Here is a 139,663-nt window from a genome sequence, read left to right on the forward strand (position 1 = left end):
TCCTGTAATGGCTGACAGCGCTCCAGCCTTGTCATTTCCCTGCTTGCAAATTCGTGACATTCAGCGAAATAATACTTCTAGTGTAAACATTAAACATCAACAAGCCTGGCACTACTGCCCAGGCATTATAGAAAAAAAACACCCTAACCCATTTGAACAGGAAATAAGCCCCAGGGTCAGAAACAGGTCTCGAGCCTTCTCAGACCTGCATGACTGTCTGCTTCCTGTCCTGCACAATGGGTGCATTGCAAGGGAACCGCTTCCAGTTACAGGAACAAAAGTAACTTTGAAGGTTGCACACTGAACAATTACTTTGCCAGTTATGCTTTGATGCCAAGTGGTTCAGTTTGCCAAATTCAGCTCTTTTTCATTTTAGAAGCTTAAGGAATGGAAATAAGCTGCTTTGTATACTTTCCAGGGAAGGGATTTATTGGATGATTGCTACACTTGACAAAGCCCAGGACTACCCACTCCAGTATTTGACAGCAGCCCTTGCCAAAGGATGGTACCAGACATCCCATAACTGAAGAGTACGGCTCTCTTCCCTTCCTGTGTTTTGCATCATGTCCAAAATAACTACAAGGGAATTTAGATCATACCAGTGTAAAATCTTGCTTGGCTGCAGCGGTGTGAGAGTTGGGAGCCTAGCTTGCAAAAAACAAATCAGAGGTCTATAATTAGCAGGCCCACTTCTATACAACAGGAAATTACTACACCTCATGGAAGAATTTGGTACAATAAGCCATCCAGAAGCATCCGATTGCACCTACCTCTTCTATACCAAAATCAAGCGTTACAAGAGTCTGTCACTGTTCAGCAAGAGAACTGCAACAGGTGAGTGCAAGCTTCAGTCTAGTTTACATCCTGAAGCACAGTATCATTAAAAACTGAAGCCAGAATTTGAGGCTGAGGAATGGGAGGAAGGGGGGTGAAGAAAGAGGAGAGCGAGCAATTACATCAGATCAGACAAATTTAGTGTTTTGAAGCCACGCACTGTTTAGCTTTTTCCTTTTATTTGTTTCAAGTTTTGGTGTAGAAAGTATGTGCGGATGCTAATGCAACCTTCCCCATAAGTGCTAGATCTAGCAACGAACAAAGTTTTGGTGTGTTCAATTTGGTTATAAATGTTTTCTTTAAGTGAAGACCTGTAGTGCCATTGAAACCAAAACTTTGTTACTGTTGGCAAAAAAGTAAAGCAACTTTTCTTTACAAGCATTTTTCCATTTAAATAAAAACCTGAAGCTTTCCCATAATTCCTTTGGTCTTCTCTCACCAAATTCCATGCTACCTCAAGACAAGCCCTCTTTTGGAAGTTCGGCTGAATCGTAGTGAAGCTGCTAAAATTAACAGAGAAGAATTGCTGTGGTAGAGTTTCCCCCCTAGTTTCTTGGGAGTTTAAGACTGAAAGACATTACTGATGCCTCAGACAGAGGCTTCAAATTGTCTCTACGAGAACAAGAGAAAACAAAATCCGATTAGAAGTTCCACTGAAGGTGCCTGGCAAAAAATTATCTCCACAAAATGATGTTTTGCTTCCAGTATTTTTGTATGCGTTGTGTTGAGTTTATTCCCCTCATAAGGAAACAAAAGTATCAGTGTAAAAGCACAGCTGAGCTTTTAAGGTAGCACCAGGACACCTACACCCAAGTTGTCGTCTTGTTGCTGCTAGGCCTCTTTTTGATTCACATTCACAGAATCACTTCTTGTGCAAAACAAGCAGTCTAAGGAGAAAGAATGCCCTCCGAGTTCTAATAAAAATTGTAGAAAAGAATCCAAGATAGCCAACACTTTCCTCCTCCCCAAAATTTATCTGCAGAGAGAGGGCGGCATCTGTGCGTAGACAGGATAGGCAAGCCTGACATTTAGGGAATCGTTGTGTTGGACAAGGGATGTCTGCTGGTAATGAAGAACCAAATCCTTAAGTGTGCTGTACAGGTTATATGGTTCTGCAAACCCGTAACCTCTTGGAGTGCTGTAGATCACACAGTGTTTCACTTCTCCATCAGCTCTGCAATGAAAGAAACCAGGAGAGTTTAGCATCAAAGGACAAACCCAAAGTGACAGTCTATTAACAATTAACTAATGCAGCGACCCTGCCAGTCACTAAATTACATAATGGAGGACCCAGCAGATGCAAGTTGAGGAGATTAATACAGTCTGTGAAGAAACAGTGCTTCAGGGCATGTGATTAAACACTCTTGCATAATAATCCACATAAGAGGCCTCTTCTGTCCCAGCAGTACAATTCCCTACTGCATTGTTCTCCAAATGTCTCTTGGAAAAAAATGTCGAGAGCTTAACCAAGAAGACAAGCACCTGAAGTCAGCTATGACTTTGTGTTCAACTTATCTGGAAACCTTTCCATCAAGCAAAGAAGCCAAAACCTAGAAATTCTTAGGACCTACAGAGTATTTGATAAAATGCAGCACTAACCTCCAGTGTGCATTTTTTAATGTTAGGCATGGCATGGGTTCAAATTGATTCATTACCTGAAGTCATAGTGACTGAGTCCCTAACTTGGCAAAGCAGTTACTGCAACACAGTATTTCCAAAGCTGCTAGAAAAATTTATCTGCCAGAAAGATCAAGTATTATGTAATCCCTATTACAATCCAAGTCACATGCAGAAACAGGTTACGTTATGCCATCCCTTTGCTATCTTGTACTATGATACCAACCAAGCAAAGTATCTGATGAACCCATCACTTCCGTGACTGTGACAAACAGTATCTTGAATATAGCAGATACTACAATCTTCCGTTACCTTGAGGTGATATAACTTCACATATTAATTTCTCGGATTTGCTTTCAGAAGCAATTAACTTCATGTGAAATAAATCAGTGAAAGCCACTTTGCTCTCCAGAACAGGCTCAAAGGGTTTTTAGATAATGGAATCAAAGTATTTCTGACCTCCATTACACCAGCATAAAATGAAGTGAAACACAAGAAATCAATGCAGGGCTGTGTGAACGTCATAAAAACTACCGCTCACAAATAATGTCTCCTCTGAAGCATTGCTATTATCTTAAACATACAAGAGAAAGCATCTAGAGTTGGCCATGTCTGAAAATGAGAACGAAAGATGTTACAGCTTTCCAGACCTGTTTTTCTTCTTCCAATGTGTTCCTTGTCAGGGAAGAATATGGGAAAATTTGGCCTTGATTTACTTAGGACTGTAGACCTTCAAGTTGGGATACTTCAGAATTTTGTACTAGCTGCTGTGGTGACTGAAGAGACCACCAGGACTGCAGTTATTGCACATTCAAACCACATTTTTGCAACAAAGCTTTTACCATGTTAGTCTTCCTGCAAACATGCAACATATTCCAACGGGTAGGCCTAGGCTAGACCTGGCTTTTGTTCTCCAAACTAAAGAGCTGTGGTAGAGATTTATGAATTGAGTAGTTAGAACAAAAAGGAAAATACACTTACACCACAGAACAAGCATAACATCCTTTCTTGCTACTCTCTCGAATTAAAAATGCTCCATCAGGTTTCCCACAGAGCAAGTCTTCTGCTTGGATACGGTTGAGATCCCCAACAAACCAAGTTTTCTCATCATGATGTGGCAGGTTTTCATCTTCTTCATTCACAAAGTATGTGCTGAGAGAGAAGATAAATTTAGCTTAACCAGTCTGTGGTCAGTAAAGGAGTTAATAAGCAAAGTGATTTATTTTTGCAGAAATCATTCAAAGAAATACCAGAACACACTCGATTTCGGAGGTCAGGCTCCCAATGGACAGATACTAAAGGTTTCAACTTAGAACTTAACTGTTCCAACTTTATTTAATCCTAAATGCTTCAGCAGAGTTGTTGCCTCACATAGCATACAGTTCCCATAGAGATTTTCTCCCTTTTTCTGCAGTCATAGAATCATAGAATAATTCCATTTGGAAAAAACCTTTAAGGCCATCCAGTCCAACTGTTAACCCAGCACTGCCAAGTCCACCACTAAACCATGTCCACAAGTGCCACACCTACATGTCTTTTAAATACCTGCAAGGATGGTGACTCAACCACTACCCTGGACAGTCTGTTCCAAGGCTTGATAACCCTTTTGGTGAAGACTTTTTTCCTAATATCCAATCTAAACCTCCCCTGGCGTAACTTGAGGCCATTTCCTCTTGTCCTATCACTTGTTACTTGGGAGAAGAGACCAAGACCCACCTCACTACAACATCCTTTTGGGTAGTAGTAGAGACCAATAAGGTCTCTCTTGAGCCTCCTTTTCTCCAGGCTGAACAACCCCAGTCCTTTACTGAGAAACTCATGTTTTGTATTAGCAAACCCCACAAGAGAAAACACTTATTAATGGAACACTTCTTAGTAAAATCACATGTATGACAACACTTACTCATCAATATTTTCGTTTTTGATCCCCAGCCAGTCATTTATTCGCTTCTGTCTCACCCCTTTATGATTGAGCCATCTGCCAGAAGAAGAGTGCATTAACACATTACTTCAGAGTACATGTACAGGTTTTCCTACTGAGCAGGATGAAGTTCAGACACAAGGTCCCACAAAGAAACAGTCTGCAGCTTAGTTTGCTCTCCAGTAGCAAAAACCACAGGTTCCATAAGAGCGCTTCCTTGCATCATCTTCTGAGATGCTGCCTTTACTGGGCAACAGCAAAGAGAAGCCACGAAGCAATGTCTTAAATGGAAAAAGAAGAGGGTAGCTGAGGAAGAGGTACTGCCCCTGCACAATGCAGGCCAGAAAGGAAGCTGAATACAAATTATGACAGCTGCCTTTGTCCATTGGGAAAACAAAACGGGTACTGCCACTGGCTTCTTCTAACCTCCTAACATCACCTTCTGAGACAGTGTGTTTCCCTGTCTTCTGCCAGAATCCTAGTGCACCCAGTCCAGCACAAGGACATTAGAAGTTGGGTTACAGGGGTGTCAGCGAAATCAAGGGTAGGTATGAGCAACATCTGCTGCACCCAGCACAGAAAGTACTAACCTCTGTTGTATCAGCAGGCACAGATTTTGTTTAGAACTCATTTATCTTGAATGTTTTATTTACAGGAGTTGCAGAATGTGCACCTAGTTGTTGTGGCAGGCTCTTTTAAGTCTGACAACAGCATAATAAAGGAATGAAGTCATGAAGAGGCCAACCAATTACTCAGACATTCCATGTCAGAATGTAGTATCCTTAGTGCTCACAAAACTTTGGTTATGAAAAGAAAATTAAATTACCATTATCCTGATAGAAACAGTCATTAATCAGGTTCATCACAGACACTACACTGAGGTACAGGTCAGGCTTACTTACACAAGATACTGATCTCTGATTTTGCGGAGTTGAATTAGGTCAGGCTTGATACTATTCATTTTCTTATCAGTCTCCCTGTTGTCCAGAGCTTGTTTCTTCAAATCCTGTTCCAGGCGCATTTTACTATCATGGATCTCACCCAGGCGTGATTTTAGTTTTTCATAGTTCATCATTATCCTGCAAACAAGTGCAATATTTGAGAGATGAGGTCAAACCAGTCTAGAAGGACTGAACCTTACCAATAGCACTTTTATATAAGAGCATCACAAGAACTGTGAACATTGATACTGTAACGGCAGCTCCTCCCTTTGACTGCCTCATCTTAACATGAAAATTACTGTAAGAGTGCCAGAGAAAGGACCTCTTGCCAGAAGACGTACCACCCTTTTGCATAGTTTGAACCTTCAGTTTACCTTAATATATTTCCTTCTGGCAGAGACACAGGGACAGATTATCTCTAGGAGGGTAAGCTAGAACAGATTCCTCCTTCACTGCCAGATTCACTTTTTGGTATATCAATTATGCAATCCCATCATAAGTACCAGTACTAGCAAGATTTCAAATGCAGACTTCAATTACTGATCAAGATCCACCAAGAAGCAACACTGCTAGTCTCTTCATTCAAGATTAGTTTGCAGGTTTGGTACAATTCAGAAAAATAACATATTTCCCTAGCTAATTGATCTTTAGTCAAAAAGAAGCACTACAATCGCAGAGTAAGATTGTTATGGGTAACTGTTTTCAGTCTAAAAATCTCCTGGAGGTTACTCTACCATGATTCATAAAGCACTGGGTCAAGTCAGGCGTTACACTTGATGTTTCCTCAAAGGCCCAGACACAGGTCTTTCTGCTAGTATCTTCACAGAAGGGCAATTTCAAATGAGGCCCTTGCTGAATTTCTGTTAGATGACGACTATCCACCACCAAGTAGTGGCAACTAAATACTCATCTTCTTTGAAAGCGACCAAAACTGACTATTGGACTATGAGATTTACCAGATCTATGCCCATTTTGCAGTTTACAAGTAAAGGTTTTTCCCAAATTATATTCTGAGCAAATCCAAATAGAAGTGGGATAATAAAATGCAGCTATTATTTCCTGATCCTCATCAGAGTGTCTTGATTTACTGAAGAGAGAGAATAATCCAGAGATCTCCCACCTCTTCTGTCTACAATGAAATTCCCTGACAGAAGAGGGCTTTACTGAAAGTTCAGACACCTTGAGGGAAGGTGTCAGAGTAATTACTGAGTTTACAATGTGTTTTATATAATGCAATATTACATAAAAAAAATTCACAGGAGTGTTAATGAGGACACTAGCTCTTACTTGTAAGCAAACAACTTCAGAGCCTACCGTTCAATTTCTTTGTCATTCCCCTCCCTGCGAAATCGCTCAATGTATTCTTTGCTGTATCGCTCTTGCGAGTGGCACTGTTCCTCAAATATCTTAATAGTTTCATTAAATGCTTCAATTGCGGTCCTCTTCATCTGAATTTCCTATGTGAGGAAAGAGTCCTTCATCATTTGTTCATGATACAGATGACAATGCAAGACTCAATTATGTTCCCTAAATTGACTGAGAAGATGAACCTCCCCCCGTCCCCCCGTCCCCCCCCCAAGACAAAATATGATTAAATCAGTTTTAAATTTAGTCAAGCATCTGAGTAGAGTCAGGGAAGACTTACTCCCTGTAAGTCTACCCTCCTCCCCCACATGATGCTCTCTATTAGGCTGTAAACCCCTCAAATATTTTAGTCATATTTTCCATCTTCATTTGCAGGAAGACTGCCAGTAAGCCTTCTCCCTATGTACGAACTATCTTATTTTACAAGAAGCAGCCCAAATACTGTATTCACACTTCCTTAATGCATAATATCTGGTATCCGATTTGCACACAACTTCATAAAAAACCTGGACAAACCCCTCTACTATTCTCACTGCAGGATACAGCAGCTGGAAATACTCAGCAGCCAAGAAAGAAGTCTGCAGTGCAAAGCTTGTAGGTGATTGCATTCTCCACCACTCTACTTTATACTAGGAAGCTCAGCTCCTCTTTCCTCCTCGCAACACACTGTATCTCTAAGACTATCAACAACATGTAATATTCACCGTTTGCATCAACTTTGAAACCACCTTGCTCTAGTCCACAATTTACTAAGCTTTTTCCTTGTATTTTCTGGCCTTGGATTGCCTTTATTAGCTGTAACAGGTTAAAATATCTTTTTTCCCTTTTTAAACAACAAGAAACAGACTCTACAGATAGCTAAAGTGGAACCAACCTGTGATGTTCTGGTATATTCTTCATACAACTTGTCGTACTCTTTACTCTTTTCCTGATACTGAGCATGGTATTCTTGAAGCTTTTTACCTACAGCATCTATATTATCTTCTTTCACCAACTGATCCTGTACATACAAAAAGCTATTAAGTCTTCAAGCAAAGCAGGTTTTCCTTAAGAGTATTCATTCATCCACTTATGCACATTTGCACTTTACAGCTATTAGCATCATTTTTATAATCAGGTTTCTACAGAACACAAGCACTGTACCCAAATCCCCCTTCCTCCATGCAACAAGTTCCACAGCTTACAGACAGTAGGAACCGGAACTATGGGACACCAAGGACTCTGACAAAATACTAAGTTTCCAAAAACACACTACAGCTTAGATCTAGGATTGTTATTGCCTGTTGGAGAAAGGAGGAAGTGAATCGCTTGGAATCTGAAGTTGAAGATCAGAGTATTTTTTTTCCAAAAAGCTCTGCAGTTCTTTTTCCTTAACGCAAGACAACGTCTCTGGCTACTGAATAAAACTTTAAAAAACTATTCTTGAAAAATTTAGCTTGCTACACAAAGAGCAAGCAGCTGCATGGCTTATATGTGCTTCAAGGGCAACACTGTCTAGAACAGACAACACTGTCTAGAACTGCTGCATGTCAGGGTTTCCCATCTCTATTGGACTGCTCAGATGGAGACGGGAAACTTGACAAAATGAAGAAACTTAAATGGCTAGACAATTTGGAAGACCCATTATTATGAGCAAAGTGAGGTCGAGTGTGAAAACTCACCTCTTTTTTTTTTCCAGTTTAAAATAAAAACAGACTTCACAAAGAGAAAACAAAATCATATACACATTTGCAATTTTTTTCTTGTCTGCACCAATAGCTATTGGGGTCCAATAAAGATCTTACCTGCTGGTATCGGGACACTGGATACATCAACTTCACATCAAGCTTCGGGTTATACTGAGCAAGAGATTCATTGCGGTAGTGGTTAATCAGTTCCACAACTGAATTAAACGTCAATGGATCAGAAAAGCCATATTTTCCATCCCGATGATAGATCTTTATCAGCTTATTATTGCCACCCTTCCTGTAAAGCAGAACAGTCATTTAGAAGTTTTACTGTGAACCTTCTATCCCTCTTCAACACAAAGGCTGCTAATAGAGACACCAGTGAAATTCCTGGGCAAGTGGCTTTGACACTGTACACCTTCATAGTGATTCTTTACATACTAGCAGATATTGGTAGTTTAAGAGTCAACACACTCGGAATTATCAGCAGTTATTATTTGAATAGGAGCAAAGCCCAAAGTAAATCTCTTCCTATGTGTTCATTCTGAAGCCAGCTTATGGTATTTAAGACCTAGCTTTGCCAGAAGTTTTGCAAAGGAAAAGGAGGATGTTGAGGGCTGAATAAGGGAGCCATATGAAAACCCAAACCCACAATTTCCTGCAATTTGGGGTCATTAATAGTATACAAGTGAGTATACATTTATACAGTGATTAACAAGTCTTTTGATTTATGGATGCTAGTACAGGATACATGAACCCAAACAAAATCCTTTGAGGATTACAAGATGGTTGTAAGTTTAGGACTTTACATTAACCAGATTTATACATTCTAGCAGTTTCCACATATAGTGCTTATTGCTTCCTTTTTTTTCCACCGACTGTTTAGACAATATCCTGTCCTTCCTGCACTCTCAGTTTTGGTTCCGAGGGACATCTGTTTTCAGCAAAATAACCAAATTATGCTAAACCTTAATGCACAAGCTGTGAACCTCAAGGCAGAAGTCAAAGCAGAATTTAAGCAACACCCTTCGGGTCAAACCTGCCATTAAGACAACGGAATTTCATGGCAAGATCAAACATCTACCCTGTCATAGAAACTCCCAAAGGTGTGCTACACAGGCAGTGGCTTATGCACCTCGTCTGTTTGCCTCTAACAACCAATCTCGGGAGCCTGGCAAAAGCAAGCGGCTGGACAGGCTGGGCAAGGCACCAGCAGCTAGTCACATGAAGTCTGCTGCCTAACTGCAATAGTCAGGGCTGGGGCAGCTCTGGGAAGTCTGCCACTTGCAGACAATTTTAATGAAGAAAGGACATGGCTCCTATTCAATATTTCCTAAACTTTAGATCAGAAAGCCTGAGATACTCTTTTTGCAAAGACACTGTGTTCAGTTTTCCAGAGCTGCACGCTGACGAGATATTCAACACACTCCCATTAATCAAAGCCCTAGTTTATAAATACCTTTTACCTTAGCAGTTCTGAAACTATGAAGCACTACTGAGCGGCTCTCCTCCCTGAGTCCCACCTAATCTACACAGAGATCCTTAGAGCAGTGTTTAGTGAGGGACAGGATTCAATGCACAGAACAGAACCAACTATCAGACCTGGCTATTCATTTGCTCATTCTGCGATCCACAGTACCTTTGGGAACATCTCTCAACTTGAGCCATGTCAGCATTACACAGCCACTGCTGTCACTGGTATAGCAACTAGATACTCAGGGTTTTACTATGTGGACTACAACTGCTCAACGCTTACCGTAATGTCAGAGTGTAGTCTCCCTGCATCTTGGTTGATGCATCGCGCACCAGGAACGTTCCATCTGGCATGTCTCGTAATTTGTCATTAACTTCTTCCCTGGAGAATGAAAAGGAAGGCAAAATTAGAAGCATTAAGGACATGATCATCTTTACCACAGGTATCAATATTGCAGCCAGTAACACCAGCATGCATAAGGAGTTCAATCTTCAAAATATAAGGCAAACTTCTTTCACACTCAGGCTGTCTAGTATTTTAGGCCATCTAAAGCAAGTCTGAACTTGTGTAGTTATATTAAAAAATAGCAGCTGCAGTCAACTGCCACAGGAAGAATTCTCTGTTTAAGCAACAGTAGTGGCTGTGTCTCAGAGTTCACAACCTTTCCCTGTAATCTGCTCAGGTTTTAAAGTCCACACAGGAAACAGGTGCCCTTTGAGAAGCCCGTCCTGACCTCTTAAGAAAGGGTCTCTAGCACCATAGCTCAAAGGTGTCTAGAGTTTAGCACAGTTTTAGTCTCAAGAGACTCATTATTGGCTTAACTCTGATCTTATTTACAGCCGTTTTAAACCACTACAACCTTGCTAGCCTCAGTGCAACTTTTCCGTATTTACAACTGAAGCAAAAGGATACTCAGTCCACAGCTTTAAACTAAATCAAGAAATCTTTTAGTGAAAGTGAGTACCTGTAAACATTAAGAAAATTATTTCAGCTGAAGAGTTAAGGGTCTTGCCAGGTTTTACTGTTTCACCCAGATTACATATCTCACTTTATAACAATTCCCTCACAGGTTCTTAGAAGCACTAAGCCCTTTTTAATACAATCATTTGGAAACTAAAGTTTATCAGGTAGCCTCAACATTATCTAAGCGAGGTAGGAAGCCTACTTGAATCTTACAAAGAAAAGTCAACAGCAGCTTTTTTGTTCAAATACTAAGGAACAAAAGTATTCTTACAAAATAGCCTAAGTTTTGATTTAGCTGCTTGAAAACCACTCTGTTAGTAAAACTGACTCCTATTATGTATCACGTGCATATCCACTTACTCCTCTCAGAACATTTTACAGATTGGATCCAGTTAACTCCAATGGCCTTCTCCTCTTTGAATGGATACATAGGGTCTAAGGGTGTGGGCTTATGCCTGTAAATTGCACCCTAGAGCTCGTGACAAAATTTTCAGCCCAAGTTCTTGACCAAAGAACATGGCTCCTGCCCTGACAGCCCAGTGCAGTCCATACCTGCTGGCTGTCAAATTACAGTCATAAACAATTCCATCTTTACATGTGCACGTATCACATTTTAACCTAATAAAGCCACTCCAATATAATTTGTACTGCATTAGCTTCTGCTATCATGTGCACTGCTAATTGAGGAACAAATCCACAGTCAATAAACTGATACCAGTATTGAGCAGTTTTAAACAAACCCTGCCTCATGGGTTTTGTGATCAGGTTTTGCCACTCTGCTTCAGTTTAGAATTAACAGAAAAATATCACTGCCAAGGCCCTTCAAAAGCAAGATCTATGCGGGTTTGCTTTATAAAGATAAGAGTGGTACAATAAAGATATGAAAACTTTATTTCCCTTCTCAGAACATCAATGAACTACTGTGGCAAACACACTCTTCTTGCTCTATCTGAAAAAGTGTTTCAAAGTTTTATGTGCACAAGTTTGAGCAATTCCTGATCACACTCCTGGCATGCTCATGTTTCCCCTTAGAGTTCCAAATTCTAGACTCTTCAGAACTGCCTTAAGAGGCAAAGAGATGACTGGACACTTCAGTTCTTTTATGCAATTAAGTATACAAACACTGGCACTTCATTTTCTGAACCTAACCCAGGCCATCTATTTTCTCAAGCGCATTAGAAAAGGGTTTCCTTAAGAGGTAAAACTTAATTTATTTGGTACGTGTCTGTATCATCTGCTCAGTATAGCTGGTGATGGTTAGCATATCTAAGAGCTATTTTTGTACCATCATGCAATAGAAATTAATACAGATGAAATTTTAACCAAATGTTAAAGAAACCAAAAATAAGAATGCAACTCCTTTTATTCTGAACAAGGCTCCTACTGAAAGTTTGCTGAACTGCATGCATCCCAGCATTGTAGCTTACAAAACACTATTAGCTAGCATATTCAGAAATACTTTTCTTTTGAACAAAATAATTTTCTCCTTTTATTTAAAGACTTTGCGTATCTAGAGAAATTTAGAAACCCAAAATACTTGGCACCAAGACTGGCAATATCTGTACCAGAACAGTAACAGCTTAAACACAGGTCCTGAATCCAGCCAAATATTTTAATTTAGGGGCTTTGCCAAGTACAGTCCTGAAGCGTTTCCCTCCTGTACAATGCTGCCCAAAACAGGCAAAAGAAAATTCTTTTTCTCTTAAATTTTAACAGGCTTATTCTATTTTTAATAACATATATTAATATAACTTCATTGATATATTTTAGTAATATTGCTTACCTTGAGATGTCCCCCCAGTACCACTCTGCTTCCTGCAGAGAGAAACTGGAATTGTCCTTTATTCCATTCGTATTGACTGGAGTCATTGGTTTGGGGGGCTTTGGAGGAAGAGCTGAAAACAAAGAACACATAAAGAAAGGTAAATAGAGGGGCATAATCACTAAACTGTTAATGAAATATGACAGTGAGAAAGCAAGAGAAAGTGTGCATCTTGAACTTGGATTTCAAGCTCTTTCAAGATAAATGGAATTTGTAACTTTTAAAGAATGTTACGTCAACAGCTGCACTGTGATCCCAGATTTCCTAGTACTCAAACCAAACACGTGCTTGAGGGAGGGGAAAGGGAAGGAGGATGAGGAAACAAGAGTTTTGTTAAAAGGAAGACTGGCTGAGGCATGACTACAAGGGCAATCACTGCCTAAACCTCCAAACAAGTTACAAAGGTGTATTGTGTTTGAAAGCCACAGCCTGAAGAGCACTGTGCACCGCTATGGAAACACCCCAGTTGCTCAGGAGACACCAGTCCTTACGCCAACCCTTAAGAGCAAACGGGTGGACTCTTCCTCAGAGGGAAGAATGCTGCTAGTGAGAGAAGCGGTGACTGGGCAGTGGTATAACCATAATAGACACAAGGTTCATGTTTCATACTAATTTGTCATTTAGGCTCCCGTTAGAAACAAAAGCTATGACTCTCTGAATACTACAGGACACGAGGTGATAAAGGAAAGCAAAAGGGGACATTAGGTCATTGTTAGAGTGCCTGCACCACATTACATAGCTGAAGCGTTCACCACAGGAAAGGAGATGCTACGAATCCCTGAATAACAATCAGAACTGCACATCTGTAGGCCTAGTGCATACCTGCCCAGAATTCCCCCAGTCTGAATTCAAGGCAAACAGGCTTTTACTTCTGTTCTTAAAATAAGTTACACAATATAAGGGCATACAATGCACTGAAGCTCTTTCTATTTGGTCAGTTTTTGCTCAAACTACTTTATCATGGCCTTGAATGTAAGCCTTACATCAGGAGCAATTCAGTAGCCACAGGCATGCTTATGTATTGGTAGAGACTTGTCTGTCAGCAGAGCTGCATTACACCATTTTCTTTGAGAAAGATGTCTTGAGTGCTCTCCCCTGCTTTGCAGAGGCTGAACGCTTCATCAAGAACACTACCACCGAAACCGAGCATTTTTCAGGCATTTCGTGAGACAGAGTGTTTTACAGGGGCAGGTAACATTTGAATTCAGCGTAAGAAAGCAGCTACATACATTGATTTGCTACTAGAACATTTTTAAGTCAGAGCCGGAACATCTGTGCTCCCAGCCCTATGCCCTAGCCATCAGATTACACAAGCATCAGCGAGCAGACCTGACACACACTGACAACAGCCATCTTTCAGACGCGCACAATCCCAGTGCACAAGTAGAAATACAAATAAAGGGAGCAGAAAGAAGATTTTGATCTCTAGCTCCAGTGTGGAATGGCTTAACAGAGAGGTGTGCTACTTGGCACCATCCAGCTGCTCACCTCCGAGCCACACCTCCCACATTAAAGAAGAGAAAACAGTGTTCCAACTGCAGTTCCAAATACCATTTCATGTTGAATATGCAACACAGTAACTTTACTGTTCTCAGACAAACCAGTAGAATCTTTAATCCAGCCAATCTAAACTAAATCTGAACCTTGACCCAGACGTTTGCACCCTGGGGTTGCTGACCAAACACCTGATTCAGATAGCAGCATTCATTCAGCAGGACTGAGCATTATACCATAGCATACAGGTTCTTTTTATGGGGTGAGCTAGGAACTTTCAGGTGTGCACATATCTATTGAGGCAATAACAGGTCTTGTTATAAAAGGAAGGAGAAAACCTTTGGATTCGGTGAAGTAGCTTCCTGGTTAGGAGGCTTCAGTTACTCCTAGCTCAATTACTACAGTTGTTTGTATAGCACCTATTTGTACAAAGCATCATTGAGAGCAAGACACAGTTCTAACCCCACTTTGCTTCAAGCTCCCAGACCTATCCCACTTTTGCAGGGTCAGAGGAGCATGTATCCAGGCTAAGCCTGTAGAATCACCTGTATTTACTGTGCCCTATGCTGTTCCATCTCCACTCAATGTTCCTGAATTAGAAAGTGTCTTCAGGTCTTCCCTCCTCCACACCTCACATCTGGACTGTGCTACCCCACACACTCTAAGCAAGCAACAGGACACATGCAGTGGTTGAGTCTCATCAGTGCCTGTACTTGGCAGTAAATCAGAGTTCAGAAAACCTACAGCTGTTCTGATCTATCACAGAATCACAGAGTTTCAGAGTTGGAAGGGACCTCTGGAGATAATCTAGTCCAACTCCCCTGCTAAAGCAGGATTGCCCAGAGCACATTATTCAGGACTGCAAGATTCTTTTGTAGCTTCTGAGTCACGAACAAGTGCATGAAGATTCATCTAAAAAAAAATAATGCCCCATAAAACAGCATGGAGAATTCTTAGAAAACTACACCAGCACCAGCAGTTATTTCACTGGGTCTTGCAAGTTAAGGCTTGGGCATATCAAAAACTTCAAGGTATTTTACAGTGTGAAAGCCTGTTTTACACTGGTAATAGGGGCTTTCCAGAAGAGGCTTTCAAGTATTCTCTAGAGTACTTGAATACTTCTCTAGCCCTCCTCATAAGATTAAGTCTTGCTCCTTTATATGCTGTGGAATTATTTAGCAGCTTTGTTAGGGCTCATTCCAAAGCACCGGGCACAGAAAAGCAAACTAACAAAAGACCAGAAAGGTAAGGAACAGGAGTTTGGCATATGGACACAGAGCACTAGATATTACACCATGTGTCCTTACTACAGGGTTTTGTTTTTTTTCCCCTTCTTTCCCTTAATAGGTAGGTATCAGTTCTCACTATCAGGGGGTTGTCTGCAGAACTTCATTGTGCATGACAAAGTTGAGAGGAAATTCTTCCAGGGAGAAGAATAAGGCTTGGACCAGTTCCTGTAAAACCTGACTCATGGAAGCGAGTCTTTTTCACAACAGATTTTTGAAAAATGTGTTTTAATAGCTTGCACATTTTAAAAATACAAAAGTATTTGCAAGGGTGGATCCTGTTTCCAGAGAGCTACGGATCTAATTCTTTACTTTAAATACTTTGAACTCAGAGTCATAATAGATTTTCCCCTGTCTTGGATACAGAACCAGGCCCTTGCTATTGCTTTACCCAGTAGACTAACATGCCCATCTGTTTCAGTGTTTCTTGTCTACCCTCTCTGCCCGATATGATTGTAGTCTGTGCAAACGAAGAACTGAGCACAAAAGTAGTTTAAACCCCACAGCCCAGAACCTGTGGTGACACAAGAGGAGCATTTTTCAATAGCATGGCAAGTCTACTATAACAGAGCAGCATCTACCCTACTGCTGCTGTCATAACATTGGCCCAATGGGTTGCTAGAAGAGGCATCCTAAAATAGTTTTTACTAGTACCTAGACAGTACTAACCACCCTGCTAGGAAAAATACTGTGATGTTTCTATGAGAAACTACAAAAAGCCTTCAAGAGTCTACAGGTTTTGATACAATTTTTAAAAAAAAAATTACAGTTTTATATACCATACTTGATGAACATTAGACAGCTAAAATCATAAAGTAAAGTAAAATAAGGCTGGCTTGAAGTCAACAAAAATGCTTTCAAGAGCAGCCGTGTTTCTTTCCATGTCACTGGGTCCTGATCTAGCCACAGGCACAATCTTACTTTATCTCAAAACAAGCTCTGATCGGAGTGAACAGATCCTGATGGTTTCTTGCCTCCTTTTTCCTGGGAGAGAAAGGACATTGATCTCAAGTGATTGACAGCACAATGGATCTATCTGTTCTAATAAAGAACTTGCTGTTAGCACCAGATACACAAGCATCCTTCCCCTACGGTATCTCTAGGACATCTTTGCAACACATCTTTCCAAAACCCAGAAGGCAACAGCTCAGCTGGGTCCTTCCACTCCGACATAAGTGAATTCCCAAGATCAGGTTCAGCCCTCAGCGACCGCCTGGCACACAGCAATGAGAGCAGACTGGCTCTCCCTCACGCGCTAGCGGGCATCTCTGGTTTTTCTTTCTTTAGCAACTCTAGTCCCCTCTTCCTAGCTTCCCCAAGCAGCCTAGCTTGAGCTAAATCCCAATCCCAGATCAGTGTCACTTAGACGGGGGGAAATAAAAAAGAGCTGGTGATGGAGCAGAGGCAGCGGCAGCCAATGCCGGCCGGGCCCGGGATCGGATGTTGCTGACGTCAGGGCGTGAAGGCTGCCGTGCCGGCTCCAGCAGGTAGCTTCAGCTGAGCTGCTCTGCAGAGCCGCAGCACAGGTCCTTAGAGAGAAAAGCCTATTGATTAGGCTTTGCCAAGGTAATGTTTTTTGATGCTTTCTTGATGGCGTAGAAATGCTTTTTAAAAGGGTTACTCAAGATTTTACTGACTTGAGTCCTGGAAACTCAAACCACCTCCAACACCAAGACAACCGGCAAGTGTCAAGTTTAGCACCGTTGTATTTTTTTAAAATTAAAGTCTCTTGTAGAAAGCAGCAGGCTATACTAATCCCAAATTTCATTTTGGCAAAGTACACCATGACTTCCATAAGATATGCACTTTTCCCAGTCAGGTTTTGAATCAAAAACTTCACAAGTTTACATGATCTAAGAGCCACCGAGCCCTAGGTGTGAGGGCTTTCAATGGCAATAATTCAGAAGGCGTGAAAAAAGAAGAATGCCTTGGGTCTTCAAGTGCTACATCCCACACAGCATCCAGTGGAGCAGCCTGTTTCTTCTCTGGCTGCAGTGTTTGTGTACAAGATAAAGTTAATTAAACTGAAATATGCAGTTTCAAGGCAGATGCCACTTAGTCTAAGAATGGCTCCATAACTTATTTCTTCCAGTATTTTCCAAGAGCTGCAGGCCAGATACTTAAAAGCATAGCAGGTTTAAATGCAGTATGAACTCTATCTTACTGTTACAAATAATCACAACTACCAAATACTCTGATAAAGTCAATTTCAAGTCACTCGGCACTTCCATGAGCTTGTTTACAAGGCCTTCTTTCTGATACTCTAAATCTACTCTCCCTCCACATTGTGACAAGCAGAAAACAGAACAGAGGGTTTCTGAGATAGTTACTCAGCTTCAAAAAGGCTGACGTACAGTAGGTACCCTGCAAACTGTAAGCTCTAGAAAGTGTCATTACTATGGAAACATGCAAGTCATGCAGAGTTAGGCCAGCTAACATTTTAATGACATAGTCCTTAAGGATAGAAGGGTTTTCCCTTTGAAGGTGTAGATGAAGACTCGGAATGAAAATGTAGGCTAGCTTTTTTAAAAAAAAAAATAAATAAAAATCTCCCCAATCTTTAACTGCTCTCTGTAGTCTTTACTCAATTTCTCAAACACTTTTCTCAATTTCTCTAACACTTTTAAGGCAAAACCTCAAAATCTCTCCCTCCTTCAGTAGTCCTGTCCTCAACTTGTCCCTGCTGCATGAGTTCCCCTCAAGACACCTGACAAAAAAGCATATGCTGAACAAAGGTGCTTACACATGAAATTATGTACTACGTGTGCAAGCCAGAGCAGTAAGGCACCATCCTTTTGCAGAGATTTTCAGTTGGCAAAAAAGGGGGGTCGTGCGCACCTGCTGACAGCAGTTCATTCCCCAACCCTGGCAGGTAAGTTATCTTGGCAGCTCCACATCTCAGCTCGTCAGTTCTCTTGCCAAAACCCCTTTTGCAAAGTACTGAGCACCAATGCCCTTCCTCAAAGGGCAGCTAACACGCACCGAGAACTTCTCAAGGGATGGAGAAGGAAGCTACTCGATCGCATTATTGCTGGCCACAGAACCTCAGGCATGCTCACATTTTTGCTCTCCTCCCCCAAAACAGGCGACATGCCAAAGAGTAAGCTATATTCAAAGAATTGAAGTCTTTCAATATCTCGTTACAGAAAACAGCAGACAAGTTGGCAGAAAGCCAGACAGGCTTCCAATGAAAACACTCCCATTATAGCTTTGCTTGTGTTTCTATGAACTTTCATAAAACCCAACACCTTTAAGAAATATTTCAGTTTTGATTAATTGGCTTTTTTTGATAAAGATCTGTTTTGTTTGAAAACTCCCCAGCTATCCAGTCCTCTCCCACACCTCCCAACCACTGTTTCACCTCCTACAGCCTGCCAGATTTCTGCGGCACTCTGTTCTTCACAAGCATCCACAGCTACTGCACAGGTTAAAAGATTATCTGTTCTGGGACACCTGCAGAATGGTGGACAACAGCAGTGTGTGAGGAGGTTGGGTCAAATCCAGCATTCTTTGGGGCATTTCACAAGCACTCCTCTCTACTTTGCAAGGTTTGTTACTTCATGAGCTTAAATGGAAGATGCTGTCTGTCAGATAAATGACACTAGGATCTTTGACTTCTGTATTATAAAGTAACACAGCATCTCCTCTTCATTCCAGCCTTTGCATGAAGTTGCAAAGCCAAAAAAACAAAGACAGAGAATGAAGTCAGGCCTGAGCAGTGACACACGATGGCTAGGAGACCTACACAAGCCAAAAGAAAAAGCCATTTTAAATAAAAACGGCCCAGGGCTATTTTCCCCAGATATTTCAAAGACTAACCATCCATCCAGGCAGCAGGTATGAACCTCATAGGAGAGCCAACTCACAGAAATAATCGACACTACTGCGAAGTTTGCTGCACAAGAGCCTACTTAAAAATAATAATAATACAGCTGTAAATACACAAGACTCTTGCTGCTTTAAGCAGCGTTTTATTTCAGCTTACCACTGGCTCACATCTTTCAGAGCGGTACGTGAAATTGCCCCTCATACAGTACCTGTCCTTGCGCTATGTCAAACTATTTTCTAGTTACCAAAGTAGAAAGATTTCAACACCACCTAAATTGCTAACAGAGAGCCCTCTAAATCAAGATCAAAAGGTGCATTTCAAATCAACACTCCAGAGGAAATTTGAAGGCAGAAAAGTATTCAGAGGAAAACTGTTGTATGTTGTGTCACGTATCATCTTCTCCAAGATCCTTGATCATGAAGGAAGTTCCACTGAGGCAGAAGTCGCAACCCATGCAGTCCTACGCAGTGCCCTCAGCAGAAGCTGAGATTCAGAGCAGACATGGAGTAGGCTAGTCAGGCTCAGACTGCACAGCCATTGCTCCTGCTGAGATCTCAAGGTGTAACAAAAGAAATCGATTCAATCTCCTCACTCAAGCACACAGTGGTCTTCAAAATATTTTAATGAAATCCATTTCACAGCAGCAGTTTGACTTCTTTCACTGTCCCAAAACTTATCAGTGAGCCTGTACTGTACCCTTGAAATGGAAAGGATCTTAAACATTCATCTCTCTGATTCAAGCTTCCCTGTATCCTTCAAGAGACAACTTTCGGAGACAGGAGATGAATCAGAGTAAAGATGCCACAAACACCAAAGACTTCCAATTTGACACTTGGGAGCAGTTCCTCAGAGGGCCAACGATCTAGATTCCTATGATGTCCCCAAGATACAGGGGACAGTGCAGCATGAATACTAACAGCCTGGGAAATTTAATTGCAATGTACAAATTTGGGTTGCAACAGGCAACAGAACTTATATACCCAATATTGCCTGTGAACTTCTCATCCATCTCACCTCTAAAACATTTTCCTGGTGCAGGTGTTGGAGTATAAGCCCTACTGCCTACGCTCAAAGAAAAACACAACTGAACACTGGGCTGTGTTCCCTCATTTCATCATTTTTTCCTCTAGCTCCATTGCAGCAGGCCTGGTTTGGGTTTTTTTTTTTTTTTTGGCTTGTTTTCAGGCCTGGTTTGGGTGGGTTTTTTTTGGGTTGGTTGTTTTTTTTGTTTGTTTGGTTTTTTTTTTGGGGGGGGGGGGGGGGGGGGGGGGGATTTTTTGAGGGAAGGGATGCAAAGAAGGAAAGAATTCCTCCAAAAGCAAAGATAAGCACGTGCAGCATCAGATTTTTGGGACTACAGAGGTTGAAATTTAGGACAAGGCTACAGAAGGTAAAAACCCTGAAAAACAGCTCCTATGGATTTTTTCTTTCATGGGGAAGAGGAGGAAAATAACAGAGTAAGTAGTAGTTAATAGAAGGAAATAGAAAGTTTATATTTGAAGGAGAAAACTGACCTGAAGTACAAGAGTCCCAAAGTGACACCAAAACTCAAGTTATTCTGAACTGAAAAGACAAATAAGACGAAGGGGATACAGACTGATGTGTTTTTGAGTTGTCCAAACCCACACATTTTTGTGCTGAGATACATGATGTTTTTCAAGCCTTTCCTTAATAACCATGCACCAGCTTCAGGAATATCTGATTTTAGAAGTAACATTCCTATGAACTATCATTAAAATAACATTTTTTCCAGTTCACAAAAACTGGTAGAGAGTCTAGGCGAATGTTGGAAGCAGTCACACGTTGAAGCGGTTGAAGTATTTCATCTCCTTTTTCAAAGAGCACTGGATGGAAGGTAGCCATCTCGAGTGTGCCGCCGGACTCAAAGCCAGAGAAGAACCTGGATCCTGTTCAGCTACAGAAAAGCTCCAGGGTGCATTGTGCTTCGGCATCAGGATTCACCAGGCAGCTGGTTGGTGTCCTGCAGGGCAGCTGGAGTCCTCTTTGTAAAGGGCAACAACAGGTACCACTTGCACTTTACTTCTTTTGAACTGTATGAATTCTTATAAAACTCCCTGTATATATACACTTTTCTACAGAAAGAGTAGAAGAACTTAAGGTACTGGAATATATTCATGGAGACATTGCAACATCTTTGTCTATTGAGTGGAGGACACAGAAAAGATGAAGGACAATGAAAATCTCTTTAGAAGAGGTAACATCCACTCACATTGTTTGGGTACCCGGCACCAGCTCATATGCTATTTTATGTGCAGAAGCAAATTCTTGCTTACTTAGCTATTGTGCAGATTTTAACCTGTCAGAAGAAAGGAGATAAAAAGCAGAAGAAAAAGAAAAATCTGACTCATTTCCATAGGGGCATTTAATACACGAGTGGAGAGTGCGCTTTAAGCGTTACTCAGCAACCTACTGAGTTTCCAAAAATCCAACTAGAACACACCTATTGCTTTAATGGGGCCAAAGTTTTACAGCAACCTGTTTCAACACAGTTAACAGTCTTTTTGACAATAATAAAGCCAAAGCTTAAAAACATACAGGGAATGCTGATAAAAGTATTCTTTATGCTGCTGTTTCCAGTGTTCCCTAGTTCTCTGCCCAAAAAGTGACTCACTAAACAACCAACATGAGATGATGTAAGGCACCCAACTGCTTTTAGTACTGGGCGCAGATGTGTATGACCAGCTATGCCTCTCTGTTTTCCCAAGCTGTAGAGCAAAGATAAGCCCGAATAGCTTCATTCTGGACTAAGATACCATGCAGGCAATGACAGAGACAGAAGTCAACTCTGCTGCTTGGGGGAAAAAAAAATAAAATATATTCCTCAAAAGAAACTCCAAGAAGAGCATTCTCCTTTTAAACAGGTGAGGTAGAAGGAAGCAACACAGTTATTAACTCCTGCCAGGTATAGGCATCATGCAATACACAAAATGGTTCAGAACAACAATAGCAGAAACAACATTTGCTGCAGATTTTGCCTTCAAACATGTGCCGAAGAGCTTGGTTTCTTCTCAGAATGTTCTCCTGTGTTTTAGTTTGCATAAGCCTGCAGCTTTACAGAACACAGAGCTGAACAACTGCCTTCAGCAAGCTTTCCCTCCCCAACTATTTCTACATCATCTGAAAGCCTACTGATAAACAAAAATGTCAGCCTTTTAAAGCAGGCTCTCTCATCTCAAGCAAAACATCATTTCACTTTATATTAATGATGATATTTTGTGTGTTCATGTATTTAATTGAAAGCTGATGAGTGATATTCTTTAACAGAGCTGTCAAAACGAAAACCAAATGCAAGGAATGCAAAAGCAAGCCTGAAAAATGCAATCAGAAATAAAAAATGGTTATAGCAATCATTAAATGAAAAGGCCAGTAGAGAAATCTAGGTGTAGCAAGAACAGAATGTAAGCATTTCACATTACTGTCCTCACAGAAGTTGAGGCTCCAATCCAAACTGTTTTCCAGGACATGCAGAATAGAAGTGACTGAGCGTTATTTATTCTCTGCTCTACCCCAAATCAGTCTGCACAAACTTCCCGTCTGTAATAAGGAAACTCTCAACCCCAACATCTGTTTTTTTGGAAACGTGACTTTCAGCAAGACTTAAATTTGCAACAAAGACAGTTGCTGCTACAGTGCTGCTGTCTTGATTACATGCATGAATAGAACTACTATTTTTATTTATTTAATTAAGATGTATAAGAGCAGAACTTTGATAAGCTTCTGGAGTCAGCTCAGATAAGCTGAAGGACAATACTGACAATGCTATTAAAATTTGCATCTGTTCTCCCCCTGGAAAACTAGTCAGGCATACACATGCAGTGTTCACCTACATCTGGCTACTGCATACCACAAACCCCATTTGAGAAGCCACATTCAGTTTCCACTATAACACTGATAATGATACAGCACAACTGGTATCCGAGTAACCACTGCCCTTGAGATCAGAACCCTATATTTTCCAAATTACAATTATAGTATCACTCCCCTAAAACAAGGGTTGTCAAATTATATATGAGGAGGAAATAGAAACTATAATGAATAAATACACTTTTTCCCTTGAATACTTGTGTCACTCATACAATGGCAGTGCTGCTTTTGCAAAGTAGACTAAACTAAGCAACCTATAGATTATTGCTGCCCCCCCTGTTCATTATTAAAAGATTTTGTAGCAACAGCATCGTTACAGCTGGCCTCAGCATATGAGGCAAGGAAGAGTAATACTCTTGAAAAAGATGGTTGGATCAAATTATAAACGCGGTTGGTCATATTTGGGCCTACCAGGCTTCAAAAAGGTAGCTTTCATGTAGCTTTAGGACAGACACTTATTCTATTAGCTGCTCATAAATAGGCAGAGCCCATTCTGCATTAGTAAGGCTACTTTAAACTTGTGGTTTTCTTCATAACCCACACAAATGAAACTAACCTCTAATTTGTAGTTGAGCCAAATATCTTTGCTGACATCTGTGTCTGAAATCCCAGTGGAACACTCTTACTAATTTTCATCCAACTGTGACAAAATGTATTCAGTGATTACACATTTTATCATCAACACAACCAATAACATATCCCAGATCTACAGAGGCAAAGACATTACTTAGTCCTACTTATTAGATAAGAGGTAACACATAGTTACTCTGGTAACTTTTGCAGTCAATTCAACCTCCTCCATTCAAAAAACTTAACTTATGGCAGTAACAACTTTTTGCAGACCTGAACAGATGTCATTAAATAAAAACTAAATTCAATCCAGTAACCTGTTTCCTTGTCTTTTCAGACAGCAAGACCCACAGCAAGAACAAACATGAGGTGAACCCCTGACAAACAGTTTCCTAATGCCAGTACCAGCATATGATGCTGATAGGGCCATAATACTCTAAATTAATCCTGACTAGAAAGTTTAGAAGCTACTATGTTAGCTATATGCAACTGATGGTTCCAGTTTTGTCTTTAGACACTGAAAGTTATTTAGTTGCACCTAGTATTATTTGCCACATATAGATCCTACTTTATGCCTGTGATACATTTTAGTATGCCAAAAGCCATGAGAGCAGAAGGAAAAAGCATTAGGTAACAGGAGTCACCCTGCTGGTTGCCACCACTGTTGCTCCTGTATTAGTTGTACTGCTGTAAGGCATGCTTTGCAAGGCTGGCAGAACTAAATCCCTAGTTCCACTGCTCTATTTAGGAAAACTGTCCCACTCCTATGTTTAGGATGGATTAAAAGCTAGCAGAAAGCTAGCAATCCCTTGTTGCCTGACCCTGCCTCTGCTGGAGTTGGAAAAAGACTCCTGCATGACAGGCATCAACTTTATTATTATTTTTGAACTTCTGAGCAAACCTTCTAGCAGAGAGCCTTCAGGAGCTGCTCTGAGCATCCACTTACTCCTACAACCCTGGACAGAAAACATGAGCACACTGATAAGCTGGTGCAGGTGCACTGAGGCCTGACAGAAGCTACGGCTGCACTGTAGGCTGCCTGCCATCACAGGATTTTATTTCTGCATCATTATTGGGCAATGCTAAGGTGGGTATTAAGACAGCCTGCCAAGATAAATTAAAGGTCTACTGGCCCTTAACAAGAAACAGTATCCCCACCCTTGACTTAGAGGTTATGGGTGACACTGCACATTATGTTCACCTTGCTTTTGTCTTCTGCCTGAAATTCAGACGCACTAAAATGTAATCACGATCAGTCATGCGTGATTTGAAACACTTGGCTCCCGGTATCAGTAGATGCCCAGTCCTGCAGCATAAAGACTAACCAGGGTTCTCTTCACGCAAGTTCGGTGAACAAAAGACCGTGCTGCCTCCTTTGGCAGCGGGGACACTCGCTGCATATTGTTAGTTTGTGCGCTGCTGAGAAAACATATTGCCACCATTCAGCGGCTCAGGAACTCCAGCCACCGTGCAGGGGAATGCTATACTGAAAACCTTCACAAATTTTTGTTGGAAGTGGGCCAAATGGAGTTGTGGTTGTTACCGGGTGCAAATGCTGTGACTTTATTCCAAGGCATGCCAAGCGTTTAAGTCTTCCAAATAAATTCCTCCACGCTCCCCTTAGGGATGGCCTATCATCCCAGACCAGAAAACGCTTTCCCACCCCACCTCTGGACGAGGGAAAAGCAGACCACCTCCACCATGCTCTCCCTCCCCCAGCAATTTAAAAGTTATAGTTCTATGAAGCCAGGACACACACATGGGGATCAGCCCATGCAACATTTCCAGCTCTGGCTTTTCTAGCTTAAAAATATTAAAGATAAAGTTACTGAACACTTTAGGGATCATCAGCATGGAACAATAAGTCCTTTTGCTAAGTGGTGTTTGGACCTTGCAGAGCCTTGATCCCTGACAATAAAGCTTCAATGATGGAAGTACTGGCATTATTAATGACAAAAGCGCTGCTTCTTAATGTAAACTTTGTAGGGCTCCATGGCTGAATTCCTGCAGAAATATTAGAAAGTTGTTTTCTGACCACTTCAATTAGGCCAGTCCCTTTTAGCAGCCTCCTTGCACTAAGACATTCAAAGGGCTTTATTTTCTTTTTTTTTAATAAAAACCCCCACACCAATTGTTTTAAGTCACCTACAGTGGAACTTGGGTTTTTGTTTGCTTGATACAAGCAAATACAAATACTAACCTCATGAATAGTTAAAATCAAAAGCATTTACAGGAAAGATACTCTCTGAAATTCACAGAAACAAACCGATTTGACAGAACTTCATGCTTCCAGGAGTAACATCTAAAAATAGGTAGTGTCAGCTACACAAGAATTTAACGAGTAGTGGCCAGTATTGTGCATCTGAGAGATCTGTCCAATTTTTTAAAGCAGAGTTACCAGAGGAAGTGAGTACAGGTCCTTGAGATGAAAAAATCTCAGGATGATCACCTCCTCCTCTTTTAAAGTACCACACACCTAAGGAGAGAAAAAAGGAGCTCACTGCGCTGAAACAAAGAAACTAAACCACACTTGGAGATACAAGCCATGATTCAAGCACAGATTGAAAAGCGCATTTCGAAAGTCTAACAGTACACGCCACACAGAAGATACCTCTTAGGAGCACTTATTTGCTATCAATTTCTCTGCAGGCTAAGATTTTTGATGCATGTTTTACTGCATCTTCTGTCTGTACAGATCAGAGACCTGAGAACATAAAGGCCCTTCAGTTACCTTACTGTTCTCAGCCTCTTAAGTCTCTTACAGGTATAGATACAGTTTTACCAGTACCAATTTATGCTTACTTTAACTCATTACCAAAGAAAGACTCAACCTTTTCTCCATGTAAGCCTTCCCTCACTCTTCAGACACAAAAGAAACTTTCTGTCCCATCTAAAAACTTTGGGCAAGCAAGGGGACAACGCATTTCTTCATTTTCAGCATTGGCAATCCATGGGGGGAACAACAAAAAAGTTGCATCGAACTCTTCTGAACAAGGTTATTAAGCGCTATCAAAGTAACAGTGCCTCCAGGGATGGATTCAGCCTGTTCTCAAGTATTATCCCCCCCAGCACCGAAACCCAGCGACAACACACACCTCATCTGTCAATGCTGGAAGAGAGCCGGGGAGAAAAGGGTCTCGGAGACTGTAAAAGCGATTAAACTGGAACTGAATGGAGGTAGGTAAATCACTACCATCAAAGTGTTACAGGCGCATAAAGGCACACAGGTGAAGAGGCTAATAAAAACGCTCCTCTAGAAGTGAATACAGCCAAAATATACGGTTTTCAATGAAGGCTTAAAAAAAGAAGACTCGGGAGAGGGGCTGCGAGCCGCTCTCCTCCTCCTGCCTCCTTCCACCTCCCAAAAGGCAGCATAAATTGCAATTATCCTCCCAGCTCCCCCCCCCCCCCCCCCAAAAAAAAAACAACCCAAAACACAACAAACCCCCCACCCCGTATTAAAATACTTTTGCCCAGGAGACAGTGAGTTCAAGTCCCTGGAAAGTTTACGCAAAGTTTAACTACAGATATTATTATATCCCCCCCCACCATCCCCCTCCCCCTTTGCAGATTCCCCCTCCTTTTCCAAATGGGAAAAGTCTCTGCGAGAAGGAGGAAGGACGGGCAGGGGAGAGAAAGCAGGAATGAAAGGCGGAGGGGTGCCCAGGCAGGCAGGCTTCGGCTCCCTACCTGGAGGGTCCATTTCAATGTAAAATATCAGCTCAGTGGAATAGGGCATCATCACTTCCCTCCAGTCCGTGTCATCGCGGTCCATATCCCACACCGTGTTGTACATCGCGACAGGCAAGTCCCGGCAGGTTTATAAATAAGAGATTGGCTTTCTCGGCTTTAATGCAAGGGGGGTGAGGGGAAAAGGGGGAACGGGAGGGGGGAAAAAGAGCCGAGAAGAATCCCCCCGGCTCTAAAATAAGACTTCTAGCAAAAAAAAAAAAAAAAAAAAAAGTTAAAAAAAAAAATCACAGAATTAAACTTAATTAAAAAAAGAAAAACCCGCGACACAAGCCACCTCAGCAGCTGCCCTGCAGAAACTAAGATAGGTAAATGTATATCATACATATAGAGTGCTTCTTTTTGTTTAAAAAGACACCTTTCCACAGAAAAGCCACTTTCCTGAATTCTCTCTAAAAATCGCCATTTTCGGGTTATTTTTAAAACACCGGGCTGAAAGCAAAACAAAACCCCACACACAAAAGCGGGGAGGTGGGAAGAAAGCGGATAAAAAAAGGGGGGGGGGGGAGATTTCGCTCTCTGGATGAATTCTTTCCGCCGGCGGAGGAGGAGAAAGGAGGGGGCGGCGGGCAACAATAACGGCGGGCGCGGAGCCCGAGCGGGGCGGGCAGCGCTGGGGGCCGCTCGGCCCGCCGGCTCGTCTCGGTTCGGTTCGGCTTGGCTCAGCGCTGGGCGGGCAACCCGCGGCGGCAGCGTCGTCGCCCACTGTGCCCAGCTGGCAGCCCCGCACGGCCCCAGGCGGCTCCCGTCGGTGGCAGCCCCGGGCTCTCTGCGGCGCTACCGGCCCCGCTCGGTTTCATTTTAAGAGGCTCTGAGGGGCCCAACCGTCGCCAACCGCCTCTTGCCGAGGACGAGGCCACGCCCCCCCGGTGGGGCGGGGCTTCGCGCCGGCTTTTTAACCCCTTCCAGGAGGACGGTGGGGCGGGGGGGGCGAGCGGGCGCTTCCACAAGGCAAAAGGGGGGTGGGCAAAAGAAGGAGAAGGGGGAAACGTCCGTCTTCACGCCGGCGAGACGTGCCCAGAAGGAAAGCTTGGCAGAAAACAACAATCGATTTCCCCGCTTTCCTAACTTTTCCCCGGCTCCCTTTCACCACTTCGTCCGCCTCTCCCGCCGCTTTTTCCTAGCGACTCCCCCTCCCGATCCCCCCCGTTCTGAGGAGAGCAGGAGAGGTGGTAGGTCCCTCGGCTGGCCTGTCGCCAAGGGGCCGCTGCCGCGGAGCACGCGCGAGGGGTGGGGGGAGTCGAGCCCAGTTGCCAGAGCTGCTGTCTTTGTCTGAGGGAGCAGGGAGCGCCGGGATTGGCAGAGGGCTCCGGACGGCCTACCCAATCAGATGGCGGCGAAGCCGGCCGGCTCGATGGCGATTGGCTAGGAGCCCCAGTTACTAAGCGGGACAAAGAAAGGCGAGCGCTGAGGCGGAAAGGGGGGACGGGGCTGAGGGGGATGGCGGGAACCCCCGGGCCCCGCACCCGGCCGGGGAAGCTCCCGGGATGGGCCCTGCGGCCCCCCGAACGTTACCGGTGGGGCAACGGCCCTTGTCCACACCGACGGGGGGGTACACCCCCTCCCGGACTGGTGACCCGCAGCTCCGGGCCTACCTGCTACCCTCCAGCCAGGGCGGCCCCCTTTGGGATGGGGTCTGGGCCGCAGCCCAGGCCCAGGGAGCCATTTGCAGGTAGAGCTGCTGTCCCCATCCCCGGCTGGGGCCTGGGCTGGCCGACTCCACCACATCACCCCCAGCTGCCCGCCCTGCTGCTAGAATATCAGACTCTCCTCCCCTGCTTTACTTTTTGCATGTCCCTGGAAGCTGCCAGCTGTGTATTCCAACTAATAACTCTACCATTTCAGAGGGCATCATAATCGCCCACTAACTAGAGTGTGACCCCCAGGGAAACCCAGTTCTCTTTCTAGCGACATAACCAAGGGAAAAAAAGCAGAGGAAAAAGCACCAAATCAGATGGCTGCGTCTCACAAGCTTTGGGATAAATCGGCGCTGCAAACATAGGTGAAACTGAACCTCAACCTGGCTGCCAGCTGCATCCTGATGGCCAGACCCTGAGCCCGCAGCCCACATGCACCGGCGGGTGGCAGAAATGCAGCCAGCTCGGCAATCAGCCTTGGTCTTAGTACGGCAAAGAATCCTTAAAGAAAGGCAAAATGACAGCTATTGAGAAGTTAAGGAAAAGCCCTTTCTGGAGACTTCCATCCAGTGTCGCAGCAACAAGGACAGATGAGCACCTTGATCTGCTGTGGAGATGTCAGTGAACATTACAAAACTCAGCATTGAAGTTGTCTGCTTTATTTGCACTTTAAAGCATGGAAGAGTAAGTTAGGAATAATTTCTCTAGCTCTAACTAGTGCTCTAGGTAGAAGGCTCCTGAAAACATACTCCTGGCTTAGGTGGACCGGATGGTGGCTGTAACATTGAATAACTGAAAGCCTGTACCCAGTGTAAGAGTATGTGGGAAGAGCTGGCTGCAGAGGATCTGAAGTTTGCTGATGTATCACAACTTCCATGGCAAGCAACTGAGACCAGCGCTGCTCCAGTAATAGAGCTTGAGGCACGGACAGCTGCAGAGGAGCACAGGGCTTTGATTCAAATAACTCACTGTAGATAAATTAATTTTATATCCCCATCCACAAACTCTGATTAATCCATGATAACCAGATATGATTCCTTTTTCTAATTTTTAAATTCAATTTCTTGGGCTGATACAATATACCAGCTGGAGCTTGCTCAAAGTGAAATGCCCTCCTCAGAAGCGCACCCATCTCCCCCAGTGAAATTTAAGTTGGTACTGTGGGTACAAACCATGCACTGCCCACTAACGGGGCAGAGCTGCCCCGCAAGGGTCGGGTGGCGGGTGCAGGTGGAGATGTGGATGCTGCTTTGCAGACCCCCGCGGAGCTGAGAAATGGGGCTGCCATCCCTCCTGCAGCCCCAAACTTCGATTAGCAGCTCTGGTGGGGGTGGGGGAGGGGGGAGGAGGAGGCAGGCTCGGGTTGAAATTCATTTTCCCCCTTCCTGCACCTCATTATAAGTTCCACCCACATAAGACCTAATTACTTGGCTTTTATGCTGGCAAAGTGGATTTCATCCTTGCTGTTTCCCATGGTGGTTGCCTTCATTTTCATGGCGGCACTGATGGTTACAGCTTATTGATGTTTTCACTTTAGTGATTTAAAGCAGAATACATTTTGTTATTAGCACTGGTTTCTCTCATTGCTGCTTTAATCAAAGATGCAATTTAAGGCAAAGGATTGTGTGTAATGGTAAACAGTAGGATAATGCCTTGAGAGAACGGAATATTAATGTGTTTTTATTCCTCAAAACTGTGCTTATAATATATCCAGGATTACTTGGCTCCCAACACACATGCATGGGGTGCTCCTATTCCTACCACACCGCCTGCCTTGCAATAGGGGCGAGCAGTGGCGTGGATGTGTGTGCCAGGGGGCAAAGGAGGGAGACACGTGTGCTGCCTTACACACTGCAAAATACCCTCTGCCTATGTGTCTCTCATCCACAGGCACAAAGTCTGAGCGTCCAGTGTCATGGCAGTGCCATCGTAGAACCAAAACAAAATGGGGAGCGCATGGAGTGTTCAGGGATGCTCAAGGTTTGGCTGAGCACTAGATTACCCCAAGTTGGGAAGAGCTACATTCAAACACTGAAATAAAATAACAGTGATAATCATAATGCTTCACCAGGGTGCACAGTGCTTGAGAAAGGGGCCTGGTGCCCCACACTAAGCAGGAGGGGGGCAGCCCCTGCAGCCCTGTGCCAGTTCCCACCATGAAGGGTGGCTGAGCACGGCGTCTCCTGCCTCCCCGATGTCCCTGCATTGACGGCTGCGCGTTCGCTCGCTTTCATTTCCTTGGATCTGACAATTTGCATTTCAAGGCAAGATTAAATATTGAAGTTTTGAGCGCTTCCATGTGCTTCAGGAGGAGCCGAACGGACCCGCGCTGGAACAGGCTGAACACAGAAAAGCCATTTGTGCCAAACTGCTTGGTTTCCTCTTTGCCGAGCCACGATAATGTGATATCCGACAGCTGAATGTAGGCCACAACAGGCTTTTATAGTTGGAGGGGTGGAGGAGGGAGCGGGGCTGAATCCACAGTGCTGCCAGCCAAACACACTAAAATGATGAGAGATTTTTGGGGCAGGCTGGAGACTCCTGGCCACTCCTGAGATCCAAATATTAGCTTCACTGTTAGCACAAGCTCAGGGCCTGCTGGAGGGGAGCTTGTAGAAGGAGAGCTGCGCTCATGTTGGAAAGGATGACTCCCTGGATGGCAGTAAATGCTACATGAAATTACTAGCCTTGCACTGCACAGACACCAGGATTTGTGGAATATCTGCTGTAATTGGTGGCCAGCTTCCCACGGGGGCAGCCGCATCTTGCAAGTAACAGCACGACAACATCCAGTTGTGGCCGTTTGGCTTAGTTAACGGATTATTCCTGCCTGTTTCTCACCTCCTGGTGATGAGGAGACGAGGGAAGGCGGGAGGGTTAGTCGTCTTTGACTCCAATGCTGCCTCTGGAGTCTCAGCACTGCTCAGTGCGCTGCAAGCTAAACCTGGGGCTTGCTGGCAGGAGAAGAGATGATGGGAACGGAGGTTCATCCTGTCTTCCTGAACCAGCACGGCACTGGCAGCATGGGGATGGTGCAAGCACCATCTTTCCCTTGAATTCTACAATCTGAGCCCGGAAAATACACCAGGACCACTATGCTTTTGCCACCAGATTAAGAGTATTAACCCCTGCGAGCCTTAAGTAGCAGCAGTTTCCCTCCCTGCATCCTCCTGCACCTTCATGTGAAATGTAATGGGTGCTTTCAAGGAGGACTGTGCTGCCTCCTCTGTGCTTTAGAGTCATTTTACGTCCTAATAGGCTGCAAAACAGTTGCCTCGCTCCACCCCAGATGCGACCGCATTTCTGTGGTGAGGAGGAACTCTGGCAAGTGTGCCGAAGTCGGGTGCTTTGGTTTGAAAATTATATATTGCATTAAAAACCTGTATTAAAGAATAATATGCGGTCTGCAAAAACATTCAGATGAAACACTTTGGTGTTAGGAAGTGTCTTATTTACAGCTGTTGGAGCAGCTCGTGCCCTCTTCCCTCCCGTGTCCACATGACGAGGAAAGAGGTCAAAATAGGGGCTCACGTACGTAAAGGTCCTAGCACAATGCATGCACAGAGTTGAGCTTGTGAGGAATCATACATTAGGCATTTCCTAACCTAAAAGCACTTGGCTATGCATTGTAAACAACATTCTTTTAGCATAGGAAATAACATTTAAAAAAGAAGAATATCTTTTAAATAAATGTCTACAATGTAGGTTATTGCAGCTGGATCTAACGTATTCCTCAGCAAGGTTTGGACTGGCCTTTCCTTATTACTCCAGAGGTTTCTGCCCCAAAAATCGCAGGAGTAACGGTCGGGGCTGGAAGCGGAAAGCCGCTCTCCTGCGAGGAGAGAAGGAGGTGTGTGTGCCTTTTGCAGCTGGGCAGCGTATGCCAGCCCCGGGCTCTGCCCACTGGTGTCTGGGGTGGACACGTCTGTGCTGAAGGGTGCCCAGGGGTGGGTGTGCGAGGGGGTGGGCACAGTGGGGGGGTGAGGGAAAGGACACGCTGCACTGAGCTGTGCTGAATTGCTGCTTTGGCAGACAGCACCGGGCCAGCTCTTTAGAAAGTTCACGTTCAGTTATTGTTTTGACAGGCTGCCAAAGTTTTCCTGAGGAATGCAGGCAGCAGAAGGGAAATGGCGATTTTCAAACCTTTTTTTTTTTTTTTTTTAAATAACTCAGCCAAACCAGAATGGAATTTCATGGGAAAAGCGAAAGGTACATCTCTAGCCTTGGGGCATCGTCACTGCCAAATTTCAGAGGCTGGCTGTGAACAATGGAGGTGTCGAAGCATCCCCAAAGCAGCGCTCACTTGCACGCACTCACATGTGCTCACGCACAGTCACACTCACACACACACTGGAAGCATCTCCTCTAAGGCTGAATGCTCCCACCCTACACCCAGCGCCCCCAGAAGACTGACATTAACCCACAGCACTTAAAAAAAAATAATAAAGGAGTATCTGTGGTATAAAAGCAGAAGACAAAGCCGGTTTAGAGCTGATGAAAGGTTTGCAACTTGGCCTTGGGAGGACGCTTAGGTGCTCTCCCCACCCCGCTCCCAACCTGCAGCCAGCTGTGCACAGTGCTTCAGAGACCCCCCAGCTTTGGGGGGGACCCATTCTCCTTACACACTCTCCGCTATGTCAGTCACAGAGCCGCAGGGTATTTTTGCCGGTCTTCCTACCCCTCGGAAGGGCATGAGGTTGCAAGCCCCCCCCACCCCTCCTCCTCCTCCTCTTTCTCCTTCTCCTCCTCTTCCTACTTCTTCTCCTCCTCCTCCTCTTCCATAGAGGTGGCAGAGCAGCCAGTGAGCTGGGCTCCGGTGCTGCAGCAGCCTGGGGTGTGCGGGGCCATGGAACTGGGCTGGGGAGCTGCCAGTTACCTTATATTTTCCAGTACACTAATTTCTCTTGTCATCTTGCCAGTGACAAACAGAGAGAGTTAAACAGAGCAATCCATTAAAGAAGCAGCCTGACAGACTGATTGTTAAGGGTTTCAGCGATCCCCATTTACACTGGCTTGAAAAAAATTTCGCCTCGAGCAGCTCCAATTACAGAATTATCGGACCACACTCCGGTCCCTTTGTACACTTCGCATCTCTGTCATCGTTCCAGGCCTCTCTCTATTTAGTCGCTTGGAAGTGGTGGGCAAAATGGAAGGAAACTTGTAACAAGTTCAGAGAAATTAGAGGGGGGAAAAAAGAGAGACAAAAAAGCCACCCCTCACCCCCAAATTCTAATGTCCTAAACCAGGACATTTTTGAAATGTAACACTGTATAGGAATTTAAAATATTTTTCACTTCCTCTATTCATTGCTTTAATGCACTGGAACTACTTGCTCAGATTTTTTCGTTCCCAAGGAATGTACAATAACCACTCTGTAAATTCCTCAGGTCTGATTTTAAGAGGAACTGTAGAACTTTATTCATGGAGGAAAGAAATAATCCCAAGACCTTCCTGCAATAACTCTTTCTTTTTAATAAACATGGCAGTGTCTGTTTTGATCACAGCCAGTGATGCAAGCGGCAGGAAGAGGAAATCAACGGCACGTCTAGAAAAAACGAGGTCTTGTCCCTGCTCTGCCGCCATCCCACTTGGTGACCTTCAGGCTCAATTGCCAGCACCGGTTTGAAGGTGGCACCGTTGTCAGTAGGAGGAATTCTGGAAGAGCCCAAATGAGTGGTTGCTTCTGCAAATGCAAAGCTTGAGCTCTATAGATCTGTTATTATTATGAAAAGAAAACCCCAACACAATGGTTTTCCCGCCCTAGGATGCAAAGCTGAAGGGTTCCCAAACCCTTCACCTGCGGCTGAGCCAGGCGCTGTCACCCATGATGCAGCAGCTATGTGGTGTGGATGTTATGCCCTCAAGCAAACGTGACCTCATCAATTTATCTTCCAGCAAACTCTCCCGTTCCTGGATTCCCGATCAATTTACGATCCCATAGCTAGTGTTATCCCAGTACTGTACCATTGTATATCGCAGAATCATAGAATGGTTAGAGTTGGAAGGGACCTTGAAGATCATCTAGTTCCAACCCCCAGCCATAACTTGTTACCCCATGGTAAGAAAACACCCTCCTTTTCTTGCAGCGGAGATTATCTCGCTTCATGGGGAGGATAAGTGAGCAAATCCATCCCTGTGTACTGCTGGGAGGAGGTTGAGATCAAGCTTCAGCACTAACGCACGAGTGAATACTGGCTTCACTCTGGCCCTAAAGAGAAGGAAGTTTCTCGTGGCTGAGTCCCCAGTCCTGCTATGGGACTCCCTTGTCCCTGTCCCTTTCCCTGGGATGTGATGGAGCTGATCCATTGCTCGTCGGGTGCAGAGAACATTGCTGCAACACATCCGTACTCCGAGCTCTGCCCAGCCGTGGTAATGGAGACTCCCACCCGAGGTTTTGGGTGGAGATTGAAAGCGGGAGAAAAAAAAAACCCATAACAACCCAGGGTACTCTCGGGGGTATTGAAAAGTCATCTCATTTCTTATTAATGACTTAGGCCAAGAATTCAGACATCGGCAGCGTGTTGGCCGGGGTTGTTTTCCTTGCAGTTATCCACATGCAATTCATGCCTTGGAAAATGACCCATTTACCATCATGCATTGTTGCTTAGCTACACGCGCTTTCCCTCTAAGTTTTCCCAAATGGAAACATGGCTCTATTTGCTTTGGAGATCATTTTCCCTGGCTTTCTTTGCTTTATAGTAAATAAGCCCAAGAAGAACAGCCTCTGAAGCTAAGCGGGGAAATAAAACAAACGGTGCTGTGTAGGGTAATCATTTAAAAACCAGCACGTGAACATGACGCCTTCCTCGTCTGGCCAAGGTGGTGGGCAGGGAGGGCTGGAGCAAAGGCAGCTTGCAGGTCAGCTTCTTTAAGACCTTTTTTTTTTGTCTGTCCTTTGCATTAAGGTTCTTTCCCGCTGAAGATTTCCAAACCTGAAGGGGGAATTCGGTTGAATAGCGCTGGGTTCCCATGAGAAGACTATTAATTTCCTGGAGGACAAGTGGGACTTTAGGGCACCAAGAACTCACTCCTTGTCTCTGTTGCCATGCTTGCCCTGTGGAGCTGTAGGCATCCTCTAGAAACAGGAAGGAAAACACCTCCCTCATCCCTGCAAACCACCACACCACGTTGCACCACCAGACGGGACTTCATCACCATCAAAGCCCAAAATTTCACAGATTCACCAAGTCCCGGCTGCAGTGGTGCGGCTGTTGGTGGGCACGTGCTGGCAGATCAGCCACCGCAGCGTGAAGTTCAGCTTCCCAGCGCACCAGGTAAACCCTTCGGCTGTTTGCTGGAAGCCTGAGCCCATCGGTGCCCATGCAGCACAGATGTCCTCTAAACGTGCAACAAATCCAGAGCATTTGGAAGGCATCAGCTTTACTGCCTGTGCGTGGAGGGACTGCGCAGCACGTGTGCGGCTGGTCCCCTGCCTCCCGCCAGCGTTGGTCTTGCTAAGCACGTGCCTTAGGGCTGAGCTGTGCCGGCACGGTGCTTGCGGCCGGGATTTCCAGATGTCCGGCAGTTCTTCTGTTCCTCGATGATCAAACAAAACTTGCAACATCTTCAGATTTTACCGAGGACAAAGCTTTCGGGTAAAAAGGTGGTCGAGTCTCTTTCACAACGTGTAGGGTGGTAGAGACCAAACCACTTGTTTCTCCGTGCCGTGAACACGCGCTGGACGTGAGCTCTTTGCAGAGCGTAGGCAAAGCCGGCAGCTGCCGGAGCGCTGGGTGCCTGCAGCTTCCCAGGAGGAGTGGGGTGCCCTGCAGGGTGAGCTCTCGCCCTGCCTTCTGCTGACAAAGCATAAAATGTGTATTATCCCCAGAAAGAAAAGGGAGAGACAAAGTAAATAGCGTGATACTGATTACAGGGCCAACATACCGGTCTAAGGTTTAATACAACAGTTTCCAGGCCAAGAACCTGCCAGAAGGTGAAGAGGGGTATTGTACCTATGCAAATCCCGTCCCGTGGGTTAACACATCCCAAACACTGCGCGCTCTGTGAGAGCTGCCAGCACCTGAAGAAGCCACCTTTACTGCCCCGCCGCCTGGAAGCTCTTATCTTGCTTTGACCAAAGGTACACAATACAACCCTGTTTTAGGCGATACCTCCCAGATGAACTGCCTTTGAAAAGTGCTTTGAGGAATTAAATGGGAGAAAACAGTAGGAGGGGGAGAGGCAGGGAAAGAGGAAAGCTTGCTGCTGCAGGCAATGGGTACTTAAATGGGTACTGAAAAGTAGATACTAAAACCACCAAATAAGGAGGTAAGACCAATGTCAGACTAGAAGAAGCAAACAGGTGACCTGGCTCCCTGCCACCAGAGGCACCCCGAGACAGTGGCTTAGTCCCAAAGCGAGTATCTGCTTCACCGTCCCCTGTGTCCCTGCAGCAAGGATGGGGATGCTGTCACCTGGGGATGCTGTCGCCTGGGGATGCTGTCGCCTGGGGATGCTGTTGACTGGGGATGCTGGCCGGGTCTGCGGTACTCCAGCTAACCTGCCCCCACCTTCACACAGACTGAGCTCGGGCACATCATCCTCATCTCACCGTCTGGCCCCATGGCCCTGGCTCCCTGCAGTGGGTGGGTTTCAGCCCAGGCGTTTTGGGGAGCCTGGCGGGTGATGGGATCAGCCAGTGTGTCCTCTCCTTCCCTTTGCCATTGCAGCTGAGGCCAAGTTCTGCTTCTTGCACTCCCCTCTGATCTCTGCGGTTGATGGGGAGATGCCACGTCTCTCTTGCCCTGGGCAAAAGGGTAGAGACCTGCTCTTAGGAAGCCTGAGTGTCTCCCAGCCAGAGCCACGGGCTTCTGCTGTGGGCAGTGGCGGGAAGCCGGGCATGGCTGATGCAGAAGGCAGCGGGAAGACCAGCACAGCCATGCTTATGGGACCGCAGAGCTCGATGGCACCGTGCTGTCGGGGGGAAGGCAGCATGGATGGCCGAGAGCTGCGTCCATCATGCTGACTCACTGCAGGCTGGGCACCCGCCTTCGGTCCTGGAGCTGAATCAGGCCAAGGGCAGTTTTGATGAATGGAAATCCCTCTGGTTTTGTTGTCTTTGAAAGCCTGGAAACACCTGCCTGTTGCTTGGAGAAACAGCAGGTAGGCTGAGGGACTGGCAGCACCTCCCCTTTGCCCCATGTCCTTCCTGGTTACCCTTTGGGGCACAGCCCCGCCAGCACCCGGTGACCCCCACAGTCGATTTGGAATTGGCCCTACGAAAATCAAACATCAAAAGGGCTCTTTTCGGTAGGGGCTATTTCCACATCAAATGCCTACCTCCAGTAGGGGAGAGAGCTCTTCATAAAAGGAGAGAGAAGATTAATATTATTTTTCAAAAGTATAATGGGAGGTTTCCACTGCCCGAGCACTTCAGAGTTGGTTTTTGCACAAAGCCAGAGTAATTCCAACCCCAAAGGAGAGAGAAAAAGAAAAACACATTAGAGGGGGTTACAAATGCCTGAAAAAATGGTTGGTCTGAATAGAAACGTTCATGGCACCATCACTTTGGGGGCTGGAGGAGGCTGCCACTGGGAAAGCCTGACTTTCCCATGGGGATGCGTGTCCTCTATCCTCCCTCAGAGCAGCAGGGTTGTTCTGGACGCCTGCTTGAGCATGGGGAGCACGAGGAGGTGGGAAGAGCCAGAGACCAGCTGTCGGGGTTGCAAACTGGTGGGAGTGGGAAGGAGAGGTCAAGGGATGGAGAAGATACTGGGAGCACCCTCTTGAGCGCCCTCTTGGGCAAGTGGAACAGGGGAAAGCCACAACCCCCTGCAGGTCCCTGGAGAGAAAGGCGGCACAAATCTGGCCCAGCGACTGGTCGGCAGTGTGCCCGGACCACAGCATGGCTCTGCCTTGGAAAGGCACCTGTGACCTCAACATCTTCCGCTTAAAAACATGTCACAGCATCGTGGGGGAACCACATCCCAGCAGCCTCGACAGCAAGTTTCTGCTGCGTGAGCATGAGCCGTTGGGCCAGTCGGGTGTATAAACAATTATTTGATCACTTCCACTGCAGGAACCAACTTGAAAAATACCTCCGATTCACAAGCTTGCAGCCTGCTTCTGGAAAACCAGACTAGGAGCAAGCTCCCGCCCTGGAAAATCCCTTGCCTGTGTCTGCTGTGCATCCTTTCCTGTGGCGGGAGGGGTTGGGCCAAATGCAGAAGACACCGTGGGGCTGGAAGATCTGCTCTGAGGCAACGTTCTCGGGCCACTGGGTCAGGATTGGCAGAGCTCGGCATCTGGGAGGTGATCTGTCCTTGGGTGATTTAGTGCCTTGCTTGCTTTCTGCTTCTTGGTTATTCAACAGATGGGGCTGAATCTCTCACCAGCGTGTACCTCACCTTCCTCTGGACTTGGGGTGCAAATCTGAAAAGAGGTGTGGGACAGTCCTTGCAGCCCCAAGCCTCACAGTCACTGGTGACAAGAAACCTTCAGTGGTTTTCACTGAACAAGTGGGTAGGGAGGAAATCCTTGTGGGTAAGGGAGAGAAAACTGCAAAAGGTGATCCTGAGGACTCAGAGAAACTCTTCTGGTTAAGCCAAATCTTGCCTTTTCCCAATGCTTGGAGTTGACCATCCCTGAAGAGTACTGGAGCAGGCATCTTCTTCACCCCATAAATCCCATTTAAGCCCTTAAAGAGATGCTTGAGCGGTGCTTCAGGTTCATCCGCTGGCCACCGCAGGGGCACAGATTTCACATTCACCCAAGAAAGCAGAAAAATCTGCTGGAGATTGTAGCTGATGGCTGGAGGACAGCAATGGGAGAAAGAAGCAGCAAGAGGGTGGCCGGGCAGCGGTTTGTGGGACTGTGCTGGCGAGCACCGGCTGCCCCAGCATCTTTCCTCGCCGGCTTTCCTGCGCACTCGGAGCCAAAACAAGTGTGTGTTGGGGGGGTGACGGCAGACACAGCTCCTCTCCCTGAGACATCAGCTGCCTCCGGGAAGGTGGGGGAAGCCCTGGGAAAGCGGCTTCGCGCCGATGACGGAGGCTGACGTGCGGCGTGTCGGTGCTGGGAAAGCCAAGGGGCGCGCTGGAAACGGGAGACGCCTGCGGCAGATGATGGTGCCAGTAGGATACGGCCGGTTTGCTGCCCGCGGGACTTCAAATGCTCTGCCCAAATCAACTTACTCACATTTACTGTAAGCGGCAGCCGGGCCATCTATAGCTCGTGGTGAACATACCAGCCCTGCCTGCAGGAAGGGCTGCGGGAGCCAAGCTGGCCCCTTGCCCGGCAGGCTGGAGGAGGGGAGCCGGGGGGAGCTGCAGCCCTGCCCAACTGCCCTGGCCCCCGGGAAGAGCATTTCCCAGAGGTTGCTGCTGCCTTCTAGGGTGAAAGCACTGAAATTTGGTGGGCTGCTTGTTAGGGAGGCAGTGGGTGAGGGATACAAGTGGTAAAAGGGGGGATGGGCTTCTGGGTGCGTGTAAGACACACGTTACACACACACCGGACCCTGCTCGCCTGCCTCTGCGCTGGCTGGAAACCCCTAACCGGGGCCAGTTCTCACCATTTCTGGGGTCCCCGTCCCCCTCTGGTCCCATGGAGCTGCACCCACAGGCGCCAGCCCTGCCAGGGCTGGGCAGGGGAGCAGGGTGTGCATGGGGGGGAGGGTGTCCCACGGCTGGGCACAAGGTACCCCCCCTCCTGCCTGCAAACCTGCTTCTCTCCATAGCCAGGTCCTGCTCTTCGCAGCCTGATTGTGCAAATCTGCTTGCCACCTCATAGCCTCAAAATGCAACTGTTTGCCCCGGGGTCGGAGCCTCCCCATCTGCGTGCTGGACCCATTGGGGCACATTCACCTGGGGCTGGGTGAGTGGCAGGAGGAGCTGGAGGTGGGGATGCTGCTGTAGGAATGGGATGTTGTGGCATGGCCATGGAGCTTGTCATTAGGGATGGCTAATTTTCCACTCGCACCAGGGCTAGGTCACCGTGAATGTAGGGCTGCCAGCGAGGAGGGAAACCCACCTGGCTCTTCTGACCTGTGGTCCAACAACGCCCCTCCCCCCTTCCCCTCCGGCTACCCCGGTGTGCAGCGCTGTTGGTTTCCAAGGGGAAATTCAGGAGGTTTTTTTATCCTGGGAGGAGGTTTCAGGGGAGGCGGTGGCTGGCGGGGATGGAGTTTCTGATATTCAGAGACCCTGCATGGGTTCAGAAAGGAGGAACCCACCGCTGCCCATGGGAATTGCTGCTCAGCCCTGTGCCAGGCGGTGGCTCATCCAGTGTGGCGGAGGCAGAAGCCCTGTGCTTCGATTAGGAAGGCAGCAGTCCCAACGGGATCTATCTTCACCCAAAAAGCTTTGGTGACCAAATCACACTTTCATGTTCTCCAGCAAAAACCCCCATCCCAGCACGGAGCTGGCTGCAGAGTGTCCTCATGCACCTGGCGGCATTTGTAGGGCTCACCCACCACAGGATCGAATGTAGGAGGTGGGTCTGAAACCTTCCTAGATGCTTTCAAGGTGCGATGAGCACCTTTGATGTAGGATTTCAGGTGATTTCTGGAAGCTGGCATGCAGGAGGCGGGAGCACGCCACCGGAGGGGACCCCCACGTGCCACCCCAGCCCTATGCACATGGTCCCTGCTGAGATCCTGTGGCCGGAGCAGCCATTTGCCCCAAGACACAGGTCCCAGAGCCAAGTTCGGAAACAAGTGAGGTGGCTTTTCTCTTACCAGGTGCTTTCTGCTGCCCAGCATAACGCTCGCTGCTGTGCCCAGGGGAGCCCCCAGCCCCACGCACTGGTTCCAGCATGGTGGCACTGGGTCAGCCGGCTGTGCCGGCAGAGGAAAAGCAGGGAAAGCCCCGACTTTTGTGGCAGAAACCACTTGAGCAGCTCAGCAAAGGCACGCCGAGGCCAGGCCGGCAGCCAGCTCAGCCCTGGGGCACCCACGGCCAAGCCGGGAAACCCCTGGCTCGCTCGGCTTCCGGCCTTTGTGTGCGGAGACGGTGCTGGGGCGGTGGCGGCGGCGCAGTGGTGGTGACGCGGTGGCCATCTGTGGCACCTTGTCCTGAGCTGTGCCAGAGGCTTGCACCCCCCCCTGTCTCCCCAGCGCCCCGGGAGGTGCTGCCGGATGGAGGGAGACCATGTGAGGTCTGGCCGAGGGGACTCGCCATCCCCTCCCGCGCAGCCGTGCCGGAAGGGAAATTTCAGATTCCCAGAAGTCAGGGGAGGTTTCAGCCCTGGCTCTGCTGCCTCAGCTCACGCTTCCTTCCCTCCTTAGCCGGAAAACCTGGCACTCGGGGCTCAGCTCCAGCGGCGCAGGGACAGATCGAGGGTGGGCAGCCCTTCGGGTCGGGTCCTGCGGAGCAGAGCCGGGCTCACGCCAGCGCTGGCAGCCGCTCCAGCCCTTCTCCTGGCCCCTCTCCCAGCCAAACCCTCCTTGCCGGCGGATTGCACCGGCGGGATGCTGCAAAGACGCGTGTGCCGGCGGCGCTGCTGGAGCCACGTGCTGCCCGACACCGGCCAGCTCGGTGACGTCAGCCCCTGCCGCATCCCCGTCCCCCTGCCCCAAAGCTTCCCACCGAAATCCTGTAATGGGGCACCGCAGCCGCCGGGCAGTGGCGTGGGGTCACTGTGCCGCGGGGTGCCATGGAGGTGTGCTGCAGGGCCAAGGGCCGGGATTTTTGTCTCTCCTGTCCCTGGCATGGAGGCTGTCCTGCAAAGGAACAGTCATGGAGGGCTGGATCCTGCTTGTGGGCAGCCGTGGTGCCAGTGCCCGCCAGCAGGCACCAGTGGCACGGGCTCTGAGGACCCAGCACAGGCGATAGAGGACGTGGCTGCCCTGGGGTGGGGTGGGGGAGTCAGGGGAGACAGAGGACACTTGGCCACGGGTGTCGGGAGCGTGGCTGTCTCCTGCAGCAGCCTCCCCCCCTGCCTGTCCCAGCCACCCGATGCCGGCTGCGGATGTTTTCTGTTCTCGCAAGAAATCCAGCTGAAAACAAGAAGGGCTGCGCCTGCCAGGTGGCTCCTTCAGAGCTCTCGCTTCTGCTCTGTGTTTAAGCAGCGGCGATTTTTGCTTAGCGACGTCCAAATTTTTGCTCCGCACAGGCTCTGGTTTTGAAGCCACCAGCACTGAGCTCCCCAGGGACCGAGGGGGTCCCGACGCCGGCTCCTCTCCTGCCCACCCTGCCTGTGGGACTGGCTTGCCAAAACAAAGTTGAGTCTGGGGCTAAAACATCCAGCCCAAACCTGATGTGCCTGGAGCTGGAGGGTGGTGGGGGGGGAAGCGCTGACCCTGCAGCCCTCCAGCACCAGTTCGGGCTTAACTCTCTCCTCTGCAGGAAGAGTTCAAGCCTTCCAGTTAAATCCGGGAAGGAGTTAGCAAGTCTTTGTGGCAGGCGGATTAGAGGCAGAGGTAAATGCTCCTGCTAAGTGTAATCTGGATGGTTAAAAGCTCAGCTCAGCTTCTATCCCAGCATTGTCTTTGCTTCTTGTAAATATAGGAGACACTTCTGCAAACAGGGATTTTTCCTTTTGCCTACTTAGACACCCAAGAGATTGGGGAGAGCCTGTCACTCTCCTCCTCCTCTCCCCAGGGTGTCATTAGGGTTTATTACCACCTCCCTGGCGCCCTCTTCTCTCCTGGATGGGTTTGGCACTGGCAGCCTCTGATCCTGCGGGTGCAGCAGGAGGGGGATTACAGCTTGTGGGGCCACGGGTCAGGGCAGGTGAAGGCAGCAGAAGCTCCTGGCATTGGGGAAATGGGGCTGGGGACAGAGCCAGGGCCCTCTTTCACCCCACAAGCCCGGGGCTCCTCCACTTCCGTGCTCTGGGGAGTCCCCTTGGATGGGATGGGGAAGGGGTTGGGAAGGATGGGGACTGGGAGGCTGGGGGTTCTGCTCACCGTGAAGTGTATAGGAACCCAAAACAGAAATAAATTAAAAAATCATAACTATATAAAAATAGTTATGTTATCTGGTTCTCTCTAAAAACCCCTATTCTGGAGCTGGTGACACTGAGATGAGCACAGAAGGGTGGCAGCTCCACCTGTGACCCTCCCTGCCGTGGCTATCCCACCCCAAGGCAGGAGCATCTCTTGGGGCCCTGTCCCCACTGTCCCCTGCAGGTGACAGAGGACTTTCTGTGCAAGGCTATCCAGCTCCTGCACGCTGGCCCCAGGAGCTCGTAGGTGCCCTGGAGAGGGTCCCTTGTCCTCAGGGCTGGAGAGTGCGCAGATGACCTCTCTTTGGGGATTATAGCTGGACTCGGGGGCTCTCATGGGGAGCACGAGGCAGGCAGGGATCACGGTCTTACCAGGGATTAAGGTATTTTCCATGCATTTAAACTACTCATCACAAACCCGGAGCTATCTAGGAACAAGTGACCTGGAGCACAGCGCCCAGAGGACAGGGGAAAAGTGGGGAGAAAAGCTAATACCTGCCCCAGTCCTCACCCTAGGGCTTGCAGGGAGCAGGGGGAAGACGCTTACAGAGCCCTGGAAGCCCTTAAAGCCCGAGGGATGGCCTGTGGGTGCTGATTCAGGAACACGTGCCACACAACCCCAGTGAGATGCGTGCTGGCGGAGGAGAGGTTGGGGGGCTCAAGGGTACAGCAGCGAGTCCCGGGGGACAGCAGGGCACCATGCCCTCCCTGGGGCCAGGACAGAGTGGTCCACCCTAGGAGGCATGAGGGCTGGATGGCCCCAGGAGCTTGTCAACCTTAATCCTCCCTTGGATTAATGCTCAGGGGAGCTGGGGACAGTGGTTAAACCTGCAGGAGTGAGCCCTCCCGTTGAGTGTGGCACTGCAGCGGGGTCAGGGGGGGACAGAGGGCACGCAGTTTAAGGGCAAGGAGAGGGGCAGGTAGTCCCGTGGCCTAATCTGACATGCGGCCTCGGATTTTGTGGGTGTGTTCCTGGGCCCAGCCCTCCCCGGGAGCAAAGGAATGGGCAGCGTGATGGCCAGTTCCACGCCGGGGTCATGTCCGGCAACGCTGCCCGGTTCCGAGGGGTTGCTGCTGGGTCTGCCTCTGCAGGGTCACTGCGGGCTGAACCCCTCGGGATCAGAGCAGCCTGGAGGTACCAGCCCAAGGTGGAAAGCATCTGCTCTTGGAATGATGCTCTTCTGGGGGAATGCTTGCCTGGGATGAAGTCTCTAGGATGAAATCCCTCTCTCGGGCTGAGCTGGCTTGACCGGGGCTGAGCTTTCAGCCCATCTCAGAGGAGCGGTGCGAGGATGCTCAAGGATGCTCAGACAGCCCACACTCCTGCCCATGCAGACCCCAGGCTGACCCCAGACCTCAGCAGACGACCCCCTAGCTCATGGCATTAGGAGCAATCCCTATTTGCAGCCACTGGCCATGCTGTGGGGCTTGCAAGCCCCCGCATGGGCAGAGCAGCCTGGCTGGCATCCCTGCAGGTGGGGCCACCTGTCCCCAGAGCCACCCTAGCTCCTTTCCCCCCCCAGGCAGGTACCAAAAGCCCCATGCAACCCCCCGTGACACCCTATCCCAGCCTGCCAGAAACCCCATGCCGGGTCCCCAGCCCCAGCTGAGCTGCAAACGCCACATGGATGTCCTTAGAGGAGGTTCCCATCCCTTGGCAGCACGGGTACAGCTCCCTCCTGAGCATGCCCTGGTCTGAACTGTTTTGCCGGGCAGATGGCTTTGTCATGGAGGTGCCACTGAATTACACCAGAGTCCCCCTGGACCCCGACCACCAGTTACACTGCCCTCACTCCTCTGCAGGCTTGGCCACTCGTGGGAATTCTCTGCCCTGCGCCTAATCCTGCCCGTAGTTCTGTGCTCTGGGACCGGCACCACCCAAACCTGCCGCCTGTCCCAGGGAGGTGCCACAGGACATTGTCACCCATCCCAGTGAGGCCAGTGTCATCTTGGCTGTCTCCTTGGCGGGGCAGGGGTGGCCTTGCAGGGGCTGTAGGTGCCATGTGCCTGTCCCCTGGGGCTCCAAGGCAGAATGGGATGTACTGTCCTAAGTGGCATCTTAACTAGATCTGATCCAGCCTTGCAAAGCCACAGCGCCTTCAATTCCCTTAGCACTCCAAATCTGCTACTGTGCATCTAAGCGGATTATTTTAAATACCCCATGATGGACTGCTCCTTTGTAATATAATCCAGCCTCGTGTGTCCCATTCCCCTCCTATTTGCTGTGATTTAGCTGCAGCTGTGACAGCTAGAAACCTCCCCAGCTCCCCCTGCTCCCTCAGAAACGTCCCTCGTACCAGCCCCTTTCCCAAATCCTGCTCTGCCCTGTGCAGCTGGATCCTGGGGATGCTCCCGTTGCTTTCCACGCACCCTTAGCATGCAGCCTCTCACGTCCTGGGGTGAGTGGTAGCCATGGGGTGTGCTGCCCCAGAGCTGCTTCATCTGTACCCAGAGCTGAGCCCCTGCACCGGCGTTGCCCCCACCCCTACCTCGGGGCCAGATCCTGCCTCGGCTGCTTTCACCCAGAGAGGGGCCATGCAGGAACCCTTTTGGGTGGTTTTTCCCAATTTTCGGGCCTCTTGCTGGAGCTGACTGGCTCTTGACACCTCAGCCCTGCCATGAAGTCAGTCAAGCAAAAAAGCATCCCGCCTCCCACTCCCACCGGAGAGTGGAATTTGGGGGGAGCGGGGGCCGGCAGGGAGCCCACCCAGCCCCGCTCTCGGCAACAGCAAAGAAGCTGCCGCTTTTCCAAGCGCTTCCCTTTGGGGCTTGTCTGATTAATGAGGGCTTGTTATTTCCAAACTGTTTGAAATCGTGTTTATTTTATCTGCCGCCGGATTCCTCTGACTCAGGGCTCATCGTTAACTGCCAAAGATGAGTGACAGATCCCGCTAATTACAGCTAATGATGGCCTTAAAGGATCTCTGCACGCACACGTGTGTTTGTGTGCACACATGCCAAGGGCCATTTATAATTTAAAGTGGGGAGAGTCGTTAGCATAAACCGTGCCCGGATTAATTGCAGAGAGCGGCCTCTCTGGGGAGGATGCTCACCGAGAGGTTGTGGTTTCAAGCGCTGGATGCTGAGGATGGTACAGGCTGCCCGGGCAGCGGCAGCGTGGTCCCGATCTGGGTGTCAGCCTTGGGGACACCAAATCAAAGCCACCACATAGGAAATGTTTGGCGCAGAGCCACCGAGCAGCCAGCGGGGACCAGGGGACCCCGACATGTGGCACAGGCACCACTAGCTCAGAGCTGCGCAGGGCCATGGGAGCTGACATCCACCCCCTGGCAGAGCTCTGTGGGGTGTTTTCCAGCTGAGAGGAGCACTGTGCCCAAGAGATCCAGTTCACCCCCAGATTCCATCGGAACAGGCAGAGGGAGCAGGGGGAGACACTTTTTATGGCCCCCCTGAGCACAAAGTAGCTGCAGGAGCACAACCTCTTACTAGACACTGGAGACCTCACCTGGGGGACTGGGGTTAGCAGTGTCCCCACCTTGGGGAGAGCTTTCCCTCCTTTAGACCCTGGGCGATCCAGCCCTGGTGTTGACTTCTTTGCTTTTACCTTTCTCCCCATGAGAAAAAGAGGGAAGATGGAGAATATGAGGCTTTCTCCACCCCTGGGCTGGAGGATGCGGCGTGAGAAGCAGCGGCTGCATGGCTCATGGCCACTAGCCCGGCAAGGGGACAGGCAGGTGGCAGCTGAGGCAGAGCGGGGACATCCTGTGGAAGGGCTGACCAGGGGACTTCCATGACCAGCACAGTGGGATTTAGAATCATAGAATCATTTAATTTGGAAAAGACCTTTAAGATCATGGAGTCCAACCTAGCACTGCCAAGTCCACCACTACACCATGTCCCGAAGCTCTTCCCTAAACCAGCTCTCCATTTGCCTGGGCTGACTTTCCCCCACTCCTGCAAAGAGGACACGTGGGGACAGATCCATGTGTCCCCCAGCTCCATCTGCTCACCCTTCCCCTCCTTGGGGGTCTGAGCGATGCCCTGGTCCCTCTCCCTGCCCTGCCAATGCAGGCTGTGGAAGAGGCATCCAGAAGGAAACTAAAAGCTGTTCCAGATGGCAAAAGGCTCAGCAGAACAGCAGAACAACTGCTCCCCAGCCCTTATCTTTCTGCAAACCAAATCCACCCTTCTTGGAAAAAAGTAATTCAAGCTCCTCGGTCTTCCTCAGAGCCGACAAGTGGGAAGAGCAAAGCGCCGGTGCCGGATCCCTGGGGAGGGGAAGCGCCATCCTGCAAAGTGCTTCTATATCGGTCTCTGCCACAAGAAGGTCTCAATTGGAAGTGATGGCAGCAGCAAGCGCCGGGATGCCGAGATGGACTCTGGGGCCAGCGCGAAGAGATTTTGGGGGCTGGATGTGCTCACCATGAAGGGACTCCTGCCAGAGCAGGACACTGCAGTTCTAATCCGACTAAAAGCTGGGAGGAAGCAACTTGGACGAGGGCTTTTGGCTTCCTCACTGAAAAGACCAGATTCAGGTCAAGCCTGATGGCGCATGAATTTGTCTTGGATCTTTTGAATTGTTCTGGACCCCAAAACACTCGGGTTTCTCTTTCTGAAACACTCCAGATGTTTCAATTTAAGGCTCTTGCAGAAACAGCTGTCGGAGGCGGCGGAGCAGAGCTCCCCTCAGCAATGCGTGGCCACTCGACAGTTATGATCGCTCCCAAAGCAGCGCGGCGAGGCTGGCAGCTGGCAGCTCGGGATGGTGCTTTTTGCATTACCAAAACCCTGTCACGGGGGGGTTCAGTCCTCCAAACCCTCTTCACACAGGGGTCCTGGGGGCTCGTTCTCTCCTGACCCCGCTCTTTCCCCTGGGGTAGCTTCATTTGGTGCCGTTCCCCGCTGGCATCTTGCAAAGCCTTCTCCAGGCCACCTTCCCCGTAGCTTTAGATCCCAATGGAGCAGGGTCGGGAGGTGACAGGAGAGATGCTCTGGAGAAGCCATGGGCTGGGAGCGGGAGGCACCGGCGCTGGAGCAAGAGCAGTGCCAGCGATTCTGGGTGCCTGCTTCAGCTGGCTCGGCACTGTCTCACTGCAGACTCAGAGCTCTGGAAGCATTGGTGACCTCGGGGACATCAGTCTGGGCAGTACATGGAGCCGCACAGCCCATGGGAAATGGGTGGCTTTGAGGCCCCAGAGCAACTTTGGGGTGTGCAGAGCCCCAGATGGTCTCTCCCAAGCCAGGTGAAGTGTTTTTTCCCCTGTGCCATGGCCAGGGATGGTCGGAGCCACCTGAGATGTAGAGTGCGTGACAGGGCAGGCCACCACGAGGTCCTGGGTCTGGGCACCGTGCTGCAAGCTGCTTGCTCAGCAGCACGCTGAGCCCTCCCCAAATAACCCCCGCGATCGCCGCCACCCAGCAAAAGAGCCCTATTGCAAAGAAAGCAGGAAAGCAGCTGAAAAAATAAAGGTGCTGCCATGGCACTGTGCACGCCAGGTTGGAAATTTGGGGTGGTGCTGAAGCACAGCCCCGGATGCTCCTCCCACCCCCGGGCATGAAGGACCAATGCAGGATGGAGACATCAGGGGTGCCAGAGGCCAGTGGGACGGCACCCTGCCGACAGCACCGGGGACGAGCAGCCAGGGCTTGTGGGTCCTCCAGGTACTTGGGAAGAGCTGAGGATGCTCAGCGAGGATCCTGCAGCCACGTCTGTGTGGCGGGAGGTCGAATGGTCCGGCCCCAGCCCTGTGTCTCCCAGGGATGACGTGGAGCCAGGCTGCACAGTAGGATGCCAGCCTCTGTAGGTACCCCAGCTCCTTCATCACCCGCACCCCTCCCCAAATGCCAGAAGTATCCAAAAGATGGAGAAATCTGCTCGGTGACCCCAAAGCACAGCCATGAGCTCCCAGAGACTTGGCGTAGTCGCCGAGCCCTGGCCATGGGGCAGTAACGCTTTCAGCTGAAGGAAAGGATGAATGGAGATGAACTGGGTGAACACAGCTTTGCTGGGAGAACTGAAACTTCTGGAGGTCAGGATAAGAGGCAATGCCAGCGCCTGCCTCCTAACCCTGTGCGTACGACTGCCAGAGACCGAGAACGCCAAACTCATCGCACCTCTGCCCTGGACCTCTGGTTATCTCCAGCGTCAGCCAGCCTGGGGGCAGGAGAAGGTCATGGCTGAGCTCGGTGCCCCTGGCCCTGCCAGCGCAGGTGGAGGTGTGGGTGGAGGTGTGGGTGGAGGCAGCGGTCCCTGCCCTATCTGGCAGCCTCTGGGATTAGCTGTGCGGCATCGGCATTGGGGAGCCGCTCTAGCAGCGGCAGGGTAGGAACAGATACGGCAACCTGAACTCTGGGGACAGCGAGCCAGCTTCGTTAACCCCCACGCATCCAGGCGCTAATGAAGACACTATCATACCCTGTCCCTCCCCGTCACCTTGCGTGTCAGTCCTGCCTCACATGAAGACAAAACCTGCCGCTTTTATGGGTGGCCCGTCTCTCCCGGGGCAGCTCTCACATCCCCCTGGGGACACTGGTGGTATGGGGACCCAGCCGGTGCAGGGTCACACAGACTGCATGGGGACAGAGCTGGTACAGGCATCTACAGCCAACGTGGGGCCCCACAGCCAGTACAGAGGGCTAGGGATGGTGCAGGGACATGCAGCCAGGATGGAGACAGCCAACAGTATGGGCACAGGCAGCCGGGCTGGGGACCCAGGTGGTACAGGGATACACAGCCAGGATGGGGACCCTGCCAGCCCAGGGGCGCAACGCAAGGGATGGAGACCCACAGGCAGCATGGGGACAGGCAGTCAGGATGGGGACCCAGCCAACGTGGGGACACACAAGGGGGAACCCTGTACAGCCCCTGGGGCGCAGTGATGCTCCAGGGCAGAGGATGACCAACAGCATCACCCACCCCTTAGCCCGTCCCTATTCCCACATGCATCCCTGGGCTCCGGCTGTCTGTCTGCAGCGGGCAGGAGGGTCCAGCACCGTGTGGGTGCATCATGGTAGGAGAAGGCATGCCAGGTCCCTGCCTGCAGCCCCATCACCGTTATGCCATGGGCTGCTCAGGGATGGGCACAGCGCGGCACTCCCCATCCTGTTAGCTCCGGCATGAAAGTGGCCGCTGCCTGGCCACAATCTCCGCTTCCAGGTAAACAGATGAGGCAAGCGGCTCGCTCCCCCTCCCTGCCCGGCAGCCCCGGCCGCACAGACCCACCATTCAGCCCTGCCGCCCCGCACAAACCCCCAGTGTTCGGGAAAGGGCTGGCGCTCCCTGGGGGGCACTGGGGGGGACACGCCGTGGCCAGGCGGTTGACACCCGGCCAGGCTGGAGCAGGGCCAGTGGGCACAGAAAGAGCCGCTGTGTTTTGGCCGGCTCCCACCGTGTTGGGGCGGGGGCAGAAAGGGCCCCTTTGTGCATGCAGGACCCGGGGGGTGCCCCCGTGGCTCGGATGCATCTGGGGTCCCGTGAGGGTGGTAGTCACTGGTGGGTCTGTGGGGAAGCGGGAGCCTGAAGGGGTGAGGGGGTCGGAGGTGGTGGATGGGGGAGCTCAGCCAGCACACCGCTGTGCACGCTGCTGCTGCCCTACTGCCATCCCAAAGAGATTTATAACCCCGGACTATGGGAGACAAAAGCAGTGGGGGGGTGTTGACCAGGGACACATCCAAGCAGTGGCAGAGGCAGGAGCAGGAGGCGGCTTTCCCTGGGTGTCACCCTACGAGCATCCTCCCCAGCCAGTGGGAAGGGTGGGCGCGCTTCTGACGCATCCACCCCGCACTCCCATATGGCCTGTGCCAGCACCGGGTGACCCACTGGAAGCGTGCCTGCGGCACGTCTCAACGGGACTGAGTCAGACACTTGCAAGGATGAGGGAGGAGGGGGCATCTCCTGCACCCTGGGGCTCTTCTCCCCCTCCAGTCCCCTGGCCCCTCTCCCCAGGCTTTCCTTGGCACTGCCGGGGGAAGTCTGTCCTGCAGCAGGGCCTGGGGTGCTCTGGCCATGTCGGGGCTCAGAGGGCTGCCCATCCCTCCAGGGAGCCTGGCACCGAGCTGAGCACATCCCTGCCTCAGCATCCCTGCAGGATGAAGGGGAGAGGGGAAAGCAGGAGGCAGAGCCATGATGCTCCGGCATCCCAGCTGTTCCTCCTGCTGCCTTCATCCTCCACAAGCAGCCATCAGCGCCTTTGCTGGGGACAATGCCCTCTCTTCCATGCCTGGCACCTTCCTGCCTTGCTGCTCTCTTGAGAAGGTGGCTTTCATCCCTGAGGAGCGCAGGGAAAGCATTTTCCACCACAGCAGATGAAAATGGATTCGCAATCCAATTTTACCCTAGTACCACTTCAGTGATTTTGATGGAGCTGCTCTGGATGGGTGCCGGTTTGAGCCAGAGGACAGCTGTCGCGGCTTCATAGACCAGGGGTTTCTTATCTGTGTCACCTTTGATTACTGTAATTGAAATCCTGCTCTGATCTGAGCCGTGCCTGAATGTTTCTGCTGCCTGTGCGGCTCTTGGCTCAAACGGCAAAATGACGTTAATAGATTCTAAAGCCGGGCAAGGCCTGCGAGAGCGTTTCTGCCTGACCTCCCGGATAGCAGCTGACAGTCACCACTTACCCCGGTCCCGCGCTCGGCCGCTGGCATGGCCCTGCCGTCCCCCTGTGACTCATTTTCCCTCCTGGAAGCACAAATCCTGCCTTTCCCCAGGGCCGCTCGTGAGTGAGTGCTGGGCAGCCTGCCTCTTCCCACCCCTTCGGAGCAGAGCCAGGATGCTCTCGAGGGAGGCAGGGTCCAGGGGTGCCCGGTGGGATCACAGAGGGATCAGTCACCCTTTAGCCCTCCTGCTCCAGCATGAAATTCCCCCTGGGCAGCATTGCCCTTTTCTGGCATCTCCTGACCAAAAGGGCAGCGGGGCGACATGCTGCTGCCCATCCGCTGCCCGGCAGGCTGCAGGGGACAGAAATGCCACCGCACAGGAGAGGATGCTCCTGGCTTTGGTGCCAAGCTGGAAAACTGGCTGCGGCTGGCGGTGTGACCGGCGCTTTGCCACCCTCCCCATCATCTTTTGTGAAGCCGCCGGTTGTGTTTAGCCGGAGTCACTGCGGCAGAAAGAGTGACTCCAGCCCAGACAGCGTCTGAGGGCAGGAGCCGGAGGGACACGTGTGCTGGCACGCATGGTCCTGCAGTTTGGCTCGGCAAGCAGCCGGCACGAGGAGCGAGCCAGCCCTGGATGGGCTGTGACAGCAAAGCCGGTGGCTCTGACCGGGATGGGGAGAGATTGCTCAGCCAGCCTGGCCTCCAGGAGCTGCCCGCCAGAGCTGCCACCCCTCCCAGGTGCAAAGCCTCGTCCGGAGAGCCCCTGCGAACCCCAAGAGCCAAACCCTGGCCATGCCAGACAGCCTCCCTGAACCCCCGGGTTTTCCGGGACGGCAGCTTTCGTCACTGTACAGCCAAGAGCTGGCTGGCACGTGCTGGCACCGCCGCCTGGGCTTGCACCAGTGAGGACCTGACGGAGCCATCCCAAAACTTCATATGCTAGGAAAAACAAAAAGGCGGCTGCCCAGATGGCAGGGCAGCCCCAGCACCCCGCCGCCGGCACGCACGGAGGCTCCCTCCGAATCCCGGCCGGCGGAGAGGCAGCGTTTCCTCTCCGGCAGTGAAACTCCTGGCGGGTCATGGGCCGGCGGCACACACAATGCTTGGGGTTATCCAGCCCCTTATCAGCTCCGGCCATGTGGTGTGGGGAGGAAAAGGGTTTCAATCCCAGTCGAGCCGTGTTTCCGTCAGGAGCTGTTCCCCCAAGTCACGAGGGAGGGCTGGACCAAGCCGGGCTTTCCATATCGGAACCTGTGGAGTGGGACTGTGGCTGCCACGGGGAGAGAGGGACCACAGGGTTGTCACCCCGTATCCCCACGGCATTGCCAGGGTCCCTCCTAGTGCCAGGGATGCTGCCGGTCTCTGAGCGATGCGGCTGCTCCTGCCCCAGCTTTGCCCAGCGGTGCTGTGCCGTGGCCTGGGCATGGCCACCTGCGGAGCTTGGGGATGGGAAGGGGCCAGAGCTGGTGACCCCCAGGGAAGGAGCCGCCACCGGGGCATGTGGTGGACTTCTGGTCTGGCTGAAACATCCCCAGCTAGGTGCTGCTGCTCGGGGGGGCATCCCTGGTGTGCCGGGAAAACTCCTGCCCGGAGCAGTACGGGCAACCTGAGAAACCTCACTGGCAAAGGCCACCTCTGCCAGCCAGGAGGGGAAACTGAGGCAGGAGGAGGTGCCGAGGGATGCACAGGGTCACTCCTAGTCCCTCAGCCCAGAATCAGGGGATGGTACACCCCATCCCCGGCTCCTCCCAGCCCTCCCAAGAGGATGCACGGGGCAGGCCGTGGAGCCGGCAGAGGCACCAGCACAGGCTGGGCTTGCCGTGATCCCCTCCCGCTCCATCATTAATTGAACACGGGCTAAAATTAGCTGCGGAGGCAGCACTCCTGGGGTCTCCCAGCAGCATCCCACTCCCCGCAAGTGGGTCAGGCAGCAGCTGCCTCCCAGCTGGGGTGCCCTGGGTGCTTGGGGGACCCCCATCCTCTGCTGCGGGTGGGAACATCGCTCCCTGCTCCACGGCACGGCTCTGCACCTCTCACCGCCCCGCTGCTGCCCATCTCGGAGGCTTTTTCCTCTCCGGATTCACCGGGCTGGGCTGCGTTCCGGGCAGAGCAGCTGGGGAGGCTCAGGGCCACCTTCTGGGATGGCAGGAGTGCAGTTCCCTGTCATATTCCTCCCCGTGCCTTCGGGGATCTGTTATTTTTAGCCGCTCTCCCTATCTTACGTCACTGGCTGGGTTCTGGCTCTCTTTTCTCTCCCCCCACCCCCACCCCCCCCGCACCTTCCCCACTGTTAATTTGTTTTCTCTGTATTATTTGCAGATTGGGGGAGACAGAACCAGGTGTCTCGGCACAGGGGACCACTCAGCCATGGCCTCCCCATGCTGCCCTCCACCCAGGGGTTTTTGGTTGGTTTTTTTCCTGGCTATTTTTAACCCCCATCAGGGATGAAACACCAAGGGGTAACGCAAACCTCGCAGCTGCGCAAGGATGCTCCCATGCAGGCAGGGCAGCGCCTGGACATGGTCCCCAGCATCCCGGGCAGGTGAGGGTCTGCACCCCTGAGGCTGGCCCCTGCTGGTAAGCCCTCTGCTCCCTCCTGATCCCCCCCCCCCCCCCATCCAAGTCTGCATCTCTGCCGTGATGGGCTTTTCCCTTGGATTCAGAAGAAAGCAAACAGGAAAAAAAAAAAAAAAGTTAATTAAAAACTTCAAAGCCAGATACTTCTAATTTGGTTTAACGCGGTAGCGCTGCTCGGCGGCGATGCTGTCACAGAGGTGCCTGCGTGGGGCTCAGGCTGGGAGGTGCCCAGCGTGACACATCATGAGATGTCACCCACCACCAGCGCTACCGCAGCCCTGTGGCCTCCATCCCTGCCGAGCACTGGGCTGTGGGGTGCCGTGGTGCTGGGCTTAAGGCTGGGGGGAGCCAGTCCCCAGATGCCCAGGGACTGGATTTTGGAGCTGCTGGGAGAGTGACTGCACGGGGAGGCCGTGCCTCAGTTTCCCCATGGCGCGGGGCTGCCAAGCCTGCTCTTTGGGAAGGTTTTTTTCAAGGCGCTTGGGCTGGGTGCTGGAGCCCGCTCCCCACACGCAGGCATTATACCAGTGGCCCCACGGAAAGCGGGGCAGGGCTGGGGGTCCAGGGGGAGCAGGGGGTGCCTGCCTCAACAGGGTCCAGCAGAACAGCGGAACCTGTGCTGGGGTGAGGAGGGCACCCTGGCACCGCTGGTCCTGTCCCCTCCAGCCACTGCTCTGAAGGAGGAAGGGGACATCTCCCTTGCCCGTTTCTCACTCTTTTCCCCAAAAGGAGCCAAAATCCTTTCATTTTCTCCAGAAACCTATTCCACAGGACAGCGATGCTCCTGCCCCCAGTGGTCTGCTGCCTTTCCCTGCCTCTCGTCCCCACTTTTGGGTGTTTTTTTTTTTTTTTTGGTGGTGGGTTGGTTTGGTTTTTTTTTTTTTTTTTTGCAGAATTCTATGCCGCATGGTGAGTAAAGGCATCCTGCTGTCTGAGGGCTAACGGCTTGCTGGAGAGATAATAAAGCAAAGGGGAGTAAATTAAAGTGGCTATAAATAGCACCAGGAGAGGAAAAGGAGATGAAGTCATCTTCCTTCAGCTGAGCTGGTATTTGCATCACTTCTTCCCTTTGCCTTCCCCTGCCCCCTCACCCTGCTCGGGAAACAGCACCCCTCCTTCCCCTGGGTCTGGGGTCCTGCTGTGGGTTCTGTGTGCCCACCCCCAGGTCCCCATGGGGCTGGGAAATGTCCCCGTGCCCCTTGGCTGGGCTGGGGCTGGCTGCCCAGCACCAGGGGCTTGCTGGAGAGCATGGTGAGGTGGCCACCCAGCCCCAGGCTCCATCCCAGCTTTGCCACTGACCCATAGCATTGTCCTACACAAACCAGTGCCTCCAGCATGACCCCACTGCTGCATCCCCCAGTCACTGGGAAGAGCTTACAGGAGCCATCACGGACCCATCCTGTGCCATTCCCCTTCGCAGCCTGTCCATGGGCGGCTGCAGAGACCCCCCCCAGGAGCAGTGCCTGCGGGAAGGGGTGCCGCAAACTCAACAACAGCGAATCCGCCCAAGGAAGCCCCTCCAGGAACCAGATTTCACAATTTACATTTTTATTCCTGACGATTTCCACATCCAAGCCTCCACCATCAGCCCCAGGACACGTAGGAGAGGAGGGACCCCAACCCCGCGGGAGCCTGCCCGGAGTCAGAACTCAGTTTCAGACCTCACCCAAAGCATGACACTCGTTGCCAAGGCACTCGCTGTCCCTGCAGCCCATGAGCAGCCCCCAACCCCCCCCCTGCTGCCCCAAAACCCCCCCAGCCGCCCGCTCGCATGAGGTATATTTACGCCTGAGTCAGAATGAGGTCACACCGCGGTTTCCTCCGTGTCAGCTACCGACTCCTATTCCTGTGCTATGCGCACACACCCGCCGTGTTATTGCAGGGTATTTATAGCTATTTTACATGTATAATTATAAAACCACAACTCCACACACGCACAGAAATAATCACGGTGCCGGGACACGGGGGCAGGGGGGGAGTGGGGCCGAGGCAATGGGAGCGGGGCCGGGGCACGGACCCCACCGCTAATAATAATTCTTTGCGCTTTATATATAGCCCCTTTCATCCGCAGCTCTCAAAAAATGCTTTGCAGGCATTTAATTAAGCTTCCCAACATCCTAATGTGATGACAGCCAAGTAATAATATCCTCACTTTTAGGTACGAAGAGACGTGTCCGAAGTCCCGCAGCGAGGCAGCCCGTGGGGCGGTGAGCCCAGGTGCCCCGTGCCCTGCCCCACACTTGTGGGGTGCCCACATCGGGACATGTCCATAGGGGACATTTTGACCCTGAAAGGGGATGAGGACCCCAGAGTCCTGCCCAACCTCTCCACTCAGTTTGGGGTGGGGGCAACCAGTAACAGAGCAGGGACGGCAACGGGGACCCCGGGGCTGCAGCTGCCCAACATCTGGATCAGCGGGTGGAAGAGCCATACAGATCTTGACAAACTCGTGGGCGAGAGCTCGGGGGAGAGCAATAAATAAGATGACAGGTCTGAAAGGGCTGATTTACGAGGAATATTAAGAGTCGTAATCCTGCCTGGCCCAGCCATCCCCCGGAGAGACCGGGTGATGACAAGGACCCAGACACATCACAAGGAGACAGGATTCACTGGGGCCAACGCCAACATATCTCCAAGCAGGAGGGCTGGAAGCAGTTGTGCCTCCCGGGTATCTGGGCAGCTCGGTGCGGGAACATAGATGGATCTTGGCAGCTGCCTGGAGATGGGATCCCACAGGGATGGACCTCTGTGGTCCTCAAGGTCTGCGGTTTGTGCTCCACTGAGCACCCTCCCACCCTACCATGTACATCCCTGCCCGGATGGACCGCTTGCCTCCCATCCTTGGAGTGCTGCAGAGGGCACAAGGCACATGCGCTTCGGTTTTGGGTGCCGATGGGGCATGAGATGCCACCAAGGAAGAGGGACATGGCAGGAGAAAGTGGCTAACAGAGGGCTGGGACTGTAACCACCATAGCAGAAGTAAAGAGCAAAGAGGTGCCAGAGGCAAACGCTGGTGTGGGTAATAAAAGGGGCAGAACTGCAGTCCTTGGGGGTGAAGGCTGAGTGGGGTCATTAACATCTGCAGCTCCCAGCTCCTTTCCCATGCTCGGGGACGTGGGGGACAAGTGCCCATCCTCGTCCCCATCCTGGGGATGCCCCACGGCGGGAGCAGCGACATGTCGATGGACGCAGTGTGACTCTGCACACGTGAAAACTAAATGCAAGGAAAAAAAGTCATAAACCCAGATTTGATCCTGTAGCAAGCTCATCCAGCTGTTTTATGGTTATGTTGGTATTTTTTTTCCTCTCAGACTGCAGCCAGATCCCTGCTCGCCAAAACAAGCTGTGCAGCAGCCCCCGACTGAGAGCACCCACATCCACTGAGCCCCCGAAATGGGGGAACGGGACACCGCACCGGGACCAAAGAAGAGCAACACGGACATTAAGCAAGAAAACAACTGCAAACCTCCCAAGGGGCTGCAAATAAATGCCCCAAAACCAGTCTCTCTGAGGAGAAAGGAGGGGGGGAAATGGGAACAGTGTTGCTGGCCAGGGAGCCAGCGCAGCCCAGACACCACCGCAGGGACACAGACACCTCTCCGTCACCGCACCGGCCACCGAAACCACCCCATGACATGCTGCTATCGCCTCCCTGAATTTCACTCCTGCTGCCCCCCCCCCCCCGCCACCGACCGGGTATCTCTTACCAGGGGCTGCCGGCACCTCCGCCGCCTCGCCAGCCGCAATGAGGGACTCGAGGATCCTCGTGCGGAGCTCAGGGCTCGCCTCGGTGCTGTGGGGGAGAAGGAGGGGAGTCCATAAGGGTGCCAGCAGCTCAGCCCCCCAGGAGACCCCCATGGCCCTAGGACAGGAGCCAGCCGCCCCGATGGATCTCTTGTAGGACTGGGGCGATGCTGCATATCCCAGTCCTGCGCATGACATCACACATGGTCATCGTGGGAGCAGGTGTGATGTCAGAGCATCGCATTTGGGATGAGGGCTCCCAGCTCTGGCCTCCCCCTTCGGAAAACTCTGGGGCTGAGCCACTGGTGGGCTGTCATCCAGCAAAACCAGCTTGGTTGGGGGCCAGCGTGCCCGTGCCTGGCTACGGGCACCCTTCTCTCACCTGCCCCATCCCACGCATGGCAGGGACACCTCACCTGGCTGCTGCGGGGTGGAGAAGCATTTCCCCGAAGAGCTCTCCGAGGAGCCGGGGCGAGAGGCGGCTCCTGCGGGTGCCCTGGCAGAGGCGGCAGAAGAAGTGGGTGAGCTGGCGCAGGAGCAGTGCCTGGGGCTGCGGCAGGGCCGGGGGGGCCAGCAGGGCTCTGGCTCGCTGGCCGCACTCCTCCAGGCCTGGGGTCTCTGCAGCAGAGGGGAAAGAGGAGAAGAAAGGTCAGTTTGGGAGGTCAGGGCATCCCCTTGCCTCTCATGGCATCCCCAGTACACACGGCATGAGCTGTGGCAGGTCTCTACTCCCCACAGCATCCCCAAAAAACCTGATGTCAACCTCTGCCCCCCAAACCATGACGGTTCCTTTGCAACCCATCCCTTCCCACAGACAGGCTGTGGGACACGTTGGTACCCCGTGGAGCACAGGGCACGCAGAGGTGATGCCCTGGGAGCCTTGGCCACCTCTTGCTGAAGGCTGCCAGCCCCATTTACCCGCTCACGCCACCCCCGATCAGATTGCAGGGTGACTTTGGCACATGCCACCTCTCGGCACAACCAGGGAGGCAACATCAGAGGCTGAGGTGCTCGCCCGGCAGGGGTTGCACCTAAACACCCCTCGCTGTTGCTCTAACGGAGGAGAACTGAGCTCCCTGCCCCGGTGCACGGCAAAGCCGTGGAAAAGGCAGAAGAAAGCAGAGGTGGGGAAATGGGCATCAGCTGGAAGATCTGCCGAATTTAAAGGCTCAGCCCTCCCCTACAGAAGAAGCAAGCTGGGAGGGAAAACGTTTTTTTAGGAGGAAAAAAAGCTGCACCTGGGCTGAGAGCTACAGGCACAGCCGTAGCAATGCCCTTGTAGCTCCCTGAAACAAAACGGCTGTGATGTCAGAGCATCACATTTGGGATGAGGGCTCCCAGCTCTGGCCTCCCCCTTTGGAAAACCCTGGTGCTGAGCTGCTGGTGGGCTGTCAGTTGGTGTCCCTGTGCAGCCGGGAGGACTGATCAGGGGACAACTATTTCCAGTGATACTTGAATCACCCATGTGAATAAAAGCAGTCACCTAATGGTGTTGCACATCGTGGAGGTGCTGCCGCAACCCCCGTCATGGGTGCCCTGAGCAGCCCACAGCCCCACGGTGTCCCTACCAGCGTCCCCGCCGTGTCCCCAGTGCCCTCTGGCAGCCTTGGCCGGGGCTCCTTGGTCTTGTGAGCTGTGAGCTCAGTGGCCTGGGACTGTAGTCCTGTCCCGGGCACGGGAAACAGCCGCTCTCCGGCCATTCTCCATCCCCGCCATGGCCTGGCCCTTTCATCTGCGGGGGACAGGGAAGTCCCCAGGGCTGGGTTGCTCTCAGCCTCCTTCAAAGCCCAGCTTAGCCGGCGGCTGACTCAGCTCCCCGCGGCTCTTTGCACCAGGGCTGAGGCTTGGCTGATGCCCAACCAGCTCCTGGCATCCATCCTTGGGGCCGGGGTGCACCAGAGCTAGAGAGGGGGGGGATCTGGTCTGGGATCCCCTCTGAAGCACGTCCGCAACCTGGCTGGGATGGCGATGGGGTGTTTGTGTGCCCCAGTACCCAACAAACTGCTCCCATGGGATGTTTGGCTTTGCTCCAGGCCTCCCCTGCCCCAACTGGTTGCTGGGGAATGCTGCAGGAGAAAGGTCCACAGCCAAAGAGGGAATTTGGGGGTGGTTTTGATCTCCTTTTGTAGGTGGTCAGCTTGCCACTTTTCGAGCCCGCAGCCTCCAGCGGGGCAGAAGGAGCCTGCTTGCAGGGCAGAGTGCCAAAACCCAGCACTGTCTCCTGACAGACTTGTGTTTTTCTTTCTTTCTTTTTTTTTTTTTTTTAAGCCCCAGAGAAATCCCCATCGGTTTCGCCTCCGTTCCTGCCCCCTCCTTCTCCTCCTGCACCCTTTGTGCCAGGAGCAGAGCCCGCTCTGGGGCAGGCTGCGGGGAAAGGCGCTTCCCTTTGAAGTCACTTAACGAGGCAACCCAGCTAATTGCTTCCTAATTGCATTTTTATCCTTGGAAGGGAGGCAGCCTTTGATTTCTCCTATCTCCGACGGGGTGAGGGGAAGGCAGCATCCCCACCGGCCCCGGGGGTATTTCTCCTGGCTCCGTGTCTCTGCGCAGGACCGGGAGTGAGTTATCCCCCATCTTCTCTGTGTGTCCCTCCTGCCTTGCCAGAGGCCACCAAGAGCCCGTTGCCTTTTCCCACTGGGGCATGGTAGGAAAAGGCCACGCTGGTCTGGCCACGGGTGATCTTTTAGTGCCTCTTAAGGCAGCCAAGAGCATGATCTGCCCCAGGCGCTAATCTGGCTTAGGATGGGGAGGCGATGCGCGGGAATGGAGGGTACTGCAGCGACCGGCAGCGAGACGAGAACTGCTGCGAAAGGGAAAATCCTGCTTTCAAAGGCGGCAAGGGACTCAGGTCCTATCTAACACGGTGGGCAAGGGCTTCACATGTGCCTGGTGATGCCTGTGGGGCCTCGGGCTGGAAGGGGTTGAGCAGCTCTGCGAGGACTCATTTGAAATGGGTTTTGATCCAGGCTCCCTGTTGGGATGGACCGTGGACTCTGCTGACCTGGGTATGAGCCCTGCCCTGTTTGTTTGAAAAAAAAAATCAAATAAAACCAAAACCTTGATGGTCTCGTACATTTGCACAGAGGCTGGAAAGCTTGCAGGGACCTAAAAGCACTTCCTAACGGCACTAAGCTGAAAAAGCAGAGAATTTTCTATGCCCATATAAAGCTAAGAGTTAACGAGATTACAGTAAAAAATTCCCAGGCAGCAGAGCCAAAATATTATAATAATGCTTTCTTCTGGGGCCAGCATCACCCAGCCTTGGCAGCCGCCCGTCCCGGCAGGCAGCACCTCCTCCTCCGGGCACTGCAGCAGGAAAGGACCACGATGTGGTGGGAGCAAAGCTGCCCACCAGGTCTCCCCTCTCTTTCCTGAAGCATTTCCTAAAAGCTGCTGCACTGCTCCGGCACAGGGGGATGTTCCCAGTGGTCCTTCTTGGGATCTGCCCTTAGTGCAGCATCGGGCAGGGACTGGCATCAGGAGCTGCCCCGGAGATGCTGAGGAACCTTTCTAGGGGTTTCCCAAAGCTTCTCCAGCCCCACAAAGGTCCTGGGCGTGTGAGGAGCCCAACCATGCTTACCTTGAGCCATGTGGACCAAGTCGCTGTAGAGAGCTGGAGGGATCAGGGGTGATGGGAGCTCCTGGAGGTACCACTTCAGGGCCTCCACCAGCGTCTGGGCGTCGTACAGATCCATGTCCACGGCCGAGGCATCTGCAGGGAGAAACACAGCGGGAGCCCTTAGCCCATGGTGTTGCCCTTCCGGCATGGAGCTTGGAGCTCTTCCATCCCTGCGGGCCTTCCTCTGAACATGGGTGCTGACTTCTTTCCCCATGCCTCCATCTCCCAGGGGGGGCAGCCCGTGATTTCACTGCCAAGACCACCCCCCAGCAAATATTCCTGTCCCAGTTTCCACTGACCCTGAGTTCCGTGTGCCCACGGAGAGCACAAGGCAGCATTTCTGCCTCATGTGCACTATACATCCAGTGCGTGGGGCAGGGGCTCTTGCTGTCCCACTGGGGCCCCACTGCAGGATAGCACCCATGGGATGGGCTGAGTGGCTGCCCCAGGCACCCTTGGGTCACCAAAGGCCAGGCACCCTGTGCCCAACCCCAGCCCTGGAGGAACTGCTTGGAAAAATGCATCTATGGAACGGGGTTATGGTACCCAGGCAACACCCATTGCTGAAGGCCCACGTCACCCCCAGCGAGCCTGAAACACTGCGAATGTGCCCCGAAAGGCAGCTGCCCTGGGGGAGGCGGTGAAGGATGCTCCATGGATGGGGCAAAGTGCCCAAGGGAGGCTGAGCCCACCCAGCCTGGGCTCGGGATGGGGACAGTGCCCCGAGCAGAAATGTCCCACGCTCCAGCAGGACCCCAAGGGTGGGACACGTCCATCCAAACCCCATGGCCAGGCCAGCATGGGGACATTGCTTCACCGGGATTCAGGGTGAAGAGCCCTTTTAGCATCCTTTGGTATTGCCTCATGCGTTTTTCTTGGAGGTCTCTCAGCCCAGCCGGGCCAGGAGGTGGCTGCCCAGAGGGTAACGGTCCCTTTTGCAAAGATCTAGAGGTTTCAAAATCCGCCTTTGATTCGAACTGGAGCCAAACGCAATGTTTTGAAATTCTCCTCATAGGAGAAATCTTAGGGGGGGTGAGGGAGGATAATAAAAAGCCTAAGATATTTGGGATTGTTTGAAATGGTTTGTTTGTAGAAAGTGAATTTCTCGCTTCTTCTAAATGAGAATATTGAAAAAAGAACAATTTTTGCACTTTCTTAAAGGTGACGTGTCAGGCCCCAAACGGCCCAGTGTGTTGTGATTGAGAAGATGATGGTGGGCTTGCCCTGCTTTGAGCCCCCTTCCCCTCCCCTCTCTGGGTCTTTACCCCCAAATGCAGTTTACCAATATCAGTGCCATTCTGGGAGATGCTCCATCTCCCATCCCCACATTTTCCAGTAGAGAATGCCTCGAGTCTCCAACCATTTCAGCTGACCATGTGTGGCCGTGCTCCCTTCTGGGTCGGCAAGCCCAAAAAAAGCAGAGAAAAGCTGTTTCCTAGGGCATGGCTTTGGAGGCACCTGGCCAGCGGGGCTGGGATGGGGAGCAACTCCCAAACTCCTGGCAAAGGCTGGTTTTGGGCACCTTGACCTTGATCGCATCTCTCTGTGGTGTCCCCACCGTGGGCCAGGCAGCGTGGGAGCCTGCCCGCCTGCCCCTCCGCCTGCTTGGGAACAAGAAGCCGTAGCGGGGTCCCTTATGGACAGTGCGTGGGATTTGGCTCAGAGACCAGAGAGAAAACAGATTGACCAATGCCCGGCGAAGCCTTTAACCCAGCCGTTGGAGACGCTACCTCATTTTCAGGAGCAAGCACCCGGCCGGCCGGGAACTGTGCCCAGGGGCAGCACGGGGACGGCTGGGAGAGATGCCACCGCGCCGGGGCCGGCAGCCACCCAGCGTGGCCAAACATGACCCCAGGCAAAGGCGGGAGCTGCCTTGCTGGCACCCCCCGATGTCACAGCATCACCCCCATGGGCCGCTCTGCCCTCAGCATCCTCGAGGTGGGCAGGGCTGTGCCAGCTCTTGCCTGCTGCATGCCAGCCCCACTCTGGTCCATGCTGATGCTCCTGTCTCCCACCTGCACTTTTGGACCTTCTCAGCTTGCCAAAAGGGTTATTTCTACTGGGGTTTGGTGGGGGATGACAGCCAGTTCCCCATTTTTGCTAGCACTTGCCCTGGAGAAGTGAGCAGGCAGGTTGGCTCCAGCCAGGCAGGGAGAGGAAGAGTCGAGTCAGGGATCCTGCAAGATGCTCCAACCCCCATTTTGGGCTGAAACCACCCAGTGCATGGCTAAAAGTGAGGGATATTACTGGGAGGGGTCTCGGGGTCTTGTTGCTTGGGCTGAATTGCAGAGAGCTGCAACCATCAGTGGGATGCGCCAGGCAAACCCCAAACTCCTTCTCACCCAGGGGGAGCCCGGCTGCTCTCCCCTGCCCGCAGCGGAGGTTTCTGCAGGGACTTGTCACTTGCCTTAAGGATGCTGGCGCGGATTGGGGAGAGCAGCCGCAAGCTGTTTCTGTGCAGGGAAGGGGCCGCTGCCAAGCGCTGGCCCCAGGCGATCAGCCCCGGGCTCCACCGAGGCCTAATTAGCTCATTTGCATCGTTAGGCATGGGCTTGGGGGGGTGTTCAAAGGGAAGGCTCAGCCGGTTTCAAAGCAAAACTCAAAAAACATCTTTACACCCCGAGAGAGGTGTGATGGGTAGACCGGGGAGATTTACGCCCTGCTAACAGGGACTGACTGCTCGTGGCACCATTCTCCTTGGCACTTTGGCTAGAAATAGCCATTAGCCTCTTGCCCCCATCCTCCTGGAGAGGCAGTAGCATCCTCCTGCCCCAGCTCCCTTCCTTCCCCTGGAGCCGCAGTGGTGAGCTGGGCTCCCCACTTGGCTGAGAGCATGACCGGGGACACTCTGGGGATGCTCCAAGCTGCTCCCCGGCACCGGCTGCACCCCAGCAGCTCGAGGATGCTCAGCCGGGGAAGGGTTAAACCTGGAGCCTTCCCAGCCAATTACCACCGGCCTGACCCCACGGATGCTGCTCTCTCCTTATCAGAGGGAGATGATAACCAGCTATAAGAAGTTAATGATGCTGCAGGATGAGTCACAGCTCTCCCGCTGCTCTCCAGATGTTCCCGTCCCTTCCCCAGGGGAATGATGGAGGGATTCCATCCGCCTGACACAAATAGAAGGAAAACACCCCAAAACCCCAACCTCAACCCCACATCAACCCCCTCCAGCACACAACCTGCTTGCTGACCTGCTGGCAGAGCAGCAAGCGGCTGGGGACCAGCGGAGAGCATCCCTTGCCCATGGGGGCTGAAAAGCACCAATAAATTTGGGGCTGGGGAAAGGGTGCGCAGGATGACCACCGGCCCAGAGGGAAAAGCAATGGGTGCTCCCAACCTCCTGCCACTGGAATGCCAGACCCTGCATCCCAGCGGAGGCAGAGGGGTGCCGGGGCTTTGGGCTGAGTCAGGCTGGGCAGGAAACACCGGGACCTCTCCCGTCAGCTGCTGTCAGCTGGGGAGGCGTGAGTAAGCCCAGAGTTTCGGTAAACCCGGAGGATGTTTAGTCAAGAGGTGGCAGGGAGGAGGTTGGGGGGGTTTGCTTTGAAGGAGAAGCTTGAGCAGGTCCTGGTAACTGGCCGTCCCCTGCACATGGACGGAGGTGACAGCTGTGCCCCACGTCCCTGGCCGGAGTGTGGGTGGTAGGGTGCAGACCCTGCCCAGCACCCGCAGCCCCTCTCGCGGCGGGGCGCAGCAGGGTGTCCTACAGGCTCAGCCGGACCTGAGTACCTGCCAGGTACTGCTGCAGCGTGATGCCCCTGGGTGCGTGGTCCCCGTGGTAGAGGGGCACCCTCACCACCATACCTGGGGCTGACAAATACTGACTTGGGAGTTTCCCTACCCCTTCCAGACCTTTTAGGTGTAAGCATCAGCTGGCACTGCAGGGACATCCTTGTCACCCTGTCCTGGGGGCTATACCTTCCCATTCATATGGCTGCCGCCTGCACAAGGACCTGTACACCCCTGGGACCCAACCGGGTGTTTGGGGCTCCTGGGCATCCCACAGCTGTGGGGTTTTCTGAGGAGCTATGCACCGAATCGGGGAATGTTTCCCCAGCTTTGATTCGGCATCACTGTAACATCTCTCAGCCAGCCCATTGGTGCCTTGTGCTGGGGACCTGGCAGCTGCCAGGACACCCCCTGCCCATTCGTGGGAGCTCCTGGCAGCACCCAAACACCCTCCCAGCTGGGTTTCACCTCGGCATACCCCCCGCTTGCACTCAGCCAGGGCAGGGACCCCTTTTCAAGGGCACCCAGTGAGGCTGCCTTCCCCCGCCTCGGCTTCCCGAGGGCAGTTCCCTTCCTCAGTTTCCCCGGCAGCTACGGGAGGGGATGGCAAAAGCTCACCCCCAATTCACCCTGATGGGTCTGGCAGGGACGTCTGCGCCGCTGCCGTTTATTTACCCTTCTTTCGTCACCGCCAAATATAAGAGATGAGCTCATGCCTCTCGCCAGGCTCTGACGATGTGGGGTTTATTTCCACTGCAGGTATAAATAAAAAGCAGCGCGGCAGGCACCGGGGCGCCTCGTGTTCGGGAGTAAAGTCGTTGTGGTGAGGTTAATAGCTTGGCCAGGGGAAACCAGAGCCCTCCAGTCCCCTCTGGCATCCCAGGGATGAGGATGGGGATGTGCTCCCTCCCCAGGCATCCATGCCGTGATGATGGGGGGAGCAGTGTGATCTCCCCCCTCCCCCCAAACTACTCTTCACTCCAGCCCTGCCCTTTCTGCCCAGCAGCAGCTCCCGGCAGCCCCGGTGAAGCCTCGGGGCCCACCGTCGCCCGCTAATCCCCACCGAGGCCTGACCTAATTCCCGGGCACGTGAGCGAGTCTCCAGGCAGACAGCTCTGTGTCGGGGCCGAGATCAAAGCAGGCAGGATGGCAGCGCCGGCAACGCACGCCTGGAGACACCGGCTCCAATCCGCCTTGCGCTGCCACCGGATTCGCCCTGGCATCCCGGGATGCAGGCAGCTCCTGCCTGATCCTGCCAGCGGTGGAGGCTTCTCCCAGTGCTGCCTGGGGAAGGCTCACGGCGTTTGCGCCTCCCGATGGACCCCAGAGCTCAGATTGGGGTATGGCATATCCAAAGCGTGGGAGGTTTTGGTGCTTCGCCACCATCCTGGATGGGTTTCATCCGCATCTGAGCCATACGGGGCACCCAGGTCGCCAGGGGTGGGGGGAGGGTCTGCAGGGTCTCTGTGCCCTGTCCCCCACCAGGGAGGAGGGATGAGGATGCAGCTCATCCCTACCCAGTGGTGGCAAAGCACTGTCCGGCCACTACACACAGGACTTTGCAGCCATCCCCGTGCCAAGCCTCCCCCAGCTTGGGTCCCTCAGCTCCCAAGGGCTCTGAGCACCTACCAACCCACCCACAGCTCTGCTGCCACCAGCCAGAGAAGGTCCCAAGCTTCCATGTTCAGCGGCAGCCATGTGGAGAAGGCTGCCTGGCACATCTCGGGGGGAGGAAGGGGGGGGAGAGGGGTGCAGGCAGGACCCTGAGCAAGTATGAGGTGAGAAGACATCAACCCTGGGCACCAGAGTCTCGTACACCTCTTGACCACAGGCACTGGGGACTTTGCAGGTGATTTGCCCCATCCCCTGTGCTCAAAACAGCCCCTGAGCCACACGCAGAGAACAGCAGGAGTGCTGGGGGCTGGAACCCCTCGAGGTCAGCGTGTGGTCCCTGGCACGATGGGCACAGAGATGCCCCCAGGCCATGGAGCAGCGCCGAAGCCAGCAGCCGGGGCGAGTGCTGCACCCTGCCGCTGCTGATTAAAGCTCTACTTTCTTCTTCTTTTTTTGCCTATAAATCTCTCCCTGCAGCTGCAGCGGGGCTCCTGGCTGGGTCATTGCTTGCAGCCCTTCAGGGAGTCCTCCCCGGTCCCCCGTGGGGCTGCAGCTTTTCATTAAGTCCCTTTTCAGTGTCGCCACGTAACTCAGACTCCCGTGTTCAGCGGCGTTGCATGGCACTGCTCACCTCTCGGGGCATAAGGGTCTGAATTGAACACCGAGTATCCTAAACCCATTAATTCTCCTCTGGAGCCAGCACAAGCCTGCTGCGAGCCCAACCACCCGCCGGCCCCAGTGGCATCTCAGCTGGGTGGCAGTGGGTGCTCGGTTCACTTCCCCGCTTTATCAATAACCTCTGTCTCTGTTTTCTCTTTTTTTTTTTTCTCCTCTATAAATAATTTTTCTCACATCGTCCAACATGGAAATACCAAGTTTGGTCCACAGGCGCTAGCCAGCGGTTAGATGCCACCATCCTGCAGGATGTCACCAGCGTTGGGGCAAGAGACAGGGACAGCCCCAGCTCATGCTGTATAGCCACACTGCATCCAAGCTGGCCTTGCCTGATGCTGCCGTGGCCCCATGAGGGTGGGAAACCGGGGAATGCTTAATCCCAAAGCCGGGGCGATGTTCAGCTTGGGGGGCTTCCCCATCAGGCTAGGTCCCTCACGGGTAAGGGCTCTGAAAGGGACAGGGACAGGGAAAGGGTTTGGTTTGCACAACTCAGCCGGGAACCTGTGCTGTCCAGCCTCAGGGACACAATCCCCACAGGCTCCTCAGGACAGCCAGGACTGCTCCGACCCACACAGTTCCTTGTCCACAGAGAAACCTCCTCCTTCTCCCCACTGAAAGTTCAGATGCTCTCCCAGTGTTTTTCCCAACATGTTAAGATTTGGGGGTTAGAAAACCAACACCTGAACTTTTCCAGCCCCTGATCCTTTTTCCTTGTGCTCTCTAGCAGTTTTTCTGCCACTACTGCCAAACACCAGCATGATCTGGGTATTCGCAGGGAAGCTGAAACCCCCGGTGGGAACTCAGTTTTCCCCCCAGCTGAGACACGGTTTGGTTCCAGCCCCAGCTCCGATTTCTCCTTGTTCCCCAAGATGGAGCTTGATTTTTGCAGGCGGGCTGCTGGCAGCGATGGGGTGCTGGAGGGATGGACCATCAGGGGTGCGGGAGGAAGAGAAACACGACCCTCACCTCTGCCATCTTGTGCACAGGACGTGCAAACTCCCATTTCTTGGCAGGGGTGTTTTACCCCATCAAATGCAATGAAAGGGCCTGTATGGTAGCCAAAGCAGAGATGCTCTCCTGCCATCCCCAGCCCAGTTTGGGCTCCAGAAGGACCCTGGCGAAGCACTGCTAGGTCTCCGGTCCATAGGAGGCTGCGGGGAGAGCAGGCTGCCAAGCCTGGGCTCTGCTGGGATGCTTGACCCTGGTGGGAACATCATCCCCATCCTGTTTGTAGAGCATCTCTCTGGCAGGGCTGAGCGTCAGCCCCTCCAGCTGAGAACTAGCAAACCCATGATATGTCCTACCCCCTCCAGCCAGCTCCCGGGAGCTCTGGCTTTGCCCAGCCCTGGTGTTGCCGAGCGCACAGGGCAGCCCCCTGAATTCCCAAATAAAAGGGCTTATTTAGGTCCTACAGGAGATGAGGAGCTTGGGAGCACCAAGTCACTCAGGGCTGTTGGGGATTTTTCAGGGCTTTCAAATAGTTAGAAAACCATGATGGCATTTTCCTGCCTGGTGCTGTGTCCTGCAGTGGGAGATGAAAACCTGGATGGATGCAGCAGCTGCTCAGAGCTCCAGCCCAGGCTCCAGAAAAGCCAGCGGATTTTTCCCCTGGGCTGGGGGAGCCTCCCGATGCTGGGAAGGATTTTGGTAGTGACCGGGAGCCCTGTGTCTGCTGGAGATGCTGCACCAGCTGCATAGGGAGGATGGAGGACCCGTAACTCCTGTGTGCTCGGAAAGCAAAGCATCCTTCTCATGCTGCTGGCATTGCCCCTGCCCAGCCTGAGCACCGGGGCTGCGGGGACTGATCTCCAGATGCCTTCACCTCCTCTGGAAGTCACCTGGGAAATCTGGGCTGGGGGACAAGGCCATGCAAAAGGGGACCCCACTGCTCCTGCCTTCCCCAGACTGCAGCAGGGGCTTCGGCAAGGGGAGGAGAGCCGAGTGGTGGGGTGCACCGTGCCCCCCCCCCCCCCTTCCCCGTCACCCCCGGGGGAGCAGAGCCCTCCTCGGGCAGCGGGGATGCAGCAGCCCCGGGACCTCCAGCATCTTCTCTCCTGCATCCCTTCCCTTCTCCGCAGCCCGGTCCCCCCGCCCGGCGGGGACTCGGCTCCCGGTGCGCGGGGGAAGCGATGAGGTCATGTTGCTTAATATAGCGATTTCATCACAGCCCTTCTCCCCAGCAACACGGCCCGGCTGCCGACGGCTCCCGGCTCTGGCAGAGCCGCCGCCCTCCCCCCCGTTCCCCCCCGCCGCCGCCGCCGCCGCGTCGCAGGTCCCGGCCGGCAGCTCCCGGGATGCCGGACCCAAAGGCAGGCGGGGGTGGTGGTGGTGGGGGGACGGGACGGGGACGGGAACGCGGGGCCAGACCCGGGCTGTGCGGGGCCGGACCGTGCCTGGTGCCACAGTGCCGCCCGCTGGGCACCGCGGCCGAGAGGATGGAGATGCTTTCCCTCCCCCCTCCGCCCCCGACCTGGGTTTGAGCAGCACACTGGATCCATCACATCCCCACTGCCCCCTCCCCATGCCACCCCAGCCGTGAATTTAGCAGCAGGGGTGGGGAGATGCTTTTTCCCTCCTCCCCACCCTACTCATGCGCCCCCTCCCCCCTCAGTCCTGCAAAACGCCTTCCATTCTCCTAAAAATTGCATTTTTTCCTTCCCCTTTCTTTTGCGTGCACAAGAGGCTTTCTCCCTGCCCCGCTTCTCCAATAGAAACCCTAAAGGCTTGCAAAACATACCATTTTTCTCCCTAAAAAAAAAATAGAGCTTCTAATGAAGAGCCCCAGCACCGTGCCTGCATCCCTCTTGGCAGCATCGCATCAGGGTGCTGGGAGAGCAGAGGGAGGCTTGCATGCAGGCAGGGCCTTACAGAGCTGTAATTAGGGCCATAACGAGGTCAGAGCCGGTAACCCATCCCTGCTGTGCCTTGGTGACATCACTCGCCTGGCAGCATCACCTCCATGGCCCCCTTCCTGCCCAGGGACACGGGGAGGGACGTGGCTCTGCGACTTACCTGCCAGAAGAGCCTGCTTCAGCTCAGCATCCCCTAGCATGCCGGGGGTGGATCTGTAGACCACCTCACTGTCGAGACCTGGGGAGCAATCAGGAGAGAGGGGTCAGTCCTGAGCCCAAAATCCTCCCTCCAACGCGATGGAAGCTGGCAGGGACTGAGACCACCAAGTTCCCTTGCCCTGTCCATGCTGCATGTGTACCGGGGTATGTAGGGAAAGGTTTAGCTCTAGTGATGCTCTTGGGGCAGAGCGGGTGGTTGCACGCACGCACCCACATACGCCCTGTGGATGGACGCCACGGTTGCCCGTACCTTGTTTTTCCAGTGCCTCGATGATCCTGGCCACAGTCGGCAGTGCCTGCTCAGGGAGTGTGGGATGCTCGGAGAGCTCTGCCTGCCCAGGGAGCCCTGTGATGGAAAGACAGAGAGAAGTGGCTTGGAAATTCCTGCCTGTGGGAATTCCATGCTTTTTCCCTTGGCTGCCCCAGGACAGGATCAAGCTGCTGCTTTGGCACAGCCACAATCAACACTTCAGTTCATACATGTCCAATTTTGGAGAACTTCTCCTGTATTTTATCCTCTTTTTGCAGTAAGAGTCACCACTGGGGGCTCAGACACTTGCTGAGGTGCAAAGACCCTCTCAGGCATGCACCCTGCCCCCGGACAGCATCCCACCCTGAGCGTAGAGCTCCTTCAGCCCAAAAACCCTTCCCCACCTCTCCTCCCACGGCACCGAGAACTGCCCCCTCTCACCACCCACAGCCCTTAGCAGCACCAGGCAGGAGCTGGGGGAGCAGATCTGTACCCAGCACAGACATGGCTCCCTGCCACTCTCACCCACTTGGATTCTCTGATGTCTACAACAGGGTTGAGCACAAGCCCAGGGAGGACTCAGTCACCCCCTTGGCTGGCGCAGATCTCCACCGGCCCTCCAGCCAGACCTGGGCCAGGCTTCTCATGGCATGAATCCCCAGATGCTGCTGGCTCCTGGGTTTTATATGAAGGACACCTCACCCCAGACCATGCCAGAGAGTCACAGACCCCCTAGCAAGAGTGAAAGCAACTCTCCTTACCCCAGAGCACACTCCATCCCCCTCCTTCCTCCCTTCTTATCATCCTGGCTGATAAACACCTCCACCTGTGCAGGTTATCCCCGACAGAGACCCTGACAGTGTTGGGATTTCCCCCACACTCTCTTGTTAGTGGCCTTGAACCCCCCCAGAAGGCAGCGGGCAGGGGACAGCCTGGGGCTGCCACTGGCCACGGCACATCAGAGCCATGGGTGACTGCCGGGGCATGGATGGGATCTGGCAAGGCTGATGTGTCAAGAGCTCTTCTACCTGTTTTATGTGATGAGTGGATCTGTTCTGGTGGAAATATATTTAAAAAAAAAAATTATAGCAGATTAAATAAAGCCTGAGCGTGACTTATCCCCCCAGCGAGGCGCGCTCCAGCCTGGCCAGCTCCAGCATTAGGTTCATTTTGTCTTTGGTTTTTGCTGCCTGGCAGAAGGCAGGGAGCTCACGTGTGAAGCCAATAAACCCATAACAGTTTTAAGGCATGAAAAAAAAAAAAAAATAAAAGGGGCTGTGGACAGGGCCGCGCTGCCTTTGACCTTTTGCAAAAACACAACCTGGCTGCAACGGGTGGATCGGGGCTATCATCTTTGCCACGGGGATGCCCTGGTGCTCCCTGGAGAGCAGGAAGGGATGCAAACTTCCCGCTTGTAGGTGGCTGATCCAGTCCTCCAGGCACAGCTGTGACCCCCGAGCCTGGCAACGGGGTCCCCTCCACTGCCTGATGGGGACGTGTGGGTGCATTGGGTGGGAATGGGGAAGATTTCAGAGTTTAAAGCAAAGCAGGTGATTGGGAACCTATGGAAAAAGTCCTCACCACATGGGTGGCTTTTTAATTAGGAAAAACTGGGTTTTGGCCTCCAAGGTGATGTTTTGGGGAAAGGTGGTGATGGCAATAAATAATCATCTGTTTCTCCTTGCTGGAAACAGCAGGAATAGCCCCAAGCTCGGGTTGGAGCTTTACCCCCTCAGGGTGCCAGGCTGGACCCCAACATCCCGACGCACCGCTCGGCTCCGACCCGGGGCAAAGCAGAGTTGATGCTTTGCAGCAGTGGTGCTGCCCCGGACAACCAGGTGGGGGCAAAACAGCCACTGAGCTCCTTGAGAAGTCCCCCGGGGACTCAGATCCACTGCAGAACCATATTTAGGATATTAATTAATTAAAAAAAAAAAAAAAAAAAAAAAAAAAGACCATTCCTCCCAGCAGAGTCGGCCCTGGCTCTGGGGCATGGCTGGGAAACACAGTGTCTCTCTCCCATTCAGGGTTTCCTCCGGAGCTTCACCCTGCTTGGGGTCCCTGGGGTCCCCCGGGGTGGTACGCCACTGTCACAGAAAATAAGCATTAGGGCAAGCCTAAACAAATGTCCCTCAAAACCTGTGTCTGGGAAGGGAAACAGTATGGGAATAATTTTGAAAAAAAAAAAAAAAAGAAAGAAAGAAAGAAAAAAAAGTTCCTTCTCTTCCAAGAGCACGTTGGAGATTTTTACTGTGAGGGAAGTCCCACCAGCTGTGAGGTTTGGGTTTAAACCGACATAAAACAGTACATGCTGCTCTGCTGCTGCAGCGAGATGTGGTTGTAGGCCACGAGTGTCCGCTGCCAAGGTGGCCGCGCACCCCGGCATCGTCCCAGGAAAGGCACCCCACGGAGGGGCACCCCACGGCACAGCAGCGGGGAGGCAGCACCCAACATCACCCTGGAGAGTGGAGCTGGACACAAGGCCATGGCTGGAGCATGTCCTGCAGATGGCAGCACCCTCCCCAATCTACCCCAAAAACCTGGTTTTAGTGTTTTTTTCCCTATTAAAGAAATCTCGATTTTATTTTTTTTTTTTTAATTAATTTTTTAACCTCTTGCCCAAGCGCACGCGGGGCCGGGGATCCTGTGCTGACACCTTCCATTCAGGCCGGGCTCTCCAGTCAGGCTGCGCTTGCTGCGGGGGACCTGCCTGGATCTGTGGGGCATCACCATGTCCCCAAAACCCCTGGGCAGGGGTCCCCTGGGCACATCTCCCAGCCCCTCGGAGAGGAGCCCGTACCACCTCCTGTGCAGGGCAGGCGCGAGGCAAGGGTGATGGGCAGCAGGGGCAGAAGCGAGAGGGTGGCTCCACACTCTCTCGTCTCTAAAAATCCCAGTGAACGGGGCTGGAGAGCCCTTGGGTCTGTTCCTATCTGACCTGAGTTGTCCACACTACAGCACTGAGTTTGCTAGGGCTCTGCCTGCCAAATAGGCAGGGGCAGAGTGCTCCTTGCATGCCGGTGGGCTTGGCTGGGAAGGGGGGTCATCCCCCAAAGTGTCCCCAACCCTCCCTTGTGATGGCAGCATGCAGCTGATGGTGGCTGCCTTGGTGCACTTGGGGCATCAGTCAGGGAGGAGCACCCCTGTTTCAGTGAGGGGAGGCAGAGGGGGGCCCTAGCATCCCTGTCTCCCCGTTTCGGGGGACTGAGCGGCAGGATCCGCACGGCAAACCCTGTACGCCGTGGTGGGTGGTGTCGGGGGAAGGAGTTGCCCCACATCAGCTGAGCCCTGCCATGGTCAGCCCAGGGGCCGGGTGGCCCCCACCTTCTTAAATCAGAGTGGCAAGGGTACCTTGAACCCTATCTTGGAGGGGGATGGACTCCTTGTCAGCAGGTGCCCCTCTAAACCCGGAGCCAAGGTACCCCCCTGTGCCCAACCAGATGCTCTGGTTACCACATCTGTGCCTTGGTCACAAACTGAGCAGGAAGGGTCCCCGAGGTGCCGGGCCAGCAGCTGGGCAGCTTTTGGGCAGCTGTGGCTAAAGGTGGTATCGCTGTATCCCCCAGCGATGTCTCCTCCATCACCTCCTCCAGGATAGTGCTCCTCCCTGAGCAACGCATCCCAGAGGAGAGCATCACAGCTTTATTCATGGTGGTTTGTGGGGCTGGAAGAGGTGCGGGGGATTTACTTCACCTTTTTTTTTTAACTTGGGTACATTATGCAACTGCTGTGAAATCCCTCCCAGCTCCAATGCGCTTGGCCATGGTAAGCGGTGAGGGCAGAGCTGCTCCACAAGCTCAGCAGATCCCAGCGGAGAAATGGCCAGTGTCCCCATGCCTGGAAGGGCCCTGCTGAATATTTCCCCCAGTGCTGCACTGCAGCCCCCCTGGGGATGGAGAAGCCCCCCCCCCCCCCAGCACTGACCCCATTGTACGCCCAGACCATCCCCTGTCCCAGCTTGCACAAAGTGACCGTGTGGCTGGGAGCTGGCCGGGGGCCAGCACTCGCCCGGGCACCGAGAACAGCCAGAATCGGGTGCCGCAGCGGTGGGGAGAAGAGCGGCTGGAAGAAAAGGTCCCTGGGGACTGCCATGGGGCTTTCTGCTCCTCACTGGGGGGCCAAAAGGCTTCATCTTCATCTTCTCCTGTGCTCTTACAGACGTGGACCCCCTTGGCCATCCCATGCCAGTCCAGCAGCCAGCCCGGCGTATTGGAGAGAAGCAATGCCTGCAGCATGTCAGCCTGGGGGGCACCCCCTGCCCCTCCTGTGGCTGCCTCGATGCACCGGGGTGAATAAATCCCAGGGCAGATCCTCCTTCTGGGGCTGGATCCCCATCCCAAGGCTGGATCCCTGCCGAGCCATTGCAAAAGCAAGCATCCACCCGGGCTCCACACCACCCTCACCATCTTGCAGGGGACACCCACCCACGGGGTCCCACCTTCCCGCTCCCCCAGCACTCACCCCAGGGTGCGGGGGTCCCAGCGGGTGGTGGGGGCAAAGGCCGTGGCCTGGCCTTGGTGGCGGCAGCGACGATGCGGGTGGGACCCAGGTACTCCACGTAGGTGCCGGGGAAGTCGCCGCGCTCCTTGGTGCGCTCGTTGAGGCCGTGGAGCCAACCCTGGGGGCTGCGCTCGTCCCCGTCCTTGTAGTCGGGGCTACTGAGCAGCCCGGCCCTGCTGACCGTCAGCACGTCCCCGGGGCACAGCGCCAGGTCCTCCTCCCGGTCTTTCTGGTACTCGTAGAGAGCCCGGTACTGCAGCCCGTCTGAGGAGGCCATGGCGATAGCGTGGTGGTGGTGGTGGGGTCACGCTGCCCAAATCCAGCCAGGCATCGGGGACTCGGGGTGCCCGCACGGGGCAGGTATGGCTGGGCTGGGGCAACACAGCGGGGATGGGAGCGCTCCCTTCTCTGCACACACGGGGAAAAAAAAAATCTCACTGTTGGAAAATTTCCGCGTTGGAGAGCAGCTCCTGACCCCTTCAGTCCCCAAAATCGCTGCGGAGCCACGCCGGTACCTGGTGCTTGGCAGGGTTGGCTCAGGTGTGGGTAGGGAGACTTTTCATCACCGGGGAGAACGGAGGGGAGAAAATGAGGATAATTGGGGCGCTGGGTACAAATTTGCCATCCTTTTCTCAGCTTGGTCTCATCTGCATGGCGCTGGGGACCTCCCTCTCTCTGCCAGAGAGAAAGGCAGCGCGTTAGCGATCAGAACCTCTGTCTCGATCCCAATCCCACCACCTTGTCCCCTACCCCAGCCGCTGGACACTGGGGAGAGCCCAACGGCTCACTCAGCTCCGGCTTCCCGGGGAGCTCCTGCCAACGGGGCTCGGCCTCTGCACGCAGGGAAAGTACCGGCAAGAGTCTGGAAAGTAGGGCAAGAGATCACACCACGGGCTTTTAAAATAGACATATGGGCTGCAAAACCTCCCGCTGCACGCAGCTCCCCTCCCGCAGCTCCAGCCTGGCATTGCTGCACGGAGCTGGCGGATGAAGACGTAGGATTTTTGGTGGGTTTGGGGTTGGGTTTTTTTCTTTTTGTTTTTTCTTTTTTTTTTTTTCGGTGTGTGTGTGTGTGTACATTTGTAAATATTCCTCTGAGAGAGGGGGGAAAGGCTGTGCTGCTGCCGACCCGCTGCTCCCCCCCCCCCACCCCCCCAGCATCCCGCGGAAGAGGGATGGAGGGATGGATAGATGGAGGGATGGGTAGATGGAGGGATGGGTAGATGGAGGGATGGATAGTGAGCAGCAGCCGCGGGGCTGTCCGTCTACCTGTCCATCCACCCGCCGCCCGGAGCCCTCCCGCAAACATCCCCCCCCGCCCCCCAAACCGAGCCTTACCGGGCGCTGCGGGGTGCCCCGGCGGGAGCGGAGAACGGGAGCGGAGCGGAGCCGGCCCGGCCGCCCCGGCTCCGCTCCGGCGGTGATGTCAGCGTCCCTCCTCCTCCTCCCCGGTAGCCGGGCGCCCCCCCCCGCCGCGTTGCGGCGGGGGGGGGCCGCCCGGCTACCGGGGAGGGGGGAAAACGTAGGAGGAGGTGGATGATTTCATCCCCAGATGCAGCATCTCTGCTCCCAAATTGCCGCCTCTGTGGGATGGAGACCTCCCATCTGTGGGTCTCCATCCATCCGTAGGGATGCTAAAGAAGAGGGGAGGACCAGAACCCCATGGACACCTCCCCCCACCCCCCCCATGCCGGCCAGCTCTCCCTGCCCGAGCACCCCATCCCTTAGCCAGGCTAGAAAACACACGCACAGGACAGGCAGGAGCTGCCATGGAGAATCCCAGCCCAGGGATGCTCCGGTTCCTCACTCTCTTCGTGAGCATTTGCCCAGAAACGCTCCCCAGGCCGGGGGTAAGGGCTGGGCACACCATAAAACAGCACAGGGTGATGCTGCCAGAGCTCCCGCTTACAGCAAAGGTCGTTAAAAATTAACGAGGCAGCAGTTAAAATATAATGGGGCAGAACTTGGAGGGGGCTGGCAGGGCTCGGACGGAAAGGGCCAAGCTCGGCCACAGGGAGGGCCCACACGTCACCAGCCCATGGCAACAGCAGTGTGGTCGCATGCAACAAGAGCATCAGTTCTCAGCTCGCCTCCAGCTGGGGACACCCGTGCTGTGGGAACCTCTGCCCTGAGGTTGTGTCTCAGGAGAGCCAGTTACACTGGAGCATGGGTGAGTTGTCCCAATATTTGATTGTTCACGAGGCACAAAGAGGTTCATGTGATGTTCTCAGAGGTGCAGAGGCTTGGGTTTGGTGTTTGTTTGGTTTTTTTTTTTTTTTTCCAAACCTTGCTTCTCACGCTCACTTCTCCAAACTGGCAGTTGCTCCTTTGTCTTTGCCGCAGGTTGAGCATCCTAAAAATAGATGATACCTAAAACACGAGCTCTGGGAAATGCACTCTGGCTGAATCCAGGCCAGTGCTGGAGCAGTGCAGGGGTGGCACGAGGTCCAAGGGGGCACCCCAGGAGCTGGGGAATGCCTGGGAAAACTGTGGGAACTGAGGCACAGAGGCCAGCAGAGCAATGCAGGAGATGCGTGGCCCTCATCACCCACAACTTCAGCAAACTCCCCTCCTCCTCTCCCTGCAGCGCGTGGCCTGACCATGCAGGGCAGTGGCATCCTGGGGGGGGATTTCACCCCCGTTGCATTTCCCTGGGCAGCACACGGCTCCAGTCCCCAGCCCGGCTCCAGCCCAGCTGCTGGCCTTTGGGGACTAAAAGGGCTTTTTCTCCCTCTTGTCCCGTTTCTGCTGGCACCGTGCTGCTGTCGGGACAGAGTCAGAGTCGGCTGCAAACAGCCAGACGCTGCCCTCCCCTGAGTCGTGCTTCCCTGCCCGGGGCTGCCCCAGTCATGTCCCCTACATCCTGCTGGGGATGAAGGAGGTTTGCCGAGTGCCCAAAGTCCTGCTTGGTCTCCCCAGCCTGTGCCACGGGGGCCCCGTCAAGCCAAACAGGGCTGGACACGATGCCAGTGCTCTAGGGGCTGCCTGGGGAAAAGCAAGGAGGTATCGTCCTCCTGGAAGAGGATTAGGGTTGGGGAGGCTGGTGGGTACATCACCATCTGGTTATTACTGCCCTTCCTCACCTAGGATTAGTCCTATGTACAGGCCGGGAATTAACACAGTCCCAGGGCTCTGGAGCAGGAGAACACCCTAGCATGACACCCACCATCTCCCCTTCCCAGGCTGCTGAGTGGGATCCCTTCTTCCCAGCAGTAGACATCATCATCTCCTGATGTACCTCAGGGTCCCCAAACACAAAGTTATCTCCTGCTGGGGCCAAGTCCCATTGCCTCTCCCCCCCGCCCCGATGGAGCTGAGCATCACCCCAGCCCCACCCTCCAGCACGACCAGCTCCTCTCCCAGGGCCCCTCCTCATTGCTTGTCTCCATACATCCCTCAGAGCATCCCATACCCCCCACTCCAGCTGTGCTGCAGCAGGATCATTCCCAAAACTCCCCTGCCCTGGGCTGCCCCTCAGCCTGTGTCACCCCTACGCTGTTCATTTAAATCCCCACCTTGCTCCAGCCCAGAGGTGGGCACATCCCCCAGGGTGGGCAGAGAGCCCTCAGGGAGCACCCCATGAAGAAGTAAAAGATGCTTCTGGCCTTCAGTGCTGTTTATTGAGCAAGCAGAGGAGCTGCCTGTCAGGCCCTGATTAGCCACAGAGCCTTCCTCGTTTGCTTAATGAGCAGCACTCATTGCAATGGGAACTTTGCCTTTGACCTGGTGGACAACAGGATGACCATGAGCCAGCAATGTGCCCTGGTGGCCAAGAAGGCCAATGGCATCCTGGGGTGTATCAAGAAGAGTGTGGCCAGCAGGTTGAGGGAGGTCATCCTCCCCCTCCACTCTGCCCTGGTGAGGCCACATCTGGATATTGTGTCCAGTTCTGGGCTCCCTGGTTCAAGGACAGGGAACTGCTGGAGAGGGTACAGAAAAGAGCTACAAAGATGATTTAGGGGATTGGAACACATCTCTTCTGAGGAAAGGCTGAGGGACTTGGGTCTTTTCAGTCTAGAGAAAAGAAGACTGAGGGGGGATCTTATCAATACTTATAAATACTTAAAGGGAGGCTGCCAGGGGGATGGGAACAGTCTTTTTTCAGTGGTGCCCACTGATAGGACAAAAGGTAACGGGCACAAACTTGTGCATAGGAAGTTCCATCTAAACATGAGGAGGAACTTCTTTACTTTGAGGGTGGCAGGGCACTGGCACAGGCTGCCCAGAGAGGTGGTGGAGTCTCCGACTCTGGAGACATTCAAAACATGCCTGGACGCCGCCCTGTGCAACTGCTGTAGGTGACCCTGCTCTGGCAGGGGGGTGGACTGGATGATCTCCAGAGGTCCCTTCCAACTCTGACCATTCTGTGATTCTGTGACTTGGCTGGCTTTTGCTTTTCTGCAGGGTGTTCAGGAGGAGGCATCCTTGCACCTCGCACCCCACGTTCCCCTTCAAGCCTCCCTTTGCTCACCATCCATACAGCCCAGGATGGGGCTACAGGGGGGAGAGGGACATGTCTCCATGCCATGTGACAAAACCCTCTCCTCTCCTGGCTGGAGGGACAATCCTTAGTGGGAGCATCTCCAGGGGATGCTTGGCAGGCACCTGCCTCAGCTGCCCATCCTGGCATTCCCAAAGCATCAGGGTGGCCCCACTGCTCCCCTTTTTGCTTTGGGGGCTTCCCAGCGCCATCCCATCCAGGCCTGAGATGTGCTGGCCACACTCATGCCATGCTTCCCGGCAGTGGCCGGAGGAAGTTAGCCACACATCTGTGAATAAATAGGGCATAAATAGAGTTTTTAACATGCCTGGCTGGAGTAAGTGAGGCTGCGAAACCAGGCTGAGCACTTCCCAGCTGGAGAAATCAGAGAGAAACGATGTTTGAGTTCCACTGTGATTTTGGGAGTCAGCTTTTTTGGTTTCATCTCTGTTTCCCCGCTTCAGAGGGGGCCACACTTTGCTTTCTCTTCTCTTTAGGAACAGGAAAACTCCCTCTGTCTTGGTTTTCTCCCAGCGTGCCCAGGAGTGAGCTCTGGCCTCTGTGGGTTTTGGTTGAAGAAGAACCAAGTGCTTCTTCGAACAACCTCCCAGCGCGGCGCCCACGGGCAGCCACGCTCTGCCACCGCCGCTGGGCTGGGGTACCCCTGGCCTTGGGGGGATGAGGTGCTGGAAAAATCCCGAGGAACATAAGGAAAGGCTCGAGGCACTGCCTGGGGCTGGCGCTGGGACTCTCTCCTGCGCCTCTCTGCAGGGTTGAAGCTTCACAGCATGGCAGGCGCCGGGAGCTGTTGGAGCGGGTGCCGGAGGAGAGACCGCAGAGCATCCCAGCACGATACCAGGGACTGATGTCCCTCAATGCCACCTCCTTGGTCAGCTGGCACCAGCGCACCCCAGCACCGAGCCCCGAGCTGGGCTAGGTCACACAGCCTGACCTGTGGCGGGAGAATGGTCCATCGAGCAGGTAGATCCCGCCATCCTCAAGATGACGGTGACGGATTCTCAGCACAGCTCTCGCCTGCAGCAGCCCCCAGAGCATCAGCGCTTTGGCACAGGGTTGTCCTGACGCGACCCGACAGCGCAGCCCTCTGCATCCCCGAACCCACCCAGCTTGGCTTGACAGCAGCTGGCGCCTCTACACGGTCCCCGTTAATTAATTTGGGAGGGATTTACACGCTTGGACATGTGAGAAAAAATGAAATGTTATGGGGGAGGGGGGGATGGGCGCAGGCAGGGGGGGACTCACTATAGGAGAAGCTCAGGCTGGTACACAGGCAGGCGGATGTCATCGAGCCCCTCCTTAATTAGCTTATTAATATTTATTATTTTATTAACACACGGCTAGAAACAGCACCGCGATTAAAATCTGCTACGTAAGGCGTGGGGCGGGATCCTTACCTGGAGGGACTCACGCCGGGGGGGTGCACCGCTGGGACAGGCTCGCAGCCCCCATTTATCGCCCCCGTATTTATTCCCTGGGCTCCTCGTGGCACAGATCATGGCACCAGGTGGGGTAGCTCCCGTTTTTTTGCACTCAAGTGGTGGTTTTGCACATAGCCACAGAAATGGGGAGGATTTCCCCAAAGCGGGAGCTGCAGCCACGGGGAAATCGGTGTGGTCCCACTGCCCGGTCCCTCCCAGGGCGGGGGAATCGGTGATTTGCCCAATTCTCTGGCCAAAATGCTTTGAGTCTTTTCAAAGCTGAGAACTGAAATATTTCATTTTCAAGATGTCAAAACCTTTTGGCTCCTGTAGGTTTTTATTCCTCCCCAGCAGGAGGAGGGAAGTGATGAATTGAGCACAAATTTGCAACATTCGGTAACTTCCATCTGCAAAGCCGAAGCCGGGTTCATCTCTGGCACGCTGCAGTGTGTCCATCCATCCCCCGCTCTCCGGGCGACTGGTTGGCAGATTGCTCGGGCTCGTTAGCAATTGCTAATTCGCACAGGGGGCTGAGCTGGCTCCAGCAAGCCCCGCTGGTGGTGGGGGGGGGTGGTTGCTGGGGCGCCCCATGCTCAGCTGAGGGTGAGATGCCGGTTTAGGATCCCCCCCCCACCTATTCCCAAGCAGATGCTTCGTTAGCTTCACAGGCTAATTTGCCTGTAGAGAGGAATGGATGGCTGCTCCGAAATGCCTCCTTGGAGCACCCAGCAGCCGCCTGCGCTGCCTCGCTGGAGCTCTGGGTAGGGGGGTCCTGGTGCAGGGGGAGGAGGGATGGGAAAGGCTGTGCCCGCCGTGAGCCTGGCCGTTACCTGGAGGATGCCAATGCCCAGGACCATCAGCGGGGTGGGAATTCAGCACCTGAACACTCAAAATACATATACGGGCTGGAAGAGACATGAGGCTGGGAGCGTCTTTGAAGAAAAGCCCAGGGAGAGGTGCTCAGTTTGGACACCACAGTCGGATCCTGACACCAGATGCGTGCCTGGCTCCTGCGCTCCCTCGGGCACGGGCCAGAGGTCGGGCTGGAGACAGAGGACCTCGGGGGTGGCCACTTATGGCTGCTTTCCTGCTCTCAGCCTGCCAGGGCCGGGTCACTGTGGAGATGTACCGGGTCACCACGGTACCCACACCCCAGTGAGAGGCATCCCTGAACTCCGGGGAAGGGGATGCTCGGGGTCCAGGCAGGCTGCGTGTGGGGATGGGGACAGTGGGGAGGCGGCGGGGCCCTGCTGCGGAGGCAGGACACGGGAATGTCACTTGGCTTGTCCTGCCGTGGTCAGGACAGGCCTTCCTGGAGAGCCAGAAAATCCAGCCCCGGCTCCCTAATGGGGTTTGGATGGGCGACACTGGGGAGCGGCCAAACCCCAGGCTGCGGCACCAGGCGCTGGGGAGGTGAGCAGAGCAGCCCATGTCTCATCTTTTGGTTTTCCCCATGGCTGGGAATGGTTGGGAATGAGAGCGAGTGTTTACGTGTTTGCTGAAATTATTTTCGGGGGGGGGGGGGGGGGGATTGCGTGCAGCAAATAGGGTCAGGCTGGAATGGGGCAGCTTTTGGGAGAGGGTCAATATGATGGGGGTCTTCATTTGTGTTTAGGAGGCAGCGGTCTCACTTCAGGAGAGGGATGAAGGCTCGGTCCCTCGCTGCTTCATGGCAGTTGGGGTCACACCACTGGACAGGCAGATGCTGCAGGGAAGGGCTGAGGCTGCAGGCAGCGAGGGGGGAAGGGTTAAAGCCCCCAGCTCCAGCACAGGTTGTGTTAATAGCCAGGGTGCCTGGGAGGGTTGAAGGCTTCCCCCAAATGCCACTGGGCTTTGGCTGGAGCCCAACGGTGCTGACTTCATCCTGCTGAAATGTATCATTATGGTCAGGCAGGGAATTTGCTGCGGGGTTTCGGGATGGTGGGCAGGGAAACCAGGCACGGTGCAGAGCGTGTCAAGCACCCAGAGCCTGGGTTGGCTGCCTGCTGTTGTAGGACGAGGGCTCCTTGGCCTCCTGTGCTGCTCCTCAGTTTGATGACAAGCTGAAAGGACATGGTGTGGGTGGTGGGGAGGGGACCGACATGAGCCCCTGCCTGAAAGGTGTGTGGGATGGGCAAGGACCAACCCCACCGTCAGGCCTGGGGATGCACTGTCGTCCCCCCCCGTGCTCTCTGTGGCTCCCTGCTGCAGCCCCCCTGCTGTGGAACCAGCCCCGTTTCAAAGCATCTTTCCAAAGAAAATAGCTTTTGGCAGCCCTTAGGCAATGGCAGGTCTCTGCTGACCTGCTCAAGTGCTGGCATCTGTCACCTTCTTCTCCTGCCATCACCCTGCTCTGTCGCCGCCAGTGAAAATTTGCCTCCCTGCGCAACAGTTAGGGATGGCCTGTACAGCTTTGGCTTTTCCTCTGCAAATTGCCTCGCACGGCCGTTCCCCCATGCCCTCCTCTACCCACTTCTCTTTTGGCCAAAGAGGTTGGAGATTTGGGTTTTGGACAGATCCCTGCCCGAGTAGTCCCGAGCCATGGGTCCAGCAGCGCACCTGCAGCATCAGCCCAGGAAGACGGGGTGACTCAACCGTGGTCATGCTGGGAGTGGGTGGCAGAGGGGGACTGTGACCCGTAGGGCTGTCCATGGCCAGAAAATCCCAAGCATGGTGCCCAGCAATGCTGGAGGAGGGCAGCGCGGTGGTACCCCTGCCATGGGCTCAGCATCCACCATCATGTGAGGCCCCCCCCAGGACAGATACCCTGCCCCTCCAAAGCCTCCATCCTGGAGGTCCCAGCCTCCCCCTCTGTGGGGCTCTGTTGGGTGGGGACTCAGTGGGGGACACATGCCTGTGGGCCCTGTGAGGGCTGTCAGCTCAGAGCAGCAGTGGGACCGGGACATCATATCACAGAATCACAGAATGGTCAGGGTTGGAAGGGACCTCTGGAGATCATCCAGTCCAACCCCCCACCAGAGCAGGGTCACCTACAGCAGTTGCACAGGATGGCATCCAGGTGGGTTTTGAATGTCTCCAGGGTGGGAGACTCCACCACCTCTCTGGGCAGCCTGTGCCAGTGCCCTGCCACCATCAAAGTAAAGAAGTTCCTCCTCATGTTTAGATGGAACTTCCTATGCTCAAGTTTGTACCCGTTATCTCTTGTCCTATCAGTGGGCACCACTGAAAAAAGACTGTTCCCATCCCCCTGGCACCCTCCCTTTAAGTATTTATTAAGTATTGATAAGATCCCCCCCTCAGTCTTCTTTTTCTAGACTGAAAAGACCCAAGGGCCTCAGCCTTTCTTCATAAGAAAGAAGCTCCAATCCCCTAATCATCTTCGTAACCCTCTTCTATATCCCCCGCCCCACGCCAAGAAGCCACGGCGATGGGCGCGGGCAGCAGCCAACCGGGCTCCCCGAGTTCCCCGGGGCGGGCGGCTTCGGCGGCAGAGGGCAGCAAGCCACCAGGCACCCAGGGACACGCGTGGCTTCGCCAACCCCAGGGGGTGGCCCCGGAGGGGGCCGGGCCGGGCCGGGCGGGGGGGCGGGGGGGCTCCAGCGGCGGAGGCGGCCCCGGGGCCGCGCCCGCTTAAAGGGTGGCGGCGGCGGGGCGGGGGCGGCAGTGCGGACGGGGCGGGCTGGGACGGGGCTGTAGGAGCTGCTCTCCACTCAGGTAGGCTGGGTTCGGCGGTTTCGAGGAGTGGACCCCCGTGGGGTTCTTCCCCCCTCCCCTCCCCCCCCCGCCTTGCCCGTGGGGAGCCCCCAGATCTCCCTTGGAGGGGGGGCGAAGTCCCGCTCGTAGGAGGGCAGCGGCTGTGCCGGGACTGAGGGTCCTCCTGATAACTTCTCTCTGCTCTTCCCAGGCGCAAAGATGGGGTGCTTCACCTTTATCAAGGTCATGATGATCCTCTTCAACCTGGCCATATTTGTAAGTACACCCCAGTGGTTGTCCCTGCCTGGGGTTGGGGTGGGGATGGGGAGCAAGCCTGGCAGCCCCCTATCTGCCCCAGGAGACTGGGATGAGGGGCTGGGGGTTGCGAGAGAAGCTCCTGGGGAGCGCACTGAGGTGGGCATGGAGTGGGTGAAGCCCGTCCATGTGGGCTCTCCTGACCTTCCACACCCTCTTCTGTGGAGGACAGAGAGGGTGAAGGGGGCAGTTGGGTGTTGGTGGGACTCATGTTCCTGGGACTGTGGTGGGGTGTGAGATCTGGTCTCTGGCCCCAAGCTGAGGACTTAACTCCTGGGCTTGTGGGGGTCTCTTGTTCTCCAGCTCTGGCCAAAGCCCAGGGGACCATGCTGGACTCTGGGGACAGTGGCTGTTGCATCAGCCACCATGTCCCTCCCTGTGCTGAAGCTCTGGTGGGTGGTGCTGGATGCCCCAGAGCAGGGGGCTTTTCTGGGTCCCTGCCTGGGTGGGGGCTCTGTCTCTGTAGGGGAGCAACCCATGTGTGTGGCAGCAGCCTGTGGTGTTGAGAGTATTGGATGTTGGGGATCTCCAGGGTACATACAGCCTCTGCTCCCACCCAGGGCAAAGGGTAGTGGAGCTCCTGAGAGCTACCCTGGCTCTGCGGGAGCAATGGAACCACCTGGAAGGGGGTGTGGTGGGACATAGCCTTGGGGAGGGAGGGTGCAGAGCTCTTGGGCTTGCCCTAGTGAAGCACTCCCTCCTTAAAGCTCCTGTGGGGTCTTGGGGCTGGTGGGGAAGGTCAAGCAGGTGGAGGACAGGTTTGGAGGCGGCCCTGGGCTGACCTTGCTAGGAGTGTGTGAGTGTCCAGGGGCTGCTCAGCTGCTCCCCTGGGTGAGTGGGCAGCTTCCCTGGATGGAGGAACTTGTGGCAGCATGCCAGTGGCCAGTGTCTGAGCTGGCCCTGTGGGCCCCTCTGGGGTCAGGAAGTGGCTGGTGGCACTGCTGGCTTGGCTGCCCTGCATGGGGGTTTATGGCCCACTGCTGGCACCGAAATCCCTTGGGCTGGGGAAGGGGGGGGGCAGCTGTGTGTGGTGTGTTTTGGGGTAGCGACACATCTGGCTGCCCCAAGCCTGCAGTGGCCACAAAGTCTTGCTTTGTACATTGAAAACTTGCAGAGGGGACAAATGCCTGTGACAGGACCTTCCCCAAATCCCAGATCTCTGCCTGCTCAGGAGTTGACATTGTCTCTCTTCTCCCAGCTCAGTGGTGGGACCCTCCTGGGAGTTGGCATCTGGGTCACAGTGGACGATAAGTCATTCCTGGAAATATTTGGGCCGCTCTCCTCAAGCGTCTTTCAAGTTGTGTATGTGAGCTACTTCCTCATTGCCATTGGTGCCATCCTGCTGGTGATCGGCTTCCTTGGGTGCTATGGCGCCCAGAAGGACAGCAAGTGTCTCCTGATGATGGTATGGACCTGACATCTCCTTATCAAGCCTCATTTGAACTGGGTTACTGGTGAGGGAGGTCTGAGGCAGAGATTTCTCTGTGGAGATGTCCTCCTTGAATGTTCCTGTGTGGTGGAATGCTGGGTGAACTTTGGAAAGGCAGTGCTGGACTCAAAGTCTGCCCTGAGCAAGGGTGAAGGGAAGTAGAAACTGGTGCTGAGCAGAGGTCTGTCTTGGACCGTGTCTGGAGAGGTCAGCCCCATTCAGATGGTGGGTTGGAGGACCCCAGGGTTGTGCTGTTTCTGCCTTGGAGCAGAGCTGAAGGCAATGAGACAGGGCTTGAGCCCTGAGAGAGGGTCCTGCTGGCCCTCGGGAAGCAGAAGAGTTCCTGGGGGGCCCTGTGGAATCTGGCTGTTGCTTTGACCTCCTTCCCTTTGCTGTGTCCTAGTTCTTCTCGGTGGTGCTGATCATCTTCATTGCTGAAATTGCTGCTGCCGTGGTGGCTCTCATTTACACCGGTCTTGTGAGTGGCATATCTGAGTCTTGGGTTGGGCTAATCTGGGACCTGGCCTACCCCTTGGGGAAAACAGGGGACTCTGGGTAGCTGGTGGTGCTGCCCATGGATGGAGAAGATGAGAGGTGGGCACTGCTGTGGGAGGAAGGGATGCTGGTCCCTGCTGGCTATGTGGGTAGGCTGGGGTGGCCTGGCTGGGGTGAGGGTGGTGGGAACAGGGATTCCCATTGCCCTAAAGAACTGGGCGTTTGGTACAAGTTTTGCCCGTGTCTTTCTTTCAAAACCCTTAGTCCAGTCCCAGTCTAAGCTTGACACCTCTCCACCTCTGATGGTAGGAGCCACACGGGAGAGGAAGTCCCTAAAGCTTCATGCTGAGCAAACTCAACCCCTCATTAGGCACCTGAGAAACCACCTGGAGAGAAAGGTGACTTCGCCTCATTAGGCACTGGAGAAGTCAACCGCAGGGCAAAAGTCATTCCTGGCTCCCTCAGTTATGCTGCTTATCAGATGATTCACTGGTCATAAGTGGCCTCGGTGCCATAAAGCACTGGTTAGTGTGGAAGGGCCCAAGCTGCCCTTGGGCCGAAGGGATGCAGTGTGACGCACTCCTGGCCATGCTGGGTCTGGTTGGTCTCCTCCCCATGGGCCGAGACCAGTACGGGGACTCTTGGCTCTGTGATGCTCCCTAGGGCCTTCTCTGATGGTGTTTCTCTGCCTCTTCTTCCAGGCAGAGACGCTGCTGACAGCCGTGGTGACCCCTCTCCTGAAGCAGAATTATGGGAAAGACCATGGCTTCACACACATCTGGAATGTCACCATGGACAAGGTGCGCTGAGCCCTGCCCCACCTCCCCGCTGTGTCAGGATGCTCCCAGCACAGGCTTGGTGGTGCACACCTGGGTGGGCCACTGGGATGAGAATGGGGACACCATTGCAATCCTGGATGTCCTGAGCTGTCGCCACCCATCAGCTTCCCAGGTGACTGGGACCTACCCGCTTGGGATCTAGCAGTCCCATTGCTGGGGTGAGAGCTGTATGTGCTAGAGTCCGGGACAAAACCCCGGTCCCAAGAAGGCCTTTGAGCGCTCACTCCGGAGCTAGGTTGAGCTGGGTGACCCCCTCCGTGGGACAGCAGGGTCCAGGCCATGTCTGACGCTGGAGAAAGACCTGCAGGATGATCTCTTCATCCTTTCATCTCTCTCCCTCTTAGGTCCATTGCTGTGGCCTGAATAACTATACAGACTTCACTGACTCAGCCTTCTATAATGTCAACAAAACCTACCCACCCCCCTGCTGTGACGGCAAGAAGCCCTGCAATGAGACGCTTGCTGCAGAAACCAATGTCCCGGTACGGATGGACCAGGAGTTCTCACCTTCTGACGGAGCCTGGTTTGGGGTGTGCGCCCTGGCACGGGGCGAGAGACCTGTCCTGCACCTCCAGCCCCAGCTCTGGACATAGCGATCCCATGGGCTTTACATCTTGTGGTGGCCTTGGCTTCTCCCTGGTGGAGACAAGCAAAGCTGCTACCATTGCTCTGGTCCTAAAGCGAGCTCTGCAGGAGGGTGGCATGACTGGAGCTAAGCATGAACTCAAGCACCACTCTGCCTTGTCAGGCTATTTCCCTGCCTCTTCCCCTCCTCCCCCCCAATACTGTGTTTTGGCCTGAAAACTGGCTGAGATGAATTGCTCCCTGAAGCCTCCAGACCTTCTCCGTGGCTGCGTAGCTCTGGGCTGGAGAACCGTACCTCCCTTTCTGGGGATGCTGAGCCCTAGTGGTTAGGAGATTGCTACCCCTTGCTCATCCTCACCTGCGTGGTTGCCTCCTGCAGGGTTGTTTCGATCAGCTTTTGGAAGAAATCAAGACTAACGCGGGTGCGGTGGGTGGTGTGGCAGCCGGCATCGCTGCCTTGGAGGTGAGTGCCTGAGCATAGCTGTGCTGCCTCCTCCTTGTACCTGGAGGTGAGCGGTGGGGCTGGGACCAGCCTGGGTGGCCGAGGGGCTGCAGGGACCTGGTACAGCCCCATGGACCACCAACTACCCTGGGGTGGCTACTGAGACTTCTTATCTGGGCACATCCAGCTCTTCTTCCTTGCGTGCGCTGGGGATGGATGCTATGGGCTGTGACCCAAACCTGTGCTGGGGGGGAACACGTAGGGGGGGTTGACTTGCCTCTTGTCACCCCCAGATCGCAGCCATGGCGGTTTCCATGTACCTGTACTGCAAACTGGATCAGAAATGACCCCGCGAGGCAAGAGGATGATCTGCGCCCCCCCACCATGCCAGGGTGCACCCGTGGTGTGCCATGCTCTTGGGGGGGACATCATCCCTCCCTGGGCCTGATGCTGTCCTGTGCACTGTGATTTATAGCTGTGTTTTGATCTGTAGAGTTTATGTGTATATTTTTGTACCGATACGGCGTACTCAGTCTGTACATAGAGATTTGGGGGCTGGTTGTTTTTGGTGTTTTTTTTTTTTGTTGGTTTTTTGTTTTTTTTTTTTTTTTTTTTTTTTTTTTTTTTGAAGGCGGTGGGGGGGGGGAAGCTGCTTGGTCTGTTTTGGCTGATGCCAGCAGGAGATAAAGCGGCACAGGGGCCGATCAGGGCTGCGGATCCGGCAGCGGCACAGCGATGCCTCGATAAACCCTTGTAGGCTGCTGCTGTACTTCTCCCATGCTGTCCCTGGGGGGGGAAAGTGGGGGGGGGGGGCTGCTGCTAAGGCTGGCCCCTGACACCCCCCCCACCCCCCCCAATCCCACCATCCCTCCATTGAGAACTGGGGCTGGTGCCCCACAAAGGTGGTGTAGGTGGTCAGTAAACCCTCGAAAGGGGATATGTCTACCCCTGTGCTCACTTTCTGTCGCCATCGCTGCGTTGTCCCCTAGAAGAAGCGCTGGCTGGTCCCTGCCCTGGGCATGAAGCATAGCCCTGTCCCTGCGGTGGCCGGGGGTTGCCCCGTACCTCCTGTCACTTCCTAGCCGAGCCCCCCACCACGCTGTAAAGAAAAACAAATAAATTTTTCATCTTGGATACAAATTATTTTCCGGAGTCGCTTCCAGTGGTACCTTCAACAGATAACCTGGGGGAGCTGCTTCCTGTCCCCTCTGCCCCATGAGCCCCATGCAGGCATCCCTGCCTGCATCCCTGCCTGCCTGCCCTCCCTCCGCTGCGGCTCCTCACCTGCTCCGGTGTGCTTGGAAACAAGCAGCCCCGTGTTTGCACAACAGCCGGGGAGCGGCGGGGGCTACCATTAGCCTTGCAAACCTGCCCTGCCCTCCACAACAGCTGCTGCTCGCCCAGCAACGCCAGTTCACCGACCCAGCAACAGCTTGGTTTGAAAGGCTCTGGTGTAGGGGGGGTTGTACTGGTGTCCCCATCAGCCCTGGGAACCCCAAATTGGGTGGTGAGGGAGAGTGGGTCCTACCAGCCCCATCTCTGAGCATCTCCATCCCCCAAGCATGGTCCTCACCACCCATGTGATGTGCCCACAGTCCCTCTCTGCATGAGGATGGGGGGAACCATGGGGGGGCTTTCAGCCACCCTCTTTCCCCAGCATTGCTCCCTCCCTGCTTTTGGCACCATCACACCTTGAGCATCCACTTGCTGTGCCTCAGTTTCCCCGTTTCAAAAGTGAGGACTGGGCGGGTGGTTTGAGGCAGGGGTGTTCTCGAGGGCTGCTTCACCCCATTTTTGGCATGAGGCTCCCCACCACCTCCCTGTTTGTGGGGCAGAGCGGGAGGGCAGCGGGGCAGCGGCGGTGAAGGACGGGGTGATTAGCAGCGGGGCAGGAGGCCAGTGTGCAAACAGTCTCCCCGCGCACCGCCTCGCTCCGTCCCCGCCGCAGCTCCCCACTTATCAGCTCCTGCACCGCGTACTGGGCTGCACTGGGGCACCGCCGTGGCCTCTCGGGGTCCGGCATCTCCCCGGTGCCGGCCAGCACCTAGCACGCTGGCAGGAGCAGCCGGGTGGCAGCGGGATGGGTGCCGGGACCTGCTCCCCAATCCCGGGTGACTCAGCCCCGGGGACATGGGTTCTGGCCCTGCCCCATGGTGAGGTGTGGGGGAAGTTGCTGGAAAATGGCCCTCTCTTCCTCCTCCTCGCTGGATGGGTGAAGGTCATGGTACCATCGTAAACCCGTGACCTCATGGGTGACGTCAGGGTTTTTATTCCTGTTTTACCTCTGGGACAACGTGGGAACCGCCTGAATCCCAGTGCTGCCCAAAGCCCTTCCCGGAGGTGTCGTGGTGCCCAGGAGCTGCGCCGGTGCCAAACGGCACCAAACCCTGCCAGTTGTCACCAAACCCTGACCGTTGTCACCAAGCTGGGCACCGCTGGGCACACCTGGCCTGGCCGTGTCCCCCTCTGCTCCCTCTTTTTGGTGCTGCTTTGCAAAGGTGGCTCCTTTTGCCATCTTCCCCGCGGGGTGGAGCGGGTCCGGGGGCGATGCCCGGCCGGCCGGCGGCTCCCGGCTTCACACCTCTTCCCTGCTGTGGGGTTTTCTCCGGGACAGGGCAGGCAGTTTCTGTGGCGGCGAGTTTTGGCAATAATTCTGCAACCGCCGGCTCGGTTCCTCCCTTCTGCCTGCTGGGGAAACTCGAAGGACCAGTTCCTCCTCCCGGATTCGATTTCTCCCCATCGCCCTTCCCGGCTCTTGGCTCCCCTGGCAGTGAAGGGCAGCGGCGGGGTGTGTGTGGGGGCTAAGCCTGGTGCAGCCTCCCCAGTGCTCCCGCTGTGCCTCTGCCCTCCGCTGGAGCTTTTGGGCTCCCTGGAGGAGACCCCCATCCCAGCCGGTCCCCCACCAGCACCCTAGCCCACCACCCCATCCCCACCAACCCATGTGGGTGCCACCAGGCACCTCTGCACCTTGTGACCCTTTGAGTTGCCTGGTCCCCCCCCCGAGTGGCACCCCGGGGTGCCTGGCAGCACCCCAACAGCTGGCGGTTGTGCCATCAGAGTCCGAGGCCAAAAAGTCCCCGAGGACATGTGGTAGCAAACAGAAACTTCCTTATTGCCCCCTCGGGAAAGACGTTCTTGGGCTGGAGGTGCCCTGGCAGCTGGCGGGGGGTGTGCGCCAGGGTGGGGGTTCCTCTTTTCCACCCGTGACACGGGGTGGGGGAAGAGCAGGAGGGTAAAGTCTTCCTGGCAGGGACTGCCCTGCCGCCTGCCTGAGCCCGGGTCACTGCTGTCCCCAGACATGCACCCTTCAGTGCTCCCTGGCCATGGGTTGTGCCACCCACTGTGGGCAATAACCCCTCTGCGGGTGCCGACCAGCCCGCACCCCTGCGGGCAGAAGCCCTCTGGGATGGGCAGAGCCGGCGGGAGCGAGGGGCAGGGCAGACTTTGCTTCTCTCCCGGGTCAGGTTTGCCCCTCTCCTGGCTGGGGGGCTGATGAGGGTGGAAGGGAGAGAGACCCGGTTGTGTGGGGGGACGCCGGGCAGCAGAACTGGGGTCACCATCAGGACCAGGCTCAGCAAACGGGTGGCGCTTGGTCCCTGTGCTCCGGGGTTTGCTCTGTACAGGGAAACAGGGGTGCATGCAGACCCCCCACTCGCCCCTGGGAACAGTTTGGCATCTCTGGCCTCATCCTGTCTGCTGAGGCCCCACAAGCCCCAATGTGATGGGGACCGGCCTCATGTCATAGGTTTCCCCCTCCTGCAGCAGCCTTGGACCTTGTCCCTGTGGGCAACAGCCACTTTCGGAGCCCACGCAGGGAATTCACCCCCTGCTTGGGGAGCGGGACGGCTCAAGGCTGAGCTGCTCCCTCGGAGGCAATAAGGAAAGGGCTGGTGCGTGGGGTGGAGGCTGAGCTGGATCCGGCCCCCCCCCGCCAGCATCCCATGGCGCAGCATCCCCGTGGGCACAGGGTGCAGAAAATGGGGGGCTGGAGGCCCCCCCACCGGCCATATGGGGACGGCAGATACCTGAAGAGCTGCCTTTTCACCCCTCCCCCCTCCCACCCCCCCCAGCAGCCCCAAGGGGTGCCTGTGCAGTCCTCACCATGCCACGATGGGTGCCCAAACGGGCCAAAGTCCCAGGACCGTGCAGGGCATCACCTGTCTCAGGGCACAACCCCGCGTGGCAGAGGGCTGCGTGCTGCCAGGGAGCGGGCAGCGCTCAGCGCTTTGGGAAACGAGCTGCCTCCTTCCTCCTGGGAATTAGCTTTGGTGGGGGTCAGGGGGTCATCATGAGCAGAAGAAGGAATCGCAGCTCTTGGAGTTTGTGCTGATAAAGGGAGTGAAAGGGAAGCAAAAGCAAACTCATCCGGTGGCAGCTGCCCAAGGAGTGCCCGCTGCGGGGGATCTCCCCCCGCCCGCCGTCACAGCCTGGCCAGGAAGTTCCTGGATCAGGGAGGAGAGGACATCCTCGAAGGGCACGGGCTGGCCCAAGGGAAGAAGTAAGGCAATGCACCCTTTTCCTGGCACAGCCCTTCCCCCCTGCCCCAGAGATAAACCATCCTGGGCGCTCACCCAGCCCCAAGGATGCTTTCTGGGCAGCTCCACGCCCCAGTTATTTGTCGGAATATCAGAGGAGGTGATGGAAGAGCTATACAAAAGGCAGCAGGCAGGAGGTGACATTGAACTTGGGGGTGTTAATCATTAACGCCGCGCCGGGCAGGACACGGCGTAATAACCATCACGGCAACAATCCTGGGTACCAAGTTGAAGATTAATTTACTGCTGTGCTTTGTTGGGTGTGGGCACAGGAGGTGGCAGCCCTGTGCTGGGAGGTGCAGCAGGGCACGGGGACAGGGACGGTCTGGGTGCAGGGCAGGGACCCCCCAAAGCTGGGAGCTGGGGAGAAGCCAAGCAAAGTCCCTTTCTCGAAGCGGTTTAGGCACCTCAGAGTTGCTGGGCTCTTTTTAAAGCAGAGGGTGCTGAAAATTGGGGATCAGGTCTCTGAGCTGGGGTGCAGGTGGCATGGGTGCCTCCCTAGCGTGCAGGGATGGGGATGGGGCCAGTGCATCCTGGGCACTGGCATCCCTCCAGCGCTGAGATCCCTCCATCCGAGAGGACTGTGTCTTTATCCTGGAGGACACTGGCTGGAGGATGCTTCTCTCCATCTGTGGGCCACAGAAGGGCGGATGTGCCATGGGAAGGGTCAGCCTGGACCTTGTGTCCCATGTCCCAGCCCATCATCGGAGCATGGGGACTCCCCACTCCCCCGGCACAGAGATCCCCACCAAACAAACGTAACACGTAAAAATAACCAACACCAGAAATTATGCAAAATTCCCCTCCCCCAGTCCCAAGCTCCAGAAAGGTCAAGTTTCATGCCAAGGCTATTTTGTTTTTGTTTAATTATCAGCCAGCTCCTGGGACATGGAGCAGCCCGGACAGGTTCTCCTTGGTATGGCTGCACAAAGCCAGGAAGACCGGGCTGCGGCGGGGGGGGGATGGGGGGTGGCGGTGTACTGCACAGGGTTAGGTGAGATCTGGGCACCAGCAACTGGGGCAGCACAGTGCCATACAGGGCCAAGCCATGGGAGCCGGCAAGTTGGGCTTCCCAGGAAGGCCAGGCGATGGGCCAGTCACCCAGCCGGCTCCTGGACACCCAGGGATGCTCCAGCACCTGTGGGCTGAGCTGGGAGGTGAGCGGGACCCCGAGAAAGGGCGGGATGGAGAGCAATCCAGCTCCTCTAACAAGCTCCCAGACAATGATCCCTGGCATCACCATCACCCAGGGGTGACGAGCTGAAGCTCTCCATCAGCCTGGCACAGGCGCTCCCCTTCAAGGGGGTTAACCTGCTTTTAGCATCATCCCTCTGTTTCAGGAGGGGATGCTCCTATAAACACAGCAAATACCGGTTCCTTGAGGCGGGCATGATGTGGCGGGTCTCAAACCTGAGCACACATCACTCAGCAGGGCTCATCCCAGTGGCCGGATCCTCCCCTCTCCCACGGCGTCCTGGCAGGTGCTCAGCACCGCAGGGTTTGGCCTCAGCAGGAGGCGGATGCGGATGGGGAGTTTGCCAGGAGGGGAGAGCCCGCACCAGCACTGCCAAGCAGAGCCCTGGGAGCTGGGCAAAAAGCCTCTGGCAAAGGGGTGACACCCCTGAAAGCTGTGCCTGGTCCCGAGGAGGGGGTGGCAGCTGCCTAGGAGGAAGCCCAGTCTGGCTGCAGGGATCAGACAAGAAGCAGCTGGTACAGGATGCAGGTTGTGGCCAGTCCGTGCCGGTGGCCAACGCTCCCATTGCAGTTTTGTTTGGGTCCTGTGGTCTCTGCCCCAGAAACAGGTACACTCCCAGGGTTCCCTGCCCAATGGGGGCAGAAATTTGAAGAGGTCTCTTGGGCTTCCTGCAAAAGTCACCCACACAGGGCTGACCCAGAGGCCCTGCAGCTATTTTTTCTCATGGCAGAAACAAGGTTGCTCCTCTTGGTTTGGCTTCGCCCCTGCCCGCACCCATCCAGCTATGACGTCCCTTCCATCTGCTGTGACCTTGGGCAGGGGGTTCTTAGTCCAAGACCCCATTTCCCCCAAAGGAAAGAAACCCAAATCCACCAGAGAGACCAGAAACACAGCTCAGCCCCATGGGGCTCACACTGCTGGATGGTGGGGTGCTCCAACGCAGGATGAGCAGCTGCTTCGCCCTGCTGACCCCCAAAGGAACGCCGAGCTGGGGAGCAAGCAGAGGCCAGAGCCGTGGGGCTGTATTTCCCTGGGGTCAGCTGCTGGAGGTGCCAGGGGGAGGAGCATGGGGGACGGGTTACACCAAGTGAGTCCCCAGGCAGCTGGTCAGAGTTACCAACAGTTGCTGAACGGAAGATAAAAGTGATAAAGCTTGAGGAGAAAAACAGCTCGCAAATCTGTGCCAGCCGCTCCGGCACCGCACGGCTCGGAGGACCTCTGCTGGCACAGGAGCTACAGGGCCACCGTTAGCCCACAGCTAGCCCTGCACTGCACAGGGCAGAGACACCACAGAGGACAGGGGTCTGTCCTCTCCAGGCAGGTGGTCCTGGGCCATGCATGAAGCCAGCCATGAAAGACACGAGGCTCAACAGCTTTGCAATGTTTACTCTTGAAAAAATAATTCGATTCAGAAAGCGGCAAGCCCAGGGGATGCCCACGCACCCAGCCCCACCACAGCCACCCCACCAGAGCCTTGCTGGGGGAACAGGGAGGGATGGAGAACAGCACCCAGGGGATCCATCGCAGTGTGTGGAGAGGGGGGGGGAGCTTGAAGCCCACCAGTCAAGTCCTGCTGTCACTGAGAGCAGGGCAGGAAGCAGAAGGGAGCTCGCGTTTAGGCGTTCCCTATCTGTAGGACCACCTTCCCCCGCCCCAGGAGGAAACCAAGCCTGAGCCCTGCCAGAGAAGAAGGGAAAGGGGGGGTGGGGAGGTGGGTGCATTTAGTTCCAGGGAGAAGGGAAATGGGGCCTTGGGAACAGAGATGCCAAGGAAAGGGCATCATGGTGGAGAGCCGCAGGAGTTTCCCAAAGCAGGGTATGGGGAGCAAGCTGCTTTCCCCAGGAAGAAGCTAAGTCCCTTTCTCATCGCGCTGGAAGGACCTGCTTTAGCCCGAGGGCCAGTGCAGAGGCCACCTGCCCACTGGGGGCCAGGGCAGAGTCCCAGCAGAGGGCAAAAGGGGGTGGCAGAGGAGGGCAGGGTTGAACCCAGGTCCAGTACTGCAGTCTCAAGGGTGTCACCCTGCACCCTCCTGTATCCATCCCATCCCTGCTGCTGGGACAGGCATGCAAAGGACCACGAGGGTCACAGTCCCTGCAGTCAGGCTGGAGCTGCGCTGTGGCCATACAGGGCTCATTTTGGCCAAAGAGGAGCAGACTTCCCAGGTTCACAACTATTCCTATGCTGGGCAAGGGAGGAAGGAGGGGAACAGAGGATGGAGCCGGGGAGGGGGGCAAGACACAAACCTCCCACAACTGCCCCCACACAGGTTCGAGGCTGCCAGCTCTCCACGCTGCTTTCCTGCTATCCTCCCCTTCCCACAAGCAATAAATAAATAAATTAGTGTAGTATAGACCCCCCGATGCTCAGTTCACAGTGAGAAAATGCAGGGGAAGAGCCCCTGCAACCACAGGGAAAGGGCTGAGCAGCAAATCCTCTTGCCACGGGCAAGCCACAGGGTAGCATCCCTGCCCCAGGCTGGGGGACCTGGGCAGAGAACAGATATCTTGCTGCATGGATGAGACAGGGAGGTGTACTGAGCATGGGGTCCAGGACTGCCCCCAGTCAGGGAGGGCATTAGTACCAAGTGGCTGGAGGCGGGAGGGGGCCCTGGGGTCTTTCCTAAGGCACAGGAAAGGGGGACAGGGACCCCCTCCCTCTCCCTCTGCATGAGGGGTGTACCACAGCAGGAGAGCCAGGCTGCCTATCTCACTTCAGCTCACAGCTTCCCTGCTACTAAAGTACCAGAGTAAGGGCGGAGATTCAGGAGAACTAACCCTCTCTGCCTTCAGCAAGATCAGGGGTACCTGGCCAGGGAGGAGGGAGAGACAGGGTACAGTACCACAGGCAAGGACCATGCCAGAGCGCAGCATCTCTTGCTCCAGAGGACCCCGGTCCATCCTGCCTCTGCAGCTGGGGGGGATGCCTGCTGGCTGCTCCCATCTTGCTCTGCAAGGCACTTTCACCCCCTCTTCCACGACTTGTGGGGCAGGGCTGCTGCCCACAGAGAAGGTGGGCAGAGATGGTCTGAGCCTCAGCACACAGCCTGGTCCACCACCATCTATAGTCAGCTCTAGCTCCCAGAACAGCACAGAAAGGGAAGGGGCATCTGATCACCCTCGTGCTGGGCATAGGATGTCCCCAGCAGGTTCAGCTCCTCTTCAGTATTCCCTTTTGCCTACAAGTTGGGCTGCACCAGTTGCTGCAGCCCAAGAAGTGAAGCCGGTATGTGGGAAGATGTCCAACCCAGCGTACAGTCTTCAAGGTGCATTCATTGTGCAGGAGATGGGATCTTCCAGCATCTCTTCTCTCTTCACCACTGTGTTCACCACTGGGCATAGAGCCAGCCAGGCAAGAATTAATAAATAACACCCAGCTGGTAGACTGCAGCACTTGCACATGAGCATGCTGCTTTCTCAGGATTCGAGGGCCAAAAAGGGAAGCAGAGGTGTTTCTCGAGGCCACCTCAAGCCCCCAACTGAGCATTTTCTTCCTCCAACCTTGCCCAGCCAGGGGGCAATGGGAGCAGCGTTAGTAAAGAGTCTGTGTTAAAAAAAAAAACAAAACACAAAGTTCCTGGGATGGGGGGATGGCATATGTACAGGGAAGTACCCTGTCCGGTGATTGGGAGACCACAATACGGGGCTGGAGGAAGCCCGAGGTCTCATTTTGCAGCCTGAAATGGGAGTCTGTGTCCGGTCACCAGCCTGAGAGCTGCTGCCAACTCTGTCTCTGCACCATGGAGGTCTTTGTCTTTTCCCAGTCCCCCTTGCTTCCCAGCTGCCAGTCTCATGTCTGCTCTGCTGCAGCAACTGCTGGCACTACCACCGCCCCCTCCTCCTTGGCAGGGGGCTCCATGTAGATCGGTGTCACCGATGAGGGCTTCTTGGACCTGCAGATGAAGAGGCTGGATGGGAGCAGGCAGGGGTGGTGGTCTCCCTTAGGACCCCACCTCCCAAAGCCTTCCTCCCTGGCATGACCTTCTTCCCACTGGGACATCTTCTAGCTGTGGGCATGTATCCTGTCCTCCCTCCCACCACAATGATTCAGAAGAGGGGTGATATGCCCCAGGCTTGGGCTGGGACAGAAGTGGATGATGCAGTGCCCTGGGCAGGGGACAGTGCCATGAGGATGGGGGGGGATTACCCAGGTTGCTGTGCCCCTGATACTCACGAGTAGGGGGAGGCAGGGACCCCCACCACGAGGAAGTGGTTCTTCTTACGGAAGAGCCGCCACAGCCCCTTGTGGTTCCCGCGGACGTCCAGGTCCCAGATGTGGAGGCACTAGGATGGTGGAGAGGGAGGAAGAGGCATCAGAGCCTAGGGACAGACACCAGGGCCAGGTGTCCCCTGGCAAGGGAAAAGCCACCACTCCTGCCCTCAGTGAAACACAGCAGAGACAATGGCACCTTAATCAGGGCAGCACCCCTTCAGCCACCATCAGTGAGAGAAAAAGGGGAACGCGCTCCCGTTCCTGCCTCAGGACATGGGGTTTGACCATCACCTCCGAGGGAAGTGATGGAATCATTCAGACAAGCTCAGGCCCTGGGCTCCCACACAGGGAGATCATAAGACTTATCTCCACTGAGCCAAGGATCTGCCCTGGATGCCCCAGTGCCTTCTGTAAACACCAAAACCTTAAATACCACCCAAGGGCAGCAAGAATCCATTTGCTGAGCTGTGTCCAAGGCCACAGACAGATGTCCAAGGCCCAAGAACAACAGCCAGATGTTTACCAGTTATGTCAAGATCAGTGCAGGGGTAAGGATGGGCCATGTCAGGAGCCTCACCTTGGCAAGCTGAGTCCAGGTGGTGAAATCCGCTTCCTGCTCCATCCTGATGAACATAACATAGACCCTGCCCTCAGTGTCGGGCACAAAGGAGTCCTCACAGGGGTTCTTGCTGTGGTCCAAGACCTCAGCTTCACTGTGGAAACAGAAGAGGGGGTGAGAGGGGACCCCACCTCCTCGCTGTTCCCACTGCAGGGTACTTCAGACAGGCAAGCCCTGACTGGGGCTGCCAGGGCCACTTCCACCCTTTCTTCTGGCCTGGTTGATTCATGCAAAGTGTGCCCCATGGTCTCCCAACTTCCCTGCAGGCACTTACCCCAGGAGACGATGAATTTCAGTCTCATAGGCATCCTTCCTCAAGCTGTTGAAGGAGAGAGCACAGAGATCAGAGCAGAGTTAGAGAGTTTGGTAAGAAGGGATCATCTCAAGATGATCCAAACTTAAGACTGCCCCAATGTAATACAAAAAGGCAGGTTGGAGCCAATGAATGGAGAGCGGGGACTGCCACATATCTTAGAGGATACAGCAGCAAAAACATGACCCTTCAACATGTCCACCAGGAGTACAGGATAGCTGAACCCAACCTCACAAAAATCACTGTAAGGATTCCCCAGTGGAGGCCAGTATGATGGGGCCGGAGGTTATGGTTGTTCCAGAAGGAAGGGAGGCGTCCCCAGCAAAACAGGACAAGGGTCAGGTCAAGCAACTGTTTCATCCAGATCTTCTGACCAGCACTTACCTCTCCACATTTTTAAGCTGGACATTTGGAACTGTGTTGAACTTGTGCTTCTTGAAATAGGCTTCCTAGGAGGAAGAGAGAGGAGGGAAGGAAAACAGGGTTCAGTAAGGAGTCAGTAGTACTTGGAGGTCACCTCAAGCATCTCCACTACCTGGAAAGGTGGCCGAGTCAGAGCTCAGCACCAGGACAGGGCTTGGTGGTTGAGGGAGTTCACTCACATGAAAGTAGCCGTTCATGTTGAGCCCCACGATGCCGAAGTGGTAGGAGCGCGAGATGTCAGGGATGATGCACTCCCGGCCCTTCCGCTGCTCAGGCATCCGCATCCACATGTCCCAGTCCCAGAGCTGTGGAGGGGATACTGCCACTCGCACTCAAGTTTGGGGACGTGATTTGGTAGAGTGGCTGTGCAGGGACCTTTCTGGTTGCCCTCACCAGCTCTAGCCTCTTTGGCCCCAGCCTGCCTGGGCTGTTGCAGCCAGCTCTGCGGCTGGTTACACGGTCCTCAAGTTACTGTCTGTCCCAAATCCACTCTGCTTGGGCATCCTTCCCAGTAGAAGCTCAGGGAGAGCCAAGGCCCCTCCAAGAGCTATACCCACAGAGACTGGGTGATGATTAGGGACTGCTGATGGGCAGAGATGGGCGTACAGAAGACAGGGTCCCTCTAGGGTACTCACCTTCTCGGGGGTTGGCCACTTTGGCTCCAGCTCATCCTTGTACAGGCTCTTCCGGAGCACCCAGCCCAGGCCTGGCATGGTCTCCACGCGGTACAGGAGCGAGGGGTCCTCAGCCGTGTGCTCATAGCCCTACGATGTTATGGGGAGCATTCAGCACCCTGAATGCACCCCTACCCCACCAAAATAGGAGGCATCCTGCTCCATGGAGACCTCCAGCACAGGGAGCAAGGGACAGCCACTGGGAAGCACACAGCAGGGACAGGATGGTGATTTGCAGTGGCACTTCTGAACAGTCGAGGGCTGGGGAGACAGACCTGCCTAGGATGATGGTGGGGATGACACCCTGCTTTACAGACAGAACTCAGACCCCAGCCTGACTTGGGAACAACACAGGACAGAGGTGTCCCTGCTCTGCCATCCCCCTTGACCTACCTGATCATTCCAAGCTGAGATGCAGTACAGGCTCTCGTCCTCCTCCAGAAGGTGTATCGACTGGCTCAGAAAGCTGAGGAAAGAGTTGCCCAGTCCCTTGTCAAAACATCCTTCCCCCAGGCAAACCAAAGCAAATTCTCCACCGAGGGACGAGATGCCCCCAACTGCTGGGGCTGTTCAACCTATCTCTTGGGCTGAGATGGCTGATGTTGTTGTGAGATCAGGGGAACACCCAAACAAGCTAAGCTGCACCTCACCATGGGGAGAGGACAATATTGTCTCCTGTTCCCGAGTTTCTCCTCCTTAAGAAGAAACAGGAGCCCTGTTAGACACTGTCCCTGTCCTCTTCCTATGGGGCAGCCCCAACCATGTGTGCACAGAATGGATCAGCAGCCCCAAAATGCAAACCAGGAAGAGATCTCAGACTCTGAAGATAGCCTGCACTGAGTGTCAGGACAGCAGATTCGAGCCCTAGCCTCTCTGCAGGCAGAGCTGTTATGGCTGTTGCCTGGTCACTGCTCAGCCTCAGATCTGTGAGCTACAGCACGGCAGGGATCTAGCAGCTAGACAGTTCCCAGGAAACACCCCACCCAAACAGGAGCTCAGGGACCCACAGCTTTACCTGAAGAAGTCAACAGAAATGTCAAGATCTTCCTCCAGAACCACAGCGAATTTAGCATCCTGTAGGGCGAGGAGAGATGTCAGAAAGATGAAGAAGAACAGGACAGAGCAGAGGCACTAAGCAGTGTCCCCTACCCCACAGGACTGATTCCAGCTCCTGTGAGATGGGCGTCACAGATGCCACTCTCCCAAGGGAAACCCTGCACTGTCTTGCTCCCACAGGTGAGCAGCGAGACAGGGGCCAGGCAGAGGTCTCACTCACCGGGAACAGGTTGAATGTTGCAGTCAGACTGGCTTTGTAGTGCTACAAGAAAAGGTAGATTGTTGCCTGTGTTAGCATCAAACCCCAGACCACAGGGAGGGGTAGCCTGGCACACATGTGAAGCTAAGCCTGCCCCCCTTGAATGCTATCCCAGGTCCCAGGAAATAACTCCCCCAAGATTTGGGAAAGGTCTCTCACCTGGGAAACTCTGGCATTTTTAATGCTGATAGGAGTGTGCTGGATTCCTGAGAGACCAAACAGCTCCACGACATCCATTGGCTCCTGCAACGGGAAGGTACACAGCTCATCCAATGTGTGGGTCTGGATACATTCTCCCCACCTTCTGGCAGTGCCAGCTCCCTGGGACACCAAGAACACATCTGTGGGATCTCCTATATGTGGTTGTCCTCCTAGGGGCAAATGAGGCTCCAAATGATGCTGTGCTGAAGACCCATGGCAAGGAACTCACCAAACTCTCTTAGCCCTTCAGCCCTAAGTACCACCACAAATTTCTGTTATCCCTGCTAGTTTGCAGACTCAAAGTTGTATCCAAGAATACCCGAGAAGCCCAAATCCCCAGTCCTCCATGGAGAGCGCAGAAAGAAAACAGGTATAGCCAGGAACACTCACTAGCTGCCTGATGTTGAGACACAGTCAACCTTATTGTCTCTCACAGTTGCCAAGAAAGGGACCTCTCTGACAAAGCACATCCACACCGGGGTCAGAAATAATCCATACATGGTCTGACATACCTCTGCCCCAAGAAGACCCCACCAAGGCCTTCTCCTTCCCCTTACTGTCCATCCCACCTGCTAGCCACAAATGAGAGAAGGATCTCCCATTGCATCAACTGTTCCCCCTTTGCCTGGTATCCACCAAGGCAGCACGAGCATTCAGGCTGCCCCCTCATAGCTGAGGGATGCTGCTCCAGTTGCCATGGCAATGGATGCTGCTATCTTTAACCATTCTGTTGTGCTGCAGTAAGAGCCTGCATAAACACACCAGCTCCCCCAGCCCCACAACCTGGAAGTGATGGGAGAGGCCTGCAAGGGAACAAGCCTGTTCCCTTCCCCATCTCCACAAGGCGATCAGACAATACCTCATGGGCTGCTGCAGAGATGAGGGCTAGAAAGCTGCTGAGACCTACTAGGATGCCAAAGGCCTGTCCCAGAGCACATCCCGCTGGCAGAGCACCAGGGCTTGCAGAGCGATCCTCCAGGGTTTTATAAGGTTGAGCTGACAGGAAGGTCTTTGCCCTTTACCTGGCCACAGCTTTCATGAACATTGTGAGAACAGATTGTTTTGGGTCTCTTCAGCTCTTACTGAGAGTGGAGCTGGACATGCACAGCTGGATTGGTTTGTTCTGTTTCATGCAAGGGAGCTGGACAAGTGGTGTTACACCCAGGCTGGCGAGACTCATCAAACAAGAAAGGGGATGGGGAGAGCCCTGCACGACCACCTCATTCTTGCACACCAGCCTCCTTCTGACACAGGGATATAAAATTTGGGCTCTGGGAATGGCAGCTTTGTCCACACCCATGGCTTGGCTAAGCTGACTGACTTTGCGTAGGAGCGGGTGAGGAGCAGTGTGACCCACAGCAGGAGGAAGGGTGAAGGGTCTCATAGTTTGCCACCCACCAAGGACCGGGCCAGCACCATGTACTCTCTGTTGGGGAACCAAGGACCTGGCTACAGGGACCTCTGGGAGTGCTCTCACCTCATAGTACCCGTCGATGAAGACTGTGATCATCTGTGGATTGACGCCCTGAGCTGACAGCAAGGAGCGCAGCATCCTAGGGAGAGATCGAGGGGCCTGAGTGCACAGCCCCAGTGGGCCCAGGCCACTCAGCAGAGGGGTACGGACCCCCTGGTGAGGGGGAAAGGGTTTACGGTAGGTGGACAGGACCCACTGCCCTTGGGCTCTTCCCTTTCCCATGGCCAAGGACCCTGGGATCTGTCCAAGCAGGTCTGCCCGCATCGCTCATGCAAGCCCAGGAGGAGGCTGTATCCTGCCCGCAGGACGAAGGGGAGGGCTTGGGCCACGCCTGGTCTTGTGGCACAGAGCAGAGAAGCCATGTCCCCTGGAAATGCTTACCTGTACAGGTAGTTGGGGCGGTTCCCTGCAATAACAGCTACAGGCACATCAAAGACTTTATTGTCTTTGAGCTGAAAGAGAAAAATGTGTGTGAGTGGGGCTGGGGTAAGCCATGCCACTGAAAGCAGGATCTGAGGGGTAGGGATTGGCTCCACTATTAGACAGCAGAGCTGCACAGCCCTAGCCCTTGGCTCAGGACCACGCCAACCAACCAGGAGTCCACTCAGCACTGCTGGAGACCCTGCCAGCTTCCCTCCTTCATCCCACCCTAGACCCAGCTCCCAAATCACAACTTGCATCCACCTGATGATCTTTGTCCAAACCCTTCAGCACTGTGCCAAGGACAGCCCAAAGGCCATCTCAGCTGCTCAGTCTCCAAACGCACAGGCTGTGCTGCTCATGCTGAGGTCCCTAGAGCCATGGTAACCTAGCAGCTCAGGGCACACTTAGGGCAAGGGAACTCCCCTTCCCCAGCATGACTTGACCACATGTATTCACCTTACCTTTGCTGGGGTTAAGAGCCTGCCCAGAGGCAGTTTTCACCACTCAGCTGGTGCTTAAGGACAGGGCTCTGCGTCTGAGCTTCAGACACATCTGGTCCAGCCCAACCCTCCCTCCCGGAGCCTTGCCTCAATACTCTGCACCTGCACTCACAGGATCAGGATTGAACTCAATGGGTGTGGGGTCTTTGCAGCTGCAGACACTACCGTAACCTTCTACTTTGCTGCAGAACCTCTTCCGGCGGCGGTTCAGCTCTGTGTCAGGCCAATGGCACTCAGCATCTGAAGACACCAAGAAGAAAAACCAGACTGCTCATCCCCATGGCCTCATCTTGCATGCTCCAGGCTGCACTGCCACATTGACAGCTCTCCCTAGGCTCAGCCATCACCAAGCCAGTCCTTATTACTATGAACAAGCAATGCTTCTGGATGCAGGATACAACCACAGAAGCCATTCAGAAGCCATCCCCATCATATGGCCTCTGTGAGCAGCAATGGCCCATGTTCAAGGCCAACAGTCAGAAAAGACCAGACCAGGTTTGGAGAGGTGACAGATGGTCACATCATGTCCTCACCTCCCCATCCTCATCTTTCTCAACAGTCATGTCTGGAATTGCCATGGAAGCAGGAAGAAAGGAAGCTGGCTCCATTTTAAAAGTTACCATCCCCATCTCAAACAGCCTTAAATCCATCCTGGGATGTTGCTAACAGACCCACAGCTTTGACTCAAAAACATCAAGAGCAGCAGGCAGACATCTCCCAGAGATACCTGCCACCGCAGAACAGATCGTACTTCCTACCTTCCACAGATGTCAGATGAACTTCTGTCTTCAGCAGTACAGGATCACCCCATGTCGAGAGGGCAGGTGACTTGGCATGCTTCTCCCCGTATACTTCCCCTGGAGCAGGGACACAGGGTCAGGACTGTCTGGAAAGGCCCACCTCCGTTGTGTCAAGGCATTACATGGGGCTATAGCGCAGGCTGGCAACTTGTCATCTTTTTCCATTGGCCTCTGGTGGCTGCTGAAGGACAAGCTTTGCCTCCATCCCCTCCCTCACCACCAGGAATGGAATTACCACTCTCTGACTTGTTCCCTGCTCATACACAGTGTGTTGGGGGTGGGCTGGGTTTGTCTTCATCTGGCTTCTCCCCAGAAAAGGGAGCCATGAACTGTCTCCCAGCCTGTGCTAGACTCACCTCCCTTCTTCCCTACGAATGTCCACATGTCTCTCCAACTCAGGAATGGTGCAACTTGGCTCCCCAGGCTTTTCAGGACGTTTTTGGCTGTGTCCTTGAGGTGAAAGGAGCCTTCATCCTGGAACAAAACACAACCCTGCAGCTCAGGTCTGGCTCCTGATGCAGACAAGGAAAGTGTCCCATCAATACCAAAGAGGTACAGGGCCCACTCCTACCCTTGAACCAGCTGAGCCAGAAACCTTCAAGAGCAGGTTCCTAAGGTCTCTGTGCCACTAAACCCACCGGTGGCTTCATTAGGACCCACAGGGAGGTCAGAGGAGTCACAGGCTCCTGTTTCCTCGAGACCAAATTGTTCTCAACCAGGGCCATGTGTTCAGCAACACATCACACAGCTAAACCGAAATGCTGAAAAAGCACAGTGCTGCTCACACAGCAGCCCAGAGCCAGCACAGTCCACAGTGCGCCCCGCCAAAGTCTGGGAGTGCGACCCAGAAGGGTCCCACTACATCCTTGTATTTCTTCACATCCATTCTCCATCTAACCTCTTGTTTATTGCTGCAGCCTCTGACATCTGCTTTTTGTTCTCCTTCCTTTCTGGGCACACAGCAGTATCTGTAGTAATGAGGGGGAGTGTGAGGACAAGGGAGGTGATCCAGCCAGGGAGGCATAGCCCGGTGGGGATGTGACGTTTAGCCCTGGGAATGCCTGACGACATTCAGGAGACAACTGCCTAGATGAGCTTCAGGGCATCCTGACTCAAGGTGACTTCTTCTTTTGACACTTAGGTCACATACCTTAATGGTGAAGATCAGGATCCGGCCCCGGGCAACCATGTTGAGGAAGAGTACCATGGCTTCATCTTCATGGGGAGAATAGGTGTCAAAGACTCTCTTGGCCATCACGTGACCCTGTTGGTATTCAAACATCAGACGCATCTTAAGGGCTTTACATTCAGGACATGCAGAATTATGGAAATCTGTCCTGGAAGCCTCAGTCCCTGAGCAACGCGATGAATTCATTTTCTGGTATGCCAGGGAGTTAGTCCCCAGGCAAATTCAGCCCTTGGGCCTCCACCATGATATGAAATGCACTGAGGTCCATGGGACAGCATTACCCACCCTCACAACTCCTCTCCTGCCTGCTCCCCAAGGACAGCTAGGCAAGCACAAGACAAGCACTGCAGGGACCCTCTGGGTGACCATGTAGTGCTCTGGAAACTACAGGCAACAAGAATTCAGGGACTTCTCTGCTGGCTGTCCTTTGCCTCATGCCCCCAACAGTTAAAGAGCAAGGACAAACACTGCTCAGAAAGACAAATGCAGACATGTGGGGATGCTTTACCGTAGCCTGATTTAAGACGATGACATGGATCCCTCTTCCCTGCTCCCGAGCCTCATCTTCCAGGACCTGCAAGTGGAGAAGCAATGAGAACCATATGCCAAGACCTCTCACTCCCTGCCCATTCAACACAGCAGAGCCCCCAAACAAGGAGCAGGTCTCTCTCCTGTGACATTCTGGCTTTGCTCATGGCAGTGATGGATGCCAGAATAGAAGACAACATGGAACAACACCTCCACAGTCCTGTAGGCAGGAGGAGGATCCACTCCTGACCTTCTTACCAGCCACGGAAGTGCTCTCACCACCCGCTGCTTGAGGATTCACTCATTCAGATCCACCCATCCTCTGCTCACAGGAACAGTCAGCAGCCATCACTTACTGTTGTCCCATCCACAGCCACGTAGACCTTCGACCGGCTGGAGTATACCTCGACATCCAAGACCTTCTTGTTGCTGACAGGGCGCCTAGGAACCTCCACATTCATCATCTCGTCATCTACAGGGGAGAAATGCCCAGTCTCAACCTGCCAAGGCACCTCTGGCTTGTCCTGGCTCAGCATTAGCCCAGCCAAGCCTCCAGGAGGTCACGCCCACCAGGTATCCCAGCCCAGCAAGCCATGGGTCAGAGTCTATGGGCATAACAGGTAAGGAAAATCCAAAATGGCAACAGATCTGGCCCCAGCTATGCCCACACAGACCTCTGCAGCCAAACATGCTGAAGCTTTGAGTAGACAGACCAGGAATGGGAGTAGCCTTTTCTATTCACTTTTGTTAAATCCACATGCACAGACCTGTATCTTGCGCTGTGGCTGGTCACAAGTTTGGCCTGACTTAAAGAAATTACTTCCCTCTCTCCAGTTTCCTTGCTTTCAAAGAAAAGCGTGACGCTGCCCCTCACCGTATTCCTGTGCAGACTCCTCTTCCTCCTCATAAGCAGCTCTCCTGGTGTCCAAGATCAGCTTGATGTTCACAATCACAGTCACAAGCAGGAAGAGGACAGCACCTGTCTGCAATGCAGGATGTTTGTGTTACCAACTTGTAAGTAACAACCCCAAGATCAGGCTGCCTCCTTGGCAGAGGCCGCAGGGCACCCCAAGGAGATCTTGCAAGGGATCATAAGCATCTGTCATTTCCCCCGTTTTCTTCTGGGAAAAGGCAAAGACAGAGAAATACCGGTGACCGAGTTTTCAGGTGAAACACTTTCATTAGCTAGAGAGCACTGAGCTCTTGATACATGAGAATTAACCCACTTCCAATGTGTCCCTGCTTCCAGATTGATGTGCAGATTGCTGCCAAAATACCGCGTCAAGGTTGAGGGTCTCCGCATGGGAAGAGTTTGGTAATTCAGAATTACAGCTCCCACCGTAAAATTAATCTCTGCCTCTCCTACAGCATCATTACTCTCATCTTTCCCTCTGCAACCAGAGGAGGTATCCAGAATATTCAGAGGGTGAGGAGATGCCGTTTGACTAAAGCAAGGCAAAGGCAAGAAGCTAAGGTCTGACCTCAGGAAATCGCAGTGTGCCACAGGCTGTAGAGAACAGCCCGCAGCCTCACTGTCTGCAGCAAACCAAGGCAACCCACACGGATGCTGACACAGAGAGTTATGGTCCAGGGGCTATGGAGCATTCCATGGAAAACCCCGACATGAGCATCACCATTTCTCATAGCCCTGTTGCTCCGAGAGCAAGAGGAGGTATGAAAAACTACAACATTTCTACAAGCACCTCTACTTATTAAAATGCATCTTGTTTTTCTCTTCCCCGATTTCAGTCTCTTTCCTGGTATTTGGACCCAGTGTAAAGCAGGAACTACTCCATGCTAAAAGGAGCTCTTCTGAGACAGAGCCACACAGCACAGGAAAACTTGGGCAACCAACATCCTGTGATGGGCAACAATCCACCTGCAGATGTAAGCTGCAAGAGCACATCTGGCCAAAGCCAAGAGGGTGGTGTTAGAGCTGCAGTGCTGGCTAGGGATGCAGGATGGCCTGGGTTGAAAGACAACGCCTCAGCTGAAGCAATTTATCTTTACTTGACCCAGGGAGCTTTGTAACCCAGGGCCCAGGTGCTTCTTCATGGTGGAAAGGCGACAATAGCATGTGGTGGCTGCGGAGTATCGCACAAGGACAAAGTCCCTGCCCACCAGCCACAGCCCTGTGCCGGGGCTGAGAAACAGCTCTAGCAGAGAGCCCAAAAGCTGCCCTGGACAGTCATTCAGTGAGGGAAGGCTTTGCTGTTGGATTTAAGACACAAAGCCCCAAGCAGCCATTACCCTCAAAGCTAACACTGCTGCAGGGCTCCCCTACCAGCCTCCATACCAGGAAGGACCATCCAGCTCATTGCAGAGCCACCATGGAGGCCCAAATCTGATCGCTAAGTGATGCTGACAGATTCATCCCATGGCCCAAAAGCGGCAGCCCTTTGGCCTAGATGTGCTATGGACATACCAGGTGGTTTCCCCCAGCCACGCAAGCTCAGGGTCCTACTAATCTCCCAGAGCATCCCAAGACTCAGCGTGGAGGTGTCACAGCAACCAAGGGAGAGGAGGGGAGAGGTTGGTGGAGGCTCCTCATAGCCTGATCCCCCCACAAGGGGATGTTGAGACAGGTCTTGACTGGTTTTGAGACTCTTTCCTTGCCCCTCAACCCCCCAACAGCTTGCTTCCTAAAAATGTGCCTTTTTCAGCTCTAGGACCCTTGATTCTCTGAGGTCTGGTATGGGGCTGAGATCACACACAGGCCTGCCCTTGTTGAGAAGTGCTAAAATGTTCCACGCTCTACCCGGCCAGCTGTTGCTTCAAAGCTACATGTTGCTGCTACCTCTGCCAAGAGCCAAATGGATTCAAGAGTAACTGAGGAAGAGGAAGATGAAAAGACAGCAATAAGACAAGAGATGGACAGGTAGAAAACGTGATAATAAATTAAAAAAAAAAAAACAAACAGCATTTTGTCTTGTTGAGTTGCTGTTGACTTAGGAATATGAGCACCTTTTGAGATCTGTGCACAGAAAGCTTTTAATTAGGCAAGAATGGAGTCTTCGGCTCACAGTGAGGAACAGGCTGTGCCTGGTGGCCAGCAGCAAGGCCACCTTTTCAACTTGCCCAGACCTTCCACCCTGGTCAGTCCTGGAGAGGCAGGAAAGCAGCCCCACAGCCCAGGTGACCAGAGCGAATGAGGCAGCACCAAGCAGGACCAGCAATTGAGTATAGCAAGACTGACTCAGAGCTGCTGACAGAGGTCCAGCTGCTCTAGACCTGGCTACTCCATAGTTACAGCTCTAGTTTACATATTTTAAGCTCAATTTTAAACCACAGCAGTGCCATTAAAGACACATGACAGCAGACATACTCTAGCCCATCGCCCCCAGCGCAATGAGCAACGCCTGACTGAATGACCAGGCCTGTTCCCAAGCCCTGAGGACTTCAGGGCATGCAGGACTGAGCGGTCTCCTTCTCCAGGGAGCCCTCATGAGCCTTCATCCTCCCAGGCACTCACAAAACCCTCCCCTGCTCCCTCCCACAGAAACCAACTGCCAGATTTCACCAAGCTCTGCTCATCTTAGGAACGGCCCCTTTTCTGCAGCTTGCTGCCACGGGACCCTCCCTGTCCTTACACCCCCAGACACCCCCCAGGATGCTGGCTCCGCTGAGGATTAGCCGTTTTACAGCACAAGCGACCAAGCCTGCGGCTTTGCCAGACGCCAGCTGCCTCTGGGGCACGAGATCCCATTACTCAGCCCTATTTTCCCTGTCGACCTATTATTGTACCTTATATCAGGATTGGTTTGCAAAACAAATGAGGCAGGGTTGGTTTCCCATCGCAGGCTGAGCCCTGTTGCACTTGTCACAGGTCTGGAACCAGGCGAGGAGCAATCGGTTAGGTTTCTAGCTGAAAGCCTCCCAGGGATGCATGGATAACTGTATCTCCTGCCACAACCACCCAACAGGTCCATTTGAGCTGGAAGGAGCTGCTAGATCTGGCAAGCCCCTTCACACATGGGCACAAAGCCACTGGGTGCAGATTTCTGGGGGACAAGTGACGCTTCCCCAGCATGCTAGGTCACCCAGGACTGCCAGTAGACCCACCTCCACCCATGCAGCTGCTCCATAAGCTTGTAAACCCTATAGATTATCCTCCCTAATCCACCACAGGCCTGTGGGTGACTCACCTGGCACAGCTTCCGTAGTGCGCGCTGGTTCATCAGCTTGTACTTCCAGGCGAGGTACCAACTGCGCTTCTTGTGGGGTTTGACGGCGGGGTTGGGTTTCCACTCGTCCATAGTCACAGGGGCTGGCAAAGGGGCAGCCACGTGGGGCAGGGGTCAGGATGCGCTGGGCTCCACTCTCGTGTCCATCGGGGCTCCCTGCCTGGACAGGACAGGTGCAGGGTGAGGGAGGCAAGTGCCTTCAAACCCTGTCCCCAGCAAAGACAGGGCCTGGCACAAGCAATGGCCATGAATGGCACTAATGTATCACAAGCAAAAGCCGCACGGAACCTCCCTGCCTGCCAGCAGCCCCAGCCCCGCAGGGAGTGATCCACGAAGCCAGGCTGTGCTAGAGGACTGCAAGCAGGGTGATGGAAGGCCCTTGAACCCGTGGGCCAGTGAGGACCTCTGCTCCAAACCAACCCGTTATCAAGGCTGCTGTGGTACACTAGGCCCACTCCCAGCCTCTGGAAAGGCAGCCAAGGGGCCTGAACTGGTGATAGGCCCCAGATTGGTAGACGTTATAGAGGTGCCATCACTGGCCATATCGGCCTGTGGGGTCCCTGATGGGGAGAGGCACGCTCCCCACCTACAGCAGCAGGGCTGCGAAGCAGCACCATCCCCACTAACGGGGATGCAGCTAGGCCAGAGCTGGGCCACAGTCCTGCTGGAGATCCTGGGGCAGAGGGGCTGTCCCCAGGTGAAGCCAGGCTCCCCACACAACCCACTCGGCCTGGGAAGGGATGCAGAGGCCCGGCAGAGCCAGGGGCCTGGCTGGAGCACAGGGCCCCCCCAGCGGGTGGGGAGCATCAGTTATGGGGTGGAGACTGCACAGCAGCCACCCAGGGGAGGAGAGCAAGACACGGGGACCCAGAGCCCTCAGGGGAAGGGCAACAGGACGCCGGAGGGAAGCGGTAGGGTATGGCAGAGGGACCCGGGTACTCGAGGGGGTGGGGGGGCAGGGCTGCGGGGCTAGGTCGCGACAGGCGCGGGGGGAAGGGAGAGCCAGGCGTCCAAGGACGGAGGCGGCGAGGAGTTGCGGCCCTCCCGGAGCCGCGCCGGGAGAGATGAGGGGAAGGGGGAGAGGCCAGGGGGAAAAACCGGGCGGTGCGGCCCGGAGGGTGAGTGCTGGCAGCGCTACTCACGTTCCGCGAGGGGAGGCTGAGGCGAGGCGGGGCGGGGCGAGGCTGGGGCGGGCCAGGGGCGGGCTGGGCAGGGCAGGGCAGGGCAGGGCAGGGCCCGGCTCAGCTCTACCGCCACCGCCACCGCCGCCGCCCCGCGAATCCTCAGCGCCAGCGGGACCGCGCCGCTTCCGGCGCCGCGGGGGCGGGGCCATCTCTAGTTCCGCCCCCACCCCCACCCCCGCGCCGCTCTGCGCTCCCTTGGCGGACCTCGCTGGTGCACGACTGCTCCGCCCGTCACCTCCCAGCTGCGGGCAGGTGGAGGCGGGGGGGCGTGGCCAGTGGGGGCGTGGCCAGTTAGGGGCGTGACCGGAGGGCGTGGCTTGTTCGGGGCGTGTCCGGGGGCTCGGGCCGGGGTGACAGCGCGGCCGCCGCCGCCCCACCCGCATGGAGGGCGGCGGGGAGGCGCTGCCCGCCGACCTGCGGGAGCTGGCCAGCAAGGTGGGACGGCGGCCGCCCGCCGGACTGCTGCGGGGGTTGCGGGCCGAGACCGCCCCCGCACCGCCGGTACCGCCGGCACCACCGGCGCCGGCCCGCGGCCCCCGACCGCCGCTCGCCGACCGCCTCCGGGCGCTCCGCCTCGAGCTGGTGAGTCCCGCCGCACCGGGGGGCACTGCTTGCCACCCCTCCGGTAACTGCTTGGCCCCCCGGTAACTGCCTCCTCCCCCCTCCCCCCCCGGGATAACTGCATCCGCCCGGGTAACTGCATGTCACCCCCCGGTGACAGTCCCCTACTAGTGCTCCGTGCTCTGCCTGCATTTTGGGGGACACCCCCCACCCCTTTTACTCTTTTCTGTATGGGTTAACAGCCCCCCCGCCCGCCCCCGGCCTTTCTCTGCCCTCCGACCCACGCAGCATCCCCCCCCCCCCGGGGGTTCCACGGACCCCTCTGCCCACATCGGTCCTGCACCCCACACCCCACGCGCCTCCCAGGCCCGGCCGCGGTGGGGACCAGGGTGTCTCAGGAATCGGGATTTAGGGCAGGGACCTTCACCAAGGGCATGGTGGTGGCCCCCTGTCCCCCACGGGTGTCAGTCGTGGGTGACAAGGCACAAGCATCGGCGGGAGCTTTCCCGGGGTTTGCTTCCTACTGGGGCTTCTCCAGTGGCTAGTAAAGGGTTGGGCTCCGTTGGCAGCCTTTCCCGGGGACCATGGGAGTGCCGGTGGCAGCTTTCTCGCCTCCGTCTTTTTGTGGAGGGAGCAAATACCGGCGATGCCTGCGCCTCCGGGAAACGTGGCGAGATTGGGCAATGGGTTCAAGTGCCGCTGGGGGAAGGGAGCCTCCCACGCACACACACTCGAGCGGGAGGGAATGAGAATCGTTTCCATAGGGAAACAGGCTAAATACGCCCGCATCCCTGCCTGCCATCTGTGGGGCTGGGGACCCGGCCAGCCTGAGCCCTCTGCACCCGTGCTTCACCTGCCTCAATATTCCCTCATCGGTGTAAAACCTTTCATCCTCCCTCTGCGCCGGCTTCAGGGCTGCACTCTGACCGGAGGAGAAAGGTCTGTGGGCCCTGGGTTGCTCAGAGAAGGAGGAGGAGGAGGTGGAGGAGGAGGAAGCAGCAGCAGCCATGGGGTTTGCCCTGCCCAGGTGCAGGCAGGGTCAGATCACGGGCTGAAGGCCTGGCTGTGGCCGTGCCTTATTAACCTCAGCTCCGAAAGGCTTTGTCCTTTCTCTGCCCTGGCTCCTCTCGCTGGCCGGGGAAGAAGCAGGGACACCTTTCATCCAGGTCAGCAGCTTGGGGATGGCACCCGGGTGCCCAAAACCCAGCACAAGGCTCCCCCCATCTCCTCATCCCCATGAACAGGAACTGAAATTCCCCTCCCAGCAGCAGAGACAAGCAAAATCCCAGTGCTCCCGGCTGGCCTGGGAGTGGGTTGTGGGAGAAGACAACAGAAAATTCCCACTCTCGCCTCCTGGGCTGAGGAGGGTGTTTTATCCCTGGGGCTGGATGTCTCCAAGGGAGAAGGTCCCTGCAGGTTTGTTGTGTGCTGGGGAGAGAAGCAGGATTGTATCCCCCCCGAGGGGATACTCTCCTGCCTCTGCCTGCCCCTAGGGAGTGTGGGGAGGAGCGCGACAGTCCCCCCGGCTCCGCTGGCCCGTGGGATCCCCTTTGAAAGAGGGGGGGGACATTTATGGATGTGGAGGAGGACAGCATTGTGGGATGCACATGGGGAAACTGAGGCATGGAGCAGTGCAGGGTGTCACATCCTGGAACCCACATCCTGGTGAGTCTCCTCCACCCCCTGCCACACACTCAGGACTGCAGTTGCCTTCCTCCCCTCTGGATGCTGCTGTCCTGGGTCCAGATGCTGGTGGGCACCATTTGGGGAGCACTGGACGGGCTTTGGGATGGGTACAGGGTCGGTGCGGTGTAACCATTACTGCATCTGGACCTCGGACTCCTCCCATGCTGACCTTGCCTTGCTGGAGAGGGGGTTTCTTGAGGCACAACAGCATGGTGGGGGGGGTCAGCCTGGCCTGAAATAGCAGCAAATTAACAGCCGACTCTTTCCAGCAAATGATGCGGAAAGAAGGGAGTGTTTTCCCACCCTCTGCTCTGGGGGTGGCTCCCCTGGCACCTCTGACAGCCACAGTTGCAGGAGACAGAGAAAAATGGGGAACCCCCCCAACAGGGGTTCCCAGCCTTCCTCCTCCTGCGTCTTCTCCTTGCCAAGGCCAGATGCTTTAGCAGTGCGTGCAGAAAAGGCCATTGTAGGCAGATTTTGAAATAACTTGCCTAGAAAGGAAGTTTCTGCACTTCGAAGCTGGCTCCTGCCCCAATCCGGGCACATCGCTGCTATTTTTTATTTAAATGCAGCTGGAGGAGCGTGGGGAGGGGATGGAGGTTGGTGTCGGGTCTCTACAAATCTTTGCCCCCTTTTTTTTTTTGTACTCTGGACTGAGAGGTGTCACGTGCCGAAACCCTGGCTGGAGTTTTCCCAGGCTCTTTCCCCAGATGCTTTCGTTGCTGTGCTCACTGTGGGACCGGAGACGGGGGTCTCAAGAGACCGGCAGGTCACCCGTGGGCGGGCGGGTGACTCTGAGGGCACCGGATGCTGGGGACCGGGAGCTGGGCTTAGAAATGATCCCGGGTGACCGTCTGAATTTCTGTCACAGCTTGCTGGTGCTGGGAACGGGGTGTTTGTGAATGAGGCTTTGGGCATCCGCAGCTCCCAGGCTGCCCGTACCTGTCCCGCAATGGCTTTCTCTCCCTCTTCCCCCCGCCGCCGCCTTATTCCCTTTCCTGGCAAAATATTTGCATCCCGCGTAGGGGAAATCCAGTGGCTTTCGGCGGCCAGTATCACACAGACAGGAATGTCTTGGCACGCGGGGCTTTCCGTTAGGAAAACAGATGTTTCTGCAGCAACTGAAGTTTTGCGAAGAGCTTCCCCTGGCTTGGAGGGGCAGGAGTCGGCGAGGCGAGCGGTGTGATCAGCAATGCCCGTCTTCCCCACCGTCCTCCCCCATTTTGGGAGTGATTTGGCTCTCAGGCTCCAAATCCTGCTGTGTCACGTTGTCAGCGGGTGTGGATCAGACCCTAGAAAGGGGGAGGTGAATGCGGGAAGGGTCCTGGCCAAAACAGCTTGGGGAGATGCTGACGGTCCAGACAGACCCTTGCCCTGAGCAGTGGCCCTGCCTGGTCCCTCCTGCCCTGCCAGCTGCTTTCCAAGGCTTGGGGGATACTCTGGGCTCCAGTCTGCACCCCCAGGGCCTCCAGTTCCTTGCTTACCCCATAGGATACAGTGACATAAGTGCCGTGGATTTATTTCCTTGAGGGGGTTGGTCAACGGCGAGTGCCATAAGTCGTGGGTCCCTGGTGGTTGTGTCCCCAGGTCTTGGACAGGGTCCCCTGGGATGGTTCCTTGCAGGGTGTTCCCCCATGCTGTTCTGTTCATTGAGCAGCTCAGCAGACCCGCGGCCACCGCGGTGACACCTCTGCTGGAATGTGCTGGGACTTGGGTCCCGTGGCCACCGGGGTCACCTTGGTCCCCCCCCAAAAAACCCTGCCCTCTCTGTCTCTCTGCCAGGCCTACCTGCGGGCGGTCGATGTGAAGATCTTGCAGCAGCTGGTGGTGGTGAACGAGGGCATCGAGGCGGTGAAGTGGCTGCTGGAGGAGAGGAGCACGCTGACCAGCCGCTGCAGCAGCCTGGCCAGCAGCCAGTACAGCCTGGTGGAGAGCCAGGCGGCCTCGCGACGGGGCAGCTGGGACAGCCTGCAGGACCCCAACGACAGGCTGGACAGCATCTCCGTCGGTAGCTACCTGGACACGTTGGCTGATGACATGGATGAGTATTCCCAAAACGCCACCGAAACCGCTGCTGTATCCACGCCGGGCAGAGCCCTGGTCAGGGCGGAGCAGGATTGGGTCAGGATTGACCCCGACAGGGGTCTTCCAAGGCAAGAGAAGGGCAAAGCGGAGCACGAGTGGCCCCACGTGGACCTCTCCCCACCCAGGCTGCCCCAGGATCACCGGTTTGCTAAGGAGCCCCAGGTGGCCAACGGGTATTTGGGCCAGCAGCCCTCCCCTCTGGAACCAGGCAGAGACACCAAATTGCCATCGGGGGCCGGGGAGAGGCTGGGGAAGGGGAATCCGGGTGGGAAGGCTCGGAAAGCCGAGGCTGACTTGGAGAACTGCAAACTCAACAGCAAACTGCACCTGGAGTATGATGCCCACTGGCGCTGGCTCCAGTCTCAGGACGACGTGACGTTCTTGTAGCCCGTGGTTTCACCTTCCCACTCCAGCTCTCCCAACTGCCCACTCTGCTTCACTTGTCTCTGTTGGGAGAGTTGGGGTGGCTGGAGGGGGGAGGACAGGCTGGCTCGGTGGTGTTGCACTGTTCTTCTGATCCCCCTCCCCCATCAGTGTTTGGTGATGCAGCCCTAACAGATGGGGTGCCCTCCCTGTGGGAAATTTCTGGGAGAGGCGGGATGAGGTGGGTCCCCGTAAATTTAATCCTTTGCCCTGGGGTGGTGCTTGCAGGTGGCTGGTCACTCCTCTGATGTCCTTGATGTTGGTGATGGGGAGGGGTTGGTGGGGAAACCTGGGACAGTGGGACTCCTGGGACCTCTCCCCTTTAATCCTCGGCCTCCCATCAGAAAAAACTGGGGACCCTTCCCCCAAACCGGCTACCCAGAGAGGACAGGAGATGCTCCCATGCATCCACAGCTCGGTGGCACCAGCATGCTCAGTGCGAGGTGCGGGGCAGGACCATCAGCAGGGCATCCCTGTTGGATGTGCTCATTTCCATCATTGTCTTCAAGGCCAGTGTCCATCCTGGGGCACCTGGGGTTTGGCCACAGCACACGGTGGATGCTAAAACCCCCTTCCATGCGGGTGAAGCCCTGCCCAGTTTAATCACCTCTGTGAAGCTGATCTGAAGCGTGATCAGGGCAGTGACTGTAGCGGCTCCCGTTGGGCTGGGGAGCCTTCATCCGTGCCCCGCAGAGGAAAGATGACGGTGCAGTCTTCTCTTTCTGATGTGATTACACGAGAAGGCAAAGCACTGTATGGGAGATGGATATCCAGTTCTCCCGGTTTGTTTCTGGGCTGTCTTCCACCTCGGGACCAGGTCCTGCAGAAACCCCGGGATGTGGCAGCGTACGGGCAGCCTGGCAGAGCTCAGAAAGGCTCGTGCTTTCCCTTGATGCAGTATGATGGGGGTGACGGCCGGGATTCTCCATCTGTGTGATGAATGGCGCCAGGTCTCTGCCCCCTACCAGCAACCAGAAACATGAGGCTCCTCTGCCGGGGTGGGTTTGCAGCAACCTTGCCTTGGAGACATCTCCTCTGTCCTTTTAGCCTTGGCTTCTGCCTGTGCCTTTTACTGCCCACCCACCATGCCTCCCAGCACACCCCGCGCTGGCTTGCAGAGCACGGCTTGCAGCTGGAGCTGTGTGCGAGCTCGGGCAGGACCTGCTGCCTTCGCCAGAGGAGGCAGGGAAGGACCTCAGCATCCCACAGCCCCCTGCTTCAAGGAGAGGGGCTCTTCCACGCGTGTGGACAAGCCTGGAGGGTCCCGGCTTCACAACCCGTGGGTATGTCTGTCCCCAGCCGGTTGCTGTGATGGCTTTGCTGTCACCATGGTGCTGTCGTTCCCCTGCTTGCGTGGGTCGCAGCCTGGCTCTTTCCTTGCTGGAGTGGTGGGAGTGGGGACAACATCTCCTGATGTCCGTGGGAAGCCAAAAGAGAGGGAGGATCTGTCTGTGATTCTTTCTAGATGTGAGATATGAGCTGGCTGTGGTTAGGAAGGTGGTTGGGTGCATGACAGGTTCAGCTTTGCGTCTCTGAAGCAGCACCTTCAGTGGAAACTACCCTCTGTGCCGAGAGCCCCGAGCACCCTCCCTTCCCCTGCAGATCCTCAGAGCTTCCCTGGACGGACATGGAGAGCAGGACAATGTCCAAAATTCCTGGAGACGGCACCTGCCGAGGACTTGGGGGAATCCCAGCAAACTGGGACTGGATTGCCCTACGTGAGCATCCCATCTCCTGCCCCGGAGCAGCTGTGCTTGGCTTGCCATCTCCTGTGAGCAGCTCATGGCTCCCTGCGTAGCTCCACCGCTGCTGCTGAGCTACCATGTCCCCCCAAGGCTGGCTGTCCCCCCAAGGCTGGCTGTCCCCCGCTTTCCTTCTAGCCCTGCATGTGATGAATCAGCTGAGGGTCCTGGGGGGAGACAGGGTAAGTCCTCCAGTGCTGTTAAAATCATTCTCAACAACAACAAAAAAAAGCTGGCTTAATAAATGGTAGCATTTCTCCCAGGCCACACTGTCGATGCTTTGCTGAGCTTACGGGGGTTTCTAGGGAAGGGGAGAGCGTGCGGGCTGAAATGTCCTGGAGCCACCGGCAGGTCTGCAGGCAGGGCAGGTTTAGCCCCAGTCCTGAAACGGGCACAGACCACGTGTCTGGGGATCCGTCCCTTCTCACACCAGGGTGGTGACACCTAAAATCATGCTTCTGAAGTAGCTGGGTACCAGAGCATGTCTGCCAGGAACGAGGATGCTGGTGAGACTGGATCTCCAGGAGATGGGGCATGTTGAGCTTGGCTGAACTGTATCTCCAGCTACAGATGGCAGCTTCGCCCTTCCTGCCCCAAAATTCAAGGGGAGATCTTGCCTAGAATGTGTTTGCTGGCCCCATTAGCCATGCTGGCGTCTCCATTTGCTTCCCTTGTTCTGCCTCCTCCACCCAGGACGCGCAAGGAGGTCTGGATGTAGGGCAGAGACTTTTCCAGCCCAGCCCGGGGTGGGAGCAGCCACATCTCTGATTTCAGGCTGTTGGGATTTGCTCCTGGGTGGGTCCCTTTAAAACCACTGGAGCCGGTGCTCATGCAAACATCAGCCTTTCCAAAGCAAACGCAAGCGGCTTATCCAGCCCTGCCATCCCGGCCTCAGCATCCGTCCGGACTCCTGGCTTCGAAACCCTGAACTTTCGCAGATGGAGAGGTGGATGCTGGAGCCAGCAGGACTCGGCAGGATTTCCCCATTTTCTGCTGGGCTGAGGCAAAGATTAAAATAAAATGAAGAAAACCTTAGAAAAAAAATGCCCATCCCGTTCCTCTTCCAAACCTAGACCCTGGCAGCGGGTCGGTGCTGTATCACCACAGATGAGCCTTGGCTGGGGTTCTCACGGGCATGGACTCTTCAGCCTAGCTTACAAGAGCCCAAGTTGCCCGTAACCCCAAAATCTGACTATCCCCCAAATCCCAGCCCTTGGAGTTGGAGGGGTGGGCGAGATGTCACAGTTTTCCTGCCACCTCCTGCCCTGTCTCCAGGCTGCCCGGGCGAGGGGTCACCCACATCTGGCCTTTGCCCAGGCACATGCAGAGCCAGCGTGTCCCAAACCCGCTCTGGGGACCTCCGTCCTGCTGAAAGGTGGGTGCAGCAGTGGGGGTGCAGAGCACCCACGGGTGGGAAACAGCCCATAGCGTGGCTCTGCAGCCGCTCTGCTCACTGCCACCCGGGAGCTGCTGCCCTTGGGCTGTTCTTGGACTGTTCCGTGCTGGTATCGGGTGAGAAAACAAGCAGGTAAAGCAGGCAGGATCCCAGCCGGTGCCAGAATACACCCACCTCTTACAATAAAAACACCAGCAAGGCAATTTTTTTTTTTTTTTCAAGATATACACAGAGATTAGAGTGTCTTAACGAGGCAGTAAAACACTTTAATAGCTCCCCTTGCTAGTTATGAAAAAGTCCCCTGGGCTTTCCCCTCCCTGTGTGCAGCTCGGCTCTGAAAGGGCCCGTCCCCTGAGCGCTGCAGCCGTTTCAGCAATTTATGTCCGTTCCTGCGGGGAGGCAATGTGAAAATAACCTTTTCCCTGGGGGAAGGAGAGCCTGGTCCCGCAGGGGAGGTGGCATCCAGACCCTCTGCCAACTGCCTTTGGTCTGGCAGCCCCGTGGTCCCACACGACCCCATGGGCTCGCTGGCGTGGGGTGTACCGCCATGGGGTGTCCCCGGGGAGAGGGTACCGGGGATGTGCGGGTGCAAGGGCAGCCTGTGGGGCCGCATCCTGGCACCCCCATGGGTGCTCCCTCTTGTCCCTTGTACCACTCCCCGTGCATTGCCCAGGGATCAGGTGCTGGGAGGAAAACTCTCTGTATTAGGGCTGCTTTAAAATGTACCCTTTGGGCCACGCACAAGCACCGGCTTGTCTCAAGGCTGGTCTCAGACCTCCCCGCCGTGGCCCTGCCTGTGCCACTTGCTGCTTGGAGATGAGAAGCTAAAAAAGGTCCAGATGAAGCAAGTCTAACCTGGGGCTGATGGTGTCCTGCCCACAGGTTCCCCCAAGCTGAGCACGCACTGCTTTGCAAGATGACCCACCTGAGCATCGAACCCCTCAAGAAGAAGTTTTCAGCCAGAGTGGTGTGATGAAGTGACCCAGTGACACCAGTGGCAGTGGGGGGGGTGTCCTCCAGGTCACCCCAGCTCCTGGGGGAGCGGTGGGCCCATGCACCCCAAAGTTCTTGATAAGGCTTGCAGGGGAGCAGTGCTGTGAGCAGAGCCCTGGGCTTGTGCTGCCTGACCCGTTGCAGGCAGTGTGGGGCAGGAGAGGCCAACAAATGGGGCAGGAAGGGGTGATTATGCCCCCAAGCCCTGCTGTCAGCCCTGTTTTGGCACCTGGGCAAGCAGTGGTGCCCGTCAGAGCAAAGTGGTTATCCTCAGGGAGAGCCCTGTGATACCAAAACCACCTCCAACTCAGGACCATGTTCAGTCCTGGTCCTGGGGGACCTGGCACCCAGACTAGCCCATCATCCAGCTCTCCTCTGGCCAGCACCTCTCATGCAGCCCACTCCCCACACCCTGCCCAGGACCCCCCAGTATCAGGTTAAACCATCCTGGCAGAGGGTTCCTGTGTCCCGAGTTTCCAACTGGGTTCCAGCTGTCCTTCCGACTGCCCCAGGGTTACATATCTGCAAAGGCAGGAACCTCCTACAGGTTTTGTGCAAAGAGGCAGTGGAGGAGAAGGGAGAGATGTCCCTCAGTGCCCATGTTCTTAGGAAAGGGCATGCTTGCAGCATGTGCTCAACTTCTATTACACACTGGAGAAGCCACACCGGGCAGGGGATGCTCCGACTGCTCAGGGTAGCTCAGGCACCAAGTGGGAATCTCATGATCACCTCCTACCTCCTCCTCACCTGTGGGACCCTCACCCCCGAGCTTCCCCTCGAGTCTGCTCTTGGTGTCAGTGGCTGAGTGACCGGGAGGCTGGTGAACAGGGGGACAAAGCTGGAGCGCGAGCCAGGAGCAAGCTGAGCCTTTGGGAAAGGTCTCCCTGGACTGTTCCCTGCCCGGGCTGGCAGCAGGCCAGGCCTTTGCTTTGGAGACTAATCCTCCGGCTTTAGAGCTTCCCGGTGCTCCTTGGGAGTGAAAAACAAGCGTGACTGATGGGGGGCCTCGTGGGTGTGTGGGCATGGCTGGGTGATGAGGACGGGCTTGGGGACACTGGGTTCTGAAAGGGAATGGTGGCACAGCCCTCCCCTTCCTCTCCCCTGGGTGGTGGCCACCCGTCCTGGCCCATTAAGGTCCCAGAGATGTCACCTTCTCCTCCTCACCTGTGTGACCACCACTTGGTGTGAGTCCCCCCCCTGCTTCCCACACAGGGCTGGGACCTGAGGTTGCTCCTGCTCAATGCCACCCCAGGGGTGACACCAAAACCTAAGTGTGCCCAGGAGACGTGTGTGCTCCTGCTGCTGCCTCCTGCCTGCCAGCCCTGCTTTAGTCCCCGGCGGGGAGGGGAAGAAAAATCTGAATTGCTCTTCTGAGAAATTAATCTGCTTTCATCGTTTTAGCGCAGCCTGACCTAGAAGAACCCCCCCTGTTTGTTTTTTTTTTTTTGTTTTCTTTTTTTTTCTTTTTTTTTTTTTTCCCCCATGGGATGTTTAAAGGGAAAATGACAGCAAATGCGTTGCAGAGAGGCTGTAGGAGATGGGGGCCAGCCCTGCAGCGGGGGCAAAGGGGTGCAGGCAGGGTCTGAACGGCTTTAGGCAGGATTTCCCACGCTGCCCTCTCCAGCGAGACCCCCTGGTCCCGGGGGCGGGAGCAAATTGCATCTGCCGCGGGCAGTAAAACAGTAACGGCGAAAGGTTAAAAGATGCGTTGGGTTCCCCCTGGCAGGGTGCAGAGTCGGGGGGACTTTTGGCTGGAGAGAAGTAAAAGCTGAGCTGCTTAAGGGAGAAATCGCGCGGCAGCGGGGAGGGCAGCGGGGACCGGCAGGGGAGGGCAGGGACACTGCCTGGGCAGGGCTGATGGCCCTCTGCTGCATGGTCACCTCTCAGGGGGTTGTCGGGATACGTCCCCACTGGGGACACCAGTGGGGAAGGATGGGGAACAGGACCAGAGGGGGATGTCCCCAGATGGGAGTGAAGCAGCTGCAACATTTGCTGTCCTCCAGGAATGGCCGTGGGCCTGGGAGGGGACAGTGCTGGCCACCAGGGACAGGGACAGGAGGTGGAATGTGCCTCTCCCAGGCACCCGCTCCTGCCCTATCACACCTCCTGCTGCCCCATTTCACATCCCTTCTCTCCAGCTCCCTCCCATCCCCATGCATGAAGCCTGGATGGCCCAAATGCCATCCTTGGCTTCGCAGGTGCAGCCCGGGCAAGGGAAACCAGCCACCCCAGCATCAAAATGACCTCGATAAAACACTCAGGTCTTGGGGGTTACATCCAGGTGCGAGGCTTTGTCAGCCTTTAAGGCTCACCAGCTGCCCTACAAAGGGCTCTGTTCCTGTGCTGCAGGGCTCTGCCCCTTCTCCGCTCCTTCCCTGCCTCAGTTTCCCTCTTGTTAAAGGCAGGGGGAATTAGAAAAGAAAGAAACAACCAGTTTCCCCCAGCTCCTCCTGCTCTCGGGGGCTTTCTCAAGGCTGTGCCGTGGGGCTGGTTCCAGCTCCATGGTTCTCAGAGCAGAGCGTAGAGGCCAGATAGCTGCTCCAGTGCTCATCCATGTGTCTCTGTACATCTTCTGTCTCTCCTTCGTTGGCAGAGTGCTACGACTGGGAGAGGGGTGCAATGCTTGTGGCCCTCCAGTGCCTTCTGCAAAGGGATTTTGAGCCCAGAACCATCCCCAGCCGGGATATGTGCCCTGGGAGAGTGGCGGCCCTGGGAACCGAAGGGGTTTGAGGTAGTTTTTGGGCAGCTGCCCCCATTTCAGAGGCTCAGCCCTGGGCTGGAGGGCACAGGCGGTGTGAGCAGCGGGGATTATGGCTGCTATAAAAAGCACCAGCATCTCTCGCCCCTGCTTCCTAAGGCGCTTAGGGGAGGAAAGAGGGACTTAAAGAGCAACCTCCTGCACTAAAGAGGTGCAGGGACTGGAGCAGTCAGAGCAGCCCGGCACCCTCATCAGCCCCCTTCCCTCTCAGCATCCCGCAAAACCTCCCCTGGGTAAAGCAGCCCCGGGCGCCGCTTCCCATGGACTTTCTCTCCAGGCCCCTGATGTTGGATGGCCAGACCCTTGTCCCCTGCTTGGAAGACATGGGGGACAAGGAAAGGGCTGGGGGGACCAGCCTGGAGTGGGGACCCTGGTGGGTAAGAAGAGCAGATGAGGTTGCTGCCCTGTTTGTCACAGCCCCAAACAGCTGTCCCCTCTCCAAATTAGGGGAAGAGGAGGAAGGATGCCAGGTGACAGCAGTGATGTGGAGATGTGAAGGAAGGTGCCATGGGAAACTGCTGTCCTTCTGCCCCAGCATGTGGCAGGTTCCAGTGGGGTCAGTAGAGAAAGCAGCTACAGCCACGGGGTCCTGCGCCGCTCCAGTGCCAGACTGGTTCCTGGCATTGACCAGGTGTGACCTGGTGGCTCGGGGAGATGGTTGGTGGTTCCCCCCACACGCACACCACTGTAATGTTACCCGAGGGCTAGGTCGGTCCGGGGGCTGAACACAGCACCAGCATCCCTCCTTGCATCCCTGCAGAAGAGGGGCTTCAAATGGGGGGTCCTGGCGCCAGGAGGCCGGGGAAGGGAGCGGGTTCAGGGCTTTGCTTTGCCGGCCCCTTCCCAGCCTTGAGCAACCCGGTGGGACCCGATGCAGGCGGCCACAGGAGGGAGCTTGGCTTCTTCCTTCTCCTCCTGCCTGGAGGACAGTGGCCCCGGGTGGGTGACAGCCACGCTGGCCCTGGCTGCTTGGTGCAGGAGCAGCTCCCCATGGTTAAACCACAGCCTGTGGGATCCGGGATGTCTTGGGAAGGGAGCAAGAACCCAGCTGGAGCGGAGGTGGCTGCCTCCATCCCCAGGGAAGCCCCCACCTTCTTTCCAGCAGCTGGTGGGCAACGGGTCCCCAGTGCAGAAAAGCCGCTGGGGCTGTTGCCTGCAGCCATAGGGGGACCAGTTGTGCCTGGTGAGTGGCATGTCCCCATGGCAGGGACAGGTCCCTTTGAGAGCAGCGTCTGTGTGGGACATATTGTCTCACCACCCTCCACCCCCACCCCCCCCCCCCAGCAGTGGCTGGGGGGACCTGGGTGACCCTGATGCCCAGCCTGTAGATGTTGAAAGGGCAGGGGAGTAAGGAAACCAGTTCCCCCAACTTGTACAATCTCCTGTATCCCAGGAATCTGAACCTTCCCAGTTTCCCCAGCCCACAGCCATCTCTGGCATTGTGGTTCTGCTCCCAGGGGTTGACAGACCTGGGATCACCCCCCGGCATCCCCCCACGCTGCCATGGCATTCCCTCGACAGCCCCAGCGCAGGAGCCGACCAGCAGCTGCCAGAGCAGCCACATTACAAACCCAGGGCCAAAAAAGTGGGAGGAAAATGATGATCGCAGTGATGACGCTTTTGATTGGAAATGGTTAATTACTGGGGGGGGACGGGACTTGTGGTACTGCTACCGCCTTTGCTTGCTGCAAAGCTGACAAAGCCCCAGCGTGGGGCTGCTGGTAATGGCTCTCATTAAAAGCTATCAGAGCAGGAGGTTGAAACCACATCCATTTTCCCTAAGTGCTTTCAGAAGGGGAAAATGATGCTCTGGCCCCTGCTATTAGGGGTGCCCTGGGTACCTCAGGCTGGGAAAGGCAGGGCTCACTTCCCTGAACGCGGAGGCAGAAGTCCTGACCACTCGCCTTTTCCTGGAATCAGGTCTCTGGGCCCTCAGTATAGCCTTTTTTTTTTTTTTTAAGTTCAGGAAAAAAGTGGAGATCAAAGGGATCTTAAAGGTCCCTTCCAGCCTAGACAATTCTATGATTCTATAATTCATAAGACAGAGGCACCGGGACCAAGGAATGAGCTTGATCCCAGTGCCTCTGCTCTGCTATACAGAGAAATGATGGATCCTGGTTTAAAACCCCAAGCGGGGCTAGAGCTGGCCTTAAAATACCAGTGACACCATCAGGACGCTCCTTTTCCCATTTGGTTTGGCTGCTCACCCCCCACCTTGGCTGCTGCTGGCTTCCCCTGAGCCCCTTAAAAAGGGGGGAGCGGGGATGTGACTGGAGTTCACAATGGGAAAGGATGCCTTTGGCAGAGAGAAGCGGCAGGAAGATAAAAGGGCAGTTTTGGGCGGTGGTGCCCTGGCAGGGAAGAGGAAGGCACCCAGGGAGATGAGGGAGATCTCCCCCCCTCCATCAGTGCATGCACATGTGGCTGACCCCAGCACGGAGCCAGCACTCCTCGGGGTGGCAGCTAGTTTGGGGGTGACAAGGGGGATGGCCACGCTGGGATGAATTTGAGGGATGCAGCCATATAGTGGCTATTTTCCCCCACAAAGAGCTGGGGTTTCCCGCAGGTGGGTCCCTGCCCTCCCCGCCAGCAACTTCCCTCGGAGAAAGGTTGTGTCGTATTCCAACAGGGCTGCTCCTGGTCAGGGGATGCTGGACTCAACCACAGCTGGTGGCGGAGGGAAGGAGGTGGTCCTGGCCTGGCCATGGGCATGGGGGAGGAAGGGTCCTTGGGCAGAGGAGGCTGTCACCCCACTGCCCCAGAGCCACAGGATGCACCTGCTGAAATGGGCTGTGAGCTGGAGCTGCAAAACTAAGGGGGAGGAGTGATGGCCCAGGCAGGTCATCAATGTACCGGGCTGGATTTGGCCCCTGCCGACCTTTCAGTGCCTCTCCGCAGCCCCTGGCTCACGCTGCAGCCCCAGCGCCCTGCTGCGTCCTGCGTCTGTCCCCAGAAACACAGACACCCCCATTTCTCATACAGCCTCCTCATCGCCTTTGCCCTTTTCACCACCACATCCCCAGGACAGCCTCACGCCAAAGGACCGCCTGGCTCCTCTCTGGCTTGTTTCTCTTGCAAGCTTTGTTTGGTGGGTGTATTTTGCATTTGTTTTCTTTTTTTTTTTTTGTTGGTTTTTTTTTTTTTTTTTTTTTTTTTGCTATTCACAGGGAAGAAAGGGAGGTTACAAACCCACGGGCAGATGTCAGGGCAGGACTGACGAGCCCGGGGAGAAGGGGCGATGCTGCCCACCCCAGCAAGGTCCTTAGAGGTTGGCAAAACCGGGGCGAGGAGGGCTTTGCTCCGTGGTGCCGGCTCTGCCCATCCCTTCCTCTCACCGCCTGGTCCTGCAAGGTGGCTGCTGCAACGTCCCACTGCTCCATCCCTCCATTCCATCCCTCCGCTCCATCCCACTGCTCCATCCCGCCTGTCCTGGCCACCGTGCAGGTCACGTCTGCTGTGGCAGGTGGCATGTCTCGCTGATGGCAATGACCACGTCCTGGGACTGGCGGTCCCGGTGCCGCGGCGCCTCAGGCATCTCGCTCATCTCGTTGACGCTGTTGCTGATGCAGTTGACGTCGCTCTTGTTGCTGTTGTCATCTGGGCTAGGGCCGAAGATCCAGTCTGGAGGAGGGAAAAGCACAAAACGAGCCTCTGGTTACCTCCAGCTGGCCCCAGAATCAAAGCTGTCTGGGAAATCGCTGCACCCCACTATGTGCTACCCCTCGCTCTGGGTCTTCACGCCCCAGGAGGGTCCCTCACTCACCCCTGCCCCTCCAGTTCCCTCTACTCCCCTGGTACCGGGGTCTCTGCTCTTCCCAGCTGGGGGCTGGTTTTCAGGCTACTGGTTTCTGGAATCTCTCCCAGTGTAGGGCAATGAAGTCTGAAGTCACCCCGCTAATCCCAAAAATGAAAACGCAGCGTCTCCAAAATGAAGTGTGCATCTGGGCTCTCCGGCATGGGAGAGCAAGGGATTTCCTACAGTGGGTTTTTGCTGTAGGAAACGGAGGGGATAATTAAATAACTGTGTGACATCGAAATGGGGCTGGAGGCATGGCTGGGGACATGGTTTATCTGCCACGGGAGTGCATCATAGCCACGCCAGGGCTTCAAACCCTCCATGGGCAGCTTCAGGGCTGCGCTTCTGGCAGGACACCGGAGCTCCAGGACACGGCTCTGAGCTGATCCGGCCACTCTCACAACCCCAGAGGAAATCGATCCCTCTCCAAAACACAGCGGTCGCTGCTGGATGGTGGTGTGACTGAGATGTCCCCTGCAGCACAAGGGGCTGCAGCACAGTGGAAGCAGATGCTGCCACTTCCCAAATGTTATTTTTTATTTTTAAATTTGGCTGTTGGTGTGGTGAGAGGCCATGCCCAGCCGTGATGAGGAGGCACCAGCAATGGGGAAACCAAAGCTGGATAAAAGCTGGTGAGGGGAGAGGAGTCCCTGGGGCCAGGCAGGACCTGGCAGCAGTGGGCAGCAGAGGACCAGGACCCCTCTGCTTCAGCCCTGCTCCCCAAAAAAAGCAGAGAGAGCTATCAGGAGGCAGACCAAAGGATCAGCCGGGTTCAGCTGTTTCTAAGGAACTCTGCTTATTCACCGATGGATTGATCTCGAGAAATAACATTTCTCTCCTTCATGGCACGGGGTATTTCGGAGTCTTTTGTGTTCCCGTGGGGCATTTCAGTTGCAGCTTTTCGGTGGGGGAGGCAGGCTGCCTGGCAGAGCAGGGACAGAGAAACGCAGTCACAGCAAGAGGTTGCCTTTCTTGTGAGCTGTGGAAAAGAAGTTTTGCAGCAAACCCAATGATGGCAAATGCCAGGGTGGGATCCTAGGGATGAAAGGAGATGAAGGTCTTACTTCTTGGGTCACCAGTGGTGAGGAGGAGAGATGGGAAAGACATGTGGTCCTCCCTGTGCGCAATGTGTGCACCATAGGTTGAATTTTGGGGCTTTTTCAAAAGCCCCAAAGCTTTTCCTTCTTTTTTTTTTTTTTTTTTTTTGGAGAAAATCCAAAAGCTTTGTCATTTTTGCAACGCAATATTTGACTTTCTTCTCCAGACTAAAGCCATTTGGCCATGCCATCCCCAAAGATTCGGGGCATGGCTTTCGGAGTGATGCTTATGCTGTGGAGTCAGGGTGGGTGCCCACCCTTCCACAGGAGCTGGCCAGGGGGCAGCAGGGCTTTCTTGTGAGCCTGGTGTGGGCTGGCTGGACGTAGGTGCAGGCTCCAAGGAGGAGAGAGGTCCCACCATGCTGGGTGCAGGTGGCTTGTCCAGAGAGTGACTGCATTTTCTTGTTTTTCCTTTTTTGTTCACCTCCATCACTTACCAGCAGGGTCTGCCTGTTGTGTGATGGGAAGGGAAGGAGAACCACCACAGTCCCCACAGCTACCACGGTGTTGGCAAGAGTGATTGGGGAACTCAGCAAAGATGTGGTCCAAGGGATTTTGGGGAGCCCCGGGTCTGCCCCGAGTCCCAACCGGGCCATTTGCTTTCACTTGCATGGTCCACAGCCCCCACCAGAGCCTGGGCTCCCCATCACAACCTTTCCCTGAAGAAATCAGCCAAGCTCAGGAGGCTCATTTAGGTCTTTTTTTTTCCTTTATAGCTTCCATTTTGCTTGGATTTACTGGATTTAGACCAAAGCCAAACACTCCGCCAGCTGTTTCCCGGCCTGGCCCCGCAGCCTGGGCTGGGTCCACGCCAGTTGGACCCCCCTCTCCTGCCTCCAAGACCTCCCAGGCTCGTGCCAGCCCTGCGCAGGCTCTTGGCACGAGGAGCATCCGGAAGGCAATAACAAGATTTCTCCTACAAATACTATTAAAGGTCTTGGCTTGTTTTCCTTGACGTCAGCGGTAAAACTCCAGTGGGAGCAGGGGCTGGTCTGGCAGGGAAGAAGGGGAACAACCTGTAGAAAAAGAGGTGGCAGGTCCCCAAATTATCCAGGAGCCATTGGTTGAGGATTGCAATGGGAAGCAAAGACCAGGGCTTTGCATGCCTGTGAGCAAGGAGAGGTGGCATTTGGTGGCCAAGCAATGAACCCTTGGGGACATTTGCAGGCAGCAGAAGAAGCAAGAGCTGTGCACGGCACCGCGATAAAGGCAGAAACATAGAGGATGGGTGTTTTGGGATAGGGCCGGCAGGGCTCAGCAAAAGCCATTTTCATGGGAAAAGGGTCACGGTGCATCGTCACCAAAAGGGACACGGCTGCCCGGGGTGCCCGGGGAAGGTGGCTTGCGTGAGGCTGCCGCAGTGTAATTCCTGGGTAAATGCGGGCTGGATTGTACGCGCTAATCCGAACCGCTGCTTCCCTGGGAATTATTTCTGGAGCCTGCTGGATCTAATTACCCGGTAATCTGCAGGAAGATGTAATTAGGCTGTCATTAGAGGGTATTTACTGCGATGCCTTTATGATTTGACTGTGTAAGTAAGGAGTGAAGTAATTACACAATTACACGTTATTTGTGGCCATTTATGGTCTGTAACTTCAGCATGTTGCCATGTGCGGAAGAGGGGAGCGAGGCCCCGTGGAGCCGGCGGAGGATCTCCTGCCAGCAGGACCCTGGAGAAACAACCATAAAAATGTCAGCGCCCTCGTCACCCCCGCCAGCCACCACCGGCTGGCTCTGTCCCAGCCGTGCATGCTCCTCCCCAGCTTCTCCATCCGGCTCCTCCCCAGCTCCCTCAGCCTGTGTGTGACAAATTGGGGTTCCCTGGGGTCCCCCATGGGATGTCTGGGGAGCAACGAGGGAGAGGAGAGAGGAGACCTGCACATTTTGGGCCCAGTGGGATTAAACCTTGCTTTGGTGCTTAAGGAATTTTGCAGGGGATGGGATGCACAACCTCATGTCATGAACAAGCATGTGTTAGAAACCTCGGATAATGAACCCTGAGGGGGGGTTTAATTAGATGATGGAGGGTGGTGAGGGGCCAGAAGCCAAGGGACGGTGGTGACTGACTAAAGGTAGCTGACGCCCTTAGCATCATGACAGGTATTTCTCTCTCCATCCCTTACATCTGGCAGGGGGTCTGCGTGAGCAACAGAAAATGGACACAATTGGCACTAGGAGGAAGATGAAATCCTCTTTTGGAGCAAAGTCCACCTTCAGGTTCACATGTGCTCTAGCTAGAAGGCAAGCGAAGTCAGGCTGAACCAGGACACCCGATGGACCTGGGGCACCCAAGGGCAGAGCTGGGGGGAGCAGTGGTCCCACAGTGCGCTCCTGGGGCAGTGGCATCCTTGGATCCAGGATGGTCACACTTTGGAGGTAAGGAAATGGCCCGGCCCCTGGAAGGAGCTTGTAACTCATGCTGTAAAATCAGGGTGTGCACATGGTCATGTATGTGAATGCCTCAGCTAAAAGAGAAGGACAAAGTGACTTTCTCGGCCAGGCTGAGGGAGCAGCGTCTAACCCAGACACCTCTCCCCGCTCGCCAGGTGCTGCTGAGGCTCAGCGTGTCTGCTGAGGTCTTGCAGGGTGAAAGGCGAGGTGGAAAGTGCTGAGATGAGGTGAGATCGATACGGAGTGATTGATCCAAAGCAGCTGGGGAGAGGAGATAGGGTAGACTGCGTAAATCAGGAGCTGCGGAGTCGCATCTCTCCCTAAATAGTGGAGTGGCGTGGCACAAAGTGCTGCTGCACCTCCCTGGCTCTGCCTGAGTCTTTGACAGCATCCCTGGAAGCAGGACCCTTGGGATGCGCTAATCCATGCGGGCAGAAGAATACCATTCTGAGCTGCCCAGATTTCGCAGCGTTTTTCACCCCTCCTCATACGGGCGGCATGAGGGACTGTCCTTGCTTGGAAATTCCTTACAGTGCAGGCAGCAGGGAGCAGCCTCCTCCTGCCTGCGTGCACCAGGGCACAGGGATGTTCTATGCCCGGTCTCATCCTGGTGAGTTGGCCAGGTCCCCTACATTCATCGGTGACAGGGCAGGATGTCCATGAGGCATGTCAGCCACTGGAAAAGAGATGTCCCTGACAGAAGAGCAGAGGGAGGTGGGAGAAAGGGCCGAAATTTAAATGCAACCCGGTGAGACATTCACACTCCCTGCAGAGATGGAAACAAACAACGGAAGGGGAAATATGTTAGATGAACAATCAAACTCGTGCTCTAGTTTTACTTGCTTTAAATGGAGCTGGGTGTGAAAACAGCTGCTAAAAAAGCCCTTTTCCCAGCAGAGCAGCAGCAGCAGCAGACCTCTTTGTTTGAAAGAGGTCCTGACCCAGCGATCGCCTCGTACACTGCAGCAAGGCAGGACCAGCTCCAGCCAAAGCATTCCCAACGGACACAGGTTCAAGGGTATCCCTCATGCGTTTGACAGGATGCAGCAGTCACAGCTGGACACTGTATCTGTCTCATTTGCAGGACAGATTCTGCTTATTCATTAGCAAAATCAGCAGACATCTCCCAGGTTTGTTCTGCTGGAAAAATCTCTGTCTGCCTCTGCCAGTAGTAATTTGTTAGCAAGAAGTCCCCCTTTCCCCCCAGATCCACATCCTTCTCAATTAACTTGCTGTCGGAGTCCGTTCTTCCTTCCTGTTTCACAGAAATTTCTTAGGTTAGCTGTGCTGGCCGAGTCAAAACTTGCCCTGCAGCCCAAGCGACATGGGCATGCTGCTTTGCTGATGGACAGGTAAGGTCACTGTCCCTCCGCAGAGCTGTCATCGGCATAAAGGGTCTGGTGGGAAAGGGGGTGACATGGTAAAGGCATTCAATTAATCATGATATTCTCTTAATTCTCCACCCCAGTATAACCGTGGACCAAGCCTGCATTTGATCCCAGCCCTGTCCGCCAGGCAGCATTGCTGCTCCTGAGAGTGGGTCTCTGAGAGGTGATGACTCAGGTGCGGTACGTGGGATGCAGGGATGCTCCTGGGGGTGGTTAATTGCTCTCTGCATCTTCCAGCCTTAGGCATTCGCTGTGGAGGCAGAGCAAAGATGGCCAGAGGGTGAGGAGCCCTGCTCGGTCGCAGCTCGAGGAAGACCAGCACTTGCAGAGGAGTAGAAAGGCATAGTCCTTGCCTCAGGGACCTGACGCAGCCCATCACCGGACTGGGCGATGGCAGAAATGGAAACGCCACCGTGGGATGCTGCATCCTCAAGGCCAGCCTCGGTTGGTCCCTGGCGGTGCATCCCGGGAGCCATCACACTGCTCAGGATCTGTGCTTCAAAGGTTTGGCTGTGAAAGCAGCCGTCCTAGAGTGGGGCCACCTCTGCCCGCTTTTCTCAGGGCCAGACCACTGTGGCCACTTGTCCGGCTGGCAGCCACACTATGTAGCCACGGCGATGCCAAGGTGGGTGCAGGGATGAGGCATCTGCCTGTTATTACAGTAGCTGGGAGTGGGAATCAGCCCAGTGCAAGCCACCCTACTATAGCTGCTGCTAGACATCAGCATCCCTAAAACAGCAGCTAAGGAACCCCTAATGCACCCCCATGCACCAAAAGGGAAACTGAGGCAGGGGGTTGGTATCAGAGGTGGGTTAGCACTGAGGTGGGGAAACAGAAGGGAACCTCACATGGTCTCTTCTTTTCCTGTAACTTTGGGAGGCAAATGAATCATCCTCAAAACAGAACCCAAAAAGAAGATGTAAGTATGCTCTGACGGGCCCGCGACGCTACCTGCAGTCCCTGCCACGGGCTGAATTATCCTAAGAGCCCTGCGGTTCTGCGTGGGAGCAATTAAAAGCAGATCCCGAGTCCCTGCAGGATCACCCAGCAGCTATTTTCAGCAATGCTACATTCATGCACAGTTTCTTTGTTCAAGGAGACCATTTCCTAAAGAAGCCTGAAATGTGGCGGGTGGAGATAAGGCTGAAAAATAAAAATACAGCTGGTGGGTCAAAAGGGCAAAGAAAAGAAAGATCCCGCTCCAAGACTGGCTTAGGGTTCTGAGCAGTCCCGAAGCCATCGACCAGCACAGTCCCACCAGTCCCTTCAAGCCTGCCCTGCCTTACCCCAGTGGGACATCTGCCTTGGGCCCATTCCCGAAGGAAAAGTTTCCTCAAGGTCTCCTCGGGAGATTAGCAACTCAGAGGAGACCTCTGCTGAACCGGGTGACGCTGGCAAAGGTCTCTTTTTGCACAGCATCGGCTCCCACTCAGACCAGCAGACCCTTCCCGTGTGGTTCCCGCGCAGGCAGCGAGATGCTTTCCCGGGGACCGCACGTGCGGCAGTCTCCATGACAACAGCTTTGTTTCCAGTCAAACTTTTTTCTTCCCCCCCCCCCCTTCTTTTCTCTTTTTTTGTGGTGTTTAAATAAGGGCAATATTCAGTGAACTGCTGGGGACGGAGGAGGGAGGGCGGGCTGATTCCCAAGGATTGCAGTAATTAGGCGCTTTGTACGTTGGCGACAGCCTTGTCATTTGCCAAGCCGGCACTTCGCCGCAGCGCCGTCTCCGGCAGCTCTCCAGCGCTCCCGAGTTAAGCCGCTTTCCAAACGCTTCGACCCAATTTGTCTTAACTGGTAGCCGGGTCTGAGCTGCGCTCACGCAGGAGCCGTCCTTCTGCCTCGGGGAGCTCGCAATCAATCATCCCCCGAGCGGAGATGCCTGCTGAGTTTTGGGAAAGTTGCAAACGTGAGACTTTGTCAGCTCAGAGCAAGCGGGGAGGGACTGGAGAGAAATTAAGGTATTTTGGGCTCTCCTTGGCCAGGTCTCTTCAGGAAGAGCTGAACACAGGCTCTTTCAGAGCCCTTTTATCCGTATCTAGGTGCTATGGGGAGTGAGGACATCCACTGTCTGAGGGGAATGCCGCCTTCCTCCTCTCCAACAATATATTTTTCCGTCTCCTCCGATGCAGCCTCCCATTTTCCTCTCCTCCTCACCCCACCGGGCATCACAGCAGCATTCGTCTCCCCTCGGGGATGCCTGGACAAGCTCTAATTGAATTTTTAAGGAGTGGCTGTGAGAGAGGTGTCCGCGTCTCAAATATCCGTTCAGATTTTGCAGGGAAAGAGCTCGTCAGCATCCTGAGAGCCCCTCCGCTATCCCGAACTCTGCCCAGCGCCCGCTTTTAGCAGTCTCCGTGAGCGCTCGGGACCGGGTGATGCTTTGACTCCCCCAGCCGTGTCCTACAAGCTGTTACCGAGGAGTCCAAATCATTGTTGATGTCTCCGAGTGACTGTTTAAAGTAGCGATTAACTATTCGCACTTTAATCTCCCCGAAACAGGCTCCAGCCCTTTGGCATCTTATTTCCATCTCTCTCTGTATCCTTCTAAATATGATTAGCACAGAAACGCTGATAGTGGAGGCTGGAGCTGCTGCCGAGTATATAAATCCAGGCATTGTGTTAAAGCGGCTAATAGACCAGCTCCTTATTTACTATCCCTCGGTCTCTCTGTCCTGTCCCTGAAGTAATTTTATGCAAACTCATTCAGATGAAACCTTCTCTTTAAAAGCTGCTGCTTGGCAGCGTTAACAAATGCGGTCTCGTCCGCTCTCCTCCGAGGACTGGCTCATTTTAAGCGTATAAATGGTGTGAAGACGGGCCCGGAGTGCTAAATAGGACAAGCTGGAGGCAGCCTTCGGCACCGAGGGGTGCTGCTGGAGTTTGGGAGATGCCTTCTCCTCTCTGTCTGGATGGGGCAGAAGCTCACATCTGGATTTCTGATCCTAACACGGAGAGACGTCACCTCCAGCTGGGGCAGGGAGGATGCTCTGCCCTCAGTGAGGGCCATCAGCTGGGAAAGGGCTTCTTCCAAAGTGTCAGAAAGTGGGCAGACCCCGGGGCAGTTCCTGCGCCTGTCCAGCCCTGGGATGGCCGTGGTGCCATGAAGGGCCATGGAAGTCCCATGGCAAAGGGCTTTGCGAGGGAAGGGGCACCCCGTTGACCCCGTCCCAACCGGAGGCAAAAGCAAAAGGTGCTCAAGGTCACCAGGGACCGTTGACGCTGAGCGGGAAATAGCGTGGCAGGGGCACGGGTGCCTCCGACCGCGGCTTCATCCTCTCTCCCTGCCCGGGAGGGCACAACATTTGTGTGGATTTTGACCCTGCTTTGCATTACCCGCCCAAGGCGTAGTTTTGAGCACCCACATCCACGCTCTCCTGCATCAGGGACCCCAGGAATCAGGGCAGGGGTGTCTGCTCCGTGGGGGCACTGTATCTGGACCGGCTCCTGCCTCGGGGCAGGGGGGGGGTGTTCTAACCTGCTCTGACCTGGTCCTTTGAGCATCTCAGGGCGGGAGCGTGTATATTTTTAGGTGCTGTCCCCGCTGCCTACCTTTGTTGGGAAGGCAACGCTAAATCAGATGAACAGCAGAGCTGGGAGACGCTACAGCCCCAGCAAGCTGCTGATTAAGTGTTATATTTAACACTTTAAGACAGTATCCGTTTCCTTCCAGCTGGGGCGAAGAAAGACTCCTCAGCAGCAGCTCCCTGCCGTTTTCCCGGCTGAGCCCCATGTGTGACCCCGAGCCCTGCTCCCTGCCAGGAGGTTCAGCCCTTCTTGTCCCAGATACCTCCTCCCCAAATACCCGTGCCCCAGATCTGCTGGCCCCTGCCCGGTTGCGACCCCCTGCCCAAGGGACTTGGCTTGCCCTCCCATCAGCAAGGCACGGGTACCGCCCGCCCCGCAGGCACCCGACAGAGTTTTGGCCGGTGTGTACCTCCTGCGTCCCAGGAGCAGGGAAATAAAAGGGAATTGTGAATGAACACGTGGATTTTGCTCCAGATGAGTGTGATCTCCCTCCCACTGCAGAGACGGAGCCTGCAGGGCTTCATCCCTGGATGGCGGGCAGGCTCAGAGCAAAGGGATGTGCAAAGGGATTTCAGCTCTGCTCCCCTACAGACGACATTGCTCCCCAGAGCTTTCGGGGGGGGTATGCACATCGGCAGGAGCCAGGAGTTTAAATTCCTCTGCAGATCCCTCCTGCCCCCCCTCCCCCCCCAGTCTGAGCTGGAAAACTGCCACCAGCTCCCTGCAGCAGGGTCCTGTCCCCCAAAGGACATGGCAAGCTTGCTGCCGGGGTGTGGGGGCCAAAAGTGCCGGGGATTCAGAAGGGGATCGGGCACATTTGCACTCCCCAGCACCGCCAGCCTTACAAATTATGGGGCAAACAACAAGAGCATCACTGAGGGCTTGCTGTAAGCAGCCAAGCACCTCTGCCTGCCCCTCTGCCTGCCCACGGTGGCCGCAGCCAGCAGAGCGTTTGCGCTCTCGTCCCCGATGACGAGGGACCTCGTTCATCAGCAACAGGGTGAAACGAAAGAGCCGGGAAGCCAGTTCTCATAAAAAATGCACGCTCTTTGGGCTATCGTCTTACAGATTTGTTGCAGCAGCCTCAGAGGCTGTGATGGTTGTGCTGTACAAGGGAGGCAGACTGCTGACCTGTGTTTCCCAGGAGTTTGTGGATTCACTGGTGTCTGATAAGGGGTTAAGCTTTTCTTTCACAATGCCCTAGTGGGTTGTTATCCTGCGCTCAGGTATCTGCTGCCACGAAACTTTTCATTTTGCAAACCTCTAATCCAAGCTCAGTTGAAACCGGCCAACGGATTTTACAATCGTTCAGCAGCACAGACGTAGACACATACACATTTATACACACACACACACACACACACACACACACGCACGAGTATCTTTTCTTTAGAAAAGGGGCTAAACCCAAGGATTCTCTCCGGAAAGCTGATCAACATCCAGCCCAGTTTGGGGACGCCAGCCATCAGCCCCAGGCTTTGCATTAGGCTCTTTTTGACCACATGCACACGACGCGTGATGCCCATACTCACCTATAAAGTCATGAATGAGGTCCTTGATGAGATGCCCGACGATGGCGTATGCCACTGCCACCACCACCAGGGCTGCCATGAGAAGGTAGAGGACGGCCTTGGGCAGAGGAATGGCGTCTCGAGGAGGGGGTTTGTACTCCTTGTAAAGCTGGTCATTGTCTGAGTACGAGTACTGGAACAAGTGGTCCAGGCCAGCCGTGAAGTTGCTGGAGTTCATGGACTGGCTGTTGGACAGGTAGTTGTCCTGCTCGGGGTCCTGGAGGACACTTACCACCGAGCTGGTGGTGGCTTCCACTTGCTGTACCAAGTTCAGAGTCTTGTTAACGCTGGGGAGGATCTGGGAGAGGAAAGTGCTCCAATCTTTGATGGCACTGATGTTGCAAATAATCATAATTGCAACGAGGAAAGAGATCTCCAAACCCAAGAGATTTAAAAGGGAGAGAAAGAGGCGGGAATTGCTGTGCTTACCCCAAACCATGTACTGCAAACTGGGCAGAGAAGGTCTCGCTGGGGCAGGTTTCTCATTTGCAAATTCTTACATGATCCAGTAGGGATGCATCTGTGGTACGTTGGTCCTCACTCCTGTA

At 54.5% G+C, this 139,663-nt stretch overlaps 5 protein-coding genes across 9 annotated transcripts; 2 read left to right on the plus strand and 3 right to left on the minus strand.

Annotated features, from left to right (window-relative positions):
• Window positions 1-1,806: 1,806 nt before the first annotated feature.
• On the minus strand, window positions 1,807-76,556 carry LOC309672246 (phosphatidylinositol 3-kinase regulatory subunit gamma; the record flags this gene model as incomplete). Of its 5 annotated transcripts, none has more annotated exons than XM_082483701.1 (15): window positions 1,807-2,008; window positions 3,433-3,603; window positions 4,355-4,429; window positions 5,275-5,451; window positions 6,628-6,770; window positions 7,553-7,678; window positions 8,463-8,643; window positions 10,102-10,200; window positions 12,566-12,677; window positions 58,782-58,867; window positions 59,235-59,436; window positions 62,399-62,530; window positions 71,471-71,548; window positions 71,780-71,875; window positions 76,241-76,556. In XM_082483701.1, the coding sequence occupies 15 exons, from the start codon at window positions 76,554-76,556 to the stop codon at window positions 1,807-1,809; spliced, it is 2,196 nt and encodes a 731-aa protein (XP_082339827.1). The 5 variants fall into 5 exon arrangements, with proteins under 5 accessions (XP_082339827.1, XP_082339826.1, XP_082339828.1 ...); XM_082483700.1 differs by having other exon boundaries at window positions 71,780-71,861; window positions 76,218-76,556; XM_082483702.1 differs by lacking the exons at window positions 58,782-58,867; window positions 59,235-59,436; window positions 62,399-62,530; ... (1 more) ...; window positions 71,780-71,875; window positions 76,241-76,556 and adding an exon at window positions 27,359-27,464.
• A 9,494-nt stretch (window positions 76,557-86,050) lies between these two features.
• TSPAN1 (tetraspanin 1) lies at window positions 86,051-90,283 on the plus strand (the record flags this gene model as incomplete). Its single annotated transcript, XM_082483793.1, has 7 exons — window positions 86,051-86,107; window positions 87,345-87,551; window positions 87,979-88,053; window positions 88,772-88,870; window positions 89,254-89,391; window positions 89,874-89,957; window positions 90,230-90,283. 7 exons carry the CDS (start codon window positions 86,051-86,053, stop codon window positions 90,281-90,283), a joined length of 714 nt encoding a protein of 237 aa, XP_082339919.1.
• Window positions 90,284-98,824: 8,541 nt separating this feature from the next.
• On the minus strand, window positions 98,825-113,694 carry POMGNT1 (protein O-linked mannose N-acetylglucosaminyltransferase 1 (beta 1,2-)). Its single transcript, XM_082484404.1, has 22 exons — window positions 113,661-113,694; window positions 112,480-112,678; window positions 109,209-109,317; window positions 108,691-108,806; window positions 108,315-108,380; window positions 107,768-107,881; window positions 106,974-107,091; window positions 106,576-106,674; window positions 105,930-106,057; window positions 105,276-105,346; window positions 104,898-104,973; window positions 103,379-103,462; window positions 103,181-103,222; window positions 102,920-102,978; window positions 102,298-102,370; window positions 101,866-101,994; window positions 101,410-101,535; window positions 101,192-101,256; window positions 100,769-100,813; window positions 100,453-100,588; window positions 99,837-99,946; window positions 98,825-99,555 (listed from the first exon to the last, which is right to left on the minus strand). Exons 2-22 carry the CDS (start codon window positions 112,588-112,590, stop codon window positions 99,453-99,455), a joined length of 1,980 nt encoding a protein of 659 aa, XP_082340530.1. The 5' UTR covers window positions 112,591-112,678; window positions 113,661-113,694; the 3' UTR covers window positions 98,825-99,452.
• A 389-nt stretch (window positions 113,695-114,083) lies between these two features.
• LURAP1 (leucine rich adaptor protein 1) lies at window positions 114,084-118,973 on the plus strand (the record flags this gene model as incomplete). The annotated part of the gene is made up of 2 exons (XM_082484487.1): window positions 114,084-114,284; window positions 117,732-118,973. The coding sequence occupies 2 exons, from the start codon at window positions 114,084-114,086 to the stop codon at window positions 118,419-118,421; spliced, it is 891 nt and encodes a 296-aa protein (XP_082340613.1). The 3' UTR covers window positions 118,422-118,973.
• A 9,719-nt stretch (window positions 118,974-128,692) lies between these two features.
• LOC309672534 (uncharacterized protein) lies at window positions 128,693-139,467 on the minus strand (the record flags this gene model as incomplete). The annotated part of the gene is made up of 2 exons (XM_082484062.1): window positions 128,693-128,967; window positions 139,077-139,467. 2 exons carry the CDS (start codon window positions 139,465-139,467, stop codon window positions 128,792-128,794), a joined length of 567 nt encoding a protein of 188 aa, XP_082340188.1. The 3' UTR covers window positions 128,693-128,791.
• Window positions 139,468-139,663: the final 196 nt, after the last annotated feature.

This window comes from Vanellus vanellus (genome assembly GCF_965231255.1).
Source record: "Vanellus vanellus genome assembly, chromosome: 5".
NCBI classification, from domain to species: domain Eukaryota; kingdom Metazoa; phylum Chordata; class Aves; order Charadriiformes; family Charadriidae; genus Vanellus; species Vanellus vanellus.

Coding starts and splice junctions, on each gene's coding strand:
- POMGNT1 (XM_082484404.1), bottom strand. CDS start 112,590: ATGGACGAGTGGAAACCCAACCCCGCCGTCAAACCCCACAAGAAGCGC. Junction 107,092..107,767: donor TCCTGATCTTCACCATTAAG/GTATGTGACCTA, acceptor GTTTTGTTCCAG/GATGAAGGCTCCTTTCACCT. Junction 106,058..106,575: donor TCATCTGACATCTGTGGAAG/GTAGGAAGTACG, acceptor TGGTGTCTTCAG/ATGCTGAGTGCCATTGGCCT.